Consider the following 144,179-nt stretch of genomic DNA (forward strand, 5'->3'; position numbering starts at 1 on the left):
GGAAAAAAGAAATGTCTGTGCAAATGTACTTGTCCTCTGCAAAAGCCTCGATCTCTACATTTGTGGACACTCCAAAAAAGGGTCCATTATCAATCCAAAGCAGACCATGATCATGCTGGCTTCCTCGATTCTGAAATTCCGTTACGAAGAAGAAGTCATCTACTTTCTCGAGAATAGTGTGGTCTTTCCGAAGTAGTGTCTTAAGGGCTTGGAATTTGTGCACGTAATATTGGGTAGTTGTTAGAGGGTCACGTCGGATAAGGTTTTGCAAATTCATGTTTGGGTTAGGGTGTTCACTATTCTTAGATTTATTGTTTAGGTTGTGGAGGCGTTTTACCAATGGTTTCCATAATTTCTCGGTGGACAACAATGTGATGAAGAAAGATGGTGGCCCTAATTGTCGCAACATTGCAAATAGTTTTTTTTTGAGGTAGTGCTTGTAATCTACTGATATGTGAAGATGAGAGAAGTCACGATAGCCTATGCTAGATTGTAAGAGTTTCTCAATATTTGTATCCAAAAGTGCATCTTTTACTTGTATTGATCTGCCATTGGTTTATGCTTTTCGCATTTGCACCCAAGATGACGATGTACTTGTCGAACAAGGATTTTCATAGTCTTGAAGAAGAGATTTTCTATGCATAGTGCAAATCGTCAATCAATGTTTGTTAACTCCCAAGTGGCACAGTGACTTGGTAGGCAGTATGTTCTGGAATACTGTAATTTTGAGGACTACCAAAGAACAACTTGGGAAATGCAAGTTCTTCACTCAATTGTGAGTATCCTTCAAAGGAAGCAATTGCAATGGTTTGATTTTCAAAATCAACAACTTGTTGGCTTGTGTATATTCCATGAACTAAAGTATCTGTGTGAAGGTCTTCATCAATTGTTTCATTCAATGCTTCTTCTTTGCTTTGGTTTTGCAAGTCTTCTTCTTGAAAATTTTCGACATGTTCTTCCCAAAGGGGATTTACAGACACATTGTATTGCTTGTATAAAGGTGTTTCCAATAGTTTTTTTAGTGCCAACATTGTGAATGAAGAACAATCCCACTCAAGTAGTTGTGTTTAAATGCTAGTTTTCTTTTGATTGCAACTGCAATTGTGTCATTCTCATTCAAGAATCTTAGCAACACTCGGTGCTCTATCGATGTCAGCAAATACATTTACAACACTACCATGTAGACTATTGTCCTTCGTAGGTCAACTCTTGAATTTGGGCAAATGGTATTTTGATTGAGACCAAGCGTGTTTCGATGTCATGAAGATTTCTTGTGTAATTTGTTTTAGGAACCATCTTCATGTTTTTAGAAGATAGAAATGATACGTTGTTATTGTTGATATCTTTATAGCAAATGTAACAAAGAGAATTACTTGATGAGTGAGAATTGGATATTTTTACACCATTGGTTTGAAGAAATATAGCGATATTTTCTTACTTTTTGAAACTTCGATTTGAATTTCAAGGAACCACAAAAAACACATGGATAGCTTGGAGTGTCCTTAATTTTTGTTGCATACTATTGTTGATGGTATATTTGATTTCGGTTTCATTTATGTTTGGAAGTTTGAGCGATATTTTCTAAAGTTGGTGTTGGTATTATGGCAGGAATAGTAGTACTTGGAAAAACAAATCTTCTCATTTTGTATATTTTATTGAGAGTAGCTTGTATTTCATAAGTTTTCTCCAAAACATTGCTATGAAATAACAATACTATGTGTTTTGTAGATAGTGTTGGATTTTGTAGAACAAGTCTTTCTAGTAGTTCCTCATCTTTATTCATCCAAACATTGCACATTCGTTTTTTGTCCAAATGAATTAGTGGAATGATTGTGGGAACGACATTTGACTCATCTAAGAGTAGGGCTTTTGTAAGAGTTTTTCTGGCTTTGCCTACAATAATTTTATTGTTCAGCTTCATGTAATAACAGCATATCAAAGTGAATGACATTCCAAAGATGGCATTAAATTGTTCAAGGATATCTATTGTTAGTGCACGAGAAGACGAGGAGTTTTCTACTAAGTTTTATATGTTATGACTTGTTAACATTGAATCAATATGTTCTATTTTCAACATATGCCATGGTGTATTACTTGCTTTTGATGTAGATAGAATGTTGTCACAAATGATAGTAAACAATTTTTCATAACTTAGAGAAGGGAAGAAAGGTTGGAGACCAAAAAGTATGTTTGTTCATTGGATATTTGCACTTGAAATCTTCATTCATCCTTAATTGTCTTTGCTCAAGAGCCTCTAACATATCCATAGTCTAATAATAGCAAATGTTATTTAGCAATATAATCCAATAATTGAAGATGTAAATATCACAAGTGTTAGCAATTTATTGAGCAATTTGGAATACAAGGTAGGAACAATCATAAATTAAATCATATATTATGCATTTGCTTGAAATGCAATAACAAAGCCAGAGTTGTTGACATTAAAAGTTCCACTAGTTTTCATAGTCCTAAGCTTGCTTCGTGCCATCATGAGATCTTCTTCATATAGTTGGACAAATGGAACACCTAGGGAAAGTACAATGTCAATGTACGGGCCTTGTATATGAACTTCCTAACTTGTTCTCCACCATGTTGCACAATATCTCCAGTCAATGAAGGAATTTGTGCAATTATTTGAGGATCCTTGCAAGAGAAGTAATAAGGTTGAAGAAGATCTCGGCTAACATGAACTCCTCTGCATGCCTTGCAAACAAACTTGAGCAAATCTGCGTTGATGTTGGTGAAGTGTAGAATGCCAAATACCTGGATTCAAAAAATTGAGAATGTCAACAAAAATCAAAGATAAAGTAAATGACACTCAAATATTTTTACTTGCGTTCCATAGCCAAGTCATGCTACTTGGCTAACAAAAGCTTGCTTGAGGTCGTCTTTGGTTGGTTCCTCAAGCACCTCTACCAAGATGGTAAAATCAAAGACAAATTGTTCCTTTGGCCTTCAAGAATGATACATTCTTCAAGATGTACATAACAACACATTCTTCGTTGAAGTCTTGCACAAATTCAGTAAGAGTAAATTTCCTTTCCTTTACAAAAGACAACTGCAGCACAAATTGTAGTAAGGTGAGACTAGAAAGATTCTTTGAAGAAATGAAGTCTAAAACAATCCATAATTAACAAAACTTACAATGGCTCTGTCTTCATCTCTTGGTCCATCTGCAACTATGATTTGATCTGCCATACCCTCGTCACATGCAACTTTGATAATCACAATCGCAAGCGTGCCCATGATTTGGGAGATTGACAACTTTCCAAAGTTGATTACCTCAGCAACCCAAGGACCATATGTGTGAAGTGAATGATCAGGCTCCAATCGAAGATTTCCTTCAAAAGGTTCTCCTCTAATAATACATGTGGTAGCATCGACAAGAAGAGAAAACTTTGAAGTTCTGCCTTCACTTGGTCCTTTTGGCGCAACACTTACACCCTCTATTCTATAGAACTCACCAATTTCCAAGAAGTTTACAAATTGGTGGATGTATGTAGAGGGTATTAGTAATGTGAATGTATGAGAACAAAATTTGTCCGTCAAGTCACCTTTCAAGAATGTGGGATACTTTGGATTCATAACCTTGTAAGTAGCATATTTGCAAAGGAGTTGTCCCTCAAAAACAAATCTATGTGGTACACAATCTGATAGTTGAGTAATGCCTAGAGACACCAAAGAATTACCACCCCCTACAAAGTTTTCTTTTTATGGCACAATGGCTTTTGCAATGCATGGAAAGTTATGTGGTGATGGTTGCAACTTGCTAGCATCTTTAAGCCCATTGTATGAATTTACTTCATCACTTTCTTTCTTGGATGCAAGTTGCTCGGTTGCGGCAAATGCAATAATGGGACATAGTAAGTTCCTAATATGGCACTTACATTAGAAGCATATGCAATTTTAATCAAGCCTATATTTTGCATGTGTTAACGAATGTGTCTTTGGCTTCTCTTTATAAAATAATACCAACCATACCATTCTTGTTGAGACATAATTGATACATATTATTCAACATACTTTCAAAATATGAATAAGCAGTTGCAAAAAGGAATTCCAAGTTAGAAATCTTTAAATCTAAAGATTAATTGCAAACATAGTTTTCACTGATGATACATCATCAAAATTTAAAAATCAAAGGAAAGTCCTTAGTCCATTGATCCTTTAATCAAAATCAATGTTGATAACTTCACAAGATCCTCTTTTTGTTGGGGGATTTCTTTCCACGGAATGGCTCACATGCAAAGAGTTGCTTGCACGTTGCACACGAGAAGTAATTGTTGACTTAAAATTAACATACTCCGGGTTCTCTCGAATAATATTTTTTATTGAATACAACAAAAGAAAGAGGAGAACAATTACATGTTGCCTTTCTCAAAGAAAATGTTAAAAAAAAAAACGAATGGTTACCTTGAGCATATGCCTCTTGGGCAACTTCTTGAAATGAATGTTTTAACGAGCGTTGTGGCGTTTTCTTGATCAGAGAATTTTCAAGAGATTTTCCTTGGGAGGTCTACTTGGAGAGGCAAGGAGCAATGCATTTGGCTTAGAACTGGTAGGTGGGGATACAATTTTTTCCACATAAGAGCATGTAGAAATAGTAGCTCCACGTACAAACCAAAGACAATAGTAATGAAAAGGAAAAACTACATTGATAATTGAATTATCCAAAGTTGTTGGGAAGAATAACAACCAAAGTCCGAAACTCACTTAATAAACAAAAGCAAAAAAGTGCATTAAAATTCTAATGACAGCAAAGTTTCTCAAAAGGAAGAGGTTAACAAACGCATTATGGGATTTGGAATCACCAACTTGGACATACCTGTGTATGAGAAGAAATCTCTAATTAACGAGGCTATAGAATTTGGGAGCACCAATATCACGCAAGGTTTGAATAGGATTATCGGTTATCTGGGTAGCAGGAGAAATGGCATCAAAAGCAATGATTTTGGAAGTTTAATTTTAGGAAATCTCTCACGTCTGAGGGAGAAACATTTGATGGACTTGAACTAGAGGAGAAAGGAGACGTGTAGGCTACAGCTCGGTCCTCTGTTTATGTTGATGGAAGGGCAGCAAGCAGAGGAGATGAGAAGTCGAGCAAGCAAGAAACGGGATGCTGCACGAAGAGCTGATTCTCGGTTTGGTCAGTGCCCAAGTGATGCCCTTAGCCCCTAGCCATACGGGTACGACAAATTCTTGCCATTCAACGTTATTGCAACGGACGAGGGCTGACAGAGACAGCGTGACTCTGGTCATAGATTCAGTGACTATTTTGGACAAAGCAATATCTCGATGAACATGGGCTTGAATAGGGAAATCGTTCTTTGGCCTAGGTTTAGAAGAGCATAGTCCGAGAACGATTTGCGCAGCCTTTTTATAGGGTTAGCAGCTACGAAAAGCAAACAAAAGAAACAATAATAGAAGGTGACCGATTCAATGGATAGCTCACTCAGAATGTGCAATCTGCTAGAGAGCTCACCTAAGAAAACTCTTATAGCGGTAAAAGATGCACCGTCAACGAAAACCAATCAAGAGTAGCGGGGATATAAATCTCTGGAGGGGACAGAGGTGACAACAGATGAGTTGAGAGCTTAGAAGCTACTTGATCATGGGATATATTGCTTGAATTGCAAGGAAGTAAGCATCAATGATTCTCCATGCAGGCAGACGGTAGCTTCAAAAAGCTATTCTTTTTCTAGCGCTTGTAGCAGCCAGTAGTATAGGAAGCTCGCAACTTGTAGACAGGGACCTAGAGACTAAAAATGAAAAAGAAGCAAAAATGATGTTTGTTCAACATAGTGTCATGGATATATGCAGCTGTAAAGTCTTTACACGCAAACAAACAAGACCTAAGCGAGGCGGATGCAATCGACTATTTGTTTCCTAGGACCAAAATGCCAGGCGGACAACGCAAACAAACAGGACCAAAAGTGAGGAAGCAACACAAAAATTGAATCACACATGCCTTCAAAATTCAATTCAGAGTTGAGCGAGCTGTCGTAAATGAATTCTATTGCAACCATTTCTCAGCCATTTAATATAGATAAGTACATGGACATTTTGAGATGGGTGAGATCAAGCTGGACGAGGAGCGTGCTTCGCGCAGCTTGGAGGAGAAAACAATGTAGCTTACCTGTATCTTCAATCACTTTGGCCACAACCTGATCGTTAATTCCTTGTGCAAGGATACCCTTTCCAAAAAGTGGAGTTGCCAATAAATCGTGACATGCCTTCGCAACACCTGCAAAACCCACCGCTTAGTGAAGGAAAAGATATCGCGAAGAAAAAAAGGACGCTTAAGAACAATAGGCCAAAAATTCGAGCAACAACAAGACCTTTGATGAGCGTTTCACTATCTGTCTCCATATAATCAGCCGACTACGCCATGGAAAAGAAAACAATTGAACAAAGCAAAACCAAAATCCTGAGGATGAGAACTTCGTCGTTGCAACGTTGTTCTTATATAGCCAATCAACCATACAATAGGGAGGAACCAATACCGGTAAGAACTACCTATTGCCTGCAGGTTGCTTTGTTACCAAATATTCGTTATTCAATAGAGAAATCCTCTTCAAATACGTTGGACAAAATTCTGCTGTTCGAACTGACAGAACATTCTACGCGGTGGTGGTTGAATTGCCACATGTAAAGTACATAACAAAAATTAGAAAATCACCTAATTTCTAGAGGGTAGGCCAAGAAAGACAGCGAAAAAGCTAAAGCATAGGAGTACCAGGATCTTGAGACCCGTTCTGTTGTGTAAGAGAGGTTAAGAAACCATGATGTTTTTTGAAATTTTGGAAGTTAACAAAAAAAGGTTAAATAAAGAAAGGTGGTGAGGAGTGTGGGGCAGGCAGCACAAGGTGGGTACCCGCGACTCTCTCTCTCTCTCTCGTTATCGCCTTTTTCATACTCTTGAGAGCATCATCGTCATCTTCTTCTCCTCCTTCTGCTGCTCTTCTTGGCTGCTCTGCTTTCGTCTCGCCATCCCCATCTCACAATCAATCCATGGCAGCCCCGCATCAGCCATACTAGCCTTGCCCCAACGCTTGCACAGGTCATTTGTATTGCTTCCCTGCTTTCTGCTTGTTCCTTCCTGGCGCACAACCCTTGTGTCGTAGCTTGCATGGGGCCAGCCTTGTGGAAGAACTTGCATTGTTTGCTGATTCGTAACCGGTAGGAATCCCGGAGAGCGGCATGTTTTTCCTGCGGAGACTCACTGGCAAACCGCTAAATGATGTCTCAAAAGGGAATGATGGTAAGACTCATTGAAGTCACGTATTTAAAAACCAGAAAACGGATCTACACGTGGAGCGAACGTGGATGCAATGGTAGATATAGGCTTGCACATCATTACGTTCGCCGCAGTCGTGTGGCTAAGTAGTACGCAATGTACGTAGATTTTCTCCAAAAATCTGAAATTACGATGCCGCCGGCACATATCTTGAGCTGCTAATGGATTGTGTGTGTGAGTGAGTGAAGCGCAGAGACAGAGAGAAACAGCGGGGGGCGCTCCCTATGTCCCAAAAATTTCACTAAATTATGGAACTGCATTTGCTCCTGTAGGAGTGTCTCGTTGCTTTGCCTATCTGGATAACTTCTTTGCTTTGTCTATGGTTGTAGCTGCATCTTTGTGTGACTTTCAGCTATGAAACGGGTCACTCACTGTAAGTTTCAAGTCAACCGAGACTTCTGTACATACGTATTTCGCTGCCCTCAATAACCTGTGGAATATCAGATTACTAAATGCATGTGAAAATTTCAGAACATATGTCCTCTGAACTAGCACGTCCATTTGTCAAAGTCACATGTTTTCCAAGGTCTCATTCCGTTCAACGGTGGGATGTGAAAAGAAGACCACAACTTTGCAGAGCATGGCTTGCTATCTTGGATTCACGAGTCAATAAGTTTCAGAACACTGGATCGTTTTCTCTTCCTACAGCTTATAGAGAGGCACCATTTATATGGTTTATCTACAGGCAGCACAATTATTTGCATCAGCACAACCCGTGGCGTAATGAGTATCATGCAAGGGCGTGAACAATAGCCTGAAAAGAATCGCGTGAACAATAGCCTGAAAGGAATCTCTTTTTCCCATTCACACCTCGCTTCCCTTTGTTCTGTTCCTTCTTAGTGTTAAACAGGACACAGCTGGAGCAGGCTGCAGGACCTCTCTGTTGCATATATGTCTGGATGCCCAAGTAAAGTGCCAGGAATGGTGATACCTGCCTGCTTTCTGTGGAAGTCCTAGTGTAATTGTATCTGTGGGGGAAAGTAACATGTTGAAATGTATACATCCTTGGTTGAGGGCCTTCTAAATTGAATCCACTTTTATTGAGCATGCTTATCCGTTTCTGTGATAGTGACTTGTGACTGGAGATGCGAGCGGAATACTATTGCCAATCCCTCATCCTTGTGCCCTCCGTCCCTATGGGTTTCTGCATGGTGTGTTGGATTTCCATGTCCAAGCTTTGGTGTCTCAGAGTAGACTATGAGATTTTCCCATCAAAAAGTCTTGGGGAAGTTGTCACAGTGTGGTGAGGACCATAGAGTCCTGCTTCCGTTTCAGAAAGCAACTGATAACGAACTGCTGGTCCCAGATGCGAGTACCCTATCTCGGAGAGGGGCCTCCAGTCTTTGGACAATGACTCTTATCTGTATCTCCATGGATTATTTTGAGGCCCTCTTTTTGTAGCTCAATTTGGATTTGTGTGAGGTCCTGATTAACGAATAGGAGTCCCTTTCAGGTATACCTTTCTGGTCAGGACATCTTGTTCTACTTTGCATTTTTGGACTTGATGATCTCATCCCTCCCAGTCTTCAGGCATTCTCAATGCGACTTGCTCAAATCTAACTTCTTGTGCCTGTGCTTCCTGGCTGTCTGTAAGGGCCCACCATTTCTTGTCCTCCTCTCGTTCTTGAAGGTTTCTTGTCTTTTGAGGCTTCTGTTCCTCAACACTTGAGGCCATGGACCTCCATCTTGGTCTTGATTTGTCCTTCACTTTTTTGGATTCTTGTATGAACTGCCAAGGGCTGGTTTTCAGCTCCCCCAGGCTCTTCATCAAGGCTTCATTTTAGTTCTGAAGTCTTCCAAGTGCTGCATTTTTGTTCTGAAGGCTTCCAAAGTGCTTCAGTGTCACAAATTCGTAACTCTCCCAAGAAATAAAGATAGATTGACTTCAGTCAAAACTATAACAAGTTTTCTTTTTCCTTTGCTTTTACATTGGTTAATGAGTAAGTGGGGACACCCACAAGGGACTAGGATTAGTCCACTAATCAGAATGCTTGCATTTGCTAACCTTTAATGGGTTAAAGTGTGGAAATGTTTATGAGAGGCCCAAAAAGCAGGTCCCACCAGGCCAAGGAAAGTACAAGACCATCGGCCCCCATTTTAATGAAGGGCCCACTTGATTTAGAAGCTACAAAAAGGCACCCCAATCTTGGAGAAAGCGCTGGCTTTTAGAAAGCACCCAAAAACCAGTTTTTGGGGAAAGAAAACCAAGAAAAGTAGGCCTCAGCTTTTAGAAAGCTTCTGCTTTTTGGCTGATGGCCTAGCCTATAAGAAGAGAGGCCTTTTACCCTCTAGGATTCAGAAGAGAGAGAAAGAATTGTACTCAGCTTGCTCCCTTGTGAGCTCACTGAAGATATTTTATTGCAATGAAGACCTTCGGGGTGGGCCAGCCCTTCTTTCTGGCCCCTAGTGTGGTGTTCTTCCTTCTACTTCCCTTCCCCACCCCTGTTCTCTTCCTTCGATTTCATTTCCAGCTTATTTATCCAAGACTTTGCATTGTTTGCAGTTCCCTGCCCACACACGGACACCTGCGAATCACCCCCAGTGCTGTGAATTGAAGGAGAGCTGCTGCGATTCAGTTTCCAGCCCATTGCTCTATCAGATTCCTGCACGCTGCTCAATTGCGATTGATTTGCAGGGCTGTGCGCAAGGCTCAGGCTTCTACTTCTGTAATTTGATCCTAACTGCTGCGATTTCTTTGAGAAGCTGAGTTCAATGTGTGGTTGAGGTTTCATTCAGTCAGGGGCCCCCGGTGACTCCATGCCTAAGCTCTTACGCTTCCAAATCCAATGCTTTTGATGCTTGAGGCTTGCTCTTTCATTGCCCTTTTCAAGGCCTCATTTTCCTTTCTTAGTATAACTGATGGAAAATTCGAAAGCCATCAATGTTGGAAGTCTTTGTCCCTATTTGGAGGTCATTTTTTCTCCTTTACTGTGGTTAGGGTGAAAAATTTAGAAAAACAAATTGCCTGTACCCCCCAAACTAATATATTGGCCACTGCCTCAAATATTACAATATTTGCAACACCCCTGTGCAGTGGTAATGTCAAAATGTACAAGGAATAACATAATCACTAAATGGATATAAGTTTGCTTTGCGGAAAGCTTCAAACTTTCACGGGATAAAGATTTGGTGAAGAGATCTGCCACATTCTGATGTATAGGGCAAAAGAGCAAGCTGATCTTCCCTGCATGTTGCTGCTCCTTGACATAATGATAATGTATCTTTATGTATTTCATATGTGCATGAAACAGAAGATTCTGTGCCACGGCATTGCCATTCTGATTGCCAATGAGAACTGGAGTAGGCTCCTCTAATGATGCATGCTCTTTATTGTAGATTGAAAGCAAATTCTTATTTATCCGAGGGACATACAAAGCATCATGGGATGTAGAGATCCGAGCCGTAAACGACTATACGCAGAATCTCACCAATCAGTCTAATTGGATAAGAAGAGTTGTTGGCACAAGATACCTTCTTGCCAATGGGAGCACGTGACAGCATATCAAATAAGTCCTTCTTGAACATGATAAGTCTGGATGCACGGCTATCAAAATAGCAAGTATTTGTAGTTTCATTGACACAGTGTGTGTGAAAATCGATCCCCCACCCGACAGTCATGTTACCCATGCTTCCCATGAAACGTGCATGTCGTGCCTCCTCGTTGAATGTTTGCTCTTATTATATCATATATGTTTTTCAAAATTAAATGGTAGAAAGAATGTGTGGTCTTTACTCACTTTTCAGTGTTAACAAAAAACCTTTTTCTTAACAGATCATACAAAAATTAAATGCTAGGAAGAATATGTGGTCTTTACTCAGTGTTCACAGAAAACCGATTTCTTAACAGATCATAGAGAAACCTTCAAGGCCCGTTCATTCTCTGCAAGATTTGTTGAGGCATCATCCTTTCCTACATTTGTGACTGAAGAGCCTGCAACAGCCATACCAGACTCTTTCTTCTCCTCTTTTGTAATCCTCTTTGGGCACTCATTGATACGGTTTTTGCAATAATGTCATTTGCCCTTTTTCTTAGGCTTATCTGCATCCATCTTGTCCTTTCCAGAAGTATGACCAGCAACATGGTTGGGCTAATATTTGGCTCTGCACTTCTCTTTCGTAGCAAAAGCTTGCTCCTCACCACATGCGTTCATTGACATATTCTTTTTTAGTTTGCTCTTCCTGCAACAAAGGCCCCACCAACTTGTCAAAGGTGATGTTTTTGGTATGCTCAGGAGGATAAGTTGGATGCCACTAACTATTCTCTATGGAGCTTTATGGTTAGAAACCTCGTTGTTGCCAAAGGACTTATCAGTGATGATGTCCGTCCCGGTCCCATTGCTCCTAGCACTCCTCCATAGCAAGGGGGAGGTGTTGGTGCAGGGACGTGGGCAACATGCTCAACCACGAGCACGAGCACGAGCACATGTTGGTATCACTCTAGAGTAAAGAAGATGGGATGCATAGGCTTTGTCTTTGATTTCATTTTCAGTGAAGAGGTCAATTATACCTCACATTTGGTCCTGGTGAACTTGGAAGCATGCTTGGGACACTTCGGAATCAATGTATGTAAGGAGGCAAGAGTCTCAGTTTTTTGGAAGAGAGCTTGGTTCGATGCATATGAATGAAGGACATTCAATGGTAGACTGTGTCACGAAGATTGAGGACTTGCTTGAGCAACTTCTGAATATTGATGACGTACGTCATACCAGATTTGTAGCTTACACTAAACTTCCTACCGGAGTCATACCTCTCTTTTCATATGTCGCTCAATTTGCCCATGAGGATTTGGATTCTGAGCAATCTCAACCAAATGCACAAGCTTTGGCAAGTTCATGTATTGTGAACACAATGCACAACCAGCTGAATGTTCACTTTCAAAGCCAATGCTTGGCTTGAGAATGCACATTAAAAATCTGTCCCAAACTGTCAAAATTGGACGGCAAGGGTTGACTGTTTGAACTGTCTCAAAAATCTCTGATGCAAAAGAGCAAAAGCTTCACAAATGTGACCGAATGGTAGTGTTTGGTGTGCTCCAGACAATGGTCTTCTCAGCCTAAGCAAAAATAGAGACTTCTCAACCTCTGTAGACACTTCAAGATAAGTCTGTAAATGACTTTTTTGTACTTTTCTGTAACAGACCAAAATAGCACTCGAAACTACTCTAAAAGAAGCCCGAAAGGGATTTGTAGCAGTACAGTGTTGGGAAAACAGACACAGCAGCTCCAAAAACAGGAAAAACTGGTCGATTTATAGAAGAAGAACTCCAGACTATCTCTAGCGGGGTCTAGTAGCAAATATACAGCAAAACAGTTCCACAAATCATGTTGTGAATGGATCCGGGTTCTAAAAATAACTCGACTTGACCAGGTGCAGCTTCTGCTATCAGTTCTCCACCCAAAATATTGTCGATCTGTTTCAAACAGCTCCCAGAAGAGACGCACTATAGCACGTGTCGTAAAATAAGCCAAAACAAGTCGACCAGCCTGGCAAGTGCTCTGAAAACTAACGATTTTAGCAGCAGATGAGTTGCACGTGCTGGGAAGGCCTGGATATGAACTTTCCTTGCCCTAAACGGCTTCCCGAATCAGCCTATCTCCAAAAACGAGATGGAGGCTAAGGTTTCTTGTGATGAAAATCGAGTTCTTTGTGACTGAAATGATCCCCAAGGGTACAGGAGCTGAGGGGAGGTGTGTGGGAGCAAGGGGCAGCATGCTCTGTGAGAGTTTGTGGAGGTGGAGAGCTCCAAAACGTGGAGCGCAGCTGAAAGGAGATTGCAAGAATGAAGTACAAGAGGGTTGTCAGTATGACAAAATCCTCAAACCATAGGGTGAGCCTGGAGTGAGGCAAAGCTAACTGTACCACTAACTCAACCACTAATTGTGGTAAAGGGAATAAACCTTAAAAGGGAAAATGCCCCTAAGCTTCCTTACTAACACTTTAACCACTACCTTAAATATTACAACATTTCTAACCCCCATGTCCTCCTCTTCATGTAGGATTTTGAGGGTGAGAATAGCTCAAATGGCTGCCTCGGAGGCTTTATTCCTTTTCTGAGTGTGGGGGATTCTTTGGGGGCTTTAGGGATTGAGGGAGAGTCGTAGGAGAGGGGTGACTGAGTGGAGAGGGATTTTGTGGGGAGTAGTCCGCCTGCCCTTGCTGTTGCCTGCCCCATTTTACCTTTCTTTGTGGGCCTTTTTGGCCCCTTCCAGCTCTCTCAGGGCTTGGAGCAGCCCTTGGTATAGGCGAGTCTCCTATGGGAGGCTGAGGCTGCACAGGACCTGCCCATAGGCTTGTTTGCAGCCACAGGCCCACCAATTGCAGGAGTAGTGCAGGCATCCCCAATAGCGACAATAATTTTGCAAGTCTTCTTGATTATGTGTACAGGTGCAGGTGCGTGGGAGGTTACGAGCAAGGGAGCCTTAGATGAGGCATTGCGGCACAGTGGTTGCCCCTGTTGGGGAGGGGCGTTGTGGGGTTATTATCTACAAGTGTTAGTTGTTAATGGCAAAATTGTAGGTGTTATGTGAGTGACATGGTACATACTGTTGGTGACTCAAGGATCAAGTCAAATGTGCATGTGGCATTTGGTCATGCATGAAGGAGGAAGGAAAATTGAGCAATTCCCTTGTTATTATGGTGTGTCTCTATGCTTATGATAAACTCTCTTTTTTTATTTTCAAATATGCATATGTATCGTTTAACGGTACTGAGAGGAGAGGAGGGGTCTGGGCTGCATTTGGGTGGGGAGGAAGGCTCAAGACTAGACTTTCCAGAGAGTAGGTGGTAAGGATTGAGCTGCAGTTGAATGGAAGAGAATGAAACTGGGTCATTAGTCCAGTTCATTGAAAAATAAAACCCAGTTATTATGAGTTGTACAGCTAAGCACCCTCTTCTCTTCCTCCACTTCCTCCACGTCTACAAGTGGCTTCCTACCCCAAGCCTCAACCCCGGGCTGGGTGGCAATCATGTTTTCAAAAGCAAGACCATCAGATATGGTTGTGGCGCTGGTTGTGCTTGGAAAGACTCTCCCCAAAGCGTTTGATCTCACTGCCAAGAGAAAGGTGTGTAATATGCATGAAGCTTAAATCATGTTACTTACTGTTCCCGTGCGTATCACGAACTACTAACCATTGGGTGCATGCTGACTGAGAAGAGAGAGAGAGACACTGTTGGAATGCATATTGCACATTTCCTTGAGCTTCTGCAATCCTGCTGTCAACTTCTTTCTTTCCTTTTTCCCGTGACTCTTGAATCTAGGAATGCCTAAATCATTTCAATGGTCTGCTTTTGTCATTCTAAAGGAGGGAGGAAGGAAAATTGAGCGATTTCCTTGTTATTATGGTGCGTCTGTGTATGTCTCTATGCTTATGATAAACTCTCTTTCAATTTTATTTTCAATTATACATACGTATTGTGATTTTAACTGCATACAAATCTATAATAACTGAGAGGAGAGGAGGGGTCTGGGCTGCATTTGAATGGGGAGAAAGGCTCAAGACTAAACTTTCCAGAGAGTAGGAGGTAAGGATTGAGCTGCGGTTGAATGGAAGAGGAAAATGAAACTGGGTCATTAGTTGTTATGCTCTAGCCGAGATAGCATGACCTCGGAAAGATCGGTGGGCATTTTCTCTTAGATGACTGACTTTTGTAATATTTTATGTGCGTAAATAAAATGGTCAAGGGAAGTAACTGCCAAGGTCCTAGGTGAGGGTGTATTGGCATTGACTAGGTGGTCCAGTGCTAAGGCCTAGGTGCACCTAAATGTGTAATAATGCCAAGGGGCAAATGTTTTAATTGTGCCCCAAGAGAGGGGTAAATGGTGTACCAAGTTAAAGGTCTAAAATGATGACATGTGGCAGAGGGAACCATCTAGGGAACTGAGGGCTTGTGGATAGGCATGATGGAATAAAAAAGTTATGTATCTTTGTGTACATGTGATTCACAAGAATGGCTGGGTGGAAAAATGCGATGCTAACGCCTGTGAATTGTATCCGTGAATCGACAGAAGGCTGAGAGATTAGTTAGTGTTCGTTTCATTTGGTATCAGAGCCTAGGTCAAGGCTGTGACGACGAACAATAGGGCCTGGGAACGGTGGCGCATGAAACTGAAGTTACGGGGAGACCCTTCGACGCGATGAGCGATGCGTGCTTTAGGCTGGACGAGGAGTAGCGTATGAAGGAAGCAGGGTGGCACGGGCGGCCATCGAAAGACCAGAGCGCACGGGATGCGCGACTGTTCGTGGGCTTAACGAAGCGGTTTGATCGACGCAGCTCAATTACGATCAGCGTAAAGCCGCTGACGAGAAAGGGAACCTTACGCTCCTGCGACAATTGATAAGCCACACATTTTTTGGTTCGGTCGATGAAAGAACGTGAGATCAGTTATGAATGTATCATTTGGTTCCCGTAAGGCAGGTTGACGAAAATCCAGAGGCGATGCGTGGAGTTGGGTGAAAGATTTGCGAAACAGATAGCGAATTAGCCGGTGAATTAACAAAGGAACTTTGCTTCCGGGTTATCGCTGAGAAGTGACAAACAGTAAGGCTCGTGAACAGGGACGTGATCACATGAATAGCCTGTGAGCGTGGTGATTGGCGGTGTCAAGCGTATCAGTGGCCTCATCTTTCTATACGACAAACCCTGCTTCTCTTATATTGGAGAAACTCCACGAAGTCTTCCTTCCATCTAGTAGATCGTCGAGGCAGCAGCATCTATATTCAGGAGCAGACGGCTACTTTGGAGGAAACTAGAAGTTGCATCGAGAGGCTTTTGACGAGGCAGAATCGCGTACACGCAGGCTGTAGCTTGGTATCACTCAAAGGGAACCTCCAGGGAGCATCCTTTTTTTTTTCTTCTATACAACTTTTCAGTTGCAGTCTATTATTCCTGTACAGCAAAAAAGGGGAATTCGAAGTGTGATATACTTTTGGGGTTTTGACGTACGGAAAGAAGTTGAAAAAAAAATAATTCTATTTTCCCTTTTGAAAGAATGGAGACAGAGGGAAGATTCCAGGGTAAATCCTGGTGAATCTAGAGCGCGATCTACGCAAGAAATGTCCCATCACACAACACCTACTCTGGTGGGTAGGATTTTTGTATTAGAAGATGCTTTACAACAGATCATGAACCAGTAGCTTCAAGTGAATGCTGGTCAAAATGAAATTAGGGAGATCGTGTAAGCCTTGTCGGCTAGACCATCTAGGAATGATAAGGGCAAAGCTCTAGCAGAGCCAGAGCCCAGTATACACTCATCAGAACATGCAAAGGTCAAAGCAGTTCTCCTCTAAGAGGGAAGGCCAGTAGCCTTTGAAAGCAAGAAGCTTTCTCCCTCTTAAAGAAATTGGCCAACTCATGAATTGGAGTTGTATGCCGTTGTCCATGCTTTGAAAACATGGAGACATTATTTGTATGGATCAGAGTTTTATGTGGATGTTGATCATGATACTCTGAAACATTTTTGTAAACAACCTGACTTGAGAGACCGCCAAGCTAGGTGGGCAGAACTCATGCAGAAGTTTAATTTGACGATTCGGTACCGAAGAGGAAAAGATAATAAAGTTGCTGATGCGTTGTCACGCATTATGCATAACATGAGTTTCACGGTGTTAGAGAGTGCTTTAATGACCGAGATTAGAGAAATTCAAAAGGTGGATGAGTTTGTCCAAAGTCTATGGCCTAAGGCTCATATGTTAAAACCCAGGGAAAAGGATGACCTGGCATCCAGAAAAGGCCAAACTTATGCAAGATATGCCAAAAGGGATGGTATGCTGAAATGAAATGGCAAGGTAGTAGTACCTAGTCAGAATGATCTCAGGCAGAGAGTCATTCGACAGTGCCATGATAGCCCATGTGCGGGACATCTAGGAGTCGAGAAGACATATGATCTCGTGAAGCGAGATTTCTTTTGGCCAAAGATGAAAAAGCATATTCATGAATATGTGACACGTTGTTTTTCGTGTCAGGTAAGTAAGGCAGAGCGGTGAAGCCACCTGGCCTTTTACAGCCCTTGGAGATACCACTAAGTAAGTGGGAGAGCATTTCCATGGACTTTATTGCAGGGCTGCCTACGACACAAGGTGGATATGATTCTATCCTTGTGGTGGTTGATCGTCTTACCAAGATGGCTCACTTTATTCCAACTAGGGAGTCTGTTAGTGCCCCGCAAGTGGCGGATTTTTTTATTAGACATATATCTCGTTTGCATGGATTACCCAAATCCATAGTGTCAGACAGAGATGTCAAATTTACCGGTCATTTTTGGATTGCGGTATTTGAGACACTAAGGACTGAGTTGGGAATGAGTAGTGGGGATCACGGATGGTCAGACAGAAAGAATCAACCAAATTTAAGAGGATATGCTTAGAGCATATGTGTCATTGAGGCAACATACATGGGACAAGTGGTTGCCATTGTTGGAGTTTGCCTACAATGATAGAAAACATTCCTCTACAGGGTTCAGTTCGTTTGAGCTGAACTATGGTTATAGGCCTGCGAATCCAACTATAGTTGGAGTACCTCAGAAAGTGCCTAGTGTCGCGAACTTTGTGGTTCAGATGCGGGAGATGCTAGCACTTGCGAGAGCTAACATCTGCCAAGCTATGGATAGAGCTAAGGTGTATGCGGATGAAAACCGATCCACTAGAGAATTTAAGGAAGGAGAAAAAGTTTTTCTCAGAGTTCCTTCGCACTCTAAGTCTTTGACTGCAGGAGATTGTGCTAAGCTGTCACCTCGATATTGTGGGCCATGGTTAATTCTAAAAAGAATAGGCAAGGTAGCCTATAAATTAGAATTACCACCGGGGTGTAAGGTGCACCCAGTGTTTCATGTTTCTCATTTAAAGAAATTTTTGCATACTGGTGACTCACTAATCACTAATCGAAGGTGTTTTTTTGTTTCAGGAGATAGAGGATAATGCAAGACGCAAACCAACAAGAATCCTGGACCGAGGAACGATGCAAGTGCGCAATCGGAAGATACCCACGGTGTTGGTTGCATGGCATGGTCTACCTCTATCAAAAGCTACCTGGGAATCCGTATACCAGTTGCGGAGAGTGTTCCTAGATTTCATCATCGAGGACGGTGATGCTTGAAGAGGGAAGGAATGTTATGCTCTAGCCGAGATAGCATGACCTCGGAAAGATCGGTGGGCATTTTCTCTTAGATGACCAACTTTTGTAATATTTTATGTGCGTAGATAAAATGGTCAAGGGAAGTAACTGCCAAGGTCCTAGGTGAGGGTGTATTGGCATCGACTAGGTGGTTTTGAGTGCTAAGGCCTAGGTGCACCTAAATGTGTAATAATGCCAAGGGGCAAATGTTTTAATTGTGTCCCAAGAGAGGGGTAAATGGTGTACCAAGTTAAAGGTCTAAAATGATGACATGTGGCAGAGGGAACCATCTAGGGAACTGAGGGCTTGTGGATAGGCATGATGGAATAAAAAAGTTACATATCTTTGTGTACATGTGATTCACAAGAATGGCTGGGTGGAAAAATGCGATGCTAATGCCTGTGAATTGTATCCGTGAATCGACAGAAAGGCTGAGAGATTAGTTAGTGTTCGTTTCATTAGTCCAGTTCGTTGAAAAAGCAAACCCAATTGTTATGAGTTGTACAGTTAACCACCCTCTTGTCTTCCTCCACTTCCTCCACGTCCACCAGTGGTTCCCCTACTCCAAGCCCAACCACAGGGCTGGGTGACAATCGTGTTTTCAAAGCAAGACTATCTGATGTGGTTGTGGCACTGGTTGTGCTTGGAAAGACTCTTCCCAAAGTGGTTGATCTCACTGCCAAGAGAAAGGTGTGTAATATGCATGAAGCATAAATCATTTCTTACTAACTGTTCCTGTGCTCGTCACGAACCACTAAACCATTGGGTGCATGCTAACAGAGAAGAGAGAGAGAGGTGCTGTTGGCATGCATATTGCACATTTCCTTGAGCTTCTGTTGTCAACTTCTTCCTTCCTTCCTTTCTTTGAATCTAGGAATGTTTAAATTGTTCCAATGGTCTTCTTTTGTCATTCTGAGCTTCTGCAATCCTGTTGCCAACTTCTTCTTTCCTTTGTCCTGTGACTCTTGAATATATAGCATTGTTTAAATCATATCAATGGCCTTTTCTTTCTTCTAGGTCATGAAGCGAGTCTAAAAAATACTTTTGTTCCAAGGCCAATAAATCGGCTTTTGTCACAAAGCTCATTGTTTTATAATCATAGATTTTGTATGGAGTGTTGCATTGCACTTATTCTGCTCAGCCCCATGCTGGCTGACATGGCTGCATGGCAGCGACATCTGCCCTGTTTGCTGCTGCTCCATCGATGATGTGGCAACTTACGTGGCTGCCACATGGGCTGGATTTAACCCTGTTTGAGGTTTTTGCAGTCCCTAAGGCTGCCTTGTGGTTGGGTAGATGGTCATGGGCTGTAAGACACCCATGACAAGGTGGGCGTACATCCTAGGACAGGCATTGCTACAACAGATTGCATGTCATTGCTCTGGGACTCCCCACGGTGTGGCATGAAAGATCGCCCAAACCTTCTTGCAAGTGGTATCTTGAGCCTAGGGGCAAGGTCGTGGAGCATTCATGACAGTTTCAAAGGGTGAAAATTGATGGCCAAGGTTTTGCAACAGGTGCAGTTTGCCATCGAGCAGATTGTCAAATATCTTTCTAGGAAGTGATCATTGCACAATCTTATATTTGTTGTGAATAGAGATAGTGCTTGTGAGCATAGACCAGATACAGAATCTTCCCAAATCATTTCCTTTGCAAGAGGATCTGAGCTTGGAGAGTAAAAATAGGTCCATGGAAAATACAGTCTCACAAAATGTGAACGTCTTGAAACAAACACGTTTGGCAATTTTTCAAGATATTCAGAAAAAGAAGGGCTGTTTCATCAGCCTTAGGTTTCAGAGGGGCGGGAATATAAAATCCATGCGGAAAGTGCTTAGTCACGTAATAAAGCATGTGTCAATGAGTTAAACTAGCAAAGACATTCTAATTTGTGATGAGACAATGGGCATATATCAAATATGCAATTATCAGTTCCACGTGAACTGACATACTAATTGTGACGAGATACATGATTGGACACTGAAGTGAACATAAGCGTAGCTTTGCTACTAAGTTGTTTTATTTTTTAATTTTCTCATTTACTCATAATTTTGTTTAAAGTTGCGTACAAACTCCCTTCGTTCCTTTGTTCTTTTGCTTGATTTATAAAAAATTCAATTTGTAAGATTCAATATATTCTAGTCTTGTGAAGGTTTATATTGATACATCAATTTTGGAAGACTAAGCACAATCAATGCAAAGGTAGTTTGAACCCTGTATAGCTAAGGCCAAGCCATTGAACACAAAAGTTGGTTAAGTGAATTCCAATGACTACGAAAGTAGTCTGAACTTCATTGTAATCAAAATTTAGTATCAGTCATAATTCATGAGTGCCCACTGCTACTTCCCCTGGTTCCTCCTCACATTCATGCCTTGTGTTGATTACATTTCTTGTTCCATTCAGTCAGTGGAACATATTTCAAGCTGGTCATGTAATAAAAGAGCACTTTAACCAGTTGAATGTGCTTGCATTTAGTTTTTAATGTTGATATTCAGGACTGCCTTCAATAACTGTAAGATCAATGGACCTTTTCAAAGACACACAGACCCGCAGTACTTTCAATTGAAAATGCAGGCGAGTTTTGAGTAAGTGGGAAAACAAGCTAGTGATGTTAAATTCTGCTTCTCTCGTTTTCAGGAAATCGACACAGTTCAACTGCCGATGGATGCTTGCAAGAAGAGCCTTCAAGAAAGGCTCTGGAACAAGCAAGTGAATATGTAAGAGAAGGCAAATTTGAAAGAGCTTTGTGGTTGCTTGAGAAACTTGGCCAGCTCTACCCTGCTGTCAAAGAAGTTGCAGAGCTTGTAGCAGTTGCAGAAGTGTGCAATGCCACTCTTTCGAGACCTTGCATGTGTTTGGCAAGGCAACATAGAAGCCCAGATTGGTACAAAATTTTGAAGGTAAGGCCTTAACTTCTCAACATTGACCAGGTTTTCTATCAAGGAAAAAATATGAGGCGTGCTTAGCCAGCTACACAGAGCTATTCCGAAATTGGTTGGGTGTGTCAGTTCTGACTCTCTATGGTTTTATATGATTACTTGGTTGGGTGTTTAATAGTCAGCTCTGACTGTGAATGGCTGTGTTTTAGTCTCACTTGTTCATGGGGCCATGTCTTCATGCTCAATAATTTGTCTGATGGCCACAAAGGAGACAACTCTGTTTAATGGAGAACAATTTTGAATGTGACATCTGTATTGAGGTCTTGTTTTTGATAATTTCATTTTGAAATAAGAAAGTTTTCTCTCCTTTGTGGTATCTTTTTGGATAGACTTGTTTAAGGTCTGTTAGACTTTATTCTTTCACACCAGGTGAAAAGAGAGAGTCATTGAACACTTTTTTCATTTGATTGGATGGAAAGAGCACCATAGTTACTGCTTGTTATCAAATATATATATATATATATATATATATATTGAGAGAGAGAGAGAGAGAGAGAGAGAGAGAGAGAGAGAGAGACATCTGCAGAAGCTCTCACGGGGCTATGGGACAAAGTACACATTAAAAAAAAGAAGAAGCCCTTACTGTCAGATAGAGTCGAGGAGTGCACAAGGCATCTCAGCTCGACTTATTTAGCACACTGCTAGATTTTAATACTATTGTGAAGTGGCCTTCATTACATCATTTTTAGACTGAGGGTCTTTGGGTCTAGATTTGAAGTCTCTGATTAGTGCTATCCATCTCGATAAGCAGCCACTTTCCCTCCTCCTAAGCTTCTTTCACTTTGGCTAATTTTGAATTCCTGGGTTGGGGTGAGCTCCTCTGAGACCCATGTCTTGGTACCTCTCAACTTGTTGGTTGTTTGAGAACTTCGCTCCTTGCTAGCTACTACCCTTATTTGGGTCCCTTTTTGGAGGATATAATCTATTTCTTTTGAGTTCCACTCAATCTGGGGGATTGCCTTCTTGAGATTGTCAACCTTTGTTTGTGTTGCCCTCACCCACACTCCCACCCTCTGGTAGCCCTCCTATGCATACAATCTGATCATTAGCGGCCTTGGTTTCTTGCTCTTTTACCTCCTTGTGGACATCACATTTTAATCAATCTTGGAACTCACAGTGGCTGTGATTGCTCCAGAGACTTGAGTTAGTTGGTAACTATTTCCTGCACTTTAGTCACAAGCTGCAGTAACGATGTCATAGAGGAGAGAGAGAGAGAGAGAGAGAGAGAGAGAGAGAGAGAGAGATTAACGTATTCAGAAGGCCTCATGGGTCAATTAGACAAAGTACACACCAAAGAAGAGTAGATACTACATCTTTGGGTATCAGAGTCTGGGATCTCAGCTTGAGATTATCATAGCACTTCTCTATGCTCTTGCACTCCTTGGGAGCTGCCTTGCGCCCTCCCCAAGCTGATGTACTAGATGGCTTTCATGTTGTCCCATAGACCTCTTGGTCTCCCGTGGACGTTAATAGACTTTCTTTCTTTCTTTCTTTCTAGTGCTATAACAAAGCGGCCTTCATTACATCAGTTTAAGATTGAGAGTCTGTGGATTTAGATTTGAAATCTCCAATTAATGCTAGTCTCTCCCGGTAGACCACCCATTTCCCTGCTTTGTGTACGTCCTTCACTTTAGTGGATCAAGCTGGGTCGGAGTGAGATCCTGATATATCCATATCCTTGTACCCTTCAACTTATTTGTCTCTCGGAGAATCTTAACTCTTCCTGCCAGTCTCATCAGTGTGTCAAAAAGCCAACCCTTTGTCGGAGGGTCCTGGAAGCACTGCCTCTCTAGTCGGGCCAAAGAGAGATGAATGTCCTCGGGAAGCCTCGTGGGCCTATGGGACAAAGTACATCAAGCAAAAGTTAACTCATACAAGCCTCGAAGGGCTAAAGCAACGGGTGCGATAGAGCCTTTGCTGAGAACTAGACTAGGCTAAAAATCTCAAAAAGCTCAAACAAAATTCAAAACAAAAACTGAAGCTGAAAGCTGAGACTCAAAATTCGAAAGTCGGCACTGTAGTGGATCTCTGATGGGCTGCGAGAATGTCTCCGATCTGTGTCTGTCTCGCTGTCTCGCGCTATGGCGGGGGATGTGATCGTTTTGATCTGTGTGTGAGAGAGAGAGAGAGAGAGAGAGAGAGAGAGAGAGAGAGAGTATCTCGGATCTGCGTCTGTCGAGCTGTCTCGTGCTATGGCGGGGGACTTGGTCGTCTCGATCTTTGGATCCGCGAGAGAGAGAGAGAGAGAGAGAGAGAGAGAGAGATGCTGAATCCCCACTGTTACATAAACAATTCAGCAAAAGTATTACCAGCAGATTGGGAGCTAGAGTGCCCCTGCACCAAGACAACGACACAGGTTGGCCCCAAACCTTGGCACCCCTTTCGGTATTTCTTTAATTAAGTGAGAGGCCTTGAAATCCAGGCTACATAAAGGATACACTCCTTACAACTCGGGCATTCCACATCCCATTGGGCAACCACATACCCTGCATAGTTACTGTTCACTGCTCTCACCACTCCTGGCAGTAGGTCTCCGTCCCTAGTCCAGGAAGCTTGAACACAGCTCGGAACTGTCACTAGTGACCACCCTTAGCCACACAGTTCCCCATAGCTGTCACTAGTGCCCAAATAGCCAATTATCTGCTCAAAGCTGAAAAAGAAAGCATACCAAAGCCTTCTCCATTGTTCAGGACTGCCATGACCAATAGTCTCTCACCCTATGGGTCACACATATCCTGATACAATAACTTCAGAGATCTAGCATCACAATACAACAAACATTGGCAGTCACACCTGTACCATCCCTCTTAGGGTTCCAGGGATAGTCTCTCATTCCAAGCATGGATTTCCGACCCCAGCCTACTCAGCAACGAGGTTGTACTCAATATGTGCCATTTGCCTAGCAGCCATTGCCTGCATGTGACCCATCTCCTAAAGAAACCAAAAACATATTCCCACACGGAATATGTTACTCTGCCAAAGCTAGCAAATAGGATACACAATGAATTCGAACCCACTTGCATTCAGTGCTCTTCCCACTCTCGGTAGGCATCAGAATTCCAAACATTAGCCCTGCGGGGCTCTGCTCTCACCAAGCATTCGCTATGCTATATCTTGCTTGGACCAATCCTTGGTGAAAGGCACTATTTTCTGTCCAACAGATGACACACAGCTTTACCAGAGCACACAGTCTCCAATAACTATTACAAGGGCCCACATGGCCATTTAACTGCCCCGAGTATGGGAATAAAGTAAATAAATTCAGCCAGCATTAGTGGAAGCCTAAACAAAGCATTGAACTAGTCTTTGTGGGATCCCCTGCCTGACAAAGGTTTGCCAAAGATAGACTACAAGGAGAGCATGCTCTATGTGACCAGCCAGCCCCTTTTGCACAGCTCATAAAGTGGAGGTAGAACTTAGTGCCCAACCAGCCTTTCAAGGCCTCATTATGACGACAGGTAGGCTATGGTAATCAGCCCAACTTCCAAGAGCAAGTCACAACCAACGAGCAGGCTCCTATGAGCAACCACCTCCTCACGAACAGTATGAAGGCAATTGACTATGCCTTGAGCGTTCCTTGGTCCCACGTCTGTCAAACACATCATTCATCTAGTTCTCTACTTCGATCACGGGAGATGCACCACGAATCACCATCCAGCCATATCTCGCTGAGGCTGACAAGCAGATAGAGATCTTCGTTCGAAAATCAACGTGAATAATTCCCTTCTCTTCTCTCTCTAGCCTCAACAAGCCCCAATTCCCTAGATAGATCTAGATGCCACATGTCATCCATATAGGGCCTTCCTAATGCAACATTTCACCCCTCTATTGGGATGCATTAAATCCTTTGCCCCCTAGGCACAATCTTTGCACTAGGCCCTTGGCCTTAGATGTACCTAGTCTGGTGCTATCAGCCCTCACCTAGGACCTTGACATTAAATCCCTCCCGATCATTTACATGAAGCGCAAACAAATATATTACAGAGATAGATCCTTTAAGGGAAATGTCGACTGATTCTTCCGAGGTCATGCTACCTCGGCTAGAGCGTAACATTCCTTCCCTCTTCAGACATCAGCGTCCTTGATGATAAAATGTGGGAACACTCTCCGCATCTGATGTACGGATTCCCAGGTAGCTTCGGATAGAGGCTGACAATGCCATGCAACCAACACCGTGGGTATCTTCCGATTTCGTATTTTCATTGTTCCTCGGTCCAGGATTCTTGTTGGTTTGCGCCTTGCAATATCCTCTATCTCCTGAAACAAAACCACATCTTCGATTAGTGAGTCACCTGTATGTAAAAATTTCTTTAAGCGCGAAACATGAAAAACCGGGTGCACCTTACACCCCTGTGGTAATTTCAATTTATAGGCTACACTGCCTATTCTCTTTAGAATTAACCACGGCCCACAGTATCGAGGTGATAACTTAGCACACTCTCCTGAAGTCAACGACTTCGAGTGCGAAGGAACTCTGAGAAAAACTTTTTCTCCTTCCTTAAATACTCTTATAGACCAGTTTTCATCCGCATACACCTTGGCTCTATCCATAGCCTGGCGGATATTAGCTCTCGCAAATGCTAGCATCTCCCGCATCTGAACTACAAAGTTCGCGGCACTAGGCACTTTCTGAGGTACTCCAACTATAGTTGGATTCGCTGGTCTATAACCATAGTTCAGCTCAAACGGACTGAACTCGGTAGAGGAATGTTTTCTATCATTGTAGGCAAACTCCAACAATGGCAACCACTTGTCCCACGTATGTTGCCTCAATGACACATATGCCCTCAGCATATCCTCTAAGTCTGGTTGACTCTCTCCGTCTGACCATCTGTCTCAGGATGATCCCCACTACTCATTCCCAACTCAGTCCTTAGTGTCTCAAATACCGCTGTCCAAAAATGACCGGTAAATCTGATATCTCTGTCTGACACTATGGATCTAGGCAATCCATGCAGACGAAATATATGTCTGATGAACAAATCCGCCACTTGCGGGGCACTAACAGACTCTCTAGTCGGAATGAAGTGAGCCATCTTGGTTAGACGATCAACCACCACAAGGATAGAATCATACCCTCCTTGTGTCGTAGGTAGCCCTACAATAAAGTCTATGGAAATGCTCTCCCACTTACTTAGTGGTATTTCCAAGGGCTGTAAAAGTCCGGGTGGCTTCACCCGCTCGGCCTTGCTTACCTGACACGAGAAACACCGTGTCACATATTCATGAATATGCTTTTTCATCTTTGACCAAAAGAAATCTCGCTTCACGAGATCATATGTCTTCTCGACTCCTGGATGTCCCGCACACGGGCTATCATGGCACTGTCGAATGAGTCTCTGCCTGAGATCATTCTGATTAGGTACTACAACCTTGCCATTTCTAACTAGCATACCATCCCTTATGGTATATCTTGCATATGTTTGGCCTTTTCTGCATGCCAGGTCATCCTTCTCATTTTCCCCGGGTTTTAACACATGAGCCTTAGGCCATAAGCTCTGGACAAACTCGTCCACCTTTTGAGTTTCTCTAATCTCGGTCATTAGAGCACTCTCTAATACCGTGAAACTCAAGTTGTGCATAATGCGAGACAACGCATCAGCAACCTTATTATCTTTTCCTCTTTGGTACCGAATCGTTAAATTAAACTCCTGCATGAGCTCTGCCCACCTAGCTTGGCGGCCCCTCAAGTCAGGCTGTTTATAAAAATGTTTCAGAGTATCATGATCCACATCCACATAAAACTCTGAACCATACAAATAATGCCTCCATGTTTTCAAAGCATGGATAACAACATACAACTCCAATTCATGAGTTGGCCAATTCCTTTGAGAGGGAGAAAGCTTCTTGCTTTCAAAGGCTACCGGCCTCCCCTCTTGAAGGAGGACTGCTCCTACCGCAATGCCACTTGCATCCGTTTCTAGGAACAACGGTTTCTGGGGAACAACTATTTTTAACACCGGTCCTGTGACCACGACTTGTTTTATGATGTTAAAACTTTCTTGTTGATTCTGTCCCCATATAAAAGGTACTTTATCTGAGGTCAGATCAGTCAATGGCGATACTATTCCGGAATATCCTTTGATATGCCTTCTATAAGACTGGACAAATCCCAAGAATGATCGCAACGCGGTCAGGACTCTGAGGGATTGGCCAAGTTAGTATCGCAGCCACTTTCTTCGGATCCATTTCTACCCCCTGTGGAGTAATTATGAACCCTAAGTATTCAAGCCTAACCATACACAGTATAGTTTTCTTTTTATTTACATAAAGACTGGCTTTCCTCAAAGTACTGAACACTATTCTTAAGTGTTCACGATGCTTAGTAATACTTTTACTGAATATCAGGATATCGTCAATAAAATGTACTACGAACTTTCCGATATACGGACGTAGTAAATCGTTCATAAGCATGACGAATGTAGTCGGAGCATTGGTAAGTCCGAAGGGCATTACCAAAAACTCATAATGACCAAACCTGCTTTTGAAAGCGGTTTTATGCACATCCTCGGCTCTAATCGGGATTTGATGATAGCCACACTTAAGATCTATCTTATTGAAAATCACGGCTCCATGTAATGCATCTAAGCATTGGTAAGTCCGAAGGGCATTACCAAAAACTCATAATGACCAAACCTGCTTTTGAAAGCGGTTTTATGCACATCCTCGGCTCTAATCGGGATTTGATGATAGCCACACTTAAGATCTATCTTATTGAAAATCACGGCTCCATGTAATGCATCTAGCAAATCATCAAAACGAGCCATCGGATACCTGTGCTTAACAGTGATATTATTCAATGCTCTGTAATCTATATATAGGCGAAACGTATCATCCTTTTTCTTTTTTAATATCACTGGCGAAGCAAAAGGTGAGAAACTTGATTGAATCTGCCCCAACTTGAGGTATTCTTCCAGTTGTCTACGCACCTCCGCCTCTTCAGTAAAACTCATTCTATAGGGAGGTCTATTTACAGGTTCTGCCCCCGGGATCAATTCAATCTTATGTTGAACTTTCCGCTCTGGAGGTAACCCATAAGGTAGTTCATCCCTAAAACATTCAGAGAACTGCTCTGTTATAAGATTAGCCAGCTTGGCCATCTCACTACTTTGCGCAACATCAGTGCTAGCCGAAGAATCATCAATCGGCTCTACCGATGCTGTGCAAAGGAATAAAAACTCTCCTGAGCTTTTCGGATTTCCATCACGGAAACCAACGGTCCCTAAGGTATATCTTTTTCACCTCGCAAGACATAAAGCACATCATTCATCTTGAATTGATATACGTGCTTTTTCCAATCAATGGCTGGATTCTTCTTAGAATCCCACGCCATACCCAGGGCTATATCTGCATGAGCAAGCTTGGTCATTTCAAAATCAAGCTTCTCAGCATAGTCCTGAATCCGAAGATCCAACTGGGTAACCCTTTGGGCCCATACTTCAGTTGAACTTCCATCTGCCATCCTGACTGTATACGCATAGTCAGATGGACTTGTCTTTAATTTCAGCCTCTTCACGAGCTTGGAGTTAATCACATTGTGAGTTGACGCCGAGTCAAACAACACAATGACATCATGATTGGCCACTTGCCCTTTTATTTTAATTAACTCCGTACCATCAAAGGCTGTATACCCCGTTGCTGTGGGCTTAGATAGGATGTTATCAGGTGCACTCGTCACTAGCTTAGCAACAGACACACATAGCAAACAAGGTACTAATCTCTGAGAAGATCCCGCTAGCTGAATCTGCATCTCTTCCGCTCTGGGACTTCCCTCCATCTCCACGTCGCACTCTGAGATCACCATCTCAGCCATCCGACGATCTTTGTCACGTGGACAATCCTTTCACTGATGAGGTTGAAGGCAACCAAAGCATAAGCCTTCTCTCCTCGCTTTTTCCCTTTGTTCTGGGTTCAAGGGAGACTTAGACCAAGCCCGGGCTGCCATTGGGGTTACTTTCCTCTTCACTCCAATGGTGGTACTTGGTTTAGGAGTTTCAGTCGGTCTCGCCTGCTTGGCTTGACCACTCGGCTACGAACCACTCCCTCTACTAGTCCACTTCTTCTTAAACCCAAGTTTCTTCGGATACCCATACTGGGTTCCGACCTGTGTAAACCCACTTGGCTTGCTACCCTTGGCATCCTCATAGTTCAGGGCTATAGCTATTGCATCATCTAACGTGCTCGCGTACTTAGCCCGAACTTCCATTTTTATTCGATCATTCAATCCAAATATGAAATCTTTCACTTGGATTGATTGAGGCAGGGGTTCGTCAACCTTCATTACACTCTCTCAAAACTTATCAGTGTATTCTGTTATTGATAAATTTCTTTGACGAAGGTTCCTATATTGATCCCAAGCTCGGGATGCTTCGTCAGGAGGTAAGAAGTGTTTCCTGAACTCTCTTTTAAACCCCTCCCAGGTAGTGGATGCTATACCATCTTTTTGTTGTTTAATCCACCACCCATCCGCTTCCTCACTAAACATGTGGGTGGCCTCGCGGATCTTCTTGATGTCATTTCTGATTTCACAAATGGCGAACGCCTCGTCCCATTTGTGTAACCAGGTCTCAATGACATCGGAGCTACGGTCGTTCATCCGACCAGAATACTTTTCCGGTTTGTAATTGGTAATATTTGGTACTTTAGCCTTCCTAGGCTCGACCGTATGGACACTAGACTCCGGTTCCATTGGAGCCTTTCCCTTCTCCTCTCGAGAAGGTCTGGCAGACATACTATGTATCGCTCTCCTAAGTTCGGACTGCCCTGCATTGGCGTGTAATTGCTGCGCTAACAACTGTTGCAAGGCATCCTCCAGCAATGCAATCCTGCCAGCTAAAGTATGAGCTACTGGGCGCGATCCCTGTTGGGTCGGCCAGACTCCTGATTCACCAGGGTACCTCCTGGAAGCCCCTTCTTCTGCTTCCATTCTGTTCAATGGGTGTTTTGTTTTGCTTTTGTTTTGTTTTGTTTTTTTTTTAAAATTTTATAAACACCACTAGAAAACTGTATTTACAAGCTGACACAATTCAGTGTACTAACAGTCTGGCACAACTCCCTATACTAGGGAATTTCGCAATCCCACATTCCCACTGATCAGGCATTTAATACAGGCATATATCTCAGATGGTGCTTTTCCCTATACTAGGGAAATTCTTGCAATCTGACTCTGACTAAAGCACACAGGCATATGCACAGGCATAATCTGTCCCTGCTACAACATTGAAGCCTCATGCATGCTGATCATTCATGTTATCCTGTCTATGGAAGTAGCGCATCACCCACCCTACTAAATCGAGGAGGAAAAAAAAAACAACACGAAACTAATGGAGATCGAAGAAAGCTCCCTGGTCAAGTCCTGTGCTTCTGCGCCCAATCTGCGTCTCGGACTGTCGCTGGATTGTAGCCCCAGTCACTGGTTACGAGCAGGGTGCTCGGAGCTGGAGAACTCAGAGCACACGTGTGCCAAATCAGCAAATCACGGGCCAGCCAGCTTAAGCTTGATCTGCTCCCTCTCTGCGTTCCAAACGGTGTTAAAATGCGACGGATGACGTTCGACTAGCGCACTGCATTGATCAGGCGCCTTCATGAACTAACCAATGTTAGGCACTCTTGCTCTCTATCTGTCGGACTATTCGGGCTATTCGGGCCACATGGTTTCCCTGCTCACGAACTCCTGGTGTCAACGGAGAAGACGGCCAGATCCTGTGACCATTGAAAAATGCACATGCATCATACGCCCACGTCGATCCTTGTCAACCTGCGCTCCAGCTTAGACGCCCGCGTATCCCGTTCCACGCACGTCACGTTTCCCGTGCCAGGCTTTCCGTTGATCTGCGGTCAATCACAGACTGTCCACGTCGAAAGACTTGCCTAATTCCGAGTTCCAGCTACGTTCGTCAACAGTCCTCTTTCCGCTCGTGGAACACCTTGCAGATCATCGGCTGTCGACCCGCCACCTACGCTCCCGGCCTATTGTCCGAGCTTGCGTAAGCCCGTTCGTAGGTCAGCGTCAGATGATCACCGTGCTGTTCGTCAATCCCATCCTAATCGTAGCCTTGAGCTCTGATACCAATTTGTCAAACACATCATTCATCTAGTTCTCTACTTCGATCACGGGAGCAGCACCACAAATCACCACCCAGCCATATCTCGCTGAGGCTGACAAGCAGACAGAGATCTTTGTTCGAAAATCAACGTGAATAATTCCCTTCTCTTCTCTCTCTAGCCTCAACAAGCCCCAATTCCCTAGATAGATCTAGATGCCACATGTCATCCATATAGGGCCTTCCTAATGCAACATTTCACCCCTCTATTGGGATGCATTAAATCCTTTGCCCCCTAGGCACAATCTTTGCACTAGGCCCTTGGCCTTAGATCTACCTAGTCTGGTGCTATCAGCCCTCACTTAGGACCTTGACATTAAATCCCTCCCGATCATTTACATGAAGCCCAAACAAATATATTACAGAGATAGATCCTTTAAGGGAAATGTCGACTGATTCTTCCGAGGTCATGCTACCTCGGCTAGAGCGTAACAACGTCCACAATAGCGATTAGTCGATTGGCTATTATGATCAGCCTAAGTACGGACCTCACAACCTATGCCCACGAGCTCTTTACAACCTGAATTTTTACGTATGGACTTCACAACGTCTGCCCATGAGCTCTTCACAGTTGGTGCTCCTTACCCCCTTGGAATCCACCCACGACGTGTACCTCCTGGTCAAACTCACGTGACATCTATCCGCATCTCGAGTGTTCTCCAACAGCCGAGATCACTTGCTAGCACACACCATCCGCGAAGGCAACACACCTCTTTGCCCTCAGCCCCGAAGCAAAAAATCGTGCCCATGCGACGTCTAGCTAGCCGTTCTCGCCTGTGCCACCCCCGTCCTTCTTCCTCATTCTTCCACTAGCAACCATGCTAATTCCAGCCCCATGCCCCCTCTAGTGGTGCATTTTAATGGCCCAACCAATGGCCAACTTGAACTTATAAGGTCTTTTTGCACCCCCCTCTTGGGCTCAAACCCCCAAAATTCACCCCCAAGGCAGAAATGCTAGGGGTTCTAGCACATCAAGCAACCCTTGACCTTGCTCCTTGTTTTCCGAGGGTCCTGCCCACATACAGGCCAACATGCATGCGCCATAAATCACGCCTTCGTGATAGATGCGACGGTTAAATGATTGTGTAAATTGCAGCGAGGCCTTCTTTAAACCTTATTGCAAGCCGTCTTTGTGTATGTACCATAGAGATTGGGGAGAGAGATAAGGGTTAGAGAAATGGAGTCAACAACCGATTGGGTCCTTGTACCTGCTAAGGCCCGCCGCCTCCCCCAATATAGGGAGAATTTGCTTTAAACTTGGAGAACCTGAAAACACGAAAGAACTCCTCAAGAGTGCGTGGAATGCAACTCTGAGGATGACACCTTGAACACGGAGAGCTGACCCACAAAGCCTGAGCAACAGTCCCAGCCACAAGCAAGGCCTCAATGCCGCCCACAATAATGTTGTAGACCATTGTGCATCGCTATCGAAGAGGCTAGTGCTGTCCACGGGCATGCAGTAAAACTGCGTGAGTGAGAGTCTAGCGGGTGAATGGAGGTGAAACTGACCACGGAAAGAGCTGAGATATGGAGCTGAGAACTGAGAGATGAGAGCTGAGTGAAACTGAGTGACAGAGCTGAGAAAAAGTGCTGTGAAACTGAAAACTTTCACACGTTCGCTGGCCAAACCCCGTACTGAAAGTGATGCTGGTCACCCTGTCGTTGGACTGGATCTGTATGGCGGATTTCTGCATCTGTACAACGGCTTTCTGGAGCAGCAGGCTGAGGGCTGCACAAGGGGCTGGAAATGCGGCTGGAGGCTGGGAAATGAATGCCCAAGATTGGGGTCCAAGGTGCCCCTGATATAGGGCTCTAGATGGTTCGACTTTTCCCAACCAGCCTGGCCGACCAGCCAGTCAGCTGGTTGGCCTGGTTGGCTGGCTGGTAGGTCCTACAAAAGCAGCCTTACAGGCTGATGTGAAGCGGGGTTGAGGCTGCCTATAAAAGGCACCTCCCCCAGCCACTTTCTTCACACTTGGTGCTGCCCTTGGGGGGGCCTTTGGGGCTCCTATCATGAGCTGCACCTATGCTACCCTAAACCTAAGGTGGAAACACTAGCCTACTTGGTTCTTGAGTTGGTGCTACGGAACAAGGACTGATCTAGGGCTTGAGAGACTGACCTACGCAGCTCATTCCTGATTGTCTTTGGTGCATGCAGCGGTGCATGTGACATTCCCTCCCCCTTAACGTGGTAACTACATCGCTTTCAAGTACACCGACAAAACGTGTGAAAACTCCTAGGAAAAACTCTCATCTAACCATACTGCTTAACGGGTCCCTCAATCTCAAAACTTGTGTAGAATTCCTTGATGCGTCGTCCTCACCCATGTTTCCACTTATGGAGGAGAATCTATTCTGGCTCCATAATTTTTTGCGTCGTCGATCACTTTGGGTTTCTGCTCATGTGTGATATCATTAAGTGCTGGGTCGGTCGATGTAAGGCTTAACCACGATATGTGAAAGACATTATGCCTAGTCCAACTATTTGGGAGCCAGGAGGATAATTGCGGGTTTCAGGATGTGTCGCGACCTTCCTGCCTCCCTGCTGCTGCAGCCCCGTCGCCCATGGCCCCTCGCTGCCTGCGCGCCGCTTCACCCCCCTCCCCCCTGTCTTCCTCCACTTCCCCTCCCTCGCCCTCCTCCACCTCGCCTCGCACCCCTCTTCGACTTGATGGCAGCAACGGCTGGAGTTCAACGGAACCTCCCTCGCCTGGGCCTCCGTAGACCTCGCTTGAGCAACCTCGATTGTGTGATGGTGGGTTCACCTCTAGCGGTAGAGCTGGCCAGTGGCGGGTTGGGTGGTCTGCACCCTTTGCCCTCTTGTTGGGGCATGCTTCGTTCGCATAGGGCTTGCAGGTGCAAGTTGCTTTCTCGTGCCACCCGTGGCTTGGGGCATTGCACCTCCTCGGAGGGGAGCATTGTTGGCTGTAGCCTGCTCCTCCGCCCCAGCCGCTTGCATCACCTGCGCCTTCATCGCAGCAACAGGAACATCTTTCAGGAAGCGTCGTGTGTGCTCGGGACTTTTGTCGAGGAAAGGTTTGGTACTACCTCGAGCTCAAGGAGATAGAGATGCGAGATGCCTGCCCCCATGGTGGTCAAGAGCTCTTCTTGATGGTCAAGCTCGACAACAGGGATCCTGGCGCTTCCGATCTCGGAGCTACACCGGCTCATGGAACCTTGCTACCTCGAGGTGGCTTCACTGCTTTCCTCCTAGCAGGGGTTCTTGATCGTGGTTGGCACCTTGGTCTTGGTCGGCCTCGATTGCTGGATGTTGACTCAGAGGAGTCATATCAGTTGATGGTTCACTGTCTCGAAGACTTTCTACCCACAAGGCGGCGGCTCTTGGCTCTATCCGCAAGGCTGCTGGACTTGATCCCTTCTCTTGGGGCTCTACTCTTTCTTGTCGTACCAGGAGGCACCCCAACTGGGTTGAGGCCTGCAGATGCGTGGAGCGGGCTAATGGAGTGCGGACTCGCCCCCTGCCAGGCGGTGTTGCTCATGCAGGCGGGTCTTTTCCAGTTGGCCCTCGGGCGGGCTCGATGGAGGGGAGCTCAGCGGAAGAGGGATCCATACTTTCTTGGATCACGAGTACCTCCAGGATTCACTTCATCAGGGATCCGTAGCTTTTTTGGTTTCGCGGTTTACTGGTTTTAAGAAGACCCAGACTAGGGCTTCTTGTTTTGACAGCATTTTGCAAGAGTTTTATGCTTAGCCCTGTGTGGCTTGTAGTTCGCGGGTGGGAGTTATCCCTGTGCTCCAGCATTGCTGTTGAGTCTCTTGTAATCCTTGTTTCGAAAGTAATATAATTAGCCCTTCTTTTTGCGAAAAAAAAAAAAAACTATTTGGGAGCCGCAAATTCATGGGGGAGATGTCGTTGATATTTTTACTAAACGGAAAGGGTCCAAAGCTGCTGAAGGAGATCTTGGGGCATCGCTTGCCCACTTTTCTTGATAATTCGTAACTAAGCCCATTCCCTCTCGTTGAGGGTAACATCTTGACAGGATTTGTCAGCATTGTGCGTGTACATTGCTTGCGCTTTGGCAAGGCTATCTTTGATTGCCTCTGCAATCTCTGCTATGGATTCTGTACTCTTATTGGCTTCAAGAGACGGGGAGATCATCCTGGTAAGGAGTGATGAAAACCTTTTGCCGAACGTTGAGTCGTATGGTGTACGATTGATACTTGATGAATAGGTATCATTAAGGATGACCTATACGAGCGACATACAATGCTTCCACTTTGAACGAGTGTCATGATAATATGCTTTAACTACATCAAATACCATTGTAGACTTCTGACCTCCCGCTTGTCTGCAAATGTGATGCGCTGGACATCTTGGACCTTGGTGTCGAAATTTCAAATAAGGCTCTCCAAAGATGAGAGGGAAACTTTGAATCCTTGTCTCAGATAATGGTGTGTGGCATTCCTCCAATGTGATACCAATACCTGATAAACAAGCGTGCTACGTCTTCTGCGTTGGTCGTCTACTTGCAAGGAATAAGCATGCAAAATACTAAAGCGATCAACAATAGTTAAACGTTGAGTATTGTGCTTACTTGCTGATGTCGGAAGGGGTTCCACGAAATCCATAGTTATGTCCATGAAAGGACTATTAGGAATTGATAATGGCATATGCAAACCTGTTGGCTTCTTATGGATAATGGGACACTTTGACATTTTGGTAGATCTGACTTCTTTACACACAATTGTACACGTCCTTCCGCATTTCGGGCCAATAAAAGTAGTGTTCTAACTTCTCTAATGTGTTGATGCCTCAATTGGCCACCGGCGAGGGAGTTATGGGCATCATGCAGAAGTACTTGACGCTTGCCTTTAAGTGCACACTATCTATACTTGTAGATAAAAACCACCCATCTGGATCTGAAAAATGGCCGGGTGCGAGAGTAGCGGCTAATTGGTAGTGAGTGCCAAACTCCACTGGATCGGCATGTTGTGCCTTCATACAATCAAGGTCTTTCCCTTGTATCTCGAGCACAGTGCCCGCCCTTGAAGTGCCTAAATGGATGCTTTCCAACTGAGAGCATCGGTGAGACGGGGTTGTTCTTTCGAAGGACGTACTCAATCATACCCTTGAGTTGTTGAAACTTTGACTCCATGGACCGCCTATCACTCCACTGTGAGCATAGCATTGTTTGAAGCCATTTCAAGGCTTGATGATCTGTTTTAAGTGCGAAAGTCCATTCAGACAAGAACAAGCTTCCAATGCTTCAATTCATGAGTAACTCCAAGCAATTCTCTATTATAGACGAAATAATTTTTCTTGACGTCATTGAACTTCCCGCTATAGTAAGTCATGGGTCTGTCTTTTTGCTGCAAATAGTGCCTCAATGGCTGCACTACTTGTATCTGTGATGACCCATGATGCTATCTTCATAACTAGAGCTATGATAGCCAACCTCTGTAAATTGTGGAAGGCTTGTAAGGCTGTGTTGGTGACTAAAATCTTTTGTTGGCGTGTTTTAACCCCTTTTAATCAATCTGTTAAGGATGCTGCAGCTGTGAAGAATCTGACCATGTGAGAGCTATAGGCCTGACAGAGCTCACCGAAAGAACGGATCTCCTAATCCATTGTGGGGACAACCTAGCTTGTGATGGCTTGAACATTTTTGGAGTCCAAGCGGATGATAATATAGCCCAGATATTGCATTTCAATCAGCTCAAATTCACTCCTTTTAGCATCGAGGTGGAGTTGATTGTCACGCAATAGCTGAAGGGCATCCCACACATCTTTTAAGTGCTGCTTCGTTTTAGCTGCAAAAATGAGAATATCATCCAAGAAGATGGATAAACACACTCTTATGTACTCAACAACTACCTGTGGCATCATTTTATTGAAAGTTGGCAATGCATTCTTGAGACCAAATTGCATCACCATGAACTCGTAAGAGCTCACTCTGTCTTGGATGCTATCGTTGGATGTCATCATTAAAGATATGGACCTGATTGTAACCACTCTTGAGGTCTATCTTGGAAAAGTACTTTGCGCCGTTGAGTCTCTCTAAGATGTACTTAATGCGGGGCATTGGAAATATATTGATCATTGTGACTTTATTGAGTGCCCTAAAGTTGACACATAATCATCTTGACTTCTTCTTTTTCTATACAAAACCATATGGGGCCTCAAATAGCAATGAAGACGGCCGGATGAGCCCAACCGATAGTAATTGAGTGAACTACTGTTGTAACTCCTCCATAGATTTAGAAAGACAGCAATGTGGAGTTTGGTATCAAGTCGATACGACGGTTCTCCGTTCTATGGGGCAAAAGCTGAGGTGGCAGATCGTCCTGGAGTATAATGTCTTGAAACTCTTGTATTAGATTGACCATGGATTGCCCCAATCGAGGAGTTGGCTGAATTGCATTCTACTAGCACAGACATAGAAAAGCACACACATTGTGGCCTTGTTGATAGCACAACCTACCTGAATGTGAGAAATCATGAGTCACTTAGCCAAGGGGCTCTCCGCTCTACTTGGAGATGATGTAGACCTCGCCAACGCCTCTGACACCCTTGTCTCTGTAGTACATGATGCGGCTACAAGATCGTTTCCCACGACCCCACCCGTGTGGGTCTGAGATGGGAAGATGCCCCAAAACCCCTGGTTCAATGACGACTGCAAAGAGGTGAGAGCCCACCTGAAACAAGAGTGGGCTCTGGGTCATCTGACACCACCCGAGACACAGAGGATCTTTCGATGATTGACACGACCTCATTTCAATGGGAATTCATCCTCCCGCCTTTGTTGGAGTGCGATATGATATTCAAGATCCAGTGGTTCCGCAAGTACAACCTTGTATTGATTGGCGGCAAGATTCCTTCACTATATCGAAGGACTATCCGAGCCGGCCATTATCCACGGGGATAGGAGTATCCAGATATTCTGTTACACTGGGTCAAAGACACGGTCAAAGTGGATCTAAATGCGTGCAGGTATGGGGGGGGTTCTCCCTGTGGCTAGCATAGTGGCATAGATATGGAAGGCCAAGTATGAGTGGTCAGCTCCGAGTGAGGGGGGGTTGTATGACAAGTCGTGTATCCGTGAGACAAAATCTAGTGGGCCTAGTAGATAGTCCACCATACGAGATCCACCACCATGTGGGAAGCAGGTGAGTTCTCCCGATGATGGCCATCTTTGAAGACCATTATAAATGATCGGACTACCCCTACCTCGAGCATATGTCATCCATATTCTGTCACCTGTGGGGCATCTGTAGAGTGTCTCAACATCTCGAGCTCAACTGCATCTAGCTTTCATACTATATATGGATCTCTGTCATCGGTCAAGTCAAGCAGACCAACTTGCTTATTTCCGGTCCCTGCATTGAAATTCCCCAGTAGGAGGGTGTCTCCCTGTTTGGAGAACTCCGTGATGTCATCTAGAATCGTCTCATATGGACTATGTCCGTCTGCGCGGCAGCAACAGCAGGAGCAAGGCGGCGACGCGCGGCAACAATAGCAGGAGCAGGGCGAGGGTTCACGGGGAGGTTGGGGACGGACGGGCTCGGAGGGAGGGGCGGAGGGGCGGGGGGGAGGGAGAGAGAGAGAGAGAGAGAGAGAGAGAGAGAGAGAGAGAGAGAGAGAGATGATTGTATTAAAGTCCGCGTTAGACCCTTCATGATCTACGGGACCATCAATAGATAGTGAAAGAAAATATTATGAACTAATGAGGGAGTGATAGGAATAGTCCTCTGTACTAAGAGTGGTAATAGTACACGGGAAGGGAGTATACATGGGTTTCCATCATGATGGAGAGCCTTGACTGTGGGACTTAGATTAGTGATCAGGGTAGGGGTTACTCGAATCTAGTGACTCGCATACCAACATTGCTTGCCCCTCCGTTGCAAGCAGCATAAATGATAGAGCGCCCTCCATGCTATTTTGCTCCATCCTTCTGGTCATATTATCAAGCTCATCAAGATGTGTGATTTGGAATGAGGCATCGGTTTGTAGAGGTTGTGCTGTAAACTCCGTGAATATGATATCATGTGGGATGCTCAGTATTGTAACTTATAGCCTCTTGATGATACAGAATGCATATGAAAGCAAACTGTTCTTCTGACTCAATCTTATGTTGATCATACAGAGTGCAAACGCGACCCTCTCTAGGTATGCCTCTGCTCGTCAGCTCTTGACGCATAGTTGGTGTGCGAAATGTGAAACTGCTAGTTTATAATCCTCAAAGAATGGGGGAGGTGGATCCGTGTGTAGCTTGACGGGTTGATGTAGCCCTCCTCTGATATCCATAAGCAGCAATCTATGTAGTAGTTGAGCTTTACATGAAGCTCGGTAGGGGCAGGTCCTGAATGTGTGTAGGTATGGTAGAGAGAAAGAAAGAACACAAGATATATTTACGTCTTCGGGAGGCCTCATGGGCCTATGAGACAAAGTACAATCCAAGAGTAACTCAGACAAGCCACTATGGACTGAGATAAAGGGCTCTATAGGGTTCTCGCTGATGCTATGCTAAGAAGCTCAAAAACTCAAAACTAGTACTCAATGTTACAAAAAGAGAGTGTGAGAGCAAGAGAGCTGAACGTAGTGCTTGCAATAGAAGAAGTGACTAATACAAGAAGTGGGATGGGTTTTGTCTAAGTGACAAAACCTTATCCTTCACTAACTGTGGTTAGGGGGAAAAACCTCTAAAGGAGGGAAAAGTGCCCCTAACCTACTTATTACATTATGTTGGTCAGTGCTGAATTATAATAATAATTCTAACACTCCCCTGTAGTGCCAATGTCATGTACAAGGAAATGATCAATCACCAAAAGGAGATAAGTTCAGGGCACTGCGAAATGCCTCAAACTTTTCACGTGGAAGTGCTTTGGTGAAGATGTCTGCAACATTGTCATGTGTTGACACATAGATCATACTGATCTCTCTTGCATGCAAATTCTCTCTGACATAGTGATAGTGAACCTCAATGTGCTTCGTGCGAGCATGAAACACAGGATTCTTTGCCATTGCTATATCACTCTGACTATCAGTGAGAATCAGAGAAGGACCCTCCAATGAAAGATGAAGATCAGCAAATAAACGACGCAGCCAAACACATTCAACTGTCGCTGTGAAAGCTGCCCTATACTCAGCTTCACATGAGGAGGTAGCCACTGTAGACTGTTTCTTGCTCAACCAAGAAATGCAAGCATGTCCTAGAAAGAAACAATTCCCACTGGTGGACTGCCTAGTATCATAGTCTCCAGCCCAATCTGAGTCACTGTAAGCATGCATCTGCAAGTCACCCCGTGTTAAGCAACTACAATCCCCAATTTAGGGGCAAACATACCAGCAGCCAGCAAGGCCATGCTGTCGGCCAGAATCAGGCTGACCAGCTGGCCGACCAGCTGGCCAGCCCACCGACCAGCTGGCCGACCTCCTGGGTCAGGCCTATAAAAGACTCTCCTACCCCCTCACTCTCAGGGGATTGGACCTGGAGCTGCTCCTCATCTCCTCCATCCTTTGCTGCAGCCCCTCTTGCTCCAGATCTACTCCTTTGCTCCAATTCTGCCCCAACTCCTCTGTCTCTCTATTCCTCTTCTTCAGATCTAGCCCTGGACCTCCAGCTGCTGCTCCAGATCCGCTCCTTTTTCTTCATCATGTTGCTATTCCAGATAGCCTGAAGGTTCCTTAATCAGAGCATGCTGTTTTTTCAGCCATTTCCTAGGGCAGCTCCAGCCCTTCATCATCTTCGTCATCATCGAGCTACACGGAGGACTGCGTTTCGCTCCCTTTGCTGCTATCTTTTCTATAGTTTCTCTACATGGAATCATCTTTCTGATTCACCTCAGCCACGGTCCTTGAGACACGACGGCTTGAGGTTCTTGTATTCAGTTTTTCATATTACCGACAGGCACTATGTTTTCTGAGTTCTGTGCTTCAGTTGTGTCTGAGTGTCATCTATTTTTTGATCGCTCCACTGCAAACCCTATCGTTTCCCTATATGGTATCAGAGCCATGGTGATCTAAAGACCCCAGATCTCTAGTGATCTAAAGATCCTGTTTTTTCATGGAGGCCATAGGTACGGGGAGCATCACTCCTATGAACATATCAGTTTCCTCTTCATTCCGCTGCGCACTACGGGAGAGAACTCCATCCTCTACTCCCATCCCTCCCTTCCTTTCTAACCTCCATCTTCTATTCCCATCCCTCCCTCCATTTCTTACCTCCATCTTCTACTCCCATCCCTCCCTCCCTTTTCGGTTTCAGGTTTGACACTCCCCATTCCTTCGAACGAGGGGGTCATGATCCTTCACCTCTACCACCATTGGCATCGACTTCCAGGATCTACAAGTTCTCCCTAGGCGGGACCCTTTCTGTTCAGATGTGTCTTGATGACTGTTGTTTCGAATCTTGTCCAGCATGGAGGTGGGGTAGACTCCTCTCTCCCAAGGTCCAAGATCGGGCACACACTGGCTCACTGTTCAGCTACGACCTCGTCCTTTGGCGGAATCCCACCATCTCTGGATTATCAGTGCTGCTATGAGATATTTGTTCTTTACCTTTGCTTTTTCCTCCACCTTTCGGTAGTGAGAGGGGGTGGCTTATTCTCTCGACCTTCACAGTGTTCTTATTTCTGCTGATCATACGTGTAACTAAGGCACTTGAGGAAGTGAACAATTCCCTTGCAAGGGCACTCCTCTTGTGACCTTCTGTGCATTTTTTGCATTGCATCTCTTGGGCATTTCGCAGGGATAGCCACCGTCGACATCTCTACACAAAGGTCCAAGCACACAATGTCTGCCCCTCCAAATTGGCAATCGAGAGGGGGTGTTAAGCAACTACAATCCCCAATTTAGGGGCAAACATACCAGCAGCCAGCAGGGCCATGCTGCTGGCCAGAATCAGGCTGACCAGCTGGTCTGGCCGACCCAGAACTGGCCGACCAGCTGGCCGACCAGCTGGCCAGCCCACCGACCAGCTGGCCGACCTCCTGGGTCAAGCCTATAAAAGACTCTCCTACCCCCTCACTCTGAGGGGACTGGACCTGCAGTTGCTCCTCATCTCCTCCATCCTTTGCTGCAGCCAGATCTACTCCTTTTTCTTCATCATGTTGCTATTCCAGATAGCTTGAAGGTTCCTTCCTCAGAGCATGCTGTTTTTTCAGCCATTTCCTAGGGCAGCTCCAGCCCTTCATCATCTTCGTCATCATCGAGCTACACGGAGGGCTTTTCGCTCCCTCTGCTGCTATCTTTTCTACAGTTTCTCTACATGGAATCATCTTTCTGATTCACCTCAGCCACGGTCCTTGAGACACGACGGCTTGAGGTTCTTGTATTCAGTTTTTCATATTACCGACAGGCACAATGTTTTCTGAGTTCCGTTCTTCAGTTGTGTCTGAGTGTCATCTATTTTTTGATCGCTCCATTGCAAACCCTATCGTTTCTCTATACCCCCCCTGGGAAACATCAAGCCAAAAGACTTTGTATCTTGCAAGTAACGGAAGATGCGTTTTACAGCCTGCCAATGCATAATCTTTGGGATGTGCATATAACTGCTCACCTGAGAAACTGAAAACTGAATATCAGGTCATGTATTGCAGAGATAAATGAGGCATCCAACAGCCTGACTATAGAGTGTGACATCAATTGATTCACCCGCATCATGCATTGTAAGCTTCAGCCCCGGCTCCATGGGAGTGGACATAGGCTTGCAATCATGCATGTTGAATCTGTCCAAGAGCTTTTGAACATACTTGGACTGAGACATAACAATGCCACGTTTCTCTTGAATAAATAGGATCCCCAAAAAGGAATGTAACAAGCCCAAGTCTGACATATCAAAAGTAGCTTTCAATTGGGCCTTGAAATCTGCAATTACTTCCTCATTTGATCCGGTGAGCAGCATGTCATCTACATAAAGAATGATGACCAAAATATCCCCCCCATCCTTCTTGATGTAGAGGGTGCTCCCAGTTGGACTATTGTGCAGCCCCTTGCTGGTCAGAAAGGCATCAATTTTGGCATACCATGCACGTGGGGCTTGTTTCAGCCCATACAAAGCTTTATTCAGTTTGCATACCTGAAGTGCATTTCCTGAAATTTCAAAGCCCGGAGGTTGTTTGACATAAACCTCTTCCAACAAGTCTCCATTAAGGAAAGCTGTTTTGATGTCCAACTGATGAACATTCCATTCAAAATTTGCAGCCATGGCTATAACTGACCTGATGGTTGTCATCCTGGATGTAGGAGCAGAAGTCTCCTCATAACCTTTGCCCTTTTTCTGAGCATATCCTTTTGCAACCAGCCTTGCCTTGTACCGATCAATGGACCCATCTGGCTTTCTTTTGACTTTGAAAACCCACCGTGTACCTATGGCATTCTTACTTGGTGGCAAATCCACAACATCCCAAGTCTGATTTTTATGAATGGACTGCAACTCATCGTGCATGGCATTCATCCAATGCACATTATCATCAACATTGAAAGAGCAATCATCCTTTGAAGGATCGTAATTTTTAGTCAAAAAAGCATATGGGTCATCATCATTAGTGGCTGTAGTATCTGAACTACCCACTAAAAAATCTGAAGTGCAAGTCAAAAAGGCATAGTGCTCTTCAACCAAGTTGGCTGCAACATCTCCTCCATCATGGCAATGTGGACCTGATGCATTTGATATAGCCATACTGGAATCCCTTTTCTTTTCTTTGGCTATGCGCTTCTTGCACTCTCCAATATAATGACCTGGCTTCTTGCAATAATGACAGATGCCCTTCTTTTTTTGCTTGTTTGTATCACCCTGTGCCTTATAAGAAAGCTGTCCAGAATCAGCTTTATGCTGATGTGTGGGCTGATTGGCATGTGGCTTATGCTGCCCTTTACCCTTGGGCTTGAACTTAGAGAGCATAGCATGCTCGCCAACCCGGGTTGCCATATTTCTGCGTGTTTGTTTCTCCTGCAACAGAAGTCCTACCAGCTCGTGAAAGGAGAGAGGATTGCTGCCCCCCCTCAATGACAAATTCTGCGAGGTGTGGAAACCGAGATAGGACTCAGGAGGAGAGTTCAGAGTGCTGATCATCTCTGAATCCAGAAGTCACTGAATCCAGAATGACTTCATCAATGTTAAGCAATTGTTCCCTGAGATCCTGAAGCTTTGTGAGGTGAGAATTCATGGAATCTCCCTCCTCCATATGTGTATGGGAAAGTTCTCGCTTCAGAAAGGAAACCCTGGCATCGTTCCTTGCTGCAAACATACTCTCAAGTATTACCCAAGCTGCCATAGATGTCTTGCATGACCGAATATGAGGTATAATGAATCTTTTGACAGAAAGAGAAATTACTAAAAGAGCTTGTGCATCTCTAGAGTCCCATCTTTTCTGCTCTGCTGTGGGAGCTCCTGGAGCGGCTGCTCCAATCACCTGTGCTGTATTTGTACCTCTACCCCTGCCTCCAGCTGTAGGAGTGATAGGTATAGGCGTTGTATTTGGTCTTTCTTCATCTCCATTGACATAATCCCAAAGATTTTTGCCAACCAAGATATTGCGAACCATGAAACTCCACAAGGAGTAGTTGGTGCCATTGAACTTATCCTTCTGTGTGAGAACCCCGAACACCTCATTTGAGTTGTTCTGAGCCATTTTCACCAGATAATCTCAGAAAAAATACAGCAGACAGACCAAATGAAATCCCTTCCTGGATATAAAATGCACAAGTAAAGTCTGCAAAGAATAATATGCCCACAGTGACAAATACTGTCACAGCCTGTCAAAGGCTCAAAATGCACTTCAATTTGTCCTGCAAATACTCTCAAAAACTTCCAAAAGACGCTCCAGAATTAGCCAATGTCTGCAATGTCACTCAAAATGAGTCCAAAATTGCCTGCAACAGTCCCAAAATGCTTGTACACTGCCAAATTGCATCAGAATGCTAAAAGCCCCAATTTCTTCAGGAAAATTGCATCCAAAAGAGGGCAAATTGCCTGAAAGCCCCAAAAATGCAAGAAATTGTTGTGTAAAGCAAAAAGCCCCAAATTTTTGCAAGAAATTGCAACTCAAAAAGGGGCAAATTGATTGAAAGCCCCAATTTGCAATTTATCTGCAAAAAGAACGAAATTCTACTGCCTATGTGCGCAAATGAGCACACCCTCAATCCCAAAATGCACCTGCTTGAATCCACGGCCAAACAATGGCTCACTGCACAAATGCCCGACAAAGATAAAAACACCTGCAAGATTCACCTGCAATGAGAACTGTTCAAATGACCAAGGCACCCTTTTGCAGAAGGACTAGAACAGCCTGTACAGTACGGACTGCACGATTGTACTGATAGCTAACGAGAGCTGTACGGCCCAACGTAGGTACGGTTGATCAGAACAGTACGGATGATTGTACTGTTGTACGGCCTAATACACGTTGATGGAGAAGCTTTTGCAGGTACGCATGAAAGAACTGTCAGGAGCAGTACGGACAGCGCAAGAAAGCAGGTGTATGGACTGATGCAGGTGTATGGTCAATAGTACGGTACGATAGTCGTAGAACGAAGGTACATCGCAGGTACCTGTACCAAATAGCATTGCTCAGAAAACAACCAGCGTACAACGCTTGTACGACAGTGTACGGACTGCTCACGAGAGCAGGTACGGACGGGCACTTGTACGGACGAACTACAAGCAGAAGGTACAGATTGTACGACGAATGTACGGTGGTACAGAACAGTCCGTGCAACTTGTACGGAGAGTAGTGCAGGAGCAGCGCACGGACGACGAGCTGATGCAGGTTTGTACGATCAAGTAGCGGGAGCTGGGATCTGGGAGTAGAGAGCAAGGAGCTTGCGGGCTAGGAAGCAAAGAGTAGGATCTCGCTCTGATACCAAATGTTACAAAAAGAGTGTGAGAGCAAGAGAGCTGAACGTAGTGCTTGCAATAGAAGAAGTGACTAATACAAGAAGTGGGATGGGTTTTGTCTAAGTGACAAAACCTTATCCTTCACTAACTGTAGTTAGTGAACTAACTGTGGTTAGGGGGAAAAACCTCTAAAGGAGGAAAAAGTCCCTTGAACCTACGTATTACATTACATTGGTCACTGCTGAATTATAATAATAATTCTAACACTCAAAATATAGAACGAGGTGCCATGGTGACTCCCATGTGAAGATAGTGCACCTCTGTCTCGACCTCCGCCACTGTGCATAACGTGCAGATTTGCTGCTCTCTGGGCGTGCTTGTGGCTTCCTTGCCTTGATCCTTAGCTGATGTGACAAGACCCAAACTTGTCCGATGGCAATCGTTAATGCTGTGAGATACGTTTGTCCTCCAGATACTGGGGTTTGATATTCACTCCATCCTTTGATGCTCTCAAGAAGTGGTCATGGTAGAACTGGATCTTGGTGGGGAACTTTTGCCCCCCCCCCCCAAACAAAGTCCATGATGTATAGAGTTGGAGTAGATCAACCGTATGATACGGTTGATTGATAGGGCATCTAAGCTGCACTGGAAGGGGGGGAGGCGGTCCATTTGAATACTATGATTGACAAATCATTTGGATATGCGTGCGTACAAGGTTGTGCTAACTCCTCTCTCGGCTAGTCGTATGGACTACTCTAGTGCCAACCTCGGTAGTCTCCAACTAGGCAAAGCCCAACCTTGTTAAGGTATGCCACCAGCTGGAAGATGGCATTAATGTGAAGTGGTGTCATGGTGAACTCTGGCTGCACAATTTGTTTAGGAATTGAGGGCTGACCCCGAATCATCCCTGACCCCATAATCACCTGTAGTCTGTCGAATCTCCACGAATCGGTCACCGATAGGTCAATCCCTCAGTAGGGTGATGCATACATGGTTGTCAGCCCCGCAATTGTACAAATAGTCATCCCTTTGTCGGAGAGTCCTGGAAGTGTGCCTGAAAGCATTATCACTCTAGATGAGCAGAGCTCCTTGCCCTTGTGTAAGTCGTGCCTTGGTCGCATGAGTCATTGTGAGAATTGGGCCTGTGAAGACAATCCCTAGATAGGTGTATGACTGCACGATCTCCACCGACTCCCATTGGTAATTAAAGCTCCGTCGATGAAGTCATGAGTTGTTGAAAACCATAACCTTGGTCTTGCCAAGGTTGATGTCAGGTCTTGCGAAGGTTGCCTTTTATGTCTCTTTCTTTGCAAAACACCTCTAGGGCCTCTAGGTGTCTCTATAGGCCTTCCGCGCTGAAGAGGATATGAGGACTATATCATCTGTATTTGTATTATCAAATCCACAAACAAGGATCCTTCACCTCCTAGGCGATCAACGAAAGTCGTGATCTCATCAATGTAGAGCCCAAAGAGTGTCAGTGGGGGGGAGGGGCATCCTTGCTTCACTCCGATCATGCTCTCAATCCAATCTGACATACCTCTAGGGGCGTGTACTCTCCCTTTGAGTGACTCATATAAGCTCGTCACCTCCCATATCATATCCCTTGAGATTTGCATCTCTTGGAGTCTCCTAATTATGCGGGCTCATGGGACTGTGTCAAAGGCCTTCTGAAAGTCTACAAAGCAAGTGTAGACTTTTTGGGATCTTGACATTGCCTTTGCAATGACGGCCGGTAGAGTGTAGTGATGCGTGGCCTTTGGGACCCAACCTCTCTCAAAGCCCACTGCCCCTGTCTGTATATGGAGTTAATCTCTCTCTCTAGTACCGATCCATAAATCTTGACTACTGCGTGGCCAATCATGAGGGTACGGTAGTTTCCTGTGTCCATGGGATCACTCGCTTTGTGTATCGGCACAATGGTAGTGGTATCCAAGTGTGTGTGTGTGTGTGTGTGTGTGTAGAGAGAGAGAGAAAGAGAGAGAGAGAGAGAGAGAGAGAGAGTTGTATTAATGTCTACAGGAGGCCTCGTGGGCCTATGAGACAAAGAACAATTAGCAAGAAAGTGTTAGCAATATTGGCCTTAGGGGCCTTGGTGTGGTCCTAACCCTCTCATGGTACCTTGGAGTATGGAAAAATAAAGGGAGGCAAGGAGGCCCTTGATGCGCAATGGACACGTGTACATGACTATCCGATAAGCATGGGATTCACCTGTGGTACTTGGTATATAATGAAGTTGATAAGCCCCTCTCTCACATCTTTTTTTGGTGGATGTGGGAGAGGCTTGCGTGGCTATGGGATGGGGATTGGGACCCCCGCACCCGGTGCTTCCTTGGGCTGCCATGTGGCATAGCCAACATATGGTATCAGAGCAGGCAATCGTTGTCGGCCTGTGGACTGTGTGTGGCATGCGGCAATTGCATTGAAAGCGACTACATGTGGGGAGTGGCAACCCTGCGTGTTCTGGACTGTTGCGATTGTGGTGTGCAGACGCGGCATGCGAATTGATGGCGGTTGGCGCACGGAATTGATGGCGTGCATCAGTGGGAGCTGCAGTTACTTGATTGGAGGGCTCTTTGTGGGTGACCTCATGATTGGATGTTCGGGCCCTGTGTGGGTGGGTTATCATACTACCAAGGTACCATGAGAGGGTTAGGACCCTCCCGATGCCCCTAAGGCCAATATTGCTAACACCCCCCCATGGGCCTAACCCATGAATCGAATCGAATCAAATCAAGAACTGCCAGTCACCAACAAACACTGCCCACCCACACAGGGCCCGAACAACCAATCATGAGGTCACCCACAAAGAGCCCTCCAATCAAGTAACTGTAGCTCCCACTGATGCAGGCCATCAATTCCGTGCGCCAGCCGCGATCAATTTGCATGCCGCGTCTACACACCACAGTCGCAACAGTCCAGAACACGCAGGGTTGCCACTCCCCCACATGTAGTCGCTTTCAATGCAACCGCCACGTGCCACACACAGTCCGCAGGCCGACAACGATTGCCTGCTTTGATACCATATGTTGGCTGCCACATGGCAGCCCAAGGAAGCGCCAGGTGTGGGGGTCCCAATCCCCATCCCATAGCCACGCAAGCCTCTCCCACATCCACCAAAAAGAGCTGGCTAGGATGTCAGAGAGGGGCTTATCAACTTCATTATATACCAAGTACCACAGGTGAATCCCATGCTTATGGGATAGTCATGTACACGTGTCCATTGCGCATCAAGGGCCTCCTTGACCCCTTTATTTTTCCATATATCCAAGGTACCATGAGAGGGTTAGGACCCTCCCAATGCCTTTAAGGCCAATATTGCTAACACCCCCCCATGGGCCTAACCCACGAATCGAATCAAATCAAATCAAGAACTGCTAGTCGCATTCTTTCCTGGGGAAGCTCAACTTCACTCAATACGACGGTAAGCAGGAACCCTTACTATTGACTTCATGGCTCGATCAATTTGAAAGTTGCTTTTCAGCTGTGCCCACGAACGACGACGATCAGTGCATCCTAGCATCCATGCACCTTATAGGCGAGGCGGTCACCTAGTGGCTCAAGTGGCAGAAGGACCACTATGATGTAGATGAGGAGGCACCTCTTTATAAATGAACGGAATTCGTGAAAGACATTCGATCATCACGGAACCTGCCACCTCAGTACTTGGACAAACTTCAAAGTCAGTTCTATGAGATGCACCGATGAATCGTTACACCAACAAGTTCACCCAAATGTTTCTATAGTTCCATCTCGAGGAAAATCGTAAGCTGAGCAATTTTCTCCATGGGCTGTGCATCGATATCCAGTGGTATGTCAGAAGTTTCACGCTACGAGATTACGAGAGTGCATACGAGCTTGCTCAGAATTTCGAGCTCATGACAAGGGTCAAGAATCCAAGTACGTCAATAGTAAGAAGTCTCAGGATTCCACACTAGGAGAATGTGGGAATGGCCAGCAGAAGAAGAGTACGGCCATGGCGGATGCAACGACACGAGCAACCTATGCCTAAGAGAGAAGATGCTTCCATTGTCATGTGTCAGGTCATAAGAAAGAAGATTGCCTGCATTACCAAAAGCTTCGAGTAAAAGGAGCCGCGTCAAGTGGTTCACCTACAGCTTCAACTCCTACAGGGACAACCTCCGTGGTCATCGAGGAGCATGAAGGTCAGCAGAAGGGGGAGCCTCGTCAAATTTCAAATGTTCTATGGACCGATTGGTGCTCAGAAGGTCCCTATCCTCGCAAATTCAGGCAGTTCAGAGGACATCATTTCCACCAAAGCAGCTAAGCAGCTCAGTTGACTCTTACGCCGAAGGAGCCTATTGCCTTGAATGGTGCATTTCCAAGGCAACAAATAGAGAGCAACATGCAAATAGCTTCAGCCACATTGAAGGTCGGGGTCAGCTAGAGACATGGCACTGACTTCTACGCCTTCGAGCCAACCCTAGGACACATTGGGATAGAGCTGGAGGAGATAGCCGACATGAGCGCAGCATGGATCAACGGGAAGAGACGACGCAGAGTTGTGGAGCATGGGCCACAGAGGATGACCAGAGCACGCATGATAAAGGTCCAGCCCATCATTGCTCTACTCAGAGGAGACTAACTGACCCGAGCGCTGTTAGTATAAGACATGCACACTAAAGAGAGCCATAAAATGTGGCTCATCGTATACAAAGATCCCAAAGACTACACCCCCCGCCACGGCGAGAGACAGCTCGATAGTTGCTCGATAGCTACAGATACGCAACATCTTCGTGTCTCATTGGAGGAATACCACGACTCTCGGATACGTATTCGGAGCTTTTGCACTACCTACTAGAGTTTCTTGACAGTTTCTGCGAGTGTTTGTGAGTTGTTTTTGAGATCATAGCAGCTTGTATGAGCTTTCTGTTGGCTGCCACATGGCAGCCCAAGGAAGCGCCGGGAGCGGGGGTCCCAATCTCCGTCCCATAGCCACACAAGCCTCTCCCACATCCACCAAAAAGAGCCGGCTAGGATGTGAGAGAGGGGCTTATCAACTTCATTATATACCAAGTACCACAGGTGAATCCCATGCTTATGGGATAGTCATGTACACGTGTCCATTGTGCATCAAGGGCCTCCTTGCCACGTGTGGTTGGACTCTCTTCCTTTCCTCCCCTATGGTCGGAGTAGAGAAATGAGGAGTTGCCGGTCCCGTTCTTCCTTCTCCCGCCAAGCACTATGCTTCCATTCTTACTTTCCTCCCGAGTGGTAAGCTCTCTAAGCTCCCTGGCCTCCTGATCCTCTTGATCATGTTCTTTTGCCTCTCGAGCTATTTTGTTGCGTTCTTTGGCGGCTTGCTCATGATCGTCTGGCATTACCTGGAGCTTAATTATGCGGTTGAAGAGAGTCTCGGATTGTTGTCACTGCGTTTGCATCATAGTCTACATCATGGGAATTATGGGAGACATCGGAGCTTCTCCATGCTTTTGTTGTGGTAGGGTTTGGGAAGCGGATCCCTCATCCCCACCCCGTGTTGGACTTGTGCTCATGGTGTCCTTTCCAGATCTTGTATTTACCATAAAACAGTGGGGTTATCCCTAAACTGACCCTCCTTATCTCAAGAAAGAAAATTTGAAGCTCTGATACCAATGTAACGGGGAGATAGCCTAACTTACTCTCTCTCAGAGAGAGGAAAGAAGGAAAGATAGATATATTAAGGTCCTCGGAAGAGAGAGAGAGAGAGAGAGAGAGAGAGAGAGAGAGAGAGAGAGAGACAGAGAGATTATGAAAGTCTTCAAAATACCGAAGGGTCTATGAGACTGAAAATACCTAGATACAATGAGCTAAATTGCTGGGGCCTCTAAGCAGGCATCTATACCAAAGACAAATGTAATACAAACATAAACAGTAGTACAAAAGTGTTTGAGCCCATGGAGAGGAGGGGAATTGCAGTGTGGCATCGCTGTCGTGGGCATCTGTATGCTGTGAGGAACCAAGTCCATGTGATGACTGAAAATGGATAAGAGAGTCTCGGTAGAGAGAGGCGTAGTGGTGGATGGGGCTGCGGCGGCATAAAACCCATGATAGAGTGCCGAGGTCAGTCAATATGCATGGTCCCTTGTGGTCTCCTAATCGTGCCCTTGCAATGGTTGCTTTCTAGATGATAGAGAGGAGATGAGAGGTTCTGCCAGGATGTGGCCGTGGGTGGGGGCATCTGCTATGTCTCGTCTGGGCATGGAAGACTGTATTTTTGCATGTACAATACAATTTGACTTTCATACTTAACCAGCATTTATCATGACGCCAGTTCATCCAACTATTGTAAACTACAGCTTCAGTGATTGCAAACATTGCACCTTTGTACTTAGTTCATGGATGCGATGAAACGTTGATGCCTTTGTTTCACTGCCAACTATCATCCTTCAATATATGCTTTCTCTCATGGCCTCTGTATGTTGTTTGAGGAACCAAGTCCACGTGGCGGTGGCAAATGGATAAGAGAGAGGCTCCAGTGGTGTATGGGGCTGTGGCGGCATAAAAGCCGTGATAGAGTGTCGAGGTTGGTCAGTATGTGTGGTCCCCTGTGGTGTCCTAGCTGTGGCCTTGCAATGAGAGAGACAGATGATAGGGAGAAGATGAGAGGTTTTGTCAGGCCGCAATTATCCCTTGTGTGGCTGTGGGCTGCTATGTCCTCTCTAGGCATGGAAGACAATAAGTTTCTAGTGATTCGACTTTAAAAGCTGTTGATTGATTCTGCCTTTTGGTAAATGGTTGCCCGTTGTTTTTGGGTTCAAAAGCCAATTATCACATGGATATGTTAAGGATTCAATGCCAAGTGCGTGGTGATTATTATCTCCCTTTGCTGTCACAAGTTCTATGGCCTTTTACACTTTTCTTCCCCATAATCTTTTACGTTTTTCACAAGTTCTTTGATCTTCATGGACTGTTTTCTCCCCATTAGAATTTTATGTGAAGATATAGGTTAAATTAAACTAAGGTATAAGTCTTTTTGAATCAGGTGGACCAGAGCTCAGATTTCGAGACCATCAAAAAAAGATATCGTCAATTGGGTAAGCATATAATATGCACACAGACAAAAAAGTTGACGATCAGATTTGTTCTGATAGTGCATTACTCCGAACTAAATCTAACTGCCACTTTCCGTGCTTGTTTTGGCAGCGTTACTGCTTCATCCAGATAAAAATAAACATGTGAAGGCAGAGGGAGCTTTCAAGCTGGTTTCAGAGGTAGATTCCCTCTCCCTTATAAAAAACTAAATCTAATCTATCCAGTAGAGCTAGATGCCAGAAAGTATTTGGGGTCGATCTTTGTCACTTTTTCTGCTCACCTAGTTCTCTTATGTAACCTTTAAAAGTCTTATGATGTGCAACTTTTCACATTGTCCATTTATCCTTAGTTCTAATACTTAGTTGCTGATGAATCTAACCCTAAAGGTCATTGCATTATCGAATTAGATTCTAATCTCCTTGCCTAAGAGTAACAAAGTCTTTCCCGTTGTTTTTCTAAATTGCGGCCACATACCTCCTAGTTTTGGATTGAGCTCCATTCTACTCTTCCTACAAATTTCTAAGAGGATAATTCTCTTTGTGTCATAGATGATGGCTTCATTCAAAGACTTGGATATTTTCATATCCACTTATCACATGTAATGAGGATTGCCTTGAGTCAACTTAAAGTTTCATGACACAATTGAGAATCAAGATAGTGTGAAGGAGCATCTTAGTGCTAATTAAATCTACAAGATTGTTGTTGTGGACAATTTGGGTATATTGACTGCAAAAGCTGATCGCTACGTTATAACCATAATACCATTGTTGTCCAATTATGGCATCATAGCATGATAATGACATGACCTTGAAATTTCAGTTTATCCATCTAAACTTGAGTCCTAAAGGAGAGCTCCTTGACCCATGTGTTTTACATGAAGATCAAACCATTACTAAGTTCAATCTTGCAATCTACTCAATTTGAGGCTACATGAGGTCAAAAGCAAGTCACCCGAAAAAAAAAGCAAGAAAGTTGTGTCAATGGTCATTCACGATTAGTATGCCAACGTGGTACCACAAATATGTCTGTAGAGATAGAACATGTTTTTCCTAGGAAGTTTCTCGTTTTGGGCAAGCTCGTGTGTATTCTGTGAACTATTCAAACTTACCTTTATTATCTGCAGGAAGTAGGAATCACCTGCTTGTGTACTGATTTCAACTTGGAATTATGTTTGGGTCATATCCATCTATGGTTGTGAGGATTGATGATGCAGAGCCTATTTGAAGAAGAAGATCCATTGTTCTTGGAAGACCCCATAGGTGAGCCATTATAGTAAGCATTGCTACGGGGGTCAACTCTCAAAAGAATGGTCCTGAAAATTATGTTTTGTTTGTTGGCCCAAATATGCGTTTTGAAACCTGAAAGGCTCTTGATTGTTTCAAGATGATTGGTTCATTAGGATCAAAGCCAGACAATAGAGATGTGCTAGCTGAATTAGTGTTTTGCTGTTTCTGATTAGAAACTTATCGAAGCTTGGAAGTCGATGATCCATTTGGCACTGGATAGTCACAATTGTGGTTAACATTGGTTCGTAACAAGGAACTTAAATGAGATATGAATATGTGCAGCTTGTTGTCATTAGTAAGTCGGTACAGTTAATACTACTACTTTCCACTTTTGAAACAAAAGACAGCAGATGCCTTTCAATTAGTAGCTAAGACAAAAATATCTGGGTGTGTCTTGGTGAGATAAAGAAGACATCCCACCAATTGATGACATAGTCAACCAAGGGGAAATAATTTTTGTTTGGAAAGTTTGCTCCCTGGATCCATCAAAGCAACTACTGGACTGCTGTCAGTCATGCGGGATCCTTCAAAAGCTCGAAGCAATATCTGTGCTGGCTGAGAAAGATCGCAATTAGTCGCTCTTCTGAATTCTATATTAAGGAAGTAATGAAGCTCTCCTAGATCTGTCGTCTCAAACCCATCTTGAAGCATGACCTACGTATCTTATCACAGATTCCCATAGATGATATGTTCATCAACCTATAATACAATGAGCATTGTAAGACCATCTTGTACCAGTGTGTAGAGGTTGGTGTCTGAAGAACTCCGAGTGAGTCCAATGGTGGTGAAGAACTGATCAGGCATATGATACTAAGCTCTCAGGGCCTATTTTAGCCCATAGAATGTCTTCTTCGACTGACATAACATCTGCTTCTCCTTAACATGAAAACCTGGAGGTTTCTCAACATATGCCTTCTCTTGTGTCTCCCCATTAAGGACTAGAGACTCCACATCCATTTGCAATCTCATAATGGTCTAGCTACTGAGCTTGAGCAGATACCTTTTTTCACCAACCTAGCCTTGTATTTGTCTAGAGTGCCATCAGGCTTGGACTTACAGATCTACCAACCTATGACCTTCCACTTTGGTGGTCTTGAAACAAGATCCCAAGTCAGATTACTTTGAATGGAATTAATTTTTAACTCCATGGCTGCCATCCACTTCAGATGCTTATCAGCCTCCTTAAACGTGTGAGGCTCTACATCATTTGATACAAGGGTTGTGTATCCAACGTGTGCCTGCACCTGATTCCTGATGCCTTGAGAAAGGCCTCATACCATGATCACTGGTTTTGGGAATGTTTTGTAACTTTGGATTCCTGCACTGTTTGGATACACCATGTGGGCAAAGTCTTGGAGGGAGGTGGAGTAGAATATTGGGATTTGCTTTGGCTCTATGTAATTGAAGGGGGAAGGGTGTTATACGTGGCTGCACATGCAATAACGGCAAGGGGGTTACCTGCATTGGATGGGGCAATTTCTACAGCATACTTAACCAATCAGAGAAGAATCACTTCGAATGAAAAGGTGAGTTCTCAGCATGGCGGTTTGATGAATCTATTAAATCGAGTGCTCTTTGTTCAAGCTCTTTCTCTTTGTCAAAACTCTCTCACACATGAGAGTCGTCTATTGTAAAGCAAGATTAGCTTGTACTTCTCTAGGGTTTATAGATTGAGTCAATTGAGTTTCCGAGTCTTTGTATGTAGCAAAAAACCTGGTCGGGGTGGGCTGAGAGTCCGTCTCCTGTCTTTTGTTGTCAATCAATCAATGCATATGGATTTTTGGTTCTACTATAGATGTTTTATTTCCTTTGAGGGAGAGAACGTTGCTTGTACTTCGAGTATTTTGATTCTGATTTATGAGAGACAAATCACATGATGGAAATTTCCTACATGTGGTATCAGAGCAGGTTATTTGTGAATCTGAGAGTTGTTCAGGTCATTTGGGAATCTGAGAAAAGGGATTTTTTGTCACAAAGCTTGAGAAGAATCTGTGTAGATTCAAGGATATGCAGAAGATACTGTCTGTCAAAGGATTTTAAGAGGGATTTTGTGGAAACAGTCTCGGTTGTTTCCAGAGGCCATTGAAGATTTGGATGGGCCAGCCCTCAAATGCGATGCAGTTTTGCTTTGTGGTCGTGCAGCCCTTTGTGGGTGATCGTCGTTTTCCTGGAAGTCCGTGGAGGTTTGTGGATCGATTTTCTAGTCCTCAACAGCTTGAATCTATGCTTTCCCCAGACCTCACTCCTAGTGAGAAAGCCTATACGAAGGACCCAGGGCAGGGTCATTTCCACAACATTGGGGGCTGCTATACTGCAGCCTCCTGCAGCTCATGTTGCACCTAAGCAGGGCCTAACAACTAAATCACTAATCCAAAAAGGATTCCTCTCCCCTCGAGTACCTGCCCCCAAAAACAGGGCATTTTAACATCTCTACGAAATATTCCCAATGTCCCTTGATGGGGCTCATTGCCCTATTTCTACATGCGAAGATCTTTATGGAATGACTTGATTCCCTCTCTTCACACACGCATGGTCAGTCATCTAGGTGGTAATGGAAATGGGGATAATTCGCTAGATGTGGATCCGAACTTGTTAACCCCCTATGACTCATGCATACCAGAACCCTTTACTCCAACGAGCTTGGAGAAGGAAAACAATACCAAAGAAAGTAGAATGCTTCAAACTCTGTCTACAATATCTAGTGGAAATTAGAGAAAGAAAGAAAGAATGATGTATTATTGTCTGCGGGAGGCCTCGCGGGCCTATGGGACAAAGTGCACAAAAAGATGACTCATACAAGCCTCAATGGGCTGGAGCAAAGGGCACGCTAGGGCCCTTGCTGAGTACTAATCTATGCTGCTCTACTGAGCTCAGGGGCTCTAGCAAAATCGCAATCAATCAAACAAATACAAACTGAATCAAATCAATCTCGGATCCGAGACTTAAAAACCGAAGCCTGGCATAGTGGTGGCTCTCTGGTGAGCTGTGAAGATATTTCGGATCTGCTTGACGAGCTGTCTCATGCTGTGGCGGGGGGCGCGGTCTCCTTGATGTATGAACCCTTAGGGCTATGTTCAGACTGACCCCTTGTCTCCGTTGGTCCCCCCCTGAGGAAGGCTGTGATAGGTCGGACCTCAATAGAATGTGCTCTCTGTCCCGCACGTGGTCTTTGTGTCCCTCTCTTGGTAGCACTGCATCGCCTCTCTCCGCTGATCTAGGCTGCCCTCATATCAACTAGCTTCTCCTCCTCTCTTGTCTCCGTTGGTCCACCCTGAGGAAGGCTGTGATAGGTCGGACCTCAATAGAATGTGCTCTCTGTCCTGTGCGTGGTCTTTGTGTCCCTCTCTTGGCGGCACCGCGTCACCTCTCTTTGCTAATTTAGGCTGCCCTCATATCAACTAGCTCCTCCTCCTCTACTCGGCAATACACAGATCAACGCCTTTGAAAGCCCCCAGACCAGCTGCACCTTGCAGAAGAAGTATCGCTTACTTGCAAACGACAATGAGTGCCCAATACTGAAACTTGCTTCTGCACTAGGATCAGTTGTGAGAGTGGACCAAGCCGCTTCACTCCAGGTAGAGACAGTGGTAGTGTCCTCGGATCTCATAGTGGGCTGGGCAAGCACAAAGAAAATATATCCTTCGTCTCTACCGCCCCCAATGTGCATTACATGTAGATCCGCTGCTCTTTGGGTATACTTGCGAGAGAGAGAGAGAGAGAGAGAGAGAGAGAGAGAGAGAGAGAGAGAGAGAGAGTCTTTCGAAGGCCTCACGGGCCTCTAAGACAAAGTACAATCACAGACTAACTTATACAAGCCACTGTGGGCTGAGGCAAGGGGTGGGTGCACTAAGGCCCTTGCTGAGTGCCATACTAAACTAGGATCAAAGCTCAAAACTAAAAACTAAAAACTAGACTCAATCTCAGAGTCAAAATACATAACCAGGTGCCATGGTGGCTCTCATGTGAGCTGCGAAAATATCTCGTATCCGTGTCTGCGGAGTTGTCTCTGTGTGTGGTGGGGGGCGCGGTCTTCGTGATCTCTGTATCCGGTCGGCCATGTCAAGAGAGATGCCTCTGCTCCGGCGGCCCTTGCTGTGATGGGCTGACCCTCCATCATCCATGCTCTTCTCCGTCTCGGCATCATGTGTGGTCCTTGCATCTCTGGCTGCATATCTCCTGGTCGTCTTCTCATCCTATTGACCCATGCTGCCCTCATATCATCTATCTCCTCCTCCTCTACTAGTGTACCATGTCTAGCGGATAACTCAATGTGTAGAAATTCGTGATGTGTCGTTGGGCTCGATCCATCTCCCTCTCCTGTGGGTCCATCTCTATCCATTTGAATCTGCCCCTGGCTACGAAACCGTCTGGATATGCGGGCGTACCTGGCCATGCTAACCCCACTCTCAACTAGTTGTATGGAAGTCTCTAATGCTAAAGAGAATGATTTCTACATTTTAATCTCAACTTAATTGGTTGTGGGGAGAGAGAGAGAGAGAGAGAGAGAGAGAGAGAGAAAGAGAATCATCTTCATCATACATGCTATACTCAAGATCAAATAGTCTTAAAAGTCCTTGTGCTTACTTACTATTCTAGATATCTTCAATCCTCACATTTATGGCCTTCATAGAGACTGCAAATGGGCTGAGTGTTTCATGTGCAATGGCTGAAGTGGTACATGGACCTTTGTCCGTTGCAATCAAGAATGAGGATGTACCAGAGATGGTAGAACAAGTGGAGATTCTGGATCCCGAGCACAAAAATTCCAATATCTTCTCTCAGCATCTTGGTGTGTCTGTCTCTAATCTCGTAGTGGTTTTGCATGTGTGTATAGAGGTCTAATAAGAACTATGGAAGGCCAAAAACGCCAATGATACCAAGTCAAAATTACATCTTGACACCCTACGAAGAATCATCAAAGATAGGAGATCTAGAGGTGTCCAACACACTCCCAAAAGTGTCATCAACACCAAGGACCCCAATAGCCCGATTTTCCCACATGTATTTTTGTACAAATTTTTGTTTCATAATTTTATTTTAAATACATGAGACACCTTTAGTTCCCCTATGAGCACAATGTACTTGAGATCTTGATCTCATACATCTCTTAGTTACAAATACCCACGTCATGGAAATTACACCACCTTCATGATCGAAAACAGACCAAAGCTTTGATGTAAAAGCTTTGGGTATTTCCATCTAATCCACTTGAGTCTCTCTTCATGACTCAAAGATACACCCGATCTCTTTTTATCTGTGCTTGTTTGCGTGGCGTTGGTGCAACTCCTATGCCTTGGCTATCTCGCTTTTCACCGGGCCTACTACTTTCATCGTTAGTCTTTGTGATCTGATTTGCTTCATGCCACCTTTTGTGTTGTGTGGGGTGACCAGAGAGCTGAACTGACATATGAATCCCGCCTTGTATGGAGTGCAACTTTGATTGGTGAGCTCAAATAGCATGACCATGAACTCATAGTGTGCCTTTTCGGTGCGGAAACCTATCTTTGGAATATCGGCTTCAGCATTTTGTAGGATCGATAGGCAAAAGAGAGAATACAAGGTACAAAGAGTCGTTGAGTCTTAGCCGTCATGTCAACTAGAGTAGTTTAAAAAAAGAGAGTACAAAGTACTTGTACCTAGACCTAGGACTAAGTGTCCTAGGTGTCACATAGGACTAAGTGTCCTATGTGGCCTAAAAGGCACTAAAACTATAAGTGCCTATATTTATGCCTACAAGGCACATGCCATGGCCTATAGGGCATCACTATAGGGCACATGCCTACATCTTGAGGTCTATACTTTGGGACAGGTGCAATTTTGTAGTCAATTTGTGGACAGCAAGTCCTAATTTTGCAGTTGCAAGCCTTGAGGCTATTTTTTTGGGATTTGATCTACAGTTTCTTATTTGATTGCAATACATTGGGTCAGATTGGAGAACATTGAGTCACATTTGTAGGACATTGAGTCAGATTTTCAGACATTTAGTCTTTTCTGTAGGACATTGAGTCAGACTCTCATACTTTGGGTCACATTTGCAAAAATCTCAGCAAAATTTGGGGCTTTTCTGAATTTGCCCTCTTTTTGGCCTATTTGCCCTCATTAAATTCGAGGCTTTTTGCCATATTTGCTGTTTTTGCAGTGAACATTGCCTGACACAGTCACATTTGGGTCAGATCTGCATTTGCCCTTTGATTTGGGTTGGAAATTTGCAGATATTTGCTGTCGGCCAGCTCTTTGCAGTGATAGCCTTGAGGCTTTTGGTTTTTTTTTCAGGTCTCTTTCAGGGTATCACATTTGCTATGGTTGGGAATAATCAAGATCTATTTGGCATTCTTAATACCCCCAAACCTTTAGATGATGCTATTAGATTTGCTTACATCTATGATGATTCTGTAACAAAATATAAATCCATTATTGAGAGTCATGTCTTTCTGTAGGGTCTAACTGAAAAAACTTGTTTCAAAAGAAAGGAAAACTTTAAGTGTTCAGGTTCTCGACATCTACCTATTTTGTTTTTACTCCGGTCAAAGAGGATTGACTTTGGTCATAGAGAGAGAGTTTCATGTTGTTGATTCCATTTGTTAATATGCATAGTGGGGACACCCACAAAGGACTAGGATTAGTCTAGAGAATGAGAATGCATGCGTTGTTAACCTCTAATGGGTTATATGTGTTGGATATTGTTTTATTTGTGACACGGCCTTGGAGAGTGCTAGTTTAAAGGGGGAAAGCACGTAGCAAAGGGGCGACCAGCTTTAAAAGAGGGCCCACTAGGGCAAAAGCAACTGCAACGTCTATTTTTGTGAAGCAAGCGCAAAGAAATCTCAGCTTTCTAAAAAGCCAGCCTATATTGGCTAAAAGCAGGCACGAGCTCTTAGAAACCTAAGCTTTCTAGCTGCTTGCAAAGTCTATTAAGCTTTCTAGCTGTTTGCCAAGTCTATGCTTCCATGGTCTCTCTTGTAATGCGAGTTTTTCCAATCTTCTTGCTTCCCTGCGAGCCAGCTTTGTATATACCGGCAATTGTTTTTTGCTTGGCAATTCATGTATCTCTTGGCTTAGCAAGAAGCAACCAACAGTTGCCACATCTAGCTGTGAGGCTGAGTACAGGGCAGCTTTCACCGCTACAGTAGAGCGTGTTTGGCTTCGCAATTACTTACAGATCTTGGTATTTGCGAGACTCCTCCACTATGGTCTACACTGACAGCCAGAGTGCTTTGGCCATTGTGTGTAACCCAGTGTTTCATGCGCGTACCAAGCATATTGAAGTTCACTATCATTATGTTCGGGAGCGGTTGTCAGCAGGAGACATAGAGTTGTCCTATCTTCCCACAGAGGACAACATAGCAGATATGTTTACAAAGGCACTTCCTCGTCCCAAGTTCGAAGTCTTTCGACAAGCTTTACACTTGGTTCCCTTTGTTACATGAATACTTCAGCCCATCCCATGGAGGGGGGTTTGTAGGCCATCTTCTGGTGGTTCTAGTGATGCCCTATAGGCCATGGCATGTGCCTTGTAGGCATAAATATAGGCACTTATAGTTTTAGTGCCTTTTAGGCCACATAGGACACTTAGTCCTATGTGACACCTAGGACACTTAGTCCTAGGTCTAGGTACAAGTACTTTGTATTCTTTTTTTTTCTACTACTATAGTTGACGTGACAGCTAAGACTCAACGACTCTTTGTACCTTGTATTCTCTCTTTTGCCTATCAATCCTACACATTTTGAGTTGGTGGTAATGCTTTTCAAGTCAAGTTAGTTTTTCGGTTGTGCCATTCAAGAGCTTTATACTATACTCGATCTCGGGCACGGGGGATCGACTATCCGTTGTGGCTTCATCCAATGCCTTAAGTAATTGATGCACAAGTGTGCTGAGCCGTGTTCTTGTTGTTGAAGGCAAACATCGATTGGGTCAAGTCTAGGTTTGTCTAGGTTAGGTCAAGGAGGGATTGATGGATACTTGTGCCATGTGGCAGTTGCATGTTTTGCATGGAATGCATGAGAAATTGGGAGAGATATCATGATTTGTTGAGCTACGACCTCAACAGGCAGAAATTATGGATTTGTTTCCTCGCTGCCCATGCAAACTTCGTCGAGATGATTGGCCCGTGATGGATACTTAGTGGCGACACTTGCTTTCGTGTGCCCTCCAATGAGTTTTATATTAGTCTTATGGCTTGTTGTAGTAAGCGGTTAAGCTGATTATCCGAGATGTAGTTCCTTGTAGTACATGGAAAATAGACTTGGTTGTGTCTCTAAAGTTTTGTGTGATTCCATCATCTCTTGCAATACATAGTTGTTTAGATTTGGAGGTCTTTCATTGCAAGTAGTCAAAAGCTTTTGATCTTATCATTTCTAACAAAGAGGATCGGTGCTGCAAATCTGGAGTCACTAGGTCGAATGGACCTGTCTTGAAAAAACTCCTTTAGCTAGTGGTCCATTTTGAACTCCAAGGTCTTTTTGAGTCTGTATGGGTTCTTGCATGGTGGTGAGGCTTTGAGAATCAGCTCGATTCAGTGGTCCTCAGGCCTTTTGGGTGGAAGCATTGGAGGGAGGTTGTCCATTAAGAAGAAGTTCTCGTAACCTTCAAGATGGCCTCCTTGTCTAGATTTGTGGGTGCAGGGTTGGCATTGCCGTTAACTTACATGAGCAGCACTGCGTTCCCTTGCGCACTTCTCGCTTCAAGTGAATGGTGAAAACAATTGGCTGAGTGGGCACCCCTTTGAGCCATTTCATCTTCTTGGTATCGGTGCTTGGTATGTCGAGAACTAGGGCTTGGTTGCTCTTCTTGGTTGTCACTGGTACTAACTATATCACTTCATCCCAAAGATGACATCTGCTGATTGTGATGGAGTGCTGCAGAAGGTCGTGTGATTGTTTGGTTTCAAACTCCAAACATACCACTGGATATCTAGTGTGAGCGCCATTACTAAGCTTGCCATTGTCACCTTTTGATTAGCCTTCTCCTTTAGTGCTAGCCTTCGTCATGGCTGAGTCTGCCCTTCACCTTGGGAGTGCCGACAGAAACTCAGTACGAAGACTTTGTATAAATGGACGATCAAGCATTTGTGGGTGTGTGGATTTGTATGTGTGAGAGCATATGTTTATACTATGGTCTACACCCACTATTGGGCGCTGATGACGTCAGTGGGGATGTCATAGTAGCTAGTCCCTGCCTTGCATGATGGAGTTTATTGTTTTCAACCTTATGAGTGACTTTCATGAGATTGAAACTGCACTATGTTGTGTTTTTAGAGGATGAGTTTGGCCATGTTCCTGGACTCATCCACAGTGTTGGACTTTCTTACCGTTCTGATATTTTAGTTTGTATTGCTCGCAGAGCATAATGAACAAGGTATCAGTCCAGAATAACTTTCAATTCTTAAATTTGTCCTAAGTTTCTCTCATGTGCTTGCAATACTAGCATTCTGTTTTCTAGTTGGATGTGCTTTTTTAAGATTTCAACTGGAGTATGAGCTTCCATATCAGTTTTATTAAGACAAAAACGTTTTCATGAACAGTTTTTAATCAATAGTGATGCTATTTAAAAATATTGAAGGTGTATCAAGAGTTGTTTTGGATTTGAATTTTCTTAGGTGTGTATGGCTCTCCTGGGTTATGGGTCTGTTTGGAGATTTTATTCAATGAGGACTGGTAACAATGGATAGGAAACCTGCAAATATTGTTAGATGCAGCAATTTTTCACGACATGCACTGTTTTCCCAACTTTATCAGGTTATCCTATGCAACTACTGTTGGGAATGCATGATTTTCCACTAACGTCAAGTTGTGTGTGCCCACAGGCTTACGCATGTCTCTCTGATAAGAAGAAACGTGCAAATTTCAACTTTGAAAGGTCCCTTCAAAAACAGTGCAGGCGGTGCTCACAAATAGGTCCTGTCACTCCAGAGTCAGACAGGTGGTCTGGTCACGGTTGTGCAAGAGAAAGGAAAACAAAGCTGCGAAGACAGAACAGTGTTCCTGATCTAACTCAGGATGATTGGGTGCTGGATCAAGAGAGATTGAAAGTGTTTAGAGAGAGAGCACGGGCCAGAATGCTTAGTAGCTTGGCTAAGGCATGGAAAGAAAGGGGTTCTAAATCTAAATGGATGGGGGAGTTTGATTTAGAAAAAGGAAGGTCTTTTAGCAGGAACTTTGAAAGAAATATATTTCCTACCAAAGGAGAATCAAAAGGCAAAAAGCATTGCCGACAGCAAGATCTAAATACTGGTCCTCAGAATGTGTATAGGATGTGTGATGTGAAGGCAAAGCCTTCTGTGTCAACTGAAACCATGAGCAATACAATTAGTGGGTTGCATAACAGGCAGCTTGATTCTATTCCTCAAGGGAACAGCCACAAACCTAACTATGAAATATCAAAACATTATAACAGTTTAGAAGTACTTATACAAAAGCTCCGGGCAGAATTGAATGGAAGTACAGACAGTACAAGCAACACAAGATATGTGTGGGAAAATGGTAAACATCAAGATCCTTTAGCTGATGATGCAGTCAAAACAGACAGCAATTCTGTGAGCACAATGGGAAGTTTCTTGCAAGAAATTGACACAACAGCGCATTGGATGGAAAGATCTCCTAGAGAAGAGGATTGTACATCTTTGGGGAAGGTGCACAGCTCAACTGGGGCCTCAGGTATGGCATTTGAAAGCCATATTAAAACTGAAACAGCGGTCGTACAGCAAGAAGAAATTTGCAGAGCTCAGCAAAGTATGCCCAAGAAAAAGTATTCGGGCCTTTGTGATACCTCCAAAGAACATTCTTCTGACTTGGAAGAAAATTTTTCAGATCCTGACCTTTCAAATCATCTGCTGTCCAGTGACCTTTCTTCCAAAATTCTTTCCAGCATAACAAACAGGTTCCATCAAAAAGAAAATGAAAGCCCACTGGGTTTTTGCAATAGGAATTTACCTGATTGGACATGTAGTCGATGTACAGAGGTACGATATACTTGTGTGCTTTCTCTTTTCTTTCCATGTCTGTTTTCTGATGGTATAGTTGAGGATATTTATCTCTTGTTGTTCTCAATTTTGCCAATGCACACAGGAAAAACACCAAGAATACAACAGGAATACTGTATCTTCCAATGAAAGCCAAAATACAGGAGAAAGGTGTGCCTCAGGACTTAGTTCTTCAGTGGCAGACATAATTTTAGAAAGTCTGCTAAAGCAGAGGAATAAAGGAACAAATTGCTACCAGATTGCAAAGAATAAAGAGCAAATTACCCCATGCCTGAGCACCCTTTGTGAGGAACCCATCTCGCACAGGCAAGTCTGCAGAGGTGACATTCTTGATATGGAAGAGACAATTCTGCAGACACAAAAAGAGGTGATTCATATACTCGAGTGACTTAAATTTGCTTTAGAACTGCATTTGCATTCCAATCTGATACTTGCACAAGCAATTCGATCCATTTGCTCGACTGTCTTAAAATGTTGTTTTGTGAATCAGATATTTCTTGGCAGGCTTACATGTCAGTCATCTTCATATTTCCCTGACGTCAATAAGCTCCACTGAATCATATATCCTTTAAACTAAACACTCTTGGGCAAGCTTAATTTTCCTCTTGAAACACTAAATATCATGGCTTCAATAGAACTCAATTTACACACTGTTAGAAGGGATGTGGAGTGCCTCTTAAATGACCTCTGAGGGTTCCAGTGAATGCACATAAATCTTGTCATCAACTCATTTGATACTTATCTAACTAGGTTTATCAAGGTGTATAGAGCCAAAAAAAATCACACATTCAATGCAGCTTGTGTGGACTTTCTAGGGGATCTTATCCAATGGAAGTAAGTTGGAAGTGTGGTCACAAATAGGTGAGTGATTTGAGATGACAAGGTAGTCAAGTCATGCTTGTCGAGCTTTGTATTACAAGGAACAGATACATATATAGCTAGCATTAAAAGGATTTAGAGTGGTGCTAGTGTGAAATGGCGAGGGACATTTAAAAATGCATTTTAATTTTAAGACACCAAAACAATGTGTGCAATTTGCTCTCTTGTAATAGGCGAGTTGACAACTTCCTTCCTCTCTAGCCTATTAACGGCTAGTGAGCGGAATGTATGAACTGTTACAATTGACAGAATGGTCATGTGCTTTGTTGTGAGTATGAGTGAGCATGAGGCGTGATTGGGTTGCAATAGTCCCTCCTCAGAAAAGAGTATTTAATTTAGGGTTACACTTATCGCCCTCCACAAGGGAAAGTGCTCGGGCTCAGATGGGTTGACACCCTCCTTTTTCGTTGCTTTTTGGGACATGATTGGGGACTATGTTACCTCAGCTCTGTAGGGCATTTGGGAGTTTGGTACATGCTTGATTCACTTGCAGGGTCTCATTCATCTTATCTTAAAAGACAGCCTTGGATTTATTAGCTAGGGCACATATCGATTGGAATAAATCCAAGCTTCTAGGTTAGCGACGAAGATTTGGGGGGCTGATTTTGGTTTTACTTTGATTTAGAGGTTTGCCTCTATCAGATACTTGGGATGTTAGGTTGGTGTGGATATCTCTCCTTTGCAGCGATTTGCTTCCGTGTTGGAGAATATCAAGAGAAAACTCCTCTTTTGGAGTTCAGGCAAACTTGACCTGGCTTTCAGGGTGGTGGCTGTTAATGAGGTACTGCTGGCCAAACGGTATGGTTTATTTGCTCTTATTGATGACGTTCTAGGGAATACATCACTCAACCAGAAACTTTCTATGGAGTGGGCTAGATGGCTCGACATACACTGGAGCCAGGGTGGCTTAGTAGACTTTGATCCGCCCCATGCGGAAAGGGAGCCTCAATATCATTGATCTAGACTTGCTATGAAGGGCCTTGCTATGCAAGGTGGTGGTCAGGGAGCTTCTCCTAGGATAGGAACCTTGGAAGAATTTTTCATTCGTTGCATATAGTCCCGTTCTTCTTCGACGAGTAAGTTTTGGATGTATAGCTCCACGGATGGCACATATCTCAGAATTATAGATGTTCTTTATGGCATGCCAGATATGGTCACATGAGCTATGGCAACTTGATGACACTTCAGAAGCATGCTATGGTTGATGCATTGCCTCCTTTGGAGTCACCTTCTCCTCATGCATGTGAGGGTTGCATTCTTGGCAAGATGCATAGATTTCCTTTTAAGAAGGATGGTGCGGTACGAGCTACTCAAAATTACAGCTCATACACAATGATGTATGCGGTTCCGTGCGGACACTTGCTTTTGGTGGTTCTCTCTATTATGTTACATTCATAGATGACTTCACCAATTATACATGGGTCTATGGTCTTAAGACAAAATTAAGAAGTGTTTATGCATTTCAAACACTTTGTGGCTATGGTTGAAAATGAGACAGGACTCAAGGTGCAAACACTTCGCACAGATAGAGGGGGGGAGTATATGTCTCATGAGTTTGAGGCATTTTTGAAGGAGAAAGGCATCACACATCAGCTTACAGTGAGGCTTACACCTCAGCAAAGCTGAGCATAAGAATCGTACTCTTATGGAGATGGGTAGATGCATGCTTACTAGAAGTTGCCTCACAGGTTTTGGCTCCAAGGCCTCATGTGTGCAAATTATGTTTTGAATCTGGCTCCCACAAAGGCTTTGAAGACAATCACTCCCTATGAGGCATGGCATGGGAGAAAGTCTTCAATGGATCATTTCAGAGTTTTTGGTTGTGTTGCATATGCCCATCTGCCTATGGAGTTTCGACAGAAGTTGTCAGATAAGGCACTTAAATGCATTTTTGTTGGGTATAGTGCACAAAGCACAGGCTATCGTCTCTACAATCTTGCTTTTTCATGCAAGATATTTGTGAGTAGAGATGTTATATTTTCCGAGAATTCAGCACATACACATGCTGAATTTTCTATTCCAGCTTCTTCAGATAATGTTTTTTTGGGGAAGCTTCCTATAGCATTTGGTTTCCCAGCTGAGGTTCATGTTGAAAATCAGAATTTACAACCTCCTCGTCTTGATCCACATGCCCCGATTCAGCCACATGCTGATTTTGTACCTGCACAGGGTGTGGATTAAGTTGTCAAGCAAGAGATTCAAGAGATACACGCATCCAAAACAGTTCTAAATTGGTTGCTACAGACTCTCAGGGAGAGTAGGCTTGAGGTACCTTTGCTTGGTAGGACTCGTAGTGCAGTAAGGCACGCAGGGGGGGCTCTTTCTGTTGAGACAGCTTATGCAAGTGCTCTTCTTGATGAAGAAGAACCTGACTCTTTTGAGGAAGCCATGGATAATGTGCATTGGATGCATGCCATGCACAATGAATTGCAGTCCATTGAGAAAAATCAGACTTGGGATGTTGTGGATTTGCCACCAGGGAAGCATGCCATTGGTACCAAATGGGCTTTCAAAGCCAGATGGGTCCATTGATAGGTACAAGGCAAGGCTGGTTGCCAAAGGCTATGCACAGAAGAAGGGCATAGATTATGAGGAGACATTTGCTCCTACATCCCGGATGACCACCATCAGGGCAGTTATTGCCATGGCTGCAAATTTTGTTTGGAATGTCCATCAATTGGACATAAAAACAGCTTTCCTTAATGGGGACTTGCACAAAGAGGTTTATGTCGAATAACCTCCTGAATTTGAACTTTCTGGCAATGCACTTCAAGTTTGCAAGCTGAATAAAGCTTTATATGGGCTGAAACAAGCCCCACGTGCATGGTATGCCAAGATTGATGCATTCCTGGCAAGTAAGGGGTTACATAATAGTCCCACAGAAAGCACCCTCAACATCAAGAAGGATGGGGGGGACATTTTGGTCATCATTCTTTATGTAGATGATATGCTACTCACAGGGTCAAATGAGGAAATAATTGTAGATTTCAAAGCTGAGTTGAAAGCTGAATTTGGCATGATAGATTTGGGCATGTTAAATTTTTATTTGGGGATCCAGTTCATACAAGACAAGCGTGGCATCGTTATGTCTCAATCCAAGTATGTGCAAAAGCTCTTGGATAGGTTCAACATGCATGATTGTAAGCCTATAGCCACTCCCATGGAGTAGGGGCTGAAGCTTACTATGTATGATGCAGGTGAATCAGTGGATGTCACACTTTACAGCCAAGTTGTTGGATGCCTCATCTATTTGTGCAATACTAGGACCGATATTCAGTATGCAGTATCTCAGGTGAGCAGGTATATTCTAAAACCAGACTGACTGTGAAAGATAGCTATAGAACAGGATTTATGTTCTCAAAAACTCTCCCTCACTCCCTCTCTCTGGAGATGCACTAGGGCCCAGGACAAATTGTCGGGCTGGACCCCCCCGAAGGTCTTTATTCATTTCAGAAATTCAATACAGAAGTTCAGCTTAAAGCTGTCTCGTAAGTCTCTCTCTCAAAACGTGAAAAATCCCTCTTTTACAAGAGCTTCAAGCCCCATTCAAATTGGCAACATGCCACTTGTCTAAAATCTAAAGTAAATCCTATTACAAGCCACTAAGGGCCATTCTGGAGTCTTCAAAACTCTCGGTCACACGAACCGCTTCCTAGATGCTTGTCAGGCTCCCATTTCGCTTAGGAAAAATAATCCTTGCTAGTACCTGCAACAATTAATTAAAGCGCACCACCATGGTACCCATTAATTGTTAGCGCTTTGCATGCAAATAACACACTGTGGACTAATCCTAGTCACGGTGGGCGTCCCCACTGAACACATGTGCACTTCTAAACAAATATATATATATACAGAGAAAATATATATATATATATATTTTCTCTGGTTGACTGGGATCAACACTCTTGATTATAATTAAAGAGCTTTTTTTTTTTTTTGCCGAAAAAACAGTTCTAATTATATTACTTCGAGAACAAGATACAAGAGGTCAGCTTATAGCTGACGGGCTGCGTTCACAAACCGGACGCAGCCCAAAAGGTAGCATAATAAATCATACTCTCACGGAGGAATATGCTGAGTGTGAATGAACAGCCATCGGGGTGGTGAGTAGTGCCACCGAAGGCCCTGCGTAGTCTGCTCGAAGAAGAGGCTCTGTGAATCCCAAGCCTGGAGGAAGCGTCTCCGCTTCTCCTGACCAGCCCGGGAGTCTCCCTGAATCTGGTCCCACTGGCCTCTGAGGGTATGAATAATCTCACTCCAAATCTCCGCCATGATCTGGGCAGTCGATAAGGAGGTGCCACCGAGGATCTGCGCGCAGCGCGAGGTCCAGATGTGCCATCCTGTAATGCTGCTGATAATCTCCCAGACTGGCTGCCTCTCCCGAACTCCTGTATCAGCCTCTGCTAGGTGCTGTGGGATACCCTCGAGCGGCCCCCACGTCCCCTTTGTGATAAGGAAAGTGGGGTCCTGCTGGCATGCCTCGAACAAGTGATGAAGACCAGGTGCGGTGCTGCACCAACAGAACGCGCCCCAAGTGATCACTCCTAGCTCTGGTGCTGCACGAGTAAGAAGCCCGAAAGTCCACCTCCACACTTCCTGGGCGCGCATGCAGCTCCACAGGCAGTGTTTTGGTGACTCCTCATCCGCATGGCAAATCTGACAGCAACCGTCCTGGCCTATCTGCCTCAACCAGCTCCCCACTGGAAGACCTTTGTGGGTAAGAAGCCACAGGAAGTATGAGATCTTCCGCGGCCGCCAGCTCTCCCACAAGGCCTTCCAGAAAGCCTGCAAAAAGAACCTGGAAATACCCTGTGCGTACCAGCTAGGACGCTGGGTGGGGGGGCGGCTCTGCATCCTCCCGAGAACTCGCCTGCCCAGAGTCGTGCTGTAAGCGAAGAAGGAAGTCTGCCCCTGTCCTGTCACAATCTCTGGCCACCACCACTCTCCTGGGTCCCACTCAAGCTCTGACAAGGCCCGCCCCTCCCAGAGCCAAAGACGCCAAAGCTGCAACTGGTCCTGCTCGATACTAGGGTCGGTATGCCAGACCTTCCCCAGAAGGCCTACGACCCTAACCCTCTGCCACGGGAGTAGGGGGTCAATGAGCGCATCCTCTCTCCTGAGTCGTCCGTCCCCTGAAACCGCGAAGAAGGCGATAGAGGAGTCATCCAAACGTCCTGCGACCACCAGTGGGATGCCACGAGGGGTGAACTGTCCCAGCCAGTGGGTGTCTCCAGGCATGAGGACCTGAGGCTCAGGTGGAGCCAACCAAGCGGCTGGGATCGCACCGTCGATCTCCGTGCGTCTCGCCTGGACTCCGCGTGCACCTCCCGCTGCATCTGCCAGATCGGCCATCTCCAGATGTCTGTACGTGTCCCTCCAAACTCGAAGGGACCGGGCTGGCCCCCTCATCCAGCCGTCCCACCTGATATGTGATCTCTCCCCCAGCTGAAGGCCCTCGGCGTCTCTGACCTGCCCATTCCAGACGAGCGGCTGGCGATCGATCTCCTCCTGACAGCTGGGCTGGGACTGAATGAGACTGAGACGGAGCCGCCTCCAAACCATGAGGAGGCTACGAACGAGTGGGGAGCGGGGCTGAGTGAGCGGGGCGGAAGTGAAGATCCACCTGAAGGACGGTAGCCACTCTCCACCTCGGCGCGGGACACAAGAGCCGACTCCCTGCTGAAGTAACATCTTCCACGTCTGCCCCCCTGGGGTCAAACCGCGGATGATAAGCTTGCCTAACAAGGCCTGACTCTGAAGCTCTGGATCAATGACCCCCAGACCCCCCTCCGCCTGCGGAAGAATGACTGTCTGCCAAGCAACCCTGGCTCTGGTATCTCTCTGCCCATCCTCCCCAGAGCAAAGACAGTTCCGAACCAACCTCCTGAGCTGTGCCACGCTGGATCTCGAGAAGCACCAACAGGAAGCCACATACCAAGCCGTGGCTAGAAGGACCTGGTTAACTACTAAAGCACGACCTGCAAGGGACAGCTTAGCAGTGCTCCAGAAAGCCAGCTTCCGTCGGATGGAATCTAGCACCGGGAGAAACTGCTGAGCTGGCGTAATGTCTGGGCCAACCTGGAAGCCAAGGTATCTAGCTGTCTGTCCACGTGGAATCCATCTGAAGCCCAGGAATCGCCCCCACTGAGAACACGCCCCCGGGTCTGTGAGAAAACCAACTGATTTGTTCCAGTTGATTTTCGCACCAGCGGCCGAGCAGAAAACCTCCAGGGCCATCCGCACCCTCTCTAGCATCCTCTCATCGTCCTGGACATAAAGGGCTGTATCATCTGCGTACTCTGAGTCCAGAAGCTCCGTGTCCTCCCGGAGTGGAAGGCGAACACCCCTGAGCCCTGTGGACCTCGCTCGAAGGTAGTAAGTCATGGCCTCGGCGAAGAAGAGAAACAGATAAGGAGCCAGAAGACAGCCCTGACGTACTGATCTCTCCAAGCTGAAACGCTCACCATCCTGCCTCCAATGATGACTCTGCTAGACGCTGTCCTGTACAAAGCTGAGATACCCTGAATCCAGCCTGCCGGGAAACCTAGTCGCTCCAGAGTCCCCTCCAAAAAGGACCAATCCACGCGATCGTAGGCCTTCTCGAAGTCGAGAAGTAAAATGGCAAGGTGTGAACCGCTGTACTGAGCCCACTCCGCCGCCTCTGAAAAGGTGAAGACATTATCCAGGATACTGCGATCCTGGACAAAGCCTGTCTGAGTGTCATGGACGAGGTCTGGGAGTAGAGGTCGAACTCTGGCACTGATCATCTTGGCGAGGATTTTGTAGGCAGTGGTAAGGAGAGTGATCGGACGCCACTGGCGGATCTCCTGTCTATCTCCTCCCTTCGGGATGAGGCAAATCAGTCCCGAGGAAAGGCTCTCTGGCATCTGACCGCTGCTGAAAATCCCCTGCAGAGCTGCAAGGAGGGGCTGATGGATCTGGTCCCAGAAGGAGGTGAAGAAAGCTCGGGATAGCCCATCCTCACCTGGGCATTTCTGCCCATCAATAGCCATCAAGGCCTCCAACATCTCATCCGCGATGAACGGCGCCAACAACGTCGCCTGCATGCTGGGCTGGACCAGGGATGGAATGTGCCTCCACACCTCCTCACGGTCACGACTAGCACGAGGGGCAAGTGGCTCCTGCTGGAAGAGGGTCCTGTAGAAGTCAGTGGCCAACCCCAGGACCTCCCCCGGGTCCGTAACAATGTGACCATCCGCTGTCCTGAGACTCCGTAGCTGATCACCTGCAGCTCTCTGGCCGTGTGTCCTGAAGAACTCCCTGCACATCCGGTCACCCTTCCGGGCCCAGAAGGAGAGAGAGGCGTGAAAGGAGAATTCGGAGCGACGCTGGAGGGTCTCCTCCAAGAGGGCTCTGGCTCGAAGGGCCTGGATCCGAAGCTCCTCCGAGCCCGGGGAAGATTGCTGAAGTCGCTGAATGGAGGCGAGGTCCCTCCGAAGAGCTCTCTCTCTGCCCCACCAATCCTGTCGAACCTGTAGGGCTGCGAGCTGGCAGATCTGGCTGGACTCCTGCAGAGCCTGCGCGACCGAGTCTACCAGATCCATGCCCTCCCCCCAGTCTCTGTCCCAAAGACTGCAAATGCTGCTACGGACGTCCGCCCTCGAGAAGATGGAATCGGGAATCCTGCATGATCGGGGGGGGAGAGTCTGGGCTGCCGAATCTAATGAGAGGAGCACAGGCGCATGGTCGGATAGTGTCGTCCCTGGAACAATGCCCGCCTGGCCACCTCTGCTGATGGCCCAATCGCTGACATAAAACCTATCAAGCCGCTCCAGGAGTCTGCCTCCTTCCCTGCGGAAGCCCCAAGAGAAGTCCAGGCTCCCGTGCCAACGCCGGAAGGACGGGTCTCTCCAACTGTCCCTCCCTCCTGTCGCGAAGATGAAAGAGTCCCAAGCTGACTGCTCTGCCTGAGCCATACCTGTGAACTCCGGATCTCTACCCTGCTGGTCCTCCAAGGTCTCCAGGTTGTTGAAGTCTCCTCCAACAATCCAGGAATCCATGTCTGGAAGAATCCCTGTAAGTGTCCTCCAGAAGGTGGCTCTGCATCTGAGGTCTGTGGGAGCATAAATGTTGAGGATTCCTATCTTGGATCCCTCCAAATTCAGGCCTACCCAAAGGGCTCGGCCTGGGATCAACGTGCCGTGACCGAAAACTGACTGAGCTAACTGCTCGCACACGGAGGTACAGACCCCCCCGCTCCTCCCCTGTGCGCCGATCGAAGGCTCCCAATAAGTGTAGGAGCGTCCAGGGAGAACCTTCCCGCAGCTACGGGCATGAGCCGCAGAAAGCTTGTGCTCCTGGAGCAGCAGTACATCCAATCGACCAATCACTGCAGGCTGAAGTTCCTGACGCAAAATGAGCTTCCTGGGACCACGGGTACTCGAAGAGTGAAACCCGTTCACATTCCAGGATACGAGGTGTAGGCTCATGGAGAGGGATGGGGGGCTGCGAATAGCTGTCTGCTCGCAGAAGAAGTCGAAGAAGAATCAGACAGATCGGAGTGGAGGCGCTGCCGCTTGTGAGAAGGTTTGGAGGGGGAGACGGGGTCGTCCTGCCTGTTCTTCAACACCTTCAGCAAAGGCGAGAGGCCTCTAGTGCCATGAACAAATGCTTTCTCGAGCCAGCTCGAGATCTCTGAAGCAGTCATCCCGTAGAAGGTTCGGAGTTTCTGTTGGGACCAAGCTCTGACATCCTGGGGAAGAGGCCATGCCAGGGGGGGTCTGAGGATCACGATCAATCGGAAACGTTTGGCAGCGCAACGCCACCGCAAGCGCACATCGCCCTCGGACCACTGAGTCTCGAGGAGCTGCCCACCGGACGGGCCTATCCAGGAGCAAATCTGGGCGTGTGTCTGCTCTCTGAGAGCCTCCCACACCGAGTCGTCTGTCCAGGTCTCGGTGCCATCGCTGAGGAACGTGAAGGCGAAGCTAGGGCCATCCCTGGGAGCCAAGGCACCAATCCTCCCATCCGCCCCTTTGCGGAGCATGAAGATACTAATGTCGAGACAAGCCGGGAAGGTCCCAAGGTCGGCCACATCCAGGTAGTCCCAGGGGCCAGATCTGTAAAAGTCTCGAGGGAGCTCTCTCTCCTGGAGCTGAGACCCAGCTGAGTCTGCCACTGAGGGGCTAGCGGGAAGGGAAACCTGCTCCACTGGTGGTACAGACACCGGGTGTCCTGCAAGCGGGGGAGGAGGGGGAGGAGGCTGCGGGATAGGCGACTCGGGCTCCACGGAGGCGACTGGCGGAGAAGGTGGAGGAGGTGGAGCGGAGGCTGCACTCGGCTGGGAAGGCGACGGTGCAGCTAACTCTGTAGGAGGGGCGAGGGGAGCAGGGGGGGGAGGGGGATGGGGATGCATCTGGAACTGGGGCTGAGAGGGAGGGGGAGGGGGAGGGGACTGAGGAAAAGGAGGCGGGGGCTGAAACTGCGGGGCGGGCGAAGGGGGGGGAAACTGGGGAAACCGGGGAGAAGGCGGGGGGGTGGGAGAGAGGAGGATCTGAGGCTGTGGAGGGCGGGCTGCCGTCGAAGAAGAGGCTCTCCCAGGTCCCTGGGGCATCTGCCTGTCAGGCCTGTGGAGTGCTGCTGCAGGAATGGTGACCTCTGCCTCCTTGCCTTTATCCGAAATCTTCTTATTCTTTCCTCTTTTCCTTCGAACCTCGGTCCAACCGCCCACTACCTCTGGCCCAGGCTCCGACTGCCTCGGCTCCTCCTGACGTGGCTGTCCGGGGGGGGGAGGTGGGGGCGGAGGGGGCGGGGGCGGGGAGGGTCGAGACGAGCTGGCAAAGCGTGGACAAGTAGCCGCCAAGTGCCCAAAGCCATGGCACCGCAGGCACTGACCTGGCTGTCCGGTGACTATCATGCTCTGGGTGATACTGCCGGCACCTGTAACGATCTCGATCACTGCAGGGAGAGTCGCAGGATCCGCCACAGCCACACGGACTCGGGGAGCTCCTGCCGTGGTCACCGCGTCGGCAAAGGTGTCGTGCATAACCCAGCCAAAATGGGAGCCCAAGTCCCTGACAATCGGCCGCAGCTCAGTAGCAAGCCCTGGAAAAACGAGTGTCACTGGGTGGCGAGGTATACGGAACCGAGTGTCGAAATCCGCTGCGCTGAAACCACGGTACCACGGGACTATCATGATGATCTTCCCATCCACCGATGTGGGGGAACCGGCAATCAGATTGCTCGCAGCTTTCTCACTGGAGAGTTTGAGCCAGAAGATGCCCCTTCCCATAAGGGCCACCTCCTCGATATGGCCATCCTCTAGCAAGAGAGTGGACTGGAGCCAGTCCCTGATGGTAGACCTGGAGGGGGAGTGTCCAATGACTCTACCGTAAACAGAGGTACGAGCAAAGTCACTGGCTACCTCCTGAACACGAGATGATTGTTGCTCTGTCAGGATAACGCGGTAGGCATCTGGAGAGGGAGGGTCCGACTGGGCCTCCGGATCCGGGCTGGGGGCCGCCATACCGCCAAGACTAACTGCAAGCTTCCGATGAAGAAAAACAGGCTGCCACCCAAGAAGAGATGAAGCGTCGGTGGAGCCTGGGGGTGAGGCGGCGAGGCGGGATGGAGCGGAGGGGGCGGCTGGAGCGGCGGCGAGGCGAGGATGGAGCGGAGGCGGGCGAGGCGAGGCGGGATGGAGCGGAGGCGGGCGAGGCGAGGCGAGGCGGGATGGAGCGGAGGGGGCGAGGCGAGGCGGGATGGAGCGGAGGCGGGCGAGGATGGAGCGGAGGCGGGCGAGGCGAGGCGGGATGGAGCGGAGGCGGGCGAGGCGAGGCGAGGCGGGCTGGAGCGGAGGCGGGCGAGGCGAGGCGGGATGGAGCGGAGGGGGGGGCTGGAGCGGCGGCGAGGGGGGGGGGGTTGGAGCGGGGGCGAGGGGCGGGTTGGAGCGAGGGGGCGGGATGAAGCGGAGGTAAGGGCGGGGATGGAGCGAGGGGGCGGGATGGAGCGAGGGGCGGCTGGAGCGAGGGGCGGAGGTGAGGCGAGGGGCGGAGGTGAGGCGAGGGGCGGGATGAGGCGAGGGGCGGAGGTGAGGCGAGGGGTAGCGGGGTGCCGGCGGGGGGGGAGGAGAGGGGACGGGGGTCGAGGGCGGACGGGAGGGGTGGAGGTGGACGCGGCGAGGGAGGGGGGGGGGGGAGCGAAGGGGAGGTAGGGGCTAACGGCGAGGGGGGGAGGGGAAGCTCGCAGGAGCTGCCATGAAGGGAGCGAAAAAAACACTGCTCACTATAATCCTGCTACATTAATTAAAGAGCTTTGACCAAGGGTCAAGGCGCTTTAATTATAGCCAAGTCTCTCCAACCGAAGTTGGCACATCTTGGTTAACCGGGGTTAACCCTCTTGGCGCATGCCAAGTCTTGTTGACTGAAGTCAACACTCTCTGACCGCAGTCAGGTTTACTTGACTGGAGTCAAGTATCTTTGACCGTAGTCAATCCTTTGACCATTAAAATAACTCTTTGACCATAATTAACACATATAAAACTCTTTAATTATGATCAAATAAATGGTCAACTGTACTTTGACTAAGGATATTTACATTGTGGTGACATCCCCTCGGCTTCTATTCAGTTGACCTCAACTGAAAAGCTTCCTTGTAAACATCCTTGTAAACATCCAAAAGCTGTGGATGATCGGATAACATGTCTTCGTCCATCCACTTGGCATCTAATGCCGTATAATTCTTGAATTTTACAAGATACCTGTAAAATTCCTTACCCTGAGGGCCTTTACGTACAGTATGGTACACAATTTGCTCTGGCTGAAGGACTTCCTCCAGCTCATCCACTTCTGGTGGATCTTCTGATACTGGTTCTGTAGGCTCTGGTCCCTCAAATTTCTTTAGAAGACTCACATGGAATGCATTGTGAATCCTCCAATGCTCTGGCAATGCTAATCTGTATGCAACCTCATTTATTCTCTCTGTAACCCTGAAAGGGCCATAGTATCTGGGAGATAACTTTGCATACACTTTCTGTTTGCCTTTAAACTTGCGGAGCCTAGCTTTTTCAAACCTCAAAAGTACCCAGTCCCCTTCCTTGAGATCTAGCTGTCTCCTATGTTTATCTGCAGCCCTTTTATGTTTCTCTTGAGACCTTTCAATTGCTGTCCGGACTTGGCTGTAAGCTGTCTGGAGGTCTCTTACAAACTGATCAGCTGCAAATATTTCATCTTTAGTCCTCAATATAGGTGGCAAAATCACCTTCCCATATATGACTTCAAAAGGGGCTTTCCCTGTAGAGCTATGTACTGTATTATTGTAAGCAAACTCTACTAATGGTAGGTACTTTTCCCAGTCTGAACTTTGGTCACCCACGTAGCATTTCAGCATATCCAAAATGGTAGAATTTGCTACTTCACTTTGACCATCTGTCTGGGGATGGAAAGAAGAAGAAAAATTCAGATTCGTCCCCATGTTATCAAATAAAGCTCTCCAGAATAGACTGGTCATTCTGGGATCTCGATCACTAACAATGGACTTAGGCATACCATGATGTTTAAAGATTTGTGCCATGAACAGCTTAGCCATATGATCTGCCTTTATGGTTTTGCGAACCGGAAGGAAATGAGCTTGCTTGCTGAATCTGTCTATGATAGTCCAGATCCCATCATTCCCTGACTTTGATCTCGGCAAATCAAAAATAAAGTCCATTGTAATACTTTCCCATGGTGCCTGAGGCACGGGAAGAGGCATAAGTAGGCCAGGTGCCTTCCGTCTATCATACTTCACTTTCTGACACGTAAGGCATTCCGTAACAAACTGATGTATATCTTTCCGCATTCCTGGCCAAGAGAAATATCTCTCCAGGGCTAGAGTTGTTGCTGTAATTCCTCTATGTCCAGCATAGGGAGGTGCATGGCATTCCCCCAAAATCTTTTTCCTCATCTCCTGGGTGATGCATAGGCAATCATCTTTCATTAAATACCCATCTTTCAGGGAATAGTGACTGGTGGATTGGCCTTCATGCATCTGCTGTAAAATTTCACCAAAATCAGAATCATGAGCATATTGTTCCCTCATGCCTTCCAGGTCCTGATGATAAGCAATAGTTACATTATTGACCTGGGGTCTTCGGGACAAGGCATCTGCCACTCTGTTCCGAATTCCTGGAGTATGGACAATCTGAAAATGATACATTGATAGCATGTTTGCCCATTTCATATGCTTCTCTGAAAGCTTGGTCTGAGTCAAAAAGTATTTCAGACTTTGGTGATCTGTTTTGACAGTAAAATCTGCACCCAAAAGATAATGTTTCCATGTATGGATGGCATGAATTACAGCCAATAACTCTTTCTCATAGATTCCTAAATATCTTTCCGCATCCCGAAGTCGTCTGCTTTCATAGGCTACTACATGACCATTCTGATGCAATGCAGCCCCAACACATTCTCCACAAGCATCGCAATCCACATCAAAACACTGATACAGATCCGGAACTACCAGAATAGGCTCTGTAGTCAACTTTTCCTTGAGTGTATTGAATGCTTTCTTCTGTGATAATCCCCATGTGAAGGCTGCATTTTTCTTAGTGAGGTCATGTAATGGAGCTGCGATATCAGCAAAATGTCTGATAAATCTTCTGTAGTAAGAACACAAGCCTAAAAAGCTTCGAACTTCATGCACAGTTTTCAGCTTTGGCCATTCCTGAATGGCACGGATCTTCGCTGGATCCATTTGTATCCCATTCTTGGATATTATATGCCCCAGATAGTGGATTTCTTCCAGGAAGAATTCACTTTTCTTGCTGTTTGCATAGAGCTGATGATTTCTCAGCTCTTGAAACACTATAGCAAGATGTTCTCTGTGCTCTTCCTCTGTCTTAGAAAAAACTAAGATATCATCAAAGAAAGTACCGGTAAAATGCCTGTACTTCCGGAAGATGCGATCCATCATTCTATTGAATGTGGCTGGAGCATTTGTCAACCCAAAAGGCATCACTAAGTATTCATACAACCCAAATGTTGTGCGGAATGCTGTCTTGTGCACATCCTGAGGTTGTATCCTCACTTGGTGGTAGCCACTCTTTAAGTCTATCCTGCTGAAAACTGAAGCTCCATTTAACTGATCCAGGACATCATCAATACGCGGAATAGGGAATCTATTCTTGATGGTCATTTTATTCAGTGCGCGATAGTCGACGCACATACGGAATGAACCATCTTTCTTCTGTACTAATAGTACAGGGGAACAAAAAGGAGACGAGCTGGGCTGAATCAACCCTTTGGACAGCAAGTCCTGTACCTGAGCCATAATCTCCTCTCTCTGAGTCGCACTGACTCTATAAGGGGGTCTGTTTGGTGGTTCACTACCAGGCATTAACTCTATCTGATGATCTTCTGGTCTCTCTGGGGGTAACTCCCCTGGCAAAACATCAGGAAAGCAATCTTTAAAGTTTACAAGAAACTGGAACTTATTTTTGTCTGCATCATTCATTTCAGCATGCATATCATTCTCTTTTTCTTTTACAAAAACCATGTACGCAGAAATTGCAGACTTTATTGCTTTACTGCATGAAACATCAGATACAATGGGGATAGTGTCCCCTTTATTCCTGGCAATTAAACGCTGATTTTTCCCCCTATGTACAAACTCCAACACTCTTTCAGGAAGAGTCAACTTCACTGCCTTGCGGTGAAACCAAGGCATCCCCAAAACTACATCATAGTGTTTCAGTGGAGAAATGAAGAAGTCTTCCTGATCCACATAACTCTGAACATGAAGACGGAGCTTCCCTATCAAGGGAGTAACTGGCACAGGGTTTCCACAAAACATTTGATCGGCATCCAAAGCTCTGCCTAACTCTTCCGTCTTTATTCCCAGCCTCAGGGCTAGATCCTCTGATATGAAATTATCAGTAGCCCCTGGATCAAATAAAATTAGCGCTTGCTGGTCTCTAACTTTGCCCCATGATAGCAGCAATTCTCGTTCTTCTTGGTTCAAAGCATGACCCAGTATATCAGGAATTCCCCCTGCCATTGGCTTTTGCGGTCCTCGTGGCTTCTCTGCCTCTTTTCCCTTCGATGTTGAAGGCTTTTCTGGGCACTGGGCAGCCACATGCCCCTCTTTACCACACCTGAAGCATTTCCCATCTCTACGGAATTCCGCTATCTGTTCAGGGGTGAATAGAGATTTGCCCTTATAAGTCTCTGAAAACTGAGTACCCCTTGGCTTCTGAGGCTGAAACCCTTTCTTTTCAGCCTTGGGGGACTCTTTCTTTTCTGATTTTAAAAAATCAGTTTTCTTTTTATCAGCACGTCCTGCATGCAAGGATGGCACTGTAGATGGATCTTGTAGCGGCACAAGACTCGCTACTGAGGCTGAATGCATAAGATCTTGAATATTCTTTGCCCCCAAAGCATTCACTACTGCCTGAATTCTTGGAGTGAGACCTGCTCTGTACTTCCTCATCTGGGTGCCTTTGGAGATCTTTTTGAACGGTGCAACCTGCAAATAAGCATCCCAAAACTTTTGGTTGTACCCATCCACTGTATCTCCTGCATCCATGTGCAAGCTGTCCCAATCTTGAAGAACATGGTCTCTAAACTGTTTAGGCATGAACTGCTGGTAGAAGGCTTTCTTGAAGCCCTTCCACTTCCTTGGGGCTGACCCATCTGTGGTCAGTGCACTCCACCATGCACTAGCCGTTGCTGTTAGGTGTAGACTGACCATTCTTAACTTGGAGGATTCTGAAAATTTCTCAGTACCGAATGCAGCATCAAACTGTCTGATAAACTGCAATGCTTTGTCTGTATGACCATACTGTCCATTGTAGGTCATAAACTTAACAGATTTTCCTCCCTCTTTAAATTCCCTGGTCGCTTTGGAAGACTTTCTCTTCCTAGACTTCTCGTGTTTCCTTCTTTTCCTGGATGGTTTATCTGATAAGGAAGAAGACCTGACAAAGTAATGCATAAACTGCCTGTGTGCACAGTGGCAACACAGATCCCAACGTACAAACACCGAAAAGAAGATCTTTTGAGCACTGTCAACGATGGACAGTTAGGGACCGAGTAAACTCTATGCGCCCTGGCCAAGCGTGGCTCAACTGAGATTTTCTAAGTGCCGTATACAAAATGTGACCTGCAAAGAAATGTCACTGATACACTGCGGAAAACGAGACCAATGTGGGCACCCTGGCTCCACACTGCCTCAAGGCATACACAGCATACACTTCCAGGCAAAAGCCCTTTGAAATTGTCACCCGAAAACTGAGATTTGCACTCAGCAAAAGCATAAAAGCCCTCTGCAAATTAAGGCATCTGACCTTCCCGAAAAATAACTGTGCAACTACCACACACTGTGGCACTAGTCACCTCAAGCACGAGGGACACGAGTGTACTTGCTGTACCTCAAACACACAGTTTTAGAACTGAAAAAATTCCGGGAATGCATCAAGAAAAAACCTCGTTGTACTTTTGTACCAACATATTACTTTTTGCTTGATCGAAGCCATGTGTCCATTCTTCTGTGCCAATGGAATGTGAACATGTTGATTAATGCATGGTTCTACTTGTTTATTTTGTATGAACCAGCATGGATGACATTATATTTCATGGGTTACCAACCTTGGCATGTAGCCATGAAATGGTACAATTGTAATCAGTAGAACTTGCACCATTGAGGTTAGGAAGGGTTGGTGTCTTCGTCTTTTTGTTCCAAAATGGACTATCCATTGGAAGTGCTAGGTGTTAAGGGGATTCTAGGCACCACACTTAGGACAAACATAGAGTAATACTGTGGTCTTGGTCGAAGCTCCTAGCACTAGCATTAGGGAAATTTGGAGCTCATTTTGGGGCCCTCTAAGGACTTCCCTTCAGAATATTCTCTCAAAAAATGGGGGCATGGATAATTTTTTGCAGATTAGGTCAAAACTTGTCGGACTTGGTAGTCTCTTTGAGGGCTTTCCAATGATATATACCATGATGGGGTTTGGACATGGGAATGGAAAGATACATGGAAGATTCCTTTCTTATAGGAGAATATTCACATTACATTCCTTTCTGATAGGAGAAGTCGAATTCGAGGTAGACGGTGATGGACTAGGAGATCAGTGATGATGCCTCGATCTCTTTTTTCTATGGGACCGTCTCTTATGAGATCTATGAGATCTCTCTCTGTCAGGCTGTACACGAGAGTGTGCCTCTGGCATTGGCACGTCATATACTGGATTAGGCATAGCTTCTGCTGGAAACAAATGCTGAGCCCTGGGATCCCTTTTTAGATTTTCCAGCTCTTGTATACGAGTGCATACCATCTGTTCAAATTCTTGTTGAGTTTGCGGCACATTTCTCTGTCCTGGATGTACATCCCTATCTTGTGAATCCCACTGGATAGGTGATTGATCCATATTCTGAGATCTGCAGATTTCTCACACAGTGTGGGTAACTGATGCACACTACCTTTGCTTTTCCAACAAAAAAAGTACCTCAACAAGAGGTGTTTTGCATTTACAATCTATGCCAGTACTGGCTGTCAGTTCAAGGCATATACCCACACAATTGCCAAAGCATCAACAATATATATTCCCCTTTTCTGGCTGCTGCAGATGGCTTCAAAAGGCATCTGTTTCCCCTTCTCTGTGCGCAAAGGCATGCATCTCTTTTATTTCTGCAAAACTCTGATTTTCTCTGTTTTCTGCTGATTCTCTGACAGTAAAATGATTACCAGATAGGGGGATATTGATGGCAAAAACTGTCTCTGTAACTCTTTTTTTTTTTGGTGAACAGTGACCAGATGGGTAACTACTGGTTACATTAACCAGATCAGTCCTGTTCTGGTCTGGTTAGATGTCTGTAACTTGGCCACTAACTGAACCAAACTGGTTAACTGCACCAGTCCAGTCTGGTTAGGCTGTCCTCTGACCAAATCCCTAACCAGGGTCAGCTAACTGCAGTTAGCTTGAACAAGGTCACACTAACCACAGGTCTGCCAGCCTGGCTGCCACGTGTCAGTGTGCCACGTCAGCTCTGAGCTGGATGCCACATCATCTGCCACCTGGCTAGGCGCCACGTCAGCGCAGTACTTGTGTCTGCCATGTCATAAAAAACCACATCAGCCTAAGGTTTCCAGACCTTGGCTGGTGGTCAGTGTCGCGCATCGCGCCGACGCCTTCTGCGTGTCTGAATGAAGGTCCATCAGCCTTCCCCGTCCGGCGACGTCTTCCAAACACTCGTCCTTTGTCTCACTGGAGCGCATAAACTTGCTGCAGGCAGGAGAAAAAGGCAAAGCGCTCTTTTGATGGCTTTCCAAATAACGACGAACACACAAGAAGGAAGAGATCGCCCGCGTAAAGCCAATACGATCCTCCTCCCGACCGAGATATCTGCTTTGGGTGTCCTGCACACAGCCCGTGCAACAGAAGTCCAAGAAACCGAAAATGACAAGCACCGATGCTTCTCCGTCTTGCGATGCCAAACCATTATCGGCTGGCCAAACTATTCATGGAGTAGTCGATGGTTCGTTCGGTGCAGGGTCACCTTGTCTTTGGTTTGGGTTACACAGATAACCCCACGCGGAAAACAAGAGCGTTGCCACCAGTGCATTCACACGTGATAACGCTACCCCTCCTGCTCTTGGATCGTCACGCTCTAAAAAGAGCGATGAAAATTCGGCTCTGATACCAATAAAACCAGACTGACTGTGAAAGATAGCTATAGAACAGGATTTATGTTCTCAAAAACTCTCCCTCACTCCCTCTCTCTGGAGATGCACTAGGGCCCAGGACAAATTGTTGGGCTGGACCCCCCCGAAGGTCTTTATTCATTTCAGAAATTCAATACAGAAGTTCAGCTTAAAGCTGTCTCGTAAGTCTCTCTCTCAAAACGTGAAAAATCCCTCTTTTACAAGAGCTTCAAGCCCCATTCAAATTGGCAACATGCCACTTGTCTAAAATCTAAAGTAAATCCTATTACAAGCCACTAAGGGCCATTCTGGAGTCTTCAAAACCCTCGGTCACACGAACCGCTTCCTAGATGCTTGTCAGGCTCCCATTTCGCTTAGGAAAAATAATCCTTGCTAGTACCTGCAACAATTAATTAAAGCGCACCACCATGGTACCCATTAATTGTTAGCGCTTTGCATGCAAATAACACACTGTGGACTAATCCTAGTCACGGTGGGCGTCCCCACTAAACACATGTGCACTTCTAAACAAATATATATATATACAGAGAAAAAATATATATATATATATTTTCTCTGGTTGACTGGGATCAACACTCTTGATTATAATTAAAGAGCTTTGACCAAGGGTCAAGGCGCTTTAATTATAGCCAAGTCTCTCCAACCGAAGTTGGCACATCTTGGTTAACCGGGGTTAACCCTCTTGGCGCATGCCAAGTCTTGTTGACCGAAGTCAACACTCTCTGACCGCAGTCAGGTTTACTTGACTGGAGTCAAGTATCTTTGACCGTAGTCAATCCTTTGACCATTAAAATAACTCTTTGACCATAATTAACACATATAAAACTCTTTAATTATGATCTAATAAATGGTCAACTGTACTTTGACTAAGGATATTTACATTGTGGTGACATATTCATAGCCCAAAGACTACACATTGGCAAGCTGTAAAACACATCTTCCATTATTTGCAAGGCACAAAGTCTTATGGCTTGATGTTTACCAGGGGGGGTGACTTGTAGATGCATGCTTATAGTGATTTAGATTGGGATGGAGACTATGATACCAGGCAGTCCACTAGTGGTAATTGTTTCTTTTTGGGCAAAGCTTGCATTTCTTAGCTGAGCAAGAAGCAATCTACAGTGGCTACTTCCTCATGTGAAGCTGAGTACAGGGCAGCTTTCACAGCGACAATTGAATGTGTTTGGCTGTGTCGTTTGCTTGCTGATCTTTGTCTCTTATTGGGGGTCCTCCAATTCTTACTAATAGTCAGAGTATTATAGCAGTGGCAAAGAATCCTGTGTTTCATGCTTGCACGAAGCACATAGAGATTCATTATCATTATGTCAGAGAGAAGTTGCAGACATCTTCACCAAAGTACTTCCACGTGAGAAGTTTGAGGCATTTCGTAGTGTCCTAAACTTAACTCCTTTTGGTGATTGATCACTACCTTGTACAACATATTGGCACTGCAGGGGGGGTGTTAGAATTATTATTATATTCTAAGTAGTGGCCAATGTATTGTAATAAGTAGGTAAGGGGCACTTTTCCCTCATTGAGGTTTTTTCCCTAACCACAGTCCAACCCCTAACTACGGTTAGTGGATAGGATAGGGTTTTCTCATTTAGACAAAACCCCTCACTTCAGTCTTGTACTTCACTCATTCGATTCAGTTGTTCAGCTTCTACTCTTGCTCTCTACTCTCCATTGTTTAGAGGTACTTCTCATTACATGAAGTGGTCTAGATGGGATAGAGGTCTCGCTTCCTCTATAGGCTCTTTTAAGGATTTCAAAAAACTTTTAGATGGTCATACACTCCAATTAGCAAATGACCTCAGAGGAAGTGCAAGGAGAGTTCAGCAGAGTAATGTTGTCATACATTGGATGGAGTTGATACAGATCATAGGCCTCATCATTGCTCTACTTGGTTTGGGGATTTTTATGAGGTCAAGTATCCCATTACAAGTCATAGGACTACGATGAGGCTCAGATGGGGATGCCTTGGTTTTTTATATTCACTTTGGGGGGGTAGATTGTCTTGGTTTAGAGATGAGGATATCCTTACAAATGCTGTTTCACAGTTTATTAGGGTTCTAGGATATGTGGGGCAATGTTCATTGGCCTCAGGATGGTATCTAGACCCTAACTCGGATCACATTCCCTTGGGTGCATGGAGGATGGTGTCTCCATAAAATATTTGCAGTGGGATCCAAGGTGTAGGAATGGATTGATTTAGGGCATCAAAAAGATAATCCCCTTCTTCCGCTACTCATGGTTAGTAATGTGAGGAAATTTCAGCTCAGCCTTAGAGGTTGGAAGCCAAATAGAGCTCCTCATTGGAAGAAATTTCAGATTGCTACCGATCACACTTTATTGCCTCTCTGTTTTTCATGATCTTGGGTTTGGTGGCTTGGCTCTCTCTTTTAGTACTTCATGTCTTTTGTGAGAGGCATGACTCTTCTTGGGCTCTTACAGCTCGGCGACATTTAGTTGGTCATGTTCTCTCTGTAATGTTCCCGGATCTCCTTACAGACCTACACATGTCGCGGTGGATACTTTGTAGCAGATTTTGGCGAGCATTTCAGCGTGGCATGTTTGGAGATCTAGATGCACAGAGGCTTTGGATAGGTCCCAAGTCCACCCTTCACACACATAGGCTAGTATTTGGATACATGCTGTACACACTTTGATAGCCAGTTGGGATGCATGGGTCTTCTTGGGTGGATTTTTCCATAGAGGATGGTTTTCCTCAGTTGAGTGGCTCCTCGTTTATTCGGAGTCCACCTCAAGGCTGAGGTGGCACTTCAGCCTCAACCTTGGTGCTTTTCTACCTAGCACACTTTTGGCCCACTTGGGGTGTTTTGTTTCTCACCTTGCATGATGTGTTTGTGCCATGAGCATTGCTCTTGTTGGTTTCTTCTATACTTAAAAGAGAAGTCTTTTCATTGAAGAAGAAGAGAGTATTTAATGTCATTGCCGATCCAAAAGGCCAAATACAACTATAGCCGTTAGGGGGGAGCACAAGCTGAATGAAGATGGAGAGAGGCATATTGCTCCTTTGCTCCTTTCTAGGCAGAGGATGGAGGCTGAGGCTGAGGAGGTGTAAGCTGTCGAAGGCTCATCTGTTGGGTGAGGTTTGATATATAAATGTGGGGCATCTAACTCCTTATATAGCTTTTAGGGCTGGAAATCAGCTGATTGGTTTGTGGGCTAGTTGACTGGCACAAACTCCACCGACTTGTTGATGTCACCTGACCCTGCTACCAACGTAAACAATGTAGCCTGTATGGCTGCTGTCCTTAGCTGCCAACAGAGAGAAGGGGGGTGGGGGCAAGCAAGGTGGCCTTGCCATTCCCATGGCATCACCATCCATTGACATTGGAATTACGGAAGACATGTCGCCTTCTTGTAAGCTGAAAGGAGGTGAGGGTAACCTGATAGAAAATCTCATCGACCCATGGTGCTTTTCTCAACCTGGAGTGTCGGGACTTTACAAATTAGTGCACAGAGATGGCAGCGGTTGCATGTGCCCTTCTTGAATCGATGGAGAAGAGATAACAAGTTGTGAACAAAATGTAGGCATATGTGCACAACTCTCTTTGCACTTCTAATTTTTTTAACAGAGAAAAGGAGCTTCTATCAATGTTTGAAATAACCACCATACAAATCAGCAAAAAACAAAGAAGGTGTTGATCATGGGAAAAAGGAAAGAAAACTGATTGCTGCCTTGAAAGGGCCAGCCTGTTTCCTGAGCTCCCAGCATACTGCGTATGGAATCTTTGGAACATGGTGGCCTCCTCAATGACACCTCTGAGGAGGATGCGATCTAGAGTCGCCTGATTTGCTCGGAAGCCTGCCTGTTCATCGGCTTTGATTCCGTGGAGCTCTATGAATTGGCTAATTTGTGTGTTGAGCACTGGTGCATAGATCTTGTAGACGACATGCCTAATCATAATGGACAATAGTTTTACGGGCTTTTGGGATCCCCTGTTGCAATTTTGGCAAAATTCCTGATAAACCTTCTTTAAAAACTGATAAAGCTCACAAAAGACCTGAATGGGAGTGATGTTGTTAAGAGTCGAGGTACGGGGAAACCGTTGCAAACCACTTTGTTAAAAAGCTTTGCTAAGATCGAGGCCATACCATTTAGGCTTTCCATATGCAATGTATTGAATATATAGTCCCTCATGATCTGTCCATTTACGCTTATGCTGTTGGTGTGTTCTATATGTCTCCCAAGATGAGTCTGACATCTCCGTATTCCTATCTATAACACCGCCTCATAGTTTTGCTTGGTGCATCATCTCTCACCATATTCTAAAGCTCATCTTCCTCCTCCTTATCATCCTCATAATCTTGCAGCATGTTCTTCACCCTTGTAAAACCAACGGGACTGGGTCTTCTTTCCTTCCTCTTAAGATGATCTATAAGTACTTTTCCATCCACATTCTTTTTTTGCAAAGAATTTCCATCCACATTCTTGGCCATTGGCTTCTCCTTGGTTATTTTCTTTCCCCATTTCTCTCGGTTTGATTTCTCCTATGAGTCCTGAAGTGCATTATTTATGGCTGAAAACTTTTTCTTTAAATCTGTCTCTATCTTAGCTTTGAAAGAGTCAAAAAGCAAAGAGCTATCCGGTGCTATCTCGTCTTCAACGGGCTCTCTTCCGGTCTTTGACGTCACGGGAATCTCCTCCTCCGAGTGAATCGGTTGCATCCCATCAACATGCTTCTCTATCTTTCATTTGGTTGTCAGAGTTACTTTCTTTGTTGTTCCCCCCTTTATTCTCATGGTATTCACCATGTTGAAGCTTCGGGTAGACAGAGACTCTCACTCAATCTCACAAACACCTACACAGGAATTCTTAAGATGACCTAAGTCTATGTTCTAATATTATAGCTCTTAAACTAGAAAGGAAACCACGCTCTGATACTCGTCAAAGTCGTGCTTATGTGGAAGCAATACCACAAGCAGTGAGGGATAGTCTCCAAGACACAATCGGAGCAACAATGGCACTGCCCCTCCACTCGCATCTGCTCCAACCACGGTCCGATGGGCAAGCCTCCGTGGGCGGCCAGCTAGAAGAAGTATGAAATCTTCCTCGGCCGCAAGCTGGACCACAACCGCGTCCAAAACCTGAAGCAAACATCCCGGGGCACTCTCTGGGTCACCCAATGCCTCTCCCTCAAGGGGTCCACCTCGACGAGTCCATCTGAAGTCTCCTGTGAATCCGTGTGGTGTAGAAAAAGAAGGGCACCTCATCCACCGGCTCAGCTAGGCCGCCCCTGGATCTCCCTCAGGGGTCTACCCTCCCACAGCCAAAGGCACCATCTAGAGGCGTCCTGCTCTAACCAATGAATCCCATCAAGACTCCCATCCATCTTGGGGTCTCTCTCAGTGAGTGGCTGAAGTAGGCCTCCAGGTCCTACACGGAAGAAGTCGGGGTGCGTGCTGCCTTGCTGCATCAACATCCTCAAGGGAACACTAGTACGGGAAAACTGCCCCAACCATCTGTTGTCTCTCTAAACGTGAAGTCCTTCCCACCAGGACTCAAGAATAGCTAAGTCAATCTTGCCCATCCGTTGCCCTGCCCCTCGCAGATGCGCTAGGGCGTCAAGCCTCGCCTCTGCCTCCCCTATGGAGATTGGTTAAAACGTCTTAAAGTGTATTCAAGCTGCTCAAATATTGCTTTGGTCTCTAAGTAAATCTACATCTGAATAGCCGATACACAAGAGGCTAGCAGCAACTGAGATGATCCACTCATGGAGGATGAGGATTGAATGCACATCCAAGAAGGGCAATGGCATGGAGAAATTGATATTTGGATTACAGCAACTCGGCTCAGCGACTTCAAATGTAACTGGGAGGATCAGTCAGCCTACAAGAAGCTCTGATTGTACTCCAATGAGGAGTTCATCCAGTCTTTTAGTGAATGCAACCATGAAAGATCACGAGCTTCTTGCTTTAAGTATAATTTAAATCTCAAATCTAAATTGCAAGAAGTATCACATAGATACTAATACTTTTTCTTATTAGTGATATACATCAATGGGTACAATTTTCAGTTGCTTCATGCTCAGGATACTGACTCGTCTCATTTGTAAAGGTTATTCAAGTATCTCTAGTGTGAAAACTCTTAGTTCTCAAAATTATGCCCTTGCACACTCCCTTGCACTTATCCATCTTAAACGTCTTATAACTTCTATTTGCAAGATTGTTGACGGTCTTTCTTCCTCTCCTTGGGTTTACCTATAATCTCGTTCCAACTCAATGTAGATGGGTGCTCAACCTATTAGAAAGATGCTCACTCTTTCAATCCTAAGGTTTCTTTGCAAGGTTACATACTCCATGAGGAGTGCATAAATAGATGCCAAAAATGAATTCTAACAAATGGGGTTTTGTGTTGTATGGGTAAACCACATGAAGACAGTGATAAGTTACTCAAGTGGAGTGCAAGTAAATGCAGAGATACAACACATGTCAATCTCATTACAACTCACACTTTACCCCTATATATTCTTAGTCTGGGTTGATATGAAAGTTTTTATGCTTGTATATAGGATAAATCAATGCCCTCTATAGGCCTTTAAGTAGGGCAAAAGGCAGTCTCCACAGGCATATTTTACTACTATGTATGTCCCAGTCCCTTTTCCAAGTGGCACTTCAATACGGTGGGCTCTACAGCTTACGACCGAATGGGCAGGCCCCAACAGTGGAGCAGCACGTTTTGTGGATTTTGTGACCTTGGCTATGGTGCTTGCCGTTGTACTGCATCAGAATGACAGCTACGGGCAAACTGGCATGCACACTTTTCCCAAATACTTGGAGGTGGCAGGTTTTCTACTACATGATTTCAGTCCTTGTTTCCAAGTTTGAACCTGGTAATGTAATTCAGCCAGGATAGGGGCCCTACTGTCTTTTGTTCTCAGTTTTATTTTTCCGTCTCCCTCTTTCGCTTGGGGGGCTTCAGCAAAATAAATTTCCAGTGACTGCAGTAAATGCATAGTAGACCCTTTTGCTCGGGGGGCTTCTGTAAAAAAAGATACCGGTGACTGCAGTAAATGCATACTAGATTGGCCAAATTATATATAGCTGAGAGAGAGAGAGAGAGAGAGAGAGAGAGAGAGAGAGAGACTCTCACATTATTTTGTTGATGTTTAGAAATCAGAACAGTTATTGAAAACTCTGCAGCGACTTCGTGAAGAGGCCAAGTCAATGGCTGCGAGTCTTGATTACATTCGTTATGGTCAAATCTCCTGAGTTGAGGCTGGTTCATTTCAGACCTTTCTATTTCCATGTCTATAGAGCAACATCTTGGGAGAGTGATGGATACTTAGTGCTGTTGGGAGGTTACTGAGCTTAGAATCATGTTCCTTTAGTTTGTACATCATTTGTCTCTTTAATATGGACCCTGGGGTCTGCCTTTATGCCAGTGCTACTATTTATCGGTCTCATAAGTTCTCCCATGTATTATATATTGACTTTGAGAAATTGAGCACTCTGAAGCATCCCTTTTGCTTCACAGGAAAATGAGGGAAAAATCAACACGATGTTGTGTAAGAAAAATCCATTTGTGATGGGTGACCTCATTTCTCATGTTGCTGGTGGTTGCTGCTTTAAAGTCTTTGCTGCACATATTTAACATTTCCTCTCTCCCCCACAAGAAGAAGACCTCTCACTGTACATGCTGCCAAACCTTGACCAAAGTCGCCTTTGTCCTCTCGAGCAAGAACAGGTGGCTTAGAAGGGTCATCTTTTGATGTTGTACGGCCGAATCCCTTCTTTAATCATACACTTAAGCACTGATATTCTTTATTCTGTCTTGTTTTCAAGACCAATCACCGATACTTAAAGGCTTGGTAGGCTATTTGGCATGGTGTATGCTTAAGACAGTCGTAGAATCAAGCATGGAAAAGGTTGGGCACTCTAAATTGTAGTAGATGTTCTGAAGAAGGAAACGTGGGGAGCTACACAGGAGTCACAGACAGTCCTGAGTAACTGTTGTCTTCCCCAAGATATATGGCAAATCAATAACCAGGCAAGGTATGAAAGAAATCTCTAGAACAGACTTGAATCATTGAGTCTCAGAGAGGTGAACATCCATGAAACCTTTGTGTTTATATATTTTCCTGAAGTCTTGCAACTGAGCTGAGTTTCAGGTCGTGCACAATCCTTTAGCATGGGGATTCTGCTCATGATCTTATGACCTAGTAAGGGTTCCTAGGTTTGTAGAAACTCTTCTTATTCAACAACTATGTCAAGCATGTGGACATAAATTATGTAGAGCATGTGAAACCTTTGCAGCCCCACCTACACTTTTGACTATAGATGACAAAGAATCCACCAGGGTTGTGCTGCCTGTGGCTTTGGTATCGACACAGAAGAATTCGTTGCTTTGTGTATGCATGCGTGTTGACATCCATACCACTAGTTCTATTTTGCAAACTTGTGTTTAGAAGAATCACACTGCAGGTTGGCGAGCTGCTCGGAAAAAATCCCTGCTGTAGTAAAATGTATGGTATTGGGGTCGTCAACTCGTATGTATGCCTCACTCCTTATTTTACTCTACTGTTAAGCATCTCTCTTATTTGGGGGTAAAGAACTATTTCATTAAGAAGAATGTCCCATAGTGGAACAATTGCTACTCATTAACTAGAAACATTGATAAAGCAATTTCAATTGGGCCAAAGAAAGGTCTCCGTGAGAATGCACATCTTGGAGAGTTCAATGTCGAAATTAACGAATGAAATGGTAAACTTCTACCAAAGAATGCTTGTATTGTCGAATGTTACGGGCATAATATAATGGCCATAGAGCCTAATCGGGATTGTTTGGCAAAAGTAGAGCCAGGAAAACATGCATGAAGATCCGTCAACTTGAAAAGAAAGTCACAAGCGGTAGGACAGGCCCAAAAAAGACGTGGCACAATTTCTATCGGGTGCGAACAAATAGTGTTGATTGAGGAATTGATATGTCAATAAAGATCTACCGAGCCCATACCAAGCAGCGTCACAAGAAAATCCATTGTTTGAGAGAAAGCTTACTACTCCAGATGTGTCAAAGACAAGCCTTCTACCAAGCAAGAGGCTTGTCAAGATGCCAAAAAAAATTGTTGTGGTGTTGGATCCATGGCTTTCAAAGCAAGAGATTATAAGCCTTCACGGTACAGAGATCCACAAATGAAAAAGGGGTGCAGTCTGGAACTGCGGATCAAACTTTCAATCTAATGAAGGAAGGGGTTCTAAGGGGGGGGAGTCTCGAGAGGCTCATCCATCATATGGTCACAATTTTGAAGTGCTTGAGGGGAGGGTCCTTTGGTGTACATGACGAAGAAGCCAAGTTATTGGATGGGGATATGGTTGCAATTTTGAGACCAAAGCATGGCAAGTCACAACCATGAAGTCCCAATGGACAAGGTCAAGCTGGAGTTAGAGAAGTTGCTGGAGAGGGGTGTCTATCCAATGGGTTCTAGGTAAAGTTCCTAGGTAAAGGGTTCAGAATCTACCCATAATGACCTACTTGGTTGGTCATTTGCATTTGCTAGAGCTCTAGTTCTGGGGGTCCCTTGGAGTCGTTCTTTTAGTGTCAACACTTTCCTTTATCATGAATGTGTAATGTGCGTCGAATTGCTCAACCTTCCCTTGTGGCTGGGTGATGCTCTTGAGCATCTTGTATGAGGTGTTGCTTATATCCTAGGTTGCATGAACCTCATTTGGGGGAAAAAAAGCATTGGATTCTTTGAGATAGGCTATTCCTAAACATATGGATGCCAAAGTTGCAAGTGGTTTGGTGTTTTTACTCATATGTGGGCGCTACATTGAAAATTGCAATGGATTAGGGTTTGCATGTTGTTGAGATGGTCGTTATGCTCGACCAAGAGATCCCCAATAAGATCAGAGGTCAAGGGCTAGTTGTTGGGGAGGGACAACAATGGTTGCGAATTCAGAGTAGGTTTGGGTGGTGGCGCAGTGGATGTTGAGGGTTAGAAAGTGTTTTGTAAGAAATGAAAAGCCTTGGCCACGACTCTCAGGCAGTCTTGGTGTCAAACTCTGTGGAGAACAGGCGAGGTAATGCTAAGATCGACTCAAATGAGGAATGTTACACTTCATAGAGGGTGGTTGTTGTGGTATGTACCCCATCAAGGGCTTGTTAGTAGCCATGGATAAAGTTCTACTAGATGCCAATTATAAGCAACAGACTCTTGAGGAGAAGAATCCACATAAGAGGTCCCTCATGGAGGTTCATGTCCCTAATGATCCTCGATTGGCAAGCTAAATGCCAATGAGACTTAAAGATGCAGCTCTAGTATCAATAAAATCACTTTTAAGTTTTTCAAGGATGCCTATAAGCATCGGCCCAGTACAGGTATGAGTAAGGACCTTCGAGTGGGAAAGTTAGTCCCTGTTTATCTGTGTGGGTCTCTTGGAGCTTAGGAGGTCGCTATGATGGAGTTAAACAAAAGAGGTGCATTGTGATTTGAATCTAGGGATATTCTTCTGCATGAAGCAAGGTGTGGTGAAGATGATGTGTTTTGATAGAAGTTTAGATAGTTGGGGTTTGAGGTGTTTTTCAATTGCCAAAGGAGAGGGAAAGGAGGCACGACGGTTGTGGTAAAGGGCATATGAGGGGTAGAGAACCTTTTAGGGATAGTGAAGGGGATGTCCTTGCTATGGAGTTGTTGGTTTTTGGTTTATGTTCAATATGTTAAGTGCATGTATGCCCCTAATAGACACACCCCCCCCTAACGTAGGCTTGAGACGAAAATTGACGTGTAGATTAGCAGAAGCTGCGTGAATACCTATGGAGAAGATTTCAGAATGGGGAGCTTCTTGGAGAAGCTTCTGCTCTCCAAAATGTTCTTTAGCCTGGCATAAAGACCAAGGCAGGTTAAAGGGAGGAAGGCAGAGGAGAAGGGGGGCCGATGAAAGGATTCTTAGTACTGCGATGAGCAACCTCTCTATGCCTCCAAATGTGATACGGTGAAAGGGGAGGGAGAGGGGAAGCCTGAGCGGAGGACACACGGGAGGAACCGGGGAAGAAGGGAGTGAATTAACATAGGGAGAGAATTAACGGAGGAGAAGGGAGCGGAGGGAGTGAATCAACAGAGCAAATTAAGAGTAGGCGATAGGTTAATTGACATCGAAGGGGGAGGTGAGTATTTAATTAATTGTTTTAGGAGAGGAAGTGAATACGTCGTCGATTAATGAGCAGCATGGTTTCTTGAAGGTAAAAATGGTGAGAGTGAGCTGGATTCTAGGAGGTGACTCAATTATGATAGAGAGGGTCAACGGTAGGTTTCATCTTGCTCTGAGTTGCAGGCTTAGGTGGATCTTTGTCTTTCTTGGGATCTAGTGGATTGTTCTCATCTAGTTCAAGATTTAGTGGTTTTCATGGAGATATAGATGTAAAGGTTAGGACTTATGGGCGGTGATATAGTGGATTTCATGTCTTTCTTGGAATCTACAGGATTCTGTTGGGCTAGTTTAGGATTTTGTGGTTTTTATGGACCAATAGATGTAAACGTTGGGACTTTTGTCAGGGGAGAATCAATTGGGTGTATGTAGAGTGGTGGATGAGACTCGAGAGTAGCCTCAAGGAGGAAAATATATCTTCTCGTTGGGCCTCTCTGATCACCTCTCATTTATTTGGGGGATCTCTCTCCCATTGTTGAGCGGGAGGCCACATGATATCCCTTTAAAGTTTGACAATAGGCATTGTAAGAGCAAGGAGTTCCATGGCGAGATTGCTAAGATATAGCTAGATTGTCAGTCTCATGTTGAGGACCCTTGTCATTGATGGGATGTGGCTTAGCATAAATAGTATAGAGCTTAGAAGGTGGGTCAATTGTGTAGGGTCAAGAAATTGGTGTATGTGTCTTTGAAACTAGGCCTGAATGACTAGAGTATGGCTATGGTAGCAAAAGCATTGGAGGACGCCTTGGGGTCTTGAGAGCTAGAGAAAGCTCAGAATGCGAGTTGAAGAGAAAACAACTTTGGCAAGTAGCGGGTTACTGTTCCTCTCACATATTATTTCAGCCTTTGAAGCAAAAGCGTGCTAAGGAATCGATTAATAGAGTGATGGATAAAAAGGGCAAGTTGGTACTGAGTTTTGGCACATTGCGAATGTCTTTAGGAAAGAGCTAGGGTGGATCAGGCCTGCCATTGATGCATGAAACAATAAAGTTTAGGGTGCTTTAGATGCAGTGGAATGCAGAGCCTGCAAGGCTCAACGGATATCAAGGCCCTTGTCAACAAAAAATGAACTATGGGAAACATTAGATGCTATGGAAAAGAAAAATTCACTAGGGGCTAATGGATTGATGGTGGATGGACAATGCAATGGTCCTTAGAGGGGGCAACATATTAGAAGGGCCTTTCCAAAGATGTAATGTTGGTTTAATGAAACTATTCCCAAAGCACTGTTGTAGGCTGAAAGTGGATGCTTGGCAACCCATCACCATGGTGAACATGTCCAATAAGGTGCTCGTTAAAGCATTAGCTTCGCAAATTAGGGAAATTTATATGATTATAATAAACAAAGAGCAGACTAGTTTCATAAGAGGGGCTCCTTTTTTTTAAATATCTTGAATGTCACAGACTTCCCTGGATTATGTCTGCACATTTGGCCAAAGATGTATATTGTTTGCCTTTGACTTGGATGAAGCATATGATAAACTTAGGTAGCATGTTACTAGCATTGGCATATGATAAACTTCGGCGACATGTTACTAATGTTATATGTAGATATTAGGGAGGCCTTTGTAGAAATGGTGGAATCTTTGTTTCGAAGTTCCTTAGCTATCCTATGCTTACATGTGGTCTGTTGTGCGGTTGACGATGACTTTGAGGATGAAGAAGGTGGATTTGGATGTAGATGAAGCTGGGTGTTTTTGGATGCCTTGATGCAGCACATATGTAGACCATCATGATGCTATCTTTGATGCTCTTCTGGTAGGCAATAATTTGCTTTAAACTGTGAGGATGACAATGCAAAAACTGTAAACTATGAGGATCAAATGCAGAAGGTCTAGAATTTTACCATCTCCTATGTGCAAGGACCAAGGTTCTGAACTCCGAGACACAAAAGGATGCTTGGAGGAACTCAATCATGCTCTTATATAGCTAGGGGCTATTGATATTAAATTTTTAGGATAGGACATGTATCCGTTATTTTCAACAAACCCGTTGCTCTATTGTATTAACATCTAGTTTAGGCCATTAAGTTTGCAATGGATCTAGTCAAAGGTGCATGCGAGAAACAAATTCAAGCTCTTGCCAAAATGCATGACTTCTTTTACAATAAAAATTAACTATGTACCATCATTGTATCAATGTTCATTCCTCTATTTATACCTTTTTGTTAACTTGCCTAGTTGTGAGTGATAAAGTCTAATAGAGTACTTCAATCACAACTAAATTCACCACATCAATCACAATGAAATACTTGATTAATTTTTTGTGGGAAACAATCACAATGAACTACTTATGAGTTATCTCAGGGGGTCACTCATAAACATGTAAGTGTAGCAGGTTCAATAGAAGGGGTTTTAAGCCTTCTTTTTGCACATTTTTTACATATTAGGTACCATTTAAAGGGGGTATTCGTAGATTGAAGATAAAAAGAGTGAATTTTATTTATGAAAAATTCATAGACAAGGGACTTTTAAATCAGGCCTTGAATGCATGTGATACAGAGGATTTACATATAGTGAACCCCTTGAGTGGGTTATTCAGAAAGAAACTCTTGGCATAAAAGATGAGGAATATGTGTAATGATACACCGGTCGGTGTATCTGGGCTAATGCATGCACGCCGCAGGATGTGCTTTCAGATACCACATGGTATGCTCCCATACTGTGCGGTATGACCACATGATACCGCATGGTGTGTGCCCCAATCGTGCCTGTTTTTGGGCCTTCTGTACATCCCTATTTGGATTTGTGTAGTTCTCCTTGTAACTTTGTTTTCATGGGATGTTGCATTCTTGATCTTATAGACCTAATGCCTTGCAATGGTCCTAATGGAAGACATTGGAGAATTTGTTGCCACTGAACTCGAGAAAGCACAAAATAAAACTTGTGAATAACTTGGACTTCTTGCAACAACTCCATATAAAAACTGAGAAACACTTGAAGGACCACTCAATGAAGAGACTTGTAAACAAAATGCCTTTCTGAATCATCCTCACCAATTACCTCTATCATTTCTATGGTGTACCGTGGCACTATGTCATTTCATGATTGTGCACAATAGAAGAACATTTACATCGAGGATTATAGACCTCTTGTCAACAAAAAGAGGGCATGGTTCCCTATTTATATTAGGCAGATGATGAGTCGATGGAAACTACCTTTGTATCTCTATAATTTGGTCATTAATTGGCATTTGAGACGTCGCTTCTTTTGTGTTGCCTCTTTTGTTCAATCTTCTGTTGCCCAACCTCATGGAATTCCCATCAAAACAATAGCATTTACAAGTAGTGTGATCCAGACAAGGGACCACAAAAAATACAAGGGCAAAGGCCTAGTCATGTAGCAAGAAAAACATGTTGGGGCACTGCAGAGTAATGTCTTTGAAAAGTTTCAACATGACCATACCTGTACCATAGGTACTTTGCAAACAATCATGTAGAAAAGTAATCACAAAGACTCTAGAATGAAATGGAAAACTACAAAAGTGTTTCGGTTTGTAGTTTTTTCACTTCAGCCTTGGGCACGCATATGTGGATACGTCTTGGGAGATACTGGCAAGTATTTCAACTGGCATATTTCGAGGCTAGATGCACAGAGGCATTTGATGGATCCCAGGTCCAACATTCTCACACTTTGGAAATTATTTGGACAGATACTATTCATATGATGATGGCCATTTGGTCTAGTGTGTAAGGGACCTCACAAGCAGCTTCTACTAGGAGGGCTACATTCCTCAGAGAATGGAGGGGCTCCTCGTTTTCTCGGAGTCCACTGCAAGGTCGAGATAGCACTTTCAGCCTCAGCCATGGTCTATTTTTTGTTTGCTCTAAGCATCTTTTTATTGGCCCCTTCTAGGGTGTTCTTTTTCATGATTTCATGATGTATTTCTGCATTGAGCTTGCTATTGTGGGTAGACATAAACTAGGCAACAATCAATCTATTGCAATACGTGTGTGAACAATACAAAGATAGGCTTCTTATATAGAGAGAGCCTTTAGAATATTCAACACTTGTGGGATCCTCTGATCCACATCTCTCCTAGTGGATGTCCTTGCTCCACATCTTCACATCATGCAGTCCACATCCTTGGGTGGCTACTTTAATACATTCATACACCATACCTTAGCCTTTAATTTATGTGCTCATCGCACCATATCTCAACATGGGCCACCTCTATCTACTGCGAACAGTAGCTTGAGCCAGCCAGTTGATGCATAGCGACCCTCATGGCTCAGACTACCACCTACAACAAACCTTGCAGCAATCTCCAACAATGCTAGCAACTCCAGGATGCATCTGACGAACTTCCAAACCCAATGGACAATGCCCTCTTGCACACGACGGAACTCGACTCCCTCACTGAAAATCCACGGACGTCGACAGAATCTAAAGATTTCGTCAAAAGTCTTATCATCACACATGGCCTTCCCTCAAGATCGCGTGGCACCTTGCCATGTAGGCAGCCACATTAGCACACGTTATCACTTGCCACATCTTCAATCAGACCTATAGCAGTGACACATCACCACCATCGACTTCAGTCGATTGCCACATGCCTTATCTTGCCACATTAGCATCTCCCCAAGCACACCATGCCACATCAGCAACAACTAACTGGACTACCACATTACCACACTGACATCAGTTGCCACATCACCAAGTCATGTCATTAATGCCACATCATTGGGGTCCACTCAATTGCCAGTGCAGCAGAGTCCACATCACATATCTTGCCACCTCAACATTGCCACATGGCAATCCCCTGTCAAGCACACATCCCCTCTGCTGTGCATACTACATTTGTATGCTCTTGACATCTAAGCAGTGCACACCCCTTGGCAAGCACACCTCTACATGTGACTCTAAGTGCCACATCATCATTTGCACCCTTTTTGCCCCTCCACCTTGATCAAGTGATATCTCTTGATCCAGGAAGAATTTGAGGGCACTCCAAAAAGGAAAAACACTCAATTTTTTATGCTCTATATGCTCATCACATCATGCGTACATTTTGATACAAGTATAACACACTTTTGAGCCTCAATGTGACAAATCCACCTCTTCCATACACATTAGCCTCTTCATCGACGCATTTGACCCAACACGTAAAATGAACAAAGAAAATGAATTATTTACTTTTGCTCCTCGATGACAAATCCACTTCTTTCATGCACACCAACCTCTACATCGATGCATCTGACCCAACACCTAAAATGAACAAAGAAAAGGAATGATTTTCATCACTCGATGGTTGGTCTAGATCTAGTTTAGAGTACATTAGATCATCCATAGCAGAGAGAACTCCTTAGCAGCCAATTGAAGCAATTCCCAAATATTACCTACTTGGAGTCAGTCCCTTTGCTCACATGTGGTTTCAAATCATTACATTTCCTGAAACCTGACGTTCCACGGTTCAGTGAGCATACTTTAGAGTGTTTAAAGGCATTGGCCAAATGATCAGAGGATAGATTGCACATTTGTTCATTTTTGCACACACATGTCATCATTGTAAAGCCTATTTGGCTATTTTTCGGCATTGTGCACATCATTTAAAGCCTTGTAAAGCCTCTTGGCTATTCATGACATCATTTTCCACAAGCCTTGTAACATAGTGGATTATATAATGGAGTTTTATCTTCACCGATAGTTCAAATTGCACTTGATACAGTCAGTGTATTGCAGTTGATTCAGACAATGATTTCACAAACACTTTGACTACACTTTCTTACACCATGTCTACGACTAGCAACCTCAATCTGGAGGGATATGTTAAGCTAGACAACTCCAACTAACACATGGAAATATTGAATGGAGGCCATTCTTGTACTTCAAGACAAATGGGAGTATGTCAATGGATCTATACCTAGACCATTAGACAATCCAGCTACTAGCAGTAGCTCCACTCCCACTGTTGTCGCAACACTAGTAGTAGGATCTACAGCTACACCACCAGTGATCCTGTCATTGCCCGAGCACAGGAAAAGAGGGACAAGAAAGACAAATATGCATATCATTTGATTAAGCAAAATGTGTCATGCTAGGACAGCTCAACACAATCAAGACATCAAAATAAAAATGGGATATGTTTGCAGCTCTTTACGAGTCCAAGAACATTTCCAGGATTCTCACACTGAGAAACCAAATCAACCAGAGTTTCTGCAATAGCAATGAAACCGGTCATGCTTACGTACTCAGGTTTAAGGATTACAACAATCAACTCGTTGCAGCGGGAGAGACCATGAATCTTCTAGAAATGGTTCAAGTCATCTTGAATGGACTAGGAGAGGGATACGAGAATCTAGTCTAGAGTATTGCCATTCAACGGAAAATTCCAACACTTGAATAGCTACAATCAGTGTTACTTGGTGAAGAACTCAGGATTCATGCCATTCACACATGCAAAGGTCATTCCAACGATCAAGCATTCACAACTTCAAATAGAAGTAGAGGTAGGACACATGTAGAGGTAGATCATTTCAATGAAGTGGTCAACATCAGCATCAGCACAACCAAGAGGAAATCATTACAATAGAGGAAGATTCCAAGGACGAGGGAATGCATCCACCACGTGTCAAACATTCAATACAACTACTATCATAAGTTTGGACACTATGAAAGATATTGCCGCAAGAAGCAGTACGACCAAGATGGTCAATCCAACAACAACAACAATGAGGGAATTTTTTAGGAAGAGGATATCATTGCGGTGGACATTCAAGTCATAGTCATTGTGCCAATGAACCTAAGAATATGTTTCTTGCAAGCGTGGATATGTAAAAGACTGATACCATGTATCTTAACATAGATTGCAATTCAAAAGGGAAATGCAGTTACCAAGTCGATCAAGCAGATCAAGATCCTTTGGTATGTTGAAAGTGGTGCATCATCTCATATGACAAAACATCAAGAATGGTTGACAGATATGAAACCATTAGAAGGAGAAAATACCATTATCTAGACTGCAGATAATACATCAAATCCAATTCAAGGGAAAGGCATTATCCCTATGAACAATTTCACTAGTATAAAAGGATTGGTGAAAGATGTACTCTATGTTTCGAGACAGCAAGAACCTCTTATCAGTTGATCAAATGACAGAACACAACTATTGAGTCATCTTCGATGGAGATGAATACACTATCAGAGACAAATCTAGAGGATATCCCAGGTAGTAGGAAAAGCAGTCAAGGAAGGACGGTTGTTCAGAATGCTAGCTTCAATACCAGATTTGCATGTCATGTTAGCTCAATCAAAACAACAAATGCTACTTTCCACAGTATGGCACAAGAGATATGGACATGTCAATTTCAAAAGTTTGATACAACTCAAAAATTAGAATATTGCAATTGGAATTCTGAAACTACAATTTCTTGGAAAAGTTTACGAAGCATGTTGCTTCAGTAAAACAAAAGCAAACCAACTTTGGGAGAAGCACCTCTCGAGCAAGAGGTATTCTTGATTTAATTCATACAAATGTATGGGGTTATGCCTAGACCCGAAGCATCAAAAAATGGTTAACTTTACTATTTGACTTTCATTGATGACTACATCAAATATTGTTGGGTCTACTTTTGGGAAGAGAAATCTGATGTCTTTTCTAGATTTCAAGAATTCAAAGCCATGGTCGAGAACCAAACAGGCAGAAAGATCAAAGTCATGAGATCAGACAGAGGAGGTGAATACATGTATTTTGCAGAAGTAATGGCATTTAAAGACAATTCACTTGTGCAGATACTCCTCAACAGAATGCAAGAGCTGAAAGGAAGAATGGTACTTTAACTTTAGCAGACAGTGCTAGAGAAATGATCAATGAGAAGCATCTTTTGAATTAGTAGTTGGGTAGAAGCAATTGCCACTGCAAACTACTTGCTTAATCAGCTCTTGACTAAACTGATTCAGGGTATGACACATTATGAAGCATTCACTAGACACAAGCCACGCATTGGGCATCTCCACATATTTGGTTGCATAGCATATGACCACTTATAGGACAATCATCATAGAAATTTGGATGTGAAGTCACGTAAATGCATCATGGTTGGCTATAGAGAAAGCAAAGCATACAAGTTGTATGATCCCATAAACCAAAAGGTCATTATCTCCAGAGATGTAATCTTTGATGAGGAATTAGAATGGAAAACCTCAAATACATAGGAGATGGACACACTGATTACACAGTCACCTACAAAAAAGGTTGATGAAGAAGAGCAAGAATTGCTAGAGACACCCTGAGAAGAGAAGCAACTCAAACAGTCTACTAGGAAAAGAAGACCACCAATCAGATTGACATATGCTCAAAAAGGAAAATCAATTCAGGATGAAACCACCAACTATACTATTTTGACTACCATTATGGCTACAGAAGAGCCAGTGTACTTCGAAGATGCAGCTGACAAGCTAGAATGGCAAACTGCTATGAGTGAAGAAATGGAAGCTTTGTACAAAAACAATACTTAGGAATTATGCGACCTTCCACCATGAAAGAAGGCCATAGCAAACAAATGGGTTTACAAAGTGAAGTACAATCCAAATTGAAAGATACAAAGCCAGACTAATTGCAAAAGGATTTGCAGAGCAATGTCGTAAAGACTATGATGAGCCTTATGCTCTAGTAGCAAAGATGGATTCCATACAATTCTTGATATCACTAGTGACACTCAGTAGATGGAATGTGTACTAGCTAGATGTCAAGAATGCTTTTCTCAATGGTTACCTAGACAAGGAAGTCTACATGCAGCAACCAGTAGGTTATGTTGAACCAGGAAAAGAGAATCAGGTTTGCCATCTCAAGAAAAGTCTCTATGGCTTAAAGCAAGTACCAAAAAGTTAGTACATCAGAATTGACAAGTATTTTGCTAATCTGGGATCATGAAATCCAATGTAGATCGTACTCTCTACTAAAAGGTTCAAGGGGAAGACATCACTATTACACTTTTGTATGTAGATAATCTAATTGTGATAGGAAGTAATGATAGCTTCATCAAGAAGTTGAAACAAGAATTATCGGCAGAGTTCGACATGAAAGATCTTGGACTTATGCACTCTTATCTTGGAATTGAGTTCTGGAGTCTCTCAGATAGCACCTTCACAAGACATCACCTTCATGAGTCAGCTAAAATATGTTGACGGTCTCCTGAAGACGTTTCATATGGCAGATTGTAAGATTGCAAACACTCCCATGGAGTAGAGTTTGAAACTTACAAAAGATTCAAAAAGCCTACCGCCAATGACATGTATTATCAGTAGCTTATTGGATCTCTTATATATATGACTATCACAAGAGTCTTGAGATACATCAGGCATACAAGATAGTTTGGAATAGAATACAGAGGAAGTCATCCAAGGCTGCATGGATACTATGACAGTGACTATGTCGGAGATCATGAGACGAGGAGATCCACACAAGGATATGCATTTTCCTTCGTCAAGGTGCTATATCATGGTTGTCAAACAAACAGCCAACTATTGGGAGCACTATATCAAGCATCTATTCCTAATCCTCCAATGTGGCTGTAAGACCCCACTGGTGGCTTAAAGACCCCACTGGTGGCTTAGACTGACAAGCTAGAGCTAGATCCAAAGCTAAATTCTGATGCAGATAGTGCGGCACTAACCCCAACATCAAACCCTATAGCTGACCGATCCAACCATGCAGGAGAATGTGGTCAAGGAGGCAACTACAATAGGCAACATGTAGCTCTCTGACATATTAGACTATACCCTAGACCCTCACCATGAGCAGTTGGAAGTGGAGCTGGCCAGATCACAAGGGCAAGGTGTCCCTAATTGAAGCATTGGCCTAGATGGATGCCCTCCTACTCCTCGTTGACATGGCTCAAGGTGATGGATCCCTCAAAGGCCCCGATTACTGAAAGAGAAAATCATCATCCTCCAATAGAATTGGGATATTGACAAGGAATAACTAAAGGTGATGAAGATGCACTTCAAGGAGGAGAATGCTACGAGGGATAAAGAGGAGGCAAAACTATGGAAGGTGAATGGCTTCTCCATCTTGTTCTCCTTCCCCATGCACACCCTTCTCTCACCATCTCTCAAAACTTATTTGTCGACTCCCGAGTCATAAGCCACTTGAACCAACATCCCCTGAGTCATATCCCCTTGCACAACCTCAAGCGTTCATCCATTCTTTTTCTCCTCGTCTATCACTAATGGAAACCCTACCTCAGCGTCTTCCAAGGGTCACTATCAAGGCTCCCAAATTCAAAGGGTCTCTAATGATCATATTCGAAGACTCTTGTACACATGTAAATCAAAAGAGTGGAATGGGAAAATGCATATCTTGTGCTCTATTTAGAAGAAGGATAATAAGTAGGCATCTTGATAGTATACATGCTAAGTCAGCCTTTTAAAAACCAATTAGTATAAACAAAAACATATTGAAACCACATGCCATGAGCAATACTCATGCCATTTTACAAAGAGTATTGTGCTATAAAGCACCTAAAATTCAAAAGCACATGATTTGCTCTACATCACAAGAAACATTCATGAGACTAGCACTATGGTGAAAAGCACATCGCAGGCAAGTGCATGCTATAAATAACAAACTATTCTACTATAAATAATAAATCACAAACATGAAGCACTTGCCTAAATAGGTAGACAAACAAAGTTTAATCTTAAGAGCACTTAAAATGATCTAAAGTGCAAATGCTAAAACCTATAAAAAATCAATTAGTGTAAGCACAAACATAACATGGCATGGGAAATAATAATACTCATGCTATTCTACAGAGAGTATTGTGCTATAATGCACAAGAAAAAAACCAAAAGTATATGATGTGCTCTAGATCAGAACAAATAGTCATGAGACTAGTGTGCTATAAAGCATAATATGGTGAAAAGCATAGGGTAGCGAGTGTAGTGCTATGAAGCACAAACTATTCTACTATAAATGATTAATCACACAAATGAAGTACTTGACTACCTAGGTAGACAAAAAGAGTTAAATCGTAAGAGCGATTGAAATGAGAAAGTACATGTGCTGATAGTACATATCTCAAGTCAACCTACAGAAAAAGCCAATTAGTATAAGCACAAACATATTGAAGCGCATGGCATGGGCAATACTCATGTGATTTTACAACAGTTATTGTGTTATAAACATAGAAAAAAACAAAAGCACATGATGTGCTCTACATCACAACACACATTCATCAGACTAGTGTGCTATGAAGCACATTATGATGAAAAGCACAAGGCAAGCAAGTGTAGTGCTATAAAGCACAAACTGTTCTACCATGAATAATAAATCATGCACATCGGGAAGTTGCCTACATAGACAAGAAGATTTGAAAATGTTTTGAGTTTAATGATATGCTGGGCAATCCTAGTGCCCCTCTTTAGGTGAGCACCATTTACCCATGGCCTCCCCTAGTAAAAGAGGAATATGATGCCCTAGCCCCCTTTATGCCTTTGGAGGAAGATGCTTCCTAACCTCGAGTACAAGTTTCAGCCCATTGAGCCTCTAACCAAAGATGAAAATAACTCCTTGGAAATGTCGAGTAGCCAACCATCTTTTGAGTCACCAACAATGGTAAGCTAGTGTACCCAAGTGGACCTCCTTGCCACAATCAAGAAAATGCCACCCTAGCATGGTGGTGAGGTAGAAGACCACCCCAACTCAGTACCATCGTCACCTGTCTCTTGCCCAACAAGGGTGATATCCACAAGCTCCTCGTATACCAGCAAGTCCCTTAATTCCCTCTTGGATTCATGTCATGAGGATATGGCTTGAATAAAGTCAAGCAAAATATTAGCCACCAGGCCCCACACACACACACAACTTCAAAAATATGTTCATGCATTATGAGGATGCCATGCCTAATGGACTCCTAAACTTCGTACGGAGATTGAGCATAAGATAGACTTCTTCCCTAGGAGTACTTTGCCAAATGACCAACATTTTAGGATTTTCCATTGGAGCATGATGAGATAAGAAGGTGAGTACATGAATTGCTTGAGAAAGAATTAATAAGGGAGATTATTTCTCCATGTTGCTATCTGTTCTTACTTGCTCCAAAGGACATATGGAGAATGTGTGTGAACAACAAAGTTGTTCATAAGATCATTATTAAAAGCAAATATACTTAACCCTAGATGTGGATAATCGTATCAATGTACTGCAACATGCAATCTTCTTCGCAAATGTAGGCTTGAAATTAAGTTATTGACAGATACGTATTAGAGAAAAAGACCAATGGAAATAGCCTCCAAGACAAATGACTCGTTGTATGACTGGATGGTTCTACCTTTTTGTCACTCCGATGCACTTGCAACCTTCAACAAGTTGATGAATCATGTGTTATGCCCAATTTTTTTGTAGATTTGGCAATATGTATTTGGATGACATCATAATTTACAACAAATCATATGAAGTGCACCTCATGCATGTGAAAAAGGTACAGTAAAAATTGATGGAAAATTGATTGGGTATCAACCTAGAGAAGAATAAATTCTGCAAGCAAAAACTTATGTATCTTGGATTTGTAATATCTAAAGAGGGGATGAAAATGGAACCAACTAAGGACAAGGATATAGTGACATGGCTTATAACTCAAACAATGATGAAAGTAAGAAGCTTCCATGGCATGGTCAATGTGCACATATAATTTACGAAAGATTGCTGGAGGATATCTACTCAATTGACAAGCACAATAAAGAGGGATCATGGGGTTAGTTGAAACCCCCAAGCAGCCCATGTTTTTTAATAAATGAAAGAGATGATAATAAAGCCTCCTTTTTTTTTTTTGCCAAACCTATCAAAGACCTTCGAGGTCGAGTATGATTAGGTATTAACATTGGCGGCTTTTGCAAAAAGACATGTTGCATATTTCAGCAAGTTAAATGAAGCCATGCAAAGGTATTGCACATACACTCAAAAGCTCTATGCCCATGTGTAGTCATTAAGAAATGGAGACACTATTTGCTGCCCAAAGAGTTTGTGGTGCATACAAACCATCAAGCACTCAAGTACCTACAAAGCTAAGAAAATATGCAACCAAGACATGCTAAATGGGTAAGCTTTTTGCAAGATTATAATATTTGGAGAGACACTTATATAGAGCTGAGTTGAAGGTGATTCTCTTATTGTGAATACAACCTACAGACTTGTACAAAATTCACTATGTAGACCCTCACGTATCCTACATTCAACATTGTGATGCTACATGTGGTGTGAAGGAAGACTAAAAGAGAGAACACTTAATTATCTAGGTGATTTGAGTGGCTATGGACATGCATAGTGCAATAGCGGGAGTATTGGTTCTCCTATCAACAACGATCTCTTGGAATCCTTTCCATAGGATATTCCTACAGTCAAGGCGAGGCTCTAGTCAAATCTAGAGCACCTATTGTTGTTCCAGGAAAGAGAATTAAGGACCAAGCAACCAATAACCGAAATATTAAAGCAACGATAACTTCATCATGTGCGCACCGATTGTAGAATGGCGTAGTGGGACTTGGTCCATATAGAGATCAACAAGTTGTTTCATTTAGAGGTGATTTGGGATAGCTACAAACTTCCCACAATTTGGGCCTATTACAATAAACAACCCACGCTTGTCTATTTTCAGTACATGTGGTGGTGGCTAAAAAGAGATCCAAAAGTAACAAAGTTTTGATTCAAGAGTTATTGGAACAACAAGGTAACTGGCCAAAACCACCACAATGGTTGATCATCGGTAATTGGCTAACTAAAACCAATATGTGGCTATCCAAATATTGATAATCCAATGAAATGGTTGTCCAAACAAACGAGCTGATTGAATTGTGGGTTATAGTTCATGCAATTACCTATTGCAAACTCCTATGAGGGTAAAAACCAACATGCTTACTAGATTCAATGCATTTTAAGCTTTTGCAACTTTCAAGTTTCTTCAAGAAAAGTGAATGCACCTTGTTAAAACCTGAGTTCAAGTCTTCCATGTGATGAATTAGAGCAATATGTGTATAAAGCTTGCAAGTTATCACTTTTCTATTTTTGTATTAGAGTCTTGTGCATTTGCATCATTTGGTATTAGGGTCTTGTGAAACTGTTCAAGAAAGATCTAGTGAGATGATAACGTTAGAGAAAGCAATGGATGAGAACCTAATAGCCAAAAGCATCCTAATTGATTAGCCAATTCAAGATTCTTCAGAATTGTCTTGCCTAACTAAAGCAACTTATAAACTCTTTAACAAAACACTCAAAATACATGCAAAAAAGATGGATTCAATCCAAATTTAGTCATAAAAGATAGTACCATATCGAGACATTGGCTAAACTCTCAAAGTATCATTCTCAATATATGAGAACATGCCTATACTAAGCTATGAATCTTACACATGAAGATAGGATCATCAACCACTAGCAACTCTTTCATGCAGTTAGCATTCTTGAATGCGGTTGTGGGTCAATTAAAGAAGATGGTTGATCACAGATGTTTAGAGATAGACACAATGTTCTATGGACAAAATTCCTTCCGGTCTGACATTCCAATTGACACAACATAGGTTGAAGAGTCACAAGTTCCACTTCCTAGTTGAAGAAAATAGCTTTACAATACTCCACCAGCAAACATTCTTGATACTCAAATGAGGAAGATGAGTCAAAAGTGCCATTGGCCAAGTAATTATCATGGTGGTCTTAGTGCTCAATGTCCCACAGGCATCATATTCTCTATAATAAATCAACTTTCTACATGAGGTTCTTCTCACAATACAAGATTGAATTCTCTCTATGCCATATGCAAGTATTCTTTGCTCATTTCTCTATGATCTCAATGAGAGCTCATGGGATATGACCAATTTTAAGGAAACAAAGCTCTTATTCAATTGTTTAGCTAGTTGATGTAAACATTGCAATAACTTATTTAGGCCTTTCAATCACCTCAAATTGATTGGTACATTTGTTGAGAAACCCCAAGTATGTCCAAGTGAGTGACTTCTAGGTGTTGGGTTTGTTCGAATCCTTGAATGAGGAAAGAGTACTTTCCTTGGTTGCACAAGCTTGCCAAGATTGGGTGTTATATTTGAACATTCACAACAATTCCCACATACCAAATGTTTTAATTAAAGACTTTTAAGCGACATCAAATTATAGGACCAAACTAAACATCACTACAATACAAGAATGCAAACACCCCAATTTTTAACATAATCATGGAGTGGTAAAACAAAAATAGCCCTTAAGCTCCCCCTCCCCCCTCCCCCCTTCCCCCCCCCCTGCCCCCCCAAACCACACACACACACACAAGGCTCTTCCAATAAAAGGGAAAAAGAAAAAAGGAACATAGAGAAGAAATTTTAGATATATCACACCTAATTTATACTCATTTAACATAGAACTATATTATGTGAGCAACATTGAAGAAACATAGCCCTAACACTTATTCCATCTGTCACTGAAGGTGAGCTAGAGCAAGAAGAGGATTTGCACATTAAATTGAACATCATGAGATACAATACCAGAAAATAAAGGGTTTGGCTATCAACTTCCTAAGATGGATGAGCATTCCCTCCAAGACTGCCACAAAATGTTGAATTTCAATCAAAGCACATGGCACCTTCTCCTTAAGCAAGATGCATGTGTTTAGCTCTCAAAGGCATAGTTCATGTTGTGAAGCCTGAATTTTCCATAGGCTAGTCCAAGACTATGGATTGTCACCATATACATATGGAATGCAACATTTAGATTGGGCTAACCACTGGTCTGCCACAACACCATAGCACTGTGCACTGCCACCTCAGCATTGTGCAGATAGTCACGTGTCACTGCCACGTCAGCCACACGTGTGTGCTACGTCGTCTAACACATGTGCACCATGTCAGCCCAAAGCATGCATATGCCATGTCATCTGTGTGCCATGTGTCTACTGGCCTGCCAGATCATCTTTCCAATAGAATCCATGCTATTATACACACGAAGGCATCGTCACTGCACAAAGAACGTTTGTTTAGAAAAACAGACGGAAGATGTCACAACTGATTTGCATTCACAAATCTCGTCAGATGATTGTGGCCGGAAGCGTTTAGCACTCTGTTAACATGAAACTTGAGAGTATCTCCAGCCTTGAATGCGTGTACACCATCAACAATACTAGACTTTTGCTATTTCACCAGACACTTGCGCCGAGGATTAGCGTCGTCCAATTTCTCCATATGTCACATCATGTATCTCAATCACCCATGGGTAGCCTGTGTCCCGCTGATTCTTGGCCCGCGGCATCACTAATCCTCTCTCTCTCTCTCTCTCTCTCTCTCTCTCTCTCTCTTCAACTATCTTTACTGAGCACTTTGTGGAATCACTGGTTGACAAGTGAAAAGAGGGTAAAGCTGGAATATTACCAAGACAACATAAATCCCACATGTTGGTCTACATACATGTCCATAGAGACTCATGCTCAGTCTTATATTAGCACACCTATCCCCCTTCTATATTGCAAAAACATCGCCAGGTTCCGTAACAGATCTCATACATTTGCCATTGAGCAGGGAGCTTGGATACACTAGCCTAGACATGCTAGAGTCTGTACCCTTTGTGACATGCAGATAGTTGAGGCGGAGCCACATGTAGCTCTACAGTGCCCCCGATATGCACATATCAGGGAGGACTACCAACAGATACTGGGGGACTCCGCTTAGTTGACATTAGCTCTCTCCAGTACCTCTCCGGCAGCATTGGGATCTTTTGTCACTCGTCTACCTATCATCAGGAACTCTTAGACTCCTGACCCCTCTCCTTGAGGAGACTCTTTTTACATTATATCAAGATGGGTCCCATGGGTCATTTTTGGCCCCCCGAGGACGCTAATAATTTCTACTTCTACCTCTCTCTCTCTCTCTCTCTCTCTCTCTACCCCATCTCCCTCTACCCCCCCACTACCCCATCTCCCTCTTCTTCTCTCCGCTAGCCTCTCCGCCTCATCTCTCCTCCGCTAGCCTGCTCTAGCTCCTCCGCTAGCCTGCTCTAGCTCTATGCTAGCTCCTATGCTAGCCTGCGCTAGCCTTGCGCTAGTCCTCTGCTAGCTTGCACTAGCTCTCCGCTAGCTTTGCGCTAGTCCTCCGCTACCCCTACTCTCCACAGTTGGTCACTAGAGATATTTGACCCAAATTGCTAGGCTCCTGCTTTGTATACTTGCCCCCCATTAGTCATCATCCTGCTTGCCGCCTATTAGTTCGCCGCTCGTCCCGCCACCCCATCGTTTGTTCACCTGCCGTTCGTAGCTCTCACCACCTTCACCACTTCTCCACCAGCCTCACGTAGCCTCTCCGCTGCCAGCCTCTCGCAGCCCCTTGTAGCCTCTCCGCTAGTCCCTTGTAGCCCATCCACCAACCCCCATGCCTCTCTCTCTCTCTCTCTCTCTCTCTCTTTCTCTCTCTCTCTCTCTCTCTCTCATGCTCAGCCGCTCTCCCTCCCCGCTCAGCCTCTCCACTAGCCGGCTCAGCTCTCTCGCTTAGCCTCCCCCGCTCCAGCCTCCCCGCTATCTCGCTCAGCCTCCCTGCTCTCCCGCTCAGCCTCTCCTGCTAACCTCCCCGCTCTCCCGCTAGCCTCCCCTCTGCTCTCGCCACCTTCGCTACTTTTTTTTTTAATCCTTCCACACACCCATATATATATATATATATATATATAAAATAAAAAAATGCCTCGCCATCTTAGCCTCTCCTTCTCCACCTCCCAGCTACCTCTCCACCTCAGGCCCTCACCCCGCCTCTCCACCACCTCACACTGGATGTGCCTTCCATTATGGGGGGGGAGCCGATGCTCCCGCTCCGGCCGCTCCGGGTTGGACACTAAGACCTACACCCATACCCAAAAAAAAAAAAAAGAGTCCAAGAGAAATGGGGGACAAAGCCAAGAAAGACGACAACAACAACAACAACAAAAAGAAGCAAATGACACAACTGAAATTGGAGGATGTGAACACACGTTACAACCGAGGTGGGCTCAGAGTAGACAGCAAGGCAAAGGCAGGACCCGCCTCAGCTTCTTCAACCCCTATCTCTACCTCAACCTCAACTCCTGCTACAGTTTCAGTTTCAGTTTCAGGTCCCAGTTTCAGGTCCAGCCTCAGCTCCCTCTATCTCTATCTCTACTTCGACTTCAGTCCCCACTTTAGGCTCCAGTCTCAGCTCCCTTTACATCTACGATCAGTGACATACTCATGTCCATGGCGCCAGTTGTTGTTCCCTTCCCCTCCTCTCCTGTTACAGCTCTCGCACATCTTATGACCCCTACTTCGGAGGTGTCATATACTATTCCGCATTGCGCTTCACTCTCCCCTCTCCCTCTTGGTTAGCCCATGCTCCCACACCCCGTTGGGACTACCTCATCCATTCCACTGCGATCTCTATTCCTCGCTCAGTCACCGTCTAGTTTTCGGACTCAGTCCCACACTTTCATGCCACAGTCACCACAGTTTCAGCATGGACATGGGTGGGCCGATACACTAGAGGCCCGTGAGACCTTGCTCATGGAGATACATAGTTTTCGCAAGCATGAGATGGAGCTGACTCGCTTTGCATGGGAGCAGGCCCGCTTCAACCATGAGCAGAGCCGCATCATACAAGAGCAAGCTAGGGCCATTCGGGAGCAGGCGGGTCTTATTCCGGGACTCAGACAGGATATCATGCAGCTCCGACAGGAAGTCACAGCCATACACAATGTCCCAGGGAGTACCCCGGTGGTCGAGGCATAGATTGTGAGCATGCAATCTGCTATTGAGGAGACTTCTAGATGGGTTGACGTTGTGTCATAGAGTTGAAAGTCGTGCTTGAGTGTCATGGAGCTATATGATCAGGGGTTTGCTCTCGGTTAGGATCTCTCCCCACCCGCCATGCCCTCTCTATCCTGTGCTCAACCACACCCAGGGTAGTGGCCACGAACGCAATCGCATCTACCATTGGTGTAGCCACAATGCGTGAAATCCCATGTACTTTGATGTTGAGAGCCTTATTGGCTCTCTACTGCTATTCCATGAGGGTAGCCGAAATGGTTACCCTTGCGGGTTCCCGTTCGGATGGTCAATCCTTCGAGATCAACCATCGATCTCTATGGATGAGGACCTCACACCTCTACAGGTTGAGGAGAGGCACTCTTTGCTGCAGCAGTGGATCAGGCCCGGAAGGAGGGGAAGTGGGTAGTGATACGAGAGGGACAACTTACAAGCCCCTATAGGGCACCTGCCTCCTCCCCTACATAGGGAAGCGGGGTCTCTGAGACTCAGATATCCAAGACCCTGTCCTGCACCATTTGGAATTGTAATGGTACTTATGGTCAGAACTAGGGAACTTCTCGGAATCCTATACAGGCCACGGCATAATCTTTTATACAAAGACACATCAGAGTCCAGAGCGCCCTCTTCCAATAGTCAACGGGTATACATGGGAGTCTACCTACAGAGATGAGACAAGGGGTACAGGAGGAGTTCGAGGTTCAAGTGGAGTTGCAATTCTTTTCGAATCCACACTTCAGGGGACCATTTTAGTAGAGCAGAGAGATACACATTCTAGATTTCTTTGGATCCGGATTCAACACATGGACAGCCGGGCCTGTTTGTCATAGTTTTCTACTTCCCCCTGAGACCTCCCACTTTGCCAGAGATATCCGAGGTGATGATGAGACATCCCCATTTGCTGCCCTTTATCAGTCCATCATTGACTTCTCTAGCTACAGAGAAGTCCTTCTAGAAGGGGACTTCAACACGAGGACAAGGGCCCATCAGGTACTTCTTCTTGACTTCAGAGATGATTCCACTCTACTGCGAGATATTGACCTTGAGGAGGCAGGTATGCTATGGGTTTCGGCTGATAGGTGAGGTCCATTCTCATCTTATGGGCAGGCCCTATTAAACCTCGGCAAGATACATGATCTCATTATCTATAATGGTCTTGACACATGGCCCGTTTCAGGTGGTTTCACATGCTTTCCACATGGAGGGGGCTCCAATGTTGATTACATCATGGGATCCCCTGTCTTCACGTCTCGCATTACTGACTTCACTGTAGCACCTCTCCCCCCAAGGGCTGATCATACATACCTTTTCTTTAGCATCTTCACCTCCCTTTGCATGGCACCTTCCACCCCACTCAGTGCTTACTCCACCTACCATGATATACACTTTGATTGGGATCACCCACCTTCTTACTCTGGCCGTCTGTACATACTTCTTGCTTATATTGACTTCATACCCTTTTTAGAGGATCGTGCTGCCCTTGTCACCCTCTCACTACACGAGGCTACCATTCACGCTTTCCCCTACACCACCTGCTCCACCCACCCACCACCCCCTAGAACCGTACCCTGTAATAGTTGGTATGATGATGAGTGTAAGGCTTTACACTGTCAACTTAGATTTGAAACCAAAATCAGTCTTCCGAGCACACCAGAAACGCTACGTGAATACTGTAGACTAGTACGGAGGAAGAAACTAGACTTCGATCGTCAGAACGAGGAGGAGCTACTGAACATTTTGTTTAGTAACAACTCTAAGGACTTCTGGCAGAGATTTCTACAAGGACGGTCCCCTCAGCCACTCACTGACACTCAGATCTGTTTTGATTATGCACGCACACTTTATGACATCCCAAATCAGCCAGCCCCTAACCTCTCACACATGCCTCGTCCCACATCTGGCACCCTCTTCACTAGAGGAGGGGTAAAGGATGCCGTAATGAAACTTCATAATGGCCGAGCGAAGGATCATGAGGGCTATGCACTGAGTTCATTGCATATGGGATTAACCTCCTAGCCCCAATCTTAGCAAAGCTTTTTAATGAAGCTGTTTGTTTGGGATTTCCACACACTTGGACCATTAACACTATCTCACCCATCCACAAGGCAGGGGATCCCATGAGCCCAGAGAACTACATGACCATTATGATTGCAGATGTCATGTCCAAGATTTATGCATCAGTACTTGACTCTGAGGTTAGCAGACTTGCAGAGTGTCGAGGACTTAGAGCAGCAGGACAGGCCGGAGTCCGGCGTGATCATGGAACCATGGACCACATCTTCACGCTCAGATGTATCATCGAGGAGGCGAGGTCATGGAAGCAGAGGGTTTATTGTTGCTTTGTGGATTTCTGCAAGGCATTTGACACGGTTTTGAGAGCCCGCCTCATACACGGCGCCTACAGGACTTGGGCTATGATCAAGAGATCATTTGGGCTGTCATGGCACTTTACGATAGAGTTTCTGGCAGAGTTTGGGCAAGATCCGGGTGGACAGACGAGATCATGAGCACCATCGGGGTCAAACAAGGGTATCCTTTGTCGCCTACCTTGTTTGGCCTCTACATTGACAAGCTTGAGACAGTGATGCAGACATAGGGAGGTGTAGGTTGCTCTCTTGCGGGCACGTTGATCCAGATTCTGCTCTATGCAGATGACGTGGCTCTCTTGTCTCCCTTAGTAGAGGGGCTTCAGAGACACCTAAATGCACTACAGTCCTTTTGTGAGTCTCATGATTTGAAGGTCAACCTAGGTAAAACCAAGGTCATGATCTTCAATACATCTCAAGCCATCATGTGTCAGGAGCAGTTCACATTTGCGGGGTCATCTGTTGAGATAGTTTCATCATACACTTATCTTGGGGTTATCTTCTTCGGACCCAGCTGAGACCCGCGATGCAGACACGCTTGAGTAGAGGGTATGCCTCATTGGCCAGACTAGAGAGGCAGTGCTTTCGCTCGCACTTTGAGGATCCACACACCAAGAGGTTGCTTTTTGACTCCTTAATTTGCCCAGCAGGGATGTACGGCAGCCCTTGTTGGGGACCAAACTTGTCGGATACAGAGTGGGCCCATGTGGAGCGGCTACAGGTTCTCATGTTATCATGGATGATTCGTGGTAAGTCACATATGATTCGTGGTAAGTCATCCATTCCTCACCAGATCATTCAGGCTGAGTTTGGGTCACCCCCTTTACAGCTAGATGCTACATTTCAGGTCATCATATATCTAACTAAGTTAGGGAATATGGGGATTATACCTCGGGGTGTAGCAAGCTACCATGGATAGCTCTATCCTCTTCTATGGCACTTCCAGCAGGAGGAGACCAAAGGTGCTAGTATGCACGTACAGAGAGATGGTTTGAGCGATTGGGACTCCACATGGATAGACTACCTCCCTTCCAGTACAGCATGGATGCTCCGTTTTCTCCCCTCTTATCACACGAGGTCAACCAGGTTATCCGTGAGGATCTACTACAGCTACACACATTTTGGACCCGGTTGGGACCGAGTGAACTCCTAGTGAAGCTTAGCTTCTACAGAGATCACTTCTTACATATCACAGCGGAGGGTTTCATTGACCCACCAAGATACACACAAATTCTCCTATCCCACTCGTTGAGGATCTCTCTTGGGCAGTTCCGGATCTCTTCACACAGACTTCGCATCGAGAGCGGTAGAGCAGAGCGACTACCCAGGGAGAGGCACATATGCACATTGTGTGACATGCAGGAAGTTGAGACAGAGGAGCATTTCATCTTCAGGTGTCCTGTATACTATGAGATCCGAGGGCATTTCCACTGCCTCTTCAGGGATAGTTATAGGATTTTGGCCTGTTTCCTCTCCTACCCTGACCAGCGTTGTTTGGTAGGTTTCATTCATGAGGCACTTAGACACCATGAGAGGATACTTCGAGCACAGAGACAGGAGCGGACTTCTTCCTCGGCTGATCCCTCTCAGACCTCTATCACGGAGTTCTTTCAGCTAGATCACATGGACCCCCACGAGACGAGGCCTCGCCATGACCGTGACCTGGAGCCTGTGACTTGACAGCTCAGACAAAGGGTCGACACACAGATCACACTTGGGGACATCCCCTACTTTAGAGTCGGAGCTCGACCGACGAGGGTCACAGTAGCCCTAGTCAGACGCAGAGCTATGACCAGGAGATGTGCTAGGACCGCACCTATGAGTGGCTGACAGCACTCGATTGTCGACTTCATGCCTCCACTACCTCATCCATCCTGATATCTTGCTGCTACCGATGATGATGATATTGATGACAATGCTGAGACTGATATATAGTTGACCATCGACATGACTATGTAGTACTTAGGACTTAGTACTGCCATTCTCCATTTTTGTATTTTGCATTGGTATGGACGCTCGTTTAGTAACTCCACTACCACAACTTGTTGTATCAGGATTTTCCCAATCTCATAGACCCATGAGTCTTTCGAAGACTTTAATAAACTTTCTTTCTTTCTTTCTTTCTTTGTTTCTCCAAGGAACGGCATAAACCCATGCTTCTGACTAGTCGCTTAGCTTTCTAGCTGCAAGGCCCCACGAACGTTTGCACTTCGTCTGGTCATCGTCCTCCTGCATATAGCCTTCGTCAATGCTCCTTTCTCCACATATAGCCTTCGTCGGTGCACACAATGGTAGATGGTTGCCCAACATCAAAACTAGTGCTTGAGAACCAAAACACGTAGCCTACTGTTAGCAAATTTTGCAAGCAGCCAAAATAGAGCATCGACGAGTCCAATGATCTTCTGATCACCCAACTACATGTCCTAAAACCTTTCTTGGATCGTCACCACCTGAGAAGATGGCAAATCCCAAGCTCTGATACCAGTTGAAACCTTTTCAATTTCTTGCAAACATCTCTCTCTCTCTCTCTCTCTCTCTCTCTCTCTCTCTCTCTCTTTCAATACACGGATAGACTAATGAGACAAGGAAAGCTGCCCCAAACACAAGATGGGGATCAAAATGTGAAATAGGGGCTCGTAACCCATGGGACACACAAATGCTTACAAGTCATTTTTTGGAATTGTAGGGGCTTCCCTTGGCATAAAGGGATAAGCATAAATGCCTTCATTCACGATGCAGACATCATCCTTTTAGGAGAAACTTGGGAAAGTGAAACATGCAGGATTCCAAAGATACCGGGATATGTGGTGCACTCAGTATACCAACGGTAAGTGGGGAAAAGAGGGCAAGGAGGTGTTGCATGCATGATACAGGAACACATGGCAGAAAAAGTCAGCCTTCATAAAGTGGACAGATACAAAAGATACATGTGGCTGAAAATAGAACTTGGCAAATGCCCTGTCTTTCTTGCAGGTTGCTACATACCTCACCATGACTCACCCTTTTATAGTAGACACGGAGTGGACCCTAGTGCTGCATTTGAAGCACTATGTCTTGATGTGGCTGAACTCAGAGAAAAGGGCCAAGTCATAGTGATGGGAGACCTTAACGCAAGAATTGGTCAACTATAGTTTCAGCCCATTACGCATGATGAAATGGATAAAGAAGCAGTCACAGAAGCAGACATCATGTGGCAGAGAGGATCCGAGGACGACACCATCAACACACAAGGCAGAGCACTCCGATGCATGATTAATGGGCTACACATGCCAGTCTTGAATGGAATGCAATTATTCCCTAACACCCACAAGATGACATGTCTCTCAGCCAGTGGAGGACAGAGTGTGCTAGATTATGCCTTGGTACATGTGGATACTATACCCATTATCAAAAGCTTCAACATAGGGATGAAATATCCGGAATCGGACCATCCCCCAATATGGATGGATCTTGACATACACCTTGAACATAGGGAGCAGAAATTTTCAGAACATGCAGGAGGTTTCAAAGTAGACCCAGACAAACACCAAGTTTATGCAGACACTTTGGATGCAAAGCTGAAAGCAATAACCAACCCCACATGGACAGCCTTGCAGGAAGCAATACTTGCCTCAGCCATGCAAACATTTGGAGCAGCAACTACAAGAAAAAAGAAACAGGTCAAAGGACTACCACACAAGAAATGGTATGATGAGGAATGCAAACAACTATGCCAAGAGCTGAAATACATACTGGATGCAGATAGGCATAAACAACTGGAGAAGACATACAATGCCCTCACAAGGAAAAAGAAAAGAAAATATATTTTGGAAAGAGAGAAATCTGATTTGGTCACTTTCATCAAAAATCCAAGAAAGTGCTGGAAACAAGTGAAAGGCAGATGGAAACAGGTCCTAGGGGATATATCAGATGCAACCATGCTTAATTATGTTACCAAGTTGTACAATCATGCACTTGCTACTGAAATGGGGAAGGAGGATCTATCGGTCACATGCACTAGTCCTTTCACCTTTGAAGACATTGAAGTTGGACTAAAGAAGATGGCTGATGGCAAAGCATCAGATCACGTGAAGATACAGGCAGAATTTGTGAAATGGAAAGGAGACCAAGCAAGAACATGGCTCTCACACATCCTAACACATGCTCTACACCATGGTTTCCCTCAGGAATGGCAAGAAAATTGGGTCCAGCATTTACACAAAGGTGGAGACAAAAATTCAGTCACAAATTACAGAACTATAATGGTCAGCTCTACATTGGCCAAGCTCTTCAGTACAGTGCTTGAAATGAAAATCAGCTCATGGGCAGAAGAGGCACAGAAAAGAGCCACCGGACAGGCAGACTTTCGCAAGGAGCACAATCCTCCGTGTAGCTCGATGATGACAAAGATGATGAAGATCTGGAGCTGCCCTAGAGGTAGGAGAGGATGGCAGCAGATGAAGAGGAGAAATGTGGAAGCTTGTCAGGCAGCAGTCAGGAGCAGATCTGGAGCAACAGCAGCTGGAGGTTCAGGGCTAGATCTGAAGGAGAGGAATAGAGAGATAGAGGAGTTGGGGTAGAACTGGAGCAGAGGAGTAGATCTAGAGCAGGAGGGGCTGCAGCAAAGGATGGAGAAGGTGAGGAGCAGCTACAGGTCTAGTCCACTGAGAGTGAGGGGGTAGGGAGTCTTTTATAGGCCTGACCTAGGAGGTCGGCCAACTGGTCGGTGGACTGGCCAGCTGGTTGACCAGCTGGTCAGTGGGCTGATCAGTTGGTCGGCCAGCTGATCGGCCAGGTCTGGGTTGGCTAGACCAACTGATCAGTTGGTCGGCCAGCTGATCGGCCAGGTCTGGGTTGGCTAGACCAACTGGTCGACCTGATTCTGGCCGACAGCATGGCTATGCTGGCTGCTGGTTTGTTTGCCCCTAAATTGGGGATTGTAGTTGCTTAACAGGAGTCCCTTTGGCCTTAAGGTAAGGCATCTCTCGCATCTATGAAAAGGTATTATGCCGACTCAAACAAACACAAGGTATGTCTGATGTATTTGAGAGCAATATGAGAGTGAAGCAAGGCTGCCCTCTATCACCTACCTTGTTCGGAATATGCATTGACCAACTGGAGGAGCTCATCAATGAATTTGCAGTAGAGAAAGGGTTGCAAGGACTGCAATTGGGGCTTTGGATAGTGCTATTGTTGTTATATGCAGATGATGTCATTCTTTTTGCATATGATCCGGAATCTATGCACAAACTTTTACAAGTGCTTAAGGCTTTTTGTAGGGAAAGTGGGCTGCAAGTAAATGCGAAAAAACAAAGATGATGGCAGTCTGTACCAATCAGCCAGAACATCCCCCTGAGATCACCTTTGATGGACAGATCATTGAGTATGTCAGCACCTTCAAGTACTTAGGGGTTGATATCCCAGCAAATCACAAATGGTGGCAATGTATACATAGAAGGATGGACACTGGTTGGGGGAAGTACTACCAGCTTGAGAATGATTGTAGGCACACCGACACTAGGAACTGGAAAATTCGAAATGTATTGTTTGATGCATATGTAGTACAGACAGTATTATATGGAGTGGAAGTATGGGGAGGCAGCATTTCAGCCTCTACATGGAATGATATTAAGAAAATGCAAAAAGCTTTCTTAAGGAGACACCTTGGTGTCAAACCCACTACTCCATACTCAATACTTCTGCTGGAAATGGGAAGGAGACCGATTGAATTTCATGCATTGATCAGAGTTATGCAATACCTAATAGAGGTGCAGCAAATGCAACCTGATAGGCTGTCTCATAAAGCATGGAATGCTAGCACAAAGCTTCAAAAGAACTACAAAAGTAAGGTCATCTACACAGGATGGGCAATCGACATAAGAAAATGGTTCAGCAAATGGAAAGTGGAAGCATATTTGACCATGCCGCCTAAAAAGGTCAACATGCAAGGGTTTCAACTATCTTTACTGAGCACTTTGCAGGATCACTGGTTGACAAGTGAAAAGAGGGTAAAGCTGGAATACTACCAAGACAACATAAATCCCACATGTTGGTCTACATACATGTCCATAGAGACTCATGCTCAGTCTTATATTAGCACACCTATCCCCCTTCTATATCGTAGAAACATCGCCAAGTTCCATACCAGATCTCATACATTTGCCATTGAGCAGGGAGCTTGGATACACCAACCCAGACATGCTAGAGTCTGTACCCTTTGTGACATGCAGACAGTTGAGACGGAGGCACATGTAGCTCTACAATGCCCCCGATATGCACATATCAAGGAGGACTACCAACAGATACTGGGGAACTCTGCTCAGTTGACATCAATTCTCTTCACTGCCTCTTTGGCAGCATTGGGATCTTTTGTCACTCGTCTTTTAACCTGTAGTCAGGAACTCATAGACTCCTGAGCCCTCTCCTTGAGAAGACTCTTTTTACATTGTATCGAGACGGGTTCCATGGGTCATTTTTTGGCCCCTCGAGGATGCTAATAAATTCTACTTCTCTCTCTCTCTCTCTCTCTCTCTCTCTCTCTCTCTGTGTGTGTGTGTGTGTGTGCAGTGTTTCCAGGTGCACTTCCAAGATCCACCGACGAAGGGCTGGCTTTTCGACACACTAGTGCAGCCCACTATCATGTATGCAGCACCTTTCTGGGGGTGCGATCTTCCGAGGACAGATTGGAGGAGCTTCAAGTGGCTACAAGTGACGATGGGATCCATCCGATGTAAGCCCTCAGTTCCACATGAGATAGTACAGGCAGAGTTCGCCATGACACCTCTCCAGGTTGATGCCATCTTTCAGACAGTGACTTTCATTCAGAGTCTGGTACTTACCCCATTGGAGACTTCCGAGGTTGGCCCTAGAGTCATCCAGATGACTCGCAGAGAGCGGGGCAGACACATGGTATGCACGCATATCCACATGGCTTGCTAGGTATGGTATCCAGATGGACTCGCTTCCCCCCTTTCAGTACAGCATGGATGAACCTCCTGAATCATCCCGCGAGATGAGATCAACCATATCATACGATTAGACCTCCTCCAGCTTCACACATCCCGGACTTGGGGGGAGGACCAAGAGCTCCCCACCAAGACCAAGTTTTATCGCGACCACTTCTTGAGAGTATTAGAAGAGGGATTCATTATCAGACCACAATATCTCGAGGATAGAGGAGTCTCCCATGCACTGAGGATTGCCATTGGTTGGATGCGGGTTTCGTCCCACCAGCTGAGGATCGAGGCAAGGAGAGCAGCAGGTATACCTAGAGAGAAACAGGTCTGCACACTATGTATGCGCTGGGTGCAGTTGAGACAAAGGAGCATTTTCTTTGTGTTTGTCCAACCTACTACGAGATTCGAGGATGCTACCACTGTCTCTACCTAGAGGAAAGTAGCTTCGGTCCTTTGTCACAACTGATCCATTCCCATGACTAGGTCTGTATTGGGCTTTATCTAATGGAGATGCGGCGATACAAGGAGATGCTTCTATGACAGATCAAAGAACAGCGGGGGATGGTCAGACCACTACAGGACATAGAGTGTGACTGGGCACAGCGACTTGTCACAAACTTCTATACATTTGAGTCAACCCTCGAAAATAGGGGAGTGGAGGAGGAGGAGCTAGCCGACATGAGAGCAGCTTGGATGAGCAACCGGTACAATACCATCAAGAGGGGACACAGAGGCCACATGTGCGACAAAGAGCCCACAGGATACACTCTTTTGAGGTCCGACCTATCACAGCTTTCCTCAGGGGAGACTGACAGAGACGAGGGATCACTCTAGACGTAGCCCAGATAGTCCAGAGAGCGAGGAGACCGCATCCCCCACCGCAGCGTGAGACAACTCGACAGACGCAAATATGAGACATCTTCGCAACCCACCAGAGAGCCATCACTGTACCAAGCTTCAGTTTTGTCCTAGCACTTGGATAGATTGATTGATTGATATGGCCCACTCTGCAGTTGTTGTTGTAGTTGACTTTTTTTTTCTATATGATTATGATTCTTTTAGCATAGATTAATACTCAGTAAGGGTCCTAGCATATCCTTTGCTTCAGCCCACTGAGGCTTGTATGAGTTCACTTTTCCGTGTACTTTGGCCCATAGGCCCGTGAGGTCTCCCATGGAATCTCTCTCTCTCTCTCTCTCTCTCTCTCTGTCTCTCTCTCTCTCTCTCTCTCTCTCTCACAGCACACTAGGGCTCAAGACAACAGTCAGGGTGGACCCCTCGAAGGTCTTTATTACTTGGAAAATTTATGAGTACAAAGAGAGAGTTCAGCGTAGAGTTGTTCATCATAAATTCAAAACATGAAATCTTTACAAAATCTCAAGGCTCCTTGATTAGACAACATGCCACTTGTCAAAATAATTAACTAGACTTTAGTTACATGCCACAAAGGGTAAAAACTCTATTCATAGCCCTTGGGTCACACGGACACCTCTTGGAATTGCATAAAACTCTAGAGCACTTTGACCCCGCTTGGTACCTACAATAGTAAACTAAAGTGCACAATCATGGCACCCATTAAAGCTTAACGCCTTGCATGCAAATAATGATCTGTAGACTAATCCTAGTCACTGTGGGCCTCCCCACCAAGCAAACATGTGAACAAAACATAGAACACAATTTTTGGTCGACTGAGGTCAACCCTCTTGGTCATAATTAAGAGGCTTGACCATCAATCAAAGTGCCTTAATTATGGCCAAGTCTCTCCAATCGTAGTTGGCGCACCTTGGTTAATGAAGCTAACCCTCTTGGCATAAGCCAAGTCTTGTTGATCGAAGTCAACACTCACTGACCGGAGTCAATGCCTTGGTTCTTTGGCTAACCGTGGATAACCATCTTGGCCGAAGCCAAGTCTCCCTAACTGAGGTTAGGCTTACTTAACCGAGGTTAAGTATCTTTGACCAAAGTCAAGACTTTGACCAAATGAAAGTAGTGCTTTGAACATAATTAAATAAATGAAGAACTCGTTAATTATGATCAATAAATGGTCAACTTATGCTTTGACTTTGGAACATTTACAGCTTGGTAACACTTGCACATCTTTAAGTACACATAAGTTGTAAGAAGTTTTGGATTCCATGTGTGCACACACATAACACCTTTGCGTGAATTCTACTTGGGTCCACCCTCTATCAGTATTCCGCTGTGTGGGTTAAAGGTACCCTCTGCTTTCCAACATGGTATCAGACTGACCTTGAACAAAATTTCACGAGAAGTTAAGCTTGAAGGCAAGGCCTTTGCTAAAGGAGACCTTGATTCAGAAGCTCGAGGGAATCTACTCCCACGTCTGAAGGATGGTATCCATATAGGAAGGCCCGGGTTCAAGCAGGTATCTAAAGGACGGTACCCATACAAGAAGGCCCAAGTTTAGATAGGAATACAAACCCTAAATATGATTTACTCACTCCATTGTCATGGCCGTAACCAAGTATGATACTCCTAACTTAGGGAAGACGGGCAAATTGGACAGGATCAATTACCTGTTATGGAAGATGAAGGTCACAAGCCATTTAGTGTTGAGGGATGTGTGGGAGATTGTGTTGGGCCAGGAATTGGAGCTCCAAATTGTGATAACTCCAACAACAGTGACTACGGTTGTAGTAGTTACACCAGTGAGAGCCTGGAAGAAGAAAGACGCTCAAGCTTTGGCAATGATCATTGGAACGACGGCGGATGCAGTGTTACCTAGCATATGCATGGCAAACTGCGATTTAAAGGCCTGGACCATTCTGAAGGAACAACGAGGCTATGATTCTAAACCTGGAGATGGAGATCTACGGAATGGACATGGAGGAGGGAGAATCGATTCAAGACCACATCACGAAGATGAAGGTGGTAAGAGACAAACGGGCATCAGTATGCCAGAAGGTGGATTCATCCTGAATGGCTAGGCTTTTGCTTGGCATGCTTCCGAGAGGCTATGATAGCTTCATGACCACGCTGATTGCGGGTCAGATATCGGCACCAGTGACAATCAAGGAGCTGGTACCATTGCTCTTACAACAAGAGACTTGAGAGAAGAAGAGGGCGGATCAAGAAAGGATGACGAAGCACTTGTAGCTCAAGATAGGAGCAAAGGCAAAGGTAAGGGTAAGCACAAAGACAAGCCTAATGGAGGAGGGGACTCTTCAGATGAAAGAGGAAATGCAAGAAAGAAAAGAAATGCTTCTATTGTGATTTGCTAGGACATTTTGCGAAGGACTGCTAAGAGAAGAAGGCGGACCAGAAAAAGAAGGGTGTTGATGTGCAGAACCAGGTGTCTTGGTGAGGATGTCAAACGTTGAGATGTGGTCCGCAGAGGAGTTAGAGAGCTTTGTGAAGGTGACGGACAGCCTTGAGTGCCTAGAGTCATCTAGGTGCATTGCTGGTATTATTGAAGTAGAGGGGGACTCTTTGACAAGACCCTTGGACTCAGAGTCAAATCTCTAAGGCCTTGACTTAGATGGGAGTAGGACGGGACTACGCATGGAAGCACACGGTCCAGGTAATCTAGAAATTTGCTTGGGATCAAGTGTATTGTACAGTTGCACAATTTGGCAGAGGAAGGACAGGTTGAAACAAACCCTTAGAGCTTGGTGCCTGAAGGGCCTTAGGCAGTTCACCTCTAATGAGGAGAACATATGGAGGATGTTGGTACCTAGAGAGCTCGAGGTCCAAGGCGAATACGTTACTAAAGGAGGTAGTACCAGGAGCTGCTATCATCAATGTCTGCTTACGCGAAACAGGACCTGGTGGGGCAGGAGCCACTAGATGAGAAACCAGGAAAAGATTTTGACACCTAACTATTCCAGAGGAGTACGACCAGGGAGTTACTGGAGCATCTACATCGACATATTGGTGTTGGGCCAAGATGGGTCGGTGAGTGGGGGTGTTGGAAATTAAGAGGTCACCTCCCCGTCTATGAGCACTGAGCCCCCATATGAGGAGAGCATTGGGGGGGGTGGACCTGGGATCTGAGAGACTAACACATGGGCAGCATCAAGGCTGCCCTAAAAGTAGAGATCAGACAAAAGCTCGAGGTGGAGCACACAAGCTTAGAGATCTAGAAGGACCAGGCAGTTTGGTTTAGATCAGAGTCGTCAGGACCACACCCTTGGTGGGACTCTGGATCTATCCTTTGTATTGTGTTCATAGCTTTGGATGAAAATATATTATTTTGGTGGATTCTAAATCTGGCTTGATCTCTATCTATTTACTGGCTTGCATGATGATATGGGATAAGAAGGGCAGACTTGTTGAAACATGGTCATAGAGGTATGTGATTTATGTTTTAGAACACAGAATGAGCTTCTTTATAGAAAATATACATTTATCATATACCTTTGTAAGACTAGAATAAGTCTAATCATACAAATTTAGAATTTTTGTTGTTCTAAAAATCAAACATCTACAAAGAAAATAAAAGAGAAAATGAAAGAGAAGAAAAAAGTGGTAAACAAAAACTTTTATGGAAAACAAAAGGAAGACATACTTAGCAAGCAAAGCAACACTTATGTCGTCATCAGTGCCCAAGCATAAGCAGCTATACTGGGTTTCTAAAGACCCGCGGAGTCTCTTGGGCACCTATACATTTATCATACCTTGAAGTTGACTTTCAATTTGACTTTTGATTGCAAAGCCTCATTCATAAACTGCCAAAATGTAACATTTGTGCTCTAATGAAACATCATTTAGAAACATTCAAGAACCACATTGAATACTATCATGAGGATTAAATCATTAAAATCCTAAAACTTTAGCAGGAGTAATGCACAAAACAAAACAACACAATTGACAACATGAAAAGCTACCATCAATTTCATTTGTCATACAACCAAATATTTCATTAATCTCTAAAAAATATTCTTGTGGAAAAGAAAACGGCTAATCAAGATATGCTTGGGTGGAGTGTGGACATGCTACATATCGATTGCACATGTATGTTAGTCTAGGAAAGAAAGCAATATGGCAATATTTTTCAGCAAGTATTCAACAAAGAAGAAATATATATATACCTTTGTAAGACTAAAATAAGTCCAATCATACAAAATTAGATTTTTTGTTGTTCTAAAGACCAAAAATCTACACAGAAAATAAAAGAGAAAATGAAAGAGAAGAAAAAAGAGGTAAACAAAAACTTTTATGAAAAAAAAAAGGAAGACATACTTACCAAGCAAAGCAACACTTACGTGCCCAAGCATAAGCAGCTATACTACGTTTCTAAAGACTCGCAGAGTCTCTTGGGCAAACCCAGTGCTTACTAAAATACATCAAATAAAAAAAAGAGAAAGAAAACAAGAAATCAAGAAGAAAGGAAGAAGGTGATTAAGCAAAAATAAACAAGCAAGTCAAGAAACAAAAAACAAAATCTTCCAAAAAATTGGAATTAACACTCTTGGAATTAATGCTCTCTCTCTCTCTCTCTCTCTCTCTCTCTCTCTCTCTCTCTCTCGGCCGCACATATTATGAAAAATATGTACAAATCTTAAAATCTTTCATATTTTTTGAAGTATGGACCTTATGCTTTGTGGTAGGGAGGATTCGAGATTATCATATTTTTACCTTACATATTTAAAACTTTTGTAAGAAATCCATGCATATTATATATGGAGCTTGTCCCACCATACCCTAGATTTTGGACGAGGGTAGTAACATAATACATATTGAGTTGGCGCCCTAGGGATTTGTCCTTTGAGCTTTTACCTAAAAACCAAAAGAGGTACATCTTCCATCACCAAAATACATTTATGTACAAATGGATGAGGGACAAGAATTTTATGAGGGTCTCTCTCTCTCTCTCTCTCTCTCTCTCTCTCTCTCTCTCTCTCTCTCTCTCTCTCTCCAACACACCCCTCCTACCCTCTCTCCCTAAACACACCCCTCCTACCCTCTCTCCCCAAACACACCCCTCCTACTCTCTCAATCTCAATATGGCAGGCTCTCTCAAAACACACACACATACACACTAGAATGGACAATTGAAGTGCCATAACGCAAAAATGACAATGTAAATGATAATGACAATGTAAATGATACATAGAATGTGAAGGAAGCATGCAGGATCCAAGTACATATCTCGAGCCATATGCACGTGCTAAACCCTCACATTGAGTCCTTTTTTTATATTTAAAAGTCCAACAATGAGATCCTTGGCTTCTCTTTCTTTGCTATATCTCTTCTTGAAACCTTGAATGGACCTATTGTAGAAGGTTTTATTGGGACCCAAGACATTAATCTAGACCCTTAAGCAATCCAACCATCATTGTCATCCTTCAAAATGTGACATACACAAGATTGAAGTGATAGCTTTAGTTTAAGAGAAGGAGAGTGCCTCACCATCATAGAGAGAATTGGAGCAAGCAAAGAGGAAAAAGTTGAGAGTAGCCTAAAAGGAGGTTTAGAGGAGGAGGAGGTTAAGAGCAAGAGGTTAAGAGGAAGGGCATGAGTGAATGGGGATAGTTTGGTAGGACTCTTGGGGGGTGTTTTGGGGGTTGGGGACACTTTTCAAAAATTTCAAATTTTTTTTACGGATAAAAGATCCATGAGAAATAAGGCTCACCAAGAGAGGGATTAGTGTAGGGGGGGGACCAACCAATAGTCAAGGGGGTGAGTAAATGCCCCAGGTGGTGGTGGGGCAAGAGGAAGGCAAGTGAGAGCAAGTGGGGACCAAGGGGGGTCTCTCCACCAATGAGACGCCAAAATGGAATCCTCCATTCATTTAATGCCCAAACCTTCCCATTGGCTAGTTTGCTAATCAAAAATCTTTAAAGCCTAATGCAAGAGGCCCTTTTTGAGTCTAAAATTCCCCTAATGCATCAATATAAAGATCCATACCTCCATCCGCATCCTTATTTCTAAATCAAATTTTAAATTCTTTTGATGTTGAGATTTAAGTACCATATTTACAAAGTATCTTAACCATCACAAGGTTAGATCTCAATTATGCAGTTGGGGTTATGAGACAGTTTATGTAATATCCTTGCAAGATCCATCTAGATGCTATAAGGAGAACATTGAGGTATGTGGAAGTCACACTCAGCTTTGGGATGTTTTATGACAAATGTGGAAATATATGCTACATTGATGCCAATTGGGCAGGCAACATCATGGATATGAGATCTACTAGTGGATATGATTTTCCATTGGTAGTGGTATGGTGAGTTGGAGCTTTATCGAGCATTAAAGTAGAGTATCATGGAGCAACCATTAGGCTTGTATGATGTGCAAGATCATGTTGAGCTTGAAGAGGAGCTCATTGGTGTATAGATGTAGTAATGTATATATGGTGTATGGTATGCCAAATCATTAGAGATTAGGCAAAATGGTTTTGACCTTTAAAAAAGGTTTTGTAGATGTAGTGAATGGAGTATCATGTAATTCTTGAGGGCATTCTATACTAAAGAAGCTTGGTTCATTCTCCCACTTTTTAGTACCAACCCAAACATGGCTATATCATGGGAACTATTCAACAAAATGAAGATCAACCTTACAGTATAGCTGAATTACTTTGAGATCTACTAGTGGATATGTTGTTCCCTTGGTAGTGGTATGGTGAGTTGTAGTAGTAAAAAGCAACCTACCATGGCTTTATCGAGCATTGAAGTAGAGTATCATGGAGCAACCATTAGGCTTGTATGATGTGCAAGATCATGTTGAGCTTGAGGGGGAGCTCATTGGTGTACATATGTAGTGATGTATCTATGGTGTATTGTATGCCAAATCATTAGAGATTAGGCAAAATGGTTTTGACCTTAAAAAAAGGTTTTCTAGATGTAGTGAATGGAGTATCCTCTAATGCTTGAGGGCATTCTTTACTGAAGAAGCTTGGTTCATTCTCCCACTTTTTAGTACCAACCCAAACATGGCTATATCATGGGAATTATTCAACAAAATGAAGATCAGCCTTACAGTAGTTGAATTACTCTAGATTGCTCCTTATTGTTTGAATTCTTCCTACAACAACTCCGAGTTAAGGAAACACCAATTAAAGCTTAAAGCCATTCCCATTTCGAGTTTGCATGGATGACTAAGGAGTCGTGGAACCCCTAGGTATGATCTCTAATGTTGTTATAAATATTGGTGGAATTTATTATACTAGTAGTTTACTTGTCATACCAACAATGGAGGGAAAGTCCTATCCAATATTATTGGTTAGACCTTGGTTAAAAGGTACCAAGGTTTCCATGATTGGGACTTTGACTTGCTAACAATCAGACCTGGGGACACAGAGATTCAAATACCCTCTAACCCTAGTAAGATACCATAAAGCTATAGACCAAAAGATTTAGAGGTGAAGGATTAATTTTCGTAGGATGTAGAAACTCGGTTAATAAAGCTATGTATATTACTTGTGGTAGATTTTGATTTATTTTAGGTGGCTCTGCTGACCTTAAGCAAAAAATAAACAATGAGAAGTTGGCTCAACACACTAGAGTCTATTTTCAAGTTTCACCGAGGACAAAGAAGGAATGAGGCAAATAGCCGAGCCTAAACTAATAGTTACTCGATTTGATTTTGAGAATCTAGTTTCAAAACCCGCATAAAAACTTAATCTAGAAACCAATGAGGACCTATCTGATGAATATCTCCAAGCCATCACATCTATTTATGTAGTATAAAGATGTCTTTGCTTGGAGTTATACTAACCTAAAGGGTGTTCCTCCCAAGGTCTATTAGCACCAAATTCCATTGGTACTTGATGCAAAACCTATCAAGAAACAAAGGTATCTATTGTCACTTTTTTTCACTTCCAAGGCCGAGGGTGTTGGTCATATACAATCGTGTCATTGCTCGTTGTAGCATAGGTGTTCACAAATGTAGCATAGGTCCTCGGGTTGTATTTTGGTGATGTGTAGGCTAAAGCATGGAAAGCAATTTTAGTGTGTGCTTAGGTGAAAAAGAAGGATTGATCACAAGGATTGATGGAGGTTCTCACCTCCATAAGAGTTCAAGGGTTTAGAAGAAGGATACGGTTGAGAAAGATAACTAGGGTTCCAAGTTTTAAAAGGGTTCCAGGGTTTAGAAAGAGTCGTAGGGTTGAGGAGTGGAGAGATTGTCTCCTTCACGTATTCATGGGGTTTAGGGTTGAGGAGTGAAAGGAGGAGGAGGAGGAGTAGGAGGAGGAGGGAGGGAGGAGGAGGAGGAAAAGAGAGGAGGAGGGAGGAGGAGGAGAAGGGAGGAAGGAGGAGGAGGGGAGAGGAGGAGGGAGGAGTACAAGGGTGAGAGGATGCTAGAACACAATAGTGTAAGAGAGCATGGACATTTGAAGATAATTGCTCATGATGAACACCAAAGTCGAGCTAAACACAAAGCCACCAAACAATGGGAGATTCATTCCATTGAGAGAGATTTATACATGTTGGTCTCTACACAATTTGTAGGAACCTCAAGGGTGGGGACCACTTTTGTAGAAGACCTACAAGAGTCCCTCCACTTTTTGGAGGGACCTCTTGGTCCACTTTGTGGAGGTATTTCTTCGGTCTCTACATTTTTGGAGGGGCCTCTAACTCTCTACATCTTTTGGAGGGACCTCAAAAAGTGTGGGCTTTTAGTCTTTCTCTCTTTGGTTTTAGTATTTCCCTCTCTAGATTTTGATTTTGCAAGTATGACTAAACCTTTTTGGCTATCCTCACCCCACTAGATTCATCAAACCATCTTTCAAGCTCAAGATATTACAAGCAAAGCTTTGCCGGTACTCTTCACACATGGTCTGATCTTCATTGCTCTAGACTATACTTCTACCCCTTGTTTGTTGGGATATTTGTGATCAAGGGCTTGCTCTAATGTGCATGTGTGCATCTAGTAGTAGTCACATGTGTGTGTGTGTTGACTTTCAAATACACACACACGTGCATTCACTTCTTTAAACAAAGGCATTACTCAAAATCACATTACAAAATAAACATGACTCAGCATGTGGGGTCTACATTATATATACACACAAAAGCAAGGATAACTCAATTTGATAGCAACATGTTGCAGACGAAATTGAAGGAGCTCCACTCACCTGCACCCATCCACAAAAAGATATGTTAGAACAAAAACTCTTTTATTGTGGGACTGCAGGCTTCAATGTAGAACTCCACTTGTTATCGATGTCACAATATCATATGCACATAAAAAGCAAATCAAATATGTATCCTTAGCAAGAGGTATTTTATGAGGTAATGCAATGTTCAAGTAATCACTCTCAGAATGCTCCATACGATGATTCCATATCCTTTGATGACTATGAAAACCGTGTACATGGCCTTCCTTATGTGTGGGATGGCCCAAGTTGTTTTATGCTTACTTTGGTGGAACATATGGCTCGTAACTCAAATTATAGGGGCCTCATGTTGACTCTTTATCATTGGGGTGTGAAAACTCCTTATGGAACATTCAAAGAGAGATGACTTTAACATCAGGATATGGAATCATCGTATGGAGCATTCACAGAATGATTACTTGAACATTGCATTCCCTCATAAAAAACCTCTTGCTAAGGATACATATTTGATTTGCTTTTTATGTGCATATGATATTGTGACATCGATAAGAAGTGGAGTTCTGCATTGAAGCATGCAGTCCCACGATAAAACATTTTTTGTTCTAACATATCTTTTTTGTGGATGGATGCAAGTGAGTGGAGCAACTTCAATTTTGTCTACAACATGTTACAAGCTTATCAAATTGAGTTATCCTTGCTTTTCTATGCATATAATGTAGACCCCACATGCTGAGTCATGTTAATTTTGTGATGTGCTTTTGAGTAATGTCTTTGTTTGAAGAAGTGAATGCAAGTGTGTCTGTCTTTGAAAGTCAACACACACACATTGGGGGATGGAGAAGGGAGGATAACCCTCATCCATTGCCATCCATTAACACTTAAAACATTCCATGAGTATCCTACACTACCAATAGTGATTTCAACAAAAATGCTACTCATTAATAGATTTTTTTGTATGGAACTTTTTTCTTTCCATAATACCCGAGGCGATAAAATCTTATGGTGACATACCATTTCGACTCATAGGTATGTGATGGCAATAAGATAGAAACGGAGACTTCCTATCTCTACTCATGCATTTGGTTGGCACCATGGCCCCTCCCCCACGGGGGGGCATGGTGACCCTCGTGGGATGTGGACCCATGTATGTGCGGGAGGACGGTTGGGCACACAAACACACACACACACACACGTGCAGTCAGCAGTGGTATAACCACAATCTAATATGTTCCAAACGTTCTTAATAAGTTTTTTATGATTTGTATGTACACATATGGTACACACTCAATAATTGTGTGACTATAAGTGCTCCACATTATTACCTAAAATGGCTACAAAGCTGGCATAACTCTATCATGAGGAAATTGCTGTATTACATGATACACACACATACATGTGTAATCAGTTCATCATACCAAATATTGGATGCGCTTATTGTGCCATGTTCTATAAGATCCTTGTTGATATATGCACAATCACATGTGCTAAAAGTTTAGGTTTATAATACAACAATCACATTGGTGTGTTGAATAGCATCGATAATATATCATGAGTACCCTTTGTGGCCAAATCTATGAGTAATGAAGACTTTTGAAAAAGATACCAAGGAAATAGGGCGGTCAAAACGACATATGCAATTGCATGGGCGTTTATTGGGGCATAATTAAAGTGACGTAGCACACAAAAAGTGCTCAAAACAAAAATTAGTGCAATCAAGGAGACCAACCGATTGTAGTCAAATCGTCAAATGATGATACAAGTTTATATATAAGAAGAGGCACATAATGCCTTTTCCCTCATCACTTATAGGGATACCAAATTCTCTAGGTTGATCTCAAAGCCTCACAATTATTCGCATCTCACGAGTTCTTGGAAGAGCAGCACCACAAATATATGCAGATCAATGAATCAACACCATCTATATAAAACCAACTAAGTTTGACCCTTTGCAGATGGTGAGTAGCAAGAAGAAGATACACACCCTGGCCTCCTAGGATTACATAAAAATCCATTGCACACTTTCTCACTCTTCCACTTCATCTTCTTGGTCACGTACTAACCACCATCTTGATCACGTACCATCCAATTGCTAAGCACAAGCCATCTCGTAACACTGACATTAAAGAGGCTTGTTCAAATACTCTATCTCCACAAGGCTCATAAGCTCATAAGGCCGCATGGTTGCAATTCGTGTTTGCTCGCACAAAGATCATCTAGCTCGACAAAGACTATTAGAAGGCCAATCGCCATGAATGATTAAGCAAGTTCACTATAGCATGAGTCGGATGAGTATTATCTCTTCTGTTGTATGGGAGATACATCAGCATGGCAAGTATTTTGACAAGTCTAGAATTCGTGATTCGCACGTAGCAAACTAGAGATTTATTTAAAAGATATATTTTATGGCCTTATGTGCACTATAATGCCTTGACACCTCTATGGCTTTATGTATAGTATTGATACAAAGGAGCTACAAGTAGACACTTTGGTGTCTTCAAGGAGACTCGCCGGGAAGACTTTACTCCCATTAAGCATTGCAATTTGTCATAGATGCTGAGCACATAAGTCCTCTCTTGCTCCTTAACATGAGCAGCCATGAAGTGATAGGACCTTCTCCAATTTTCATATTTTGGCTTCTTGTTACTTCCTAGGATGTGAATATGAAGCCCGATGAATGAAAAATGGAAGAACTCAATAGATAAAACTATAGGGAATGTAGAAAGTAACCATTGACAGCCCTTGAAGATATGCGGGTGAAAACCCTTCTTAGTGGAGCCCGTTCTCAACAAAGTATTGGGGCTGAGTTGGGTGAGATGCTTGGTATGGAACAAGAGCAATTCATTAACTCCAGAGGTAACCCCCAGGTTTGTGCTCAATTGGATTTGGTAGAGGACTTGCCTGACACCTTGGTGACATTCAACGGAAGTGGCAAGGTTTTTAAAGAGCAAAATTCAATGTATAAGAATCTTCCCCATTAGTTTCCTTGGCAGAAGTGGTGATTCTTCTTGGTTGGAGAAGGCCTTTGTCTAAGCAGGTTTCTCTTCAAGCCAGACCGCCAACGTCAAGGCAAGATCACATTGGTCCAGTCCCCGTTGGCCCAAGGGAAGCGTCAGGTACTTCCGGAGAGTCTAACCACATGTTCAAAAATTGCCCTCAGAGGAAGGGCAAGGCTAAGCCCCCGGCTGACACCACTCCCAAGAACTCTCTTGTTCCCAGATCCCTAAAGGGACTAAACCTAATGACTATATAGAGCAGTCACCTCCTCAGAATGAGGAAAGCAAGAAAGAGGAGGTATCCTTTGTTTCCAAGAACAGATTTGATGCCTTTACAAACAAGGAAACGGAAGAGTGGATTCAAAAAAATCAGGATAGCATGGATGACAATGAAGTCAAACCTAGTTGGTCAAAGGACTTTGAAGAGGAGATTAATTAGGATGATGCCATGGTCACCGAAGCCCTTGAGAAGGATGAGTCAGAACAAGATCTCCCTCAATAACTCCAAGAGAGAAGGGTTTCTCTGTGCAAGGGAAGCTCTAGCCATTTTGCAAATTTGACAAATTTCAAAGGCACATCTCAAGAAAATTTTTGACAAATTTCAAAGGTACATCTCAAGAAAAATTAGGAGATTTTTTCATAGAAAATTTGGAAAAACCTAACACATGATGTTAGGAGAATTGCACTAGTGCCATTCTCCACAATATCATATGAAGTTGTGAAGAATGGCACCAGTGCCATTCCTCACATGGATTGTGGAGAATGGCACCAATTCCATTCTCTATAAACTCACATGGAGATTGGCATCATTGCCATTCTCCATGTAAGTCTATGGAGAACGGCACTAGTGCACTTCTTCATAAGATCATATGAATTTGTGGAAAATAACACCAGTGCTACTCTCACGTGGATTGTGGAGAATGGCATCGGTGCTATTCTCCATTAGAGGCTTTTGCATGAGAGGATTTTCACATGATAATAGGACAATGGAACTAGTGCCATTCTCCACATACTCTCATGAAGTTGTGGAGAATGGCCTAGTGCCATTCCTCATATGGATTGTGGAGTATGGCACTAGTGCCATTCTCCACAAACTCACATGGAGAATGGCATCAGTGCATGTAAGTATGTTGAGAATGCCACTGGTGCCATTCTCCTTGAGAGTTTTAGACTTTCTTATTTTAACATGAGAGTTTTCTCACATGATGTTAGGAGAAGGGCACTGGTGCCATTCTCCACATGATCATTTAAAGTTGTGGAGAATCACACCAATGCCATTCCTCATATAAATTGTGGAGAATGTCACCAGTGCCATTGTCCATAGAATCACATGGAGATTGGCATCAATGCCATTCTCCATGTAAGCTTGTACAATATTGTACAAAGTTGTGGAGAGTGGCAGTAGTGCCATTCTCCACAAATTCATATCAAATTTCAAACTTGAATTTGAATTCTTGACTTTCAAATTCAAATTTAAAAATTCAAACTCAAGATTGAAATTTGAAAATAAAATTTATATTTCAAATTTGAAAACTGAATTATGCTAGTTTGAAATTCAAATTAAAATTCACAATTAACATACATCAAATTATAGTTCATTTCAATTTGATTTTTGTGTGTGTGTGTGTGTGCACATAGACATAAATAAATAAATTTATTTATTTATTTATATGTATGTGCGTGTGTGCGTGTGCACATAGAGAGAGAGAGAGAGAGAGAGAGAGAGAGAGATACATACATACACACATACATAAATAAATAAATAAATATATAAATATATAAACATTGCCGAGATCCCAAATTGCATATGAAATGTCTCCCATGTATGAGGATGCAAAGCTGCAATTCCTTGAGTGAAATCATGTGGGGTATTTCTCCTTGAGTGCTATCATGTAGGGTATTCTTCCATCATTAATAAATCATTAAACACTCTAATTGGTTCCTATATTCATAGAAATATAGTTTTAAGAGAGAAAATATGGCTCATTGAAAGTTTTCATTCTAGGCATCATATTTGATAGAAGTATTTTGCAATCTTTACTTTAATGAAATATAGTTGTAAATAGTAAACGTCTCCTCTTAGGCTTTGAGGACCACGATCTTAGATTAACCCCTCAATAAAAAAAGATAGAGTACAAGTGATTGTGGGCCTCGCATTCAAATAACCAAAATATGGTGGAACTATCATCCTTTTGATTGTTTTGATAGAAGACTGTGTTAAAATTCAAAGTACCATCTTTAAGTTAAGTTTAGTACCTTATTGAGAAGGTTGAGCTTACACTAGTTGAGCCTCACACTCATGATTGAGTTAGTAATTTGGAATATAATTCATAATTCTTTTATATTTTGAGAATAATTTTTTGTCATGTTTGGCTCATACTTAGATAAAATCAAATTGGGTGGTACTTAGATCGAAAACGTGTACCGAATCTTACTAATAATTAGATGTGATACTGGCAAAAGGCACACAAGATGCCCCTCTACAAAACCATATAGGAAAGAGCATGTTCTCTTGCATTCAATTGGTATAATAGATTATTATATTTAAATTTAGGTAACTTGGGCCATCTAGTAATTCAAATTTACAAATTCATGAATGTGTATTGTAAAATGGCTTCCTATATATATATATATATACACCTTATAAATATATAGGAATATCATTAGTTGATATTTGAACTTGAGATTTGAAGACAATTTTAAAAGGGGAAAATTCACCACAATGTCCCCTGTTAATTGGAACAAACACTAAAATATCCCCTAATAAGTACAAATTTGAAAAAAATACTAATTGAGAGTTTAGGGAAAATTTTACCAAATTACCAAAAAATTTGGGGAAATAATTCATGCTTCCATGGAAACGTTGTCTAGACAAGGATTTTGGAGATTGGCACCAATGCCATTCATGTGAGTTTGGAAAATTTTAGAATTCAAAATTCAAACTAAGATCATTTAGGAAAACAGTTTAAAGCCATTCTCTACAGACCTACATGGTGATTGGCTCCCAGTGCCATTCTCCATGTGAGCTATGGAGAATGGTACTAGTGCCAATCTCCATGTGGATTTATGGTTTCTCACACATCATCTGATATCTATGTTCAAAAATTGCTATCTACTCTCTTTTTCCTAATGGATGTAACAAACAGTGAAAAACACAAACCATAGAGATAAAATGAAATGTATCTCTCTGTCTCAGTCTCCGATTTACATGATTCCAAAAACAAAGTCAGAGCTCATTCAATGGTCTACAAATTCCTAGTTCACTTCATTACTCTATTCCTCATGCATCATCTCATATCTATGTTCAAAAATTGCTATCTACTCTCTTTTTCCTAATGGATGTAACAAACAGTGAAAAACACAAACCATAGAGATAAAATGAAACATATCTCTCTCTCTAGGTCTCTGATTGACATGATTCCAACAACAAATTCAGAGCTCATTCAATGGTCTACAACTTCCTAGTTCACTTCATTACTCTATTCCTCACGCATCATCTGATATCTATGTTCAAAAATTGCTATCTAATCTATTTTTCCTAATGGATGTAACAAACAGTGAAAAACACAAACCATAGAGATAAAATGAAACATCTGTTCAAAGAAATGGTCCACAAAATTTAAACAGATATAAGTTCAAATACATAAACATCTGTTCAAAGACCTGGAGCACAAAATGTACATTGTCAATAGGAAAAAATCATTCCCCTTTCTTGGCATTTGGATGCCTGCGCTCTAAGGGCCTCAAGTAAATAGTCACCATGTCATCATATTTCTCAAGAGAGACACAATGTCTGCCTAGCTTTGCACATGCACGTGCCATGTTGTCCATGCCTGCAAATGCATCCACAATAACAAACCAACCATACATAAAGGTTGAAAAAAGCACTTGCAAATTAAAATCACATGCTCAATCCAAGTTGTCTCTCCGCACCACCTCGCACGAACTTGCGTCCCTCTTGTGTGCCTTTGAGGGTGTGGATTTTTGTCTCCCTTATCTAGTTTGACTAGCTTTACGAGAGTTCTTTTAGCTTTCACAATAAAGAAGAGGAAAACTATTTTCAGCCTCCACCTTTGTGTGTATTCCCCCATTGTGTATGTGACAAAGCCGCAAGTGAGACTCCTTCCCTCTCTCCCACTATCTTCACACACATATCCACTGGTAGATCATCTATAAGAAATACTACCAACCCAATCAGTATCAGTGTATCCATGCAACTGTATCTGAACCCCAGCCTCATAAAATAGTCCATACTGCAATGTGGACTTCGCATACCTGAGCATGCATCTAGCCGCATCCAAATGCGGTTTCCTTGGAGCCTGCATAAACTGACTTACCAATCCAATAGCATAGCTTAAGTCCGGCCTGGTAATAGCCATATAAATCAAACTTCCTACTATGCGTCTGTACATAGTAGGGTCTTCCAGAAGCTCACCTGCATTTGTGCTCAGGTTCACATTCTGCTCCAAAGGAACTGAAATAGGCTTATAGCTTGTCATTGCCAAGGCTCTTCTTTACTAAGGCTTTATTGTAGTACGTGGGGATCTTGCATCCATGGCCTTGCCACATACCCAAGACTAGCCAGGTCATCTGTAACTATGAAAACATAAACAAGTCAAACTTCTGCAAATTTGTACATAAACATATTTGAAATTGTACTACCATTTAAATGATATTTCACGTACCATCTCCTTGGGATTTTCTCGCATGTAGCCGTAGTCAAGGTATACCATCAGTGTGCGAACTAGCTCAAATCCATTATCCATTGCCCCCAACAACTGAACAAAACACATATGTTCTGGCAAGCAAGTACTGATGAGCCACCCCCCATATTTACTACTATATGGTTTGCAAATGCTGGAATAGCCTCCACAAGAGCCATATTTAACCAATTCCACTCCAGAATCTCCTTTCCAGAGATGCGCTCAACCAGCAGGAAAGTCTACCCACATCATGCTTGCAATTGCCTTTGTTTCTTTCTCTTCAATTGTGATGGATGGAGGGGCCAACAGCTTAAGAAAATTTCTTACTTTCACATGAGATGTGAAGAAAAATGACATTCACATCAATAATCATATTCATACCATTTTGATTAAAATACACCTGCAAACTATTGAATACATACTGGTGTCTCTTTGCATCCACTACTAACAAGTGCACATCCAGCCAGTCAACTCTCACTACCCTATGATATATAGCCTCCTCTGCAGCCAATAGAAAACACAATGTCAAGCAAGTACTTACAATGCCATCTCCCCTCTCTAATTCCGTGTCATCAGATCCATTGTCCCCCTCATCTTTGTGACTACCCCTTCCTTCAACAACAATACCAAATTGCAACACCCTACTTTCTTGTGACGCTCTCCCATCATTCCTTCTCTTGGTACATAGCTCCTTGGTAGTGGAACCAATGTCCCTCGTCCTCTTGCCTAGCACTTGCCTCCACATGACAAATTCTAAACCATGCATAAAAACGATGATAATTCCAATGCATTCCTTGATATATGAATGGTTCTGACAAGCAATGAATCGAGAGGAAAACATATTTACCTTTGCGTAGCTCCTTCTCTAATTCGGTAACCTTGTTGAGAGGATATCCAACCACCAAGGGCATCTCTGCATCTCCCACTCTGATAACCCACCAAGGCGCTGCAATCATGTGTCACGAAACATGCATAGTGGCCCTTTTAGAGAACGCTTTCCCACCAACTTGAAAAACCACCTACAAGCCATTCACGTAACTATTAATCCATCATCATATACTATTATATGTGACTTTCTGTATGAACTAGAGCATTCAACATTCATTACCAGTACACTAGACACTGTATAGACATAGCCATTTGCAGTTGCTTCTCTGCAACTAGTGAGCTCTTCATATCGCTTGGTATGTTATTGAGACAGGCATTTTATGAGGGAATGTTCCAGCATGATTTCAAATATTTGATTGCACAAACAATTTCCCAAAACCAAAATTTCAACTTTGTCTCCCAGCAGATCTAGCTCCATGATGTTTTGTCATTTGAAAGGTAGCCATGGAAAATCATGTCTGCAAATTTTGGTCCCTCATTTAACCTGGCCTTTTGGGTTTGATTCACAACAAAGTGAATTCCAATCTGTATTTTGTTCTCTACTAAGGCTATCACTTCATTGAAAGTGATTGTAAAACTACTCATCCTTCCCTTGCTTGGACATTGGTTGGTTTGTGGTGGGAAGCTTAAAAAGGGAGAATCGTATACTCTTGTGATTCATTTCCGGCTGTGCTACCTGCAGAGATTTGCTTCCAAACTCAAAAAAGGAAAGCAACACTGGTCCTCTTAACAGGACACCATGAACTTGGTTTTCTTCCTTGAGCTCCTTACCACGAACCAGGCTCTGATACCATGTGAAGATAGTGGGAGAGAAGGAAGGAATCTCACTTGCGGCTTTCTCACATACACAATGGGGGAATACACACAAAGGTGGAGGCTGAAAACAGTTTTCCTCTTCTTAGTTGTGTAAGCCAAAAATACTCTAGTATAAAGAAATAGAAGAACCCTATATGTGGGTCTCAAACCAAACTCAGCTAACTAAGGTGGCATACTAACTGAGCCACGAACTAGAGTAGATAAGGATAGCTATCATCCAGCTATTATTCATGGGCGGTGTACCAACTTATTTTGCACTTGCACCTAATAGTGTTGTTAGCAAGGAACAAAGTTGATTCTTTTGCTTTGACTAAGGTACGTATGCATGTTTCAACTTGCACTCCAACAGAGGGCTCAAAACAGATAGTATGAGTGTATCATCAAGTAAAATTGTGTATCATTGTTTAGGTTGAGGCTGCCCAACACGAAAAAGCATCATTGTGTTACCTCAGGTCTTGTAGAATCAC

The 144,179-nt window shown here is 44.2% G+C and overlaps 1 protein-coding gene across 4 annotated transcripts; it reads left to right on the forward strand.

The window, feature by feature from the left end:
• Window positions 1–6,940: 6,940 nt before the first annotated feature.
• On the forward strand, window positions 6,941–98,067 carry LOC147906282 (uncharacterized). 4 transcript variants are annotated; one of them, XM_087377706.1, is made up of 7 exons: window positions 6,941–7,261; window positions 21,042–21,304; window positions 53,230–53,281; window positions 53,391–53,458; window positions 64,369–65,523; window positions 65,630–65,911; window positions 98,017–98,067. In XM_087377706.1, exons 1-7 carry the CDS (start codon window positions 7,201–7,203, stop codon window positions 98,038–98,040), a joined length of 1,905 nt encoding a protein of 634 aa, XP_087233832.1. In that variant the 5' UTR covers window positions 6,941–7,200; the 3' UTR covers window positions 98,041–98,067. The 4 variants fall into 4 exon arrangements, with proteins under 4 accessions (XP_087233832.1, XP_087233825.1, XP_087233838.1 ...); XM_087377699.1 differs by lacking the exon at window positions 98,017–98,067 and adding an exon at window positions 92,224–92,815; XM_087377712.1 differs by lacking the exon at window positions 98,017–98,067 and adding an exon at window positions 90,831–91,193.
• Window positions 98,068–144,179: the final 46,112 nt, after the last annotated feature.

The sequence above is a fragment of the Dipteris shenzhenensis genome, chromosome 1, assembly GCF_047967505.1.
Source record: "Dipteris shenzhenensis isolate YYH24624 ecotype China chromosome 1, Dip_SZ_1.0, whole genome shotgun sequence".
Lineage (NCBI taxonomy): Eukaryota > Viridiplantae > Streptophyta > Polypodiopsida > Gleicheniales > Dipteridaceae > Dipteris > Dipteris shenzhenensis.

What these genes read in the sequence shown, in the direction of transcription:
- LOC147906282 (XM_087377699.1), top strand. Translation starts at nt 7,201, where the DNA reads ATGTTTTTCCTGCGGAGACTCACTGGCAAACCGCTAAATGATGTCTCA. An exon ending in CATGTAGTCGATGTACAGAG is followed by an intron (nt 65,524 to 65,629) that starts GTACGATATACT and finishes CAATGCACACAG; the next exon opens with GAAAAACACCAAGAATACAA. An exon ending in TTCTGCAGACACAAAAAGAG is followed by an intron (nt 65,912 to 92,223) that starts GTGATTCATATA and finishes GTTGATGTTTAG; the next exon opens with AAATCAGAACAGTTATTGAA.